Consider the following 144,179-nt stretch of genomic DNA (forward strand, 5'->3'; position numbering starts at 1 on the left):
TCAACAAGACGGCGCTACGTGTCATACAAACAACGTAACCATTGATCTTTTACGGGAAAAGTTTCCGGACCGTGTTATCTCTCGAAGAGGAGATCACAATTGGCCACCGAAACACCTTGTGACTTTTTTCTTTGGGGCCACGGGAAATAGAAGTTCTACGCCAACAGCCCAGGGTCAATTCAAGACCTCAAAGATGGAATTCGGGAGGCTATCGAAGACATAGAGCAGCCACTTTGCAATTCGGTTATGGAAAATTGCATGAAAAGGATTTTTCCTGTAAGCGTGGTGGTGGTGGCCATTTGCCTGATGTTATTTTTCACTATTAATGGCATACCTTCCTCTTTATAATGAAATAAATGTCCGATCATTTATATTAAAAAGTAGCATTTTTCTTTGAATATCAATATAACACCTTTTATTGGAAAACCCTTTATAATTCTTACAAACATTGTTGGTTCTAAGGCGTTTTTCAATAGGTGCGCTTCAACTTATTTCCGATAGGGAGGGCGAACGACGCAATATTTTTTATTTTTCGCTTGTCATTTGTAAACTTCATTAGTATACATTTCATCATGGAGCGCTACACACTTGAGCAACGCGTGAAAATTATTCAGACTTATTGTGAAAACGGGCGTTCAAATCAAAATGCATATCGCGCAATTTTCGAAGAAAATCATCTTCAGTAATGAAGCTCACTTTTGGCTCAATGGCTTTGTCAACAAGCAAAATATGCGTTACTGGGCATTCGTTGGATTTCTGGATTTACTATATAGGCCTTATGGCTTGTTTTGGGTGTGACTATCACTAAAATATTGATGAATACATACATTAATTGCTTGATATTTTCGTGTTTTTAGGTTGAGATGCCCTGAATCTTTTAGATAATTTCTTCGGAATATGAGTATTCGGTTTTGATGCTTTCGAGCTCGCAGGCGGCTGAGTAGCAATATGTAGATGGTCCAGGACAACATCTTCAAGGAATTGTAAATAGTTTTTTTTTCCATTTAGTTTACAAAATTATACAAATGTGTGTCAAATCTCCCTATAAACCATTCTGCATCGAACGACCCGCTCTCGCAGACTGCGGCGAATGGTGTTATAATTGAATTAAGTTCAACCAGCGTCACATACAGGGTGGGCCATATAGCGTTTGATTTTTGAACCACCCATTTTTTTGAGAATGGTAATACAAATGACATGTCAAATGTGTTCATAATTTACTTAAAGGTTTGACATTTACGCTTGAACAAAATTGAGAAATATTGAAAACCTATTTCAAAAGTGGTGAGTCTTCTTCTTCTTCCGCGATTACAGTAAATGGCGAGCGTTACCGTGACATGCTCAATGAGTTTTTGTTTCCAAAAAGTGAAGAGGATGACATGGACGACATTTGGTTTCAACAGGACGGTTACACTGCCAAAGTTACACTCGAACTTTTGGCTACCGTTTTTGAGTTCCGATATCAATTGCCCGCCTCGGAGCTGTGATTTAAGCCCATTGGACTATTTTTTGTGGGGAGCCGTTAAGGACAAATGCTATGCGAACCATCCAGAGACGATTGATGCTTCAAAACAAAAAATCGAAGTTGCCATTCATGAAATTGGAGCCCAAACAATCGAAAATGTGCTTAAAAATTGGGTTGATCGAATGACCTACTGTAAAGCCAGTCGCGCAGTAGTTTGAACGATATTATTTTTCATTCATAAATGACAATGTTCAATCTTCAAAATAAAAAAAAAAAGTTTGAAAAAATATTGATTAGTGTTTTTTTATAGCCGATTCAAAAAGCAAATTTTACATGGCTCACCCCTTAGAAAATACCTAAAATTGCATTTTGTTATTCCTACAGGCATTCTTCATAAGATAACAGTAGAAACATCTAAATTCTGTAACCGTACAAAAAATAAGCAGACAACTTTCCCTGAAACCCTGTATATAATATATGGAGCAAAAAACAGCTGTTTATGTACAAAGTACGTAAGGAGTAAAATTCCGACAAGAAAGATCTTATAAAACATATCTAAAAATATAATTTTAATTTAAAAATTTTGCTGCGCGCTCTTAAATCAGCTAACCGAATGGTTTTAAAAATGTATTGTAAAAAAAAATCATTTAGTAAATTCGTAAAAAACAAATTTAAATCATCATATGCAAAGTAGCACTAAAAAAATTCCCAAAGCCGCATGCTGCAAAAACAAAACGTCAATAATATTTAACAGCGCGAAGTTTACGATTGCCTATAAAATCGCCATAAGTTCACACCGTTATTTTCCGCAAGCCATATAAAATAACTTGACAACAAAATAAATGAATCATAAAAACTTGGGTGCGTGTGCCAATACATATCTACATATGCATGTGAGCACCAACAAAACCACGCTCCATAAACTCTGCATACATATAGGCGCTAGCAAGTGAATTTTTTACATTTCACCCAAATATGCAATCAACCAACTCGCAATTAATTTCATTTTATAGAAACATTTTGTCGTGCTTTTATTTGAGAATTTCGAACATCTACAAAATAAACTGAAGAAACAAAAAAAAACAGACTTAAAGCTAAACGCGTAGCTGCTCGTCCGCCTTACTACTCCTCATCCTCTTCTTCTTGAACGGGCGCCTTGGCAGGCTTTCGGCGCGATGGTCCACGCGTACGTGCAGGTTTCTTAGTTTTCGGCTTAGGATTTTCCAGCTCGTCCAGCTCAGCATCGGTTAAGCGACCCTTGTACCAATCGGCGCTGTGGGAGGGAAATGTTGTAAGTACGCATTTTAATGAAATATAAAATCTCAAAAATGTTTCTTCATTTACTCTATTCACTTCTCAAACTGACTACCTACCATTCGGGTACATTGTGCGACCAATCGCAGAGCTTCTTGTCATCGTCAAACACTTGTCCCAGCTTGCAGCCATGACGACGCGGTATCTCACCATTCACACACACATAGTAATATTGGCAGTCATCGGGATCGGCATAGCGCGGATGTGTAACGGCCACTGTCTCATTCACTTTGGGACATTCGAATTCAAAAATATCCTGCGAGTTGCAACCCTTAACGCCCACCTCATCGGGCCACGTGCAAATGCCGGTCTTAGGATTGAATACTAAGCCCTCTGGGCAAGTAATCATATTGAACTGTCCATCGACGCAATAGTAGAATTTGTCGCAAATACCCTTTGCCTCGTGACCGAAGTAGCCATTCTTGCGCGGGCAATGCTGGGAGGATTGAGGAGGCTCTATGGGAAAGAAAAGAAAAAATATTCAATTGTGATTTTAGCTGTATTAGATGAAGATTAGGAAGGTGTATAATATCAAACATATATTTTTTTAAATAAACACATTTAAGCAAGTCCTAGAATATCCGAGTTGCCTAGTACAATTTTTAAAATTTGACATCCAAAACTTTAATTGCTCCTTCCTGCTAAATGGTATGCCAACAATCAAAGGCTCACCTCATTTACGTCCATTTAAAATTGTTATTTTGAGGGGGTCTGTACTTGGGATCGACCATTCTGTTGTATAGCCCAGAAGTATAAGCCACAACATCGAAGCGACCATTCGAGTGTTCAGAGAAAAATTCTCTGATAAATTTGTGAGCATTTGATCCTTGACGACGCAAATGATGAAGTAAATGATGAAGCGAAGAGCTGCATGCGCTTTAAGACAACATAGACATTTTTTTCTGTCGGAACCACTAGCAAATACAGCACTCATACACAATTAAGTCCATTGAACTTCTCTCGGATTCCCTTTTAATTTTTTTTAAATCAACCCGACCTCCGAAGAAATCTGAGTAGATCTTGTGCGGTCAAGGAGCCAAAGACCTCAAATCTGATTCGAGTGAAGGCTGGGCAAGCGCACGGCAAGTAGTCCGCGGTCTCTTCCTCCTCTCCATATGCTGAGTAGAGTGCACTGCCTGAGATGCCCACCTTTTCCATATGCTTTGCCCATAGAAAGTTTCCCGTCATCAATCCAACCAGCCTCTCTGGTTAGTGACAGGAGGAACTGTGACAGTCGCATTACTCACTTAGTTTGATTAACACTTCAAAGCATCATTCGTTCGTGATTTTACTGCACTGCGGCCTAGTGATCATTTAGGCTTACGAAAGGTCTGTGCACGTTTCATTCTGCACAAGTTAGCTGAGGACCAAAAAATTGCTCAGAATTCAACATTCGAAAGACCTCATTAAAGAGGTGAACCTGAAACTAAGCGTCAAAGTGCCGAATGGAAAGCCCCAGACGACCCACCACCCCAAAAATTCGCGTTTGGAGAAGTCAAAAATCAAGTTGATGCTCATTTGTTTTCACGATTCCAAGAGAATTGTCCGCAAGGAGTTCATGCCAATGGGCCAAACCGAACGAAATTTTCTATTTTGGCGTTTTGATGTGTTTGTTGCATCGCATTCGTCGAATTCGCCTTGAATACCGCGAAGGAGGAAGCTGACGCTTATTGCATGATAATGCACCGTCTCTTCTATCCACTCTTGTGACCGATTTTTTGACTAGAAATCGTATTTTAAACATCAATCACTCACCGTATCGTCTAATATGGCTCCCTGTGACTTTTACTGATTCAAAAAATTGCATTTGGCTATGAAAGGAAACCGTTTTGCGTCCGTAGAGGTCATCCAAAAGGCTTGTACCGACATCCTGAAGGACATTTCGGTCGATGGCCTGAAACACTCTTTTGAAAAGCTTTTAGGTCACGCAAAATAGTGTATCGAGGCCAGAGAGGACTATTTTGAATAAATAAACTCGAAAGTTATCAAAATGAAGTTCCTGTCGTTTCTATTTTAGCTCAGTCTTGTTTATTTTGCACTTCACCTTGTAATTTAAAAAAAAAATAACTGAATACATAGTCGAGTATTTGTAAATGAGGTGGTTCTATAATTTTTCAATGGAATGGTATAATAGACGCATGTATCCGTCATTGGGCTAGGCAAAGCTCCTTCTCCAATTTTTGGTGCTCGTCTTGTTGTTTTGCCGCACTATAGAAAACAGTTTCGAAGGTGTAAAGAGGAAGAAACGATCTTTCATCGCTTCTGTTGTTGCGTCGCAATGTGAAGAATTCAGTTTCGTTACCGATTGAACTCCATTTTCAGCCACTCAAAATAGATGGCGGATATTGGATTAAAGCGACTGGTGAGGCTCACTGGGTACTGGGTGATACAAAGCAGAGAAGTTAGACATACTGTGTCATTACAACATTACAACAGGTCTCAATCTGTGGTCGCGACTATGCCACTGCCACTTCGGACAAATCAAACCTAGTTAATTGTAGTGAAAAATGCAGTGTTTTTTACAATACAGACTTACTTGTGTTTGCAGAAATTTTTGACTTCAAAGGGAGCAACTGTAGAATAATTAATTAGTACTTATTTGAAACCCAACAATAATCTTACTTCTATTTCTTGGCATTTGCAATTCCAGCTAAATTCAATAATTTAACAACAAACATAATGAAGATTACGAAGTACCGTTAAATGCCTTTATACGCTAGTATCCGCACAAATTGTGAAGCCTCTTAAAGAGTAATTGATGTTTAACAAACTTTTCGCTGCTCACGCCTGAGCGCTTGTCCGTGTGTTATAAGCGTAGTAATTTGCCAATTTGTAAAACAAAGTTAATGAAAACTAAAAAAGAAGCACTTGAAATGTGGCAGAACGTCCAACAATTGCTGCGGCAAAAACTGTCAGAAACAATCCTTACGCACAAAACGATTGCTCGTAGAAAAGCAAGCATGACGGCAACAACATCGAAGCAAAGAACCCAGACAGAAAGCCGCAAATGGCTCCTTTGTTGTTGCTGCATTTTTGTTGATTCAATAGAAAATGGTCTAATATCAAATACAATAAAAATAGTCCGTTGAACAATAACAACAGCAAAAAAATTAATATATGTATATATAATGTAACGAAAAAAGGATTGTTTGAAAGTTTTTGAACTTTACGCATCAATGAGGCAACCCAAAAGTTCTAGCAAAAAAGACACAGAGCAACAAAGTGTAGCATGCTTATGGGCGCACAATGCTATGAGCGAACTAAATATTTATACACTGCACAGAATAAACACACTTGCTTACACATATGTTCATATACATTTCCATATTTTACACATACACATGCACGCACTCATACGCGCAGAGTGAACGACCATGCAGCTGCATCAGCACAAAAGAGAGTAGAAGCAGCAACACCCAGTGGCCACACATCAGCAACTCTATGGCCAAAGGGAGAGTAGCAGTTGGCAACTAAATAACAATAACCGCGTGTTGTGATGGCGAAGACAACAAACAAATAACGGAGTATAAAAAGTGTGTAGTTTAATAACACAAAACAAAAACAACTGCAGTTGCTGTTGCAATGGAAAAATTGGTCAGCCATTGTCGCAGCGTCATTGGCGGAGTATGACAATAATGCGCTAATAAAAAAATGTTGCAGTAAAAAATGAAAATAAGCAAATTTAAATGCAATAACCTATTTGTGGCAAGCAGCTGAGTAGAGCAAAATAGAGGAGTTTATGTTGTGGCAATAAAAAATGGTATAATATCTATGTTAATCGGGCAGAATTTGGAAAGAGCTCAACTTATGCTTAGAAAATATTGAAGAGTTTGAGTTTTTGGAAAAATGTGTTAAGCGCATTTTTCGCTCTATAACGGCACACTTATGGCAGTCAACGAGACTGATTTTGATTATTTCCATTCCAGAACTACCAACCGCAGGCATTCAATAAGTCGTAGACCGATTGGTAGATTTCTTATAATGTGATTCTTATTTTATTTCCGAAAATGTGAGATACTGGAAAAATTTAATGTCGAGTGGTACCAGCACATATTTTAGACATTCTCATTTATTTTTAAGGAAATTGTTTTACAGTATTAGCTTGATTATAATAAGAAATAAACTGAAGAAACTTTAAGAAAAATATTATGATTTTGAGTTTTACTCAATGATAACAATTTCAGCACAGTTTTTTAAAGTAAAACTTCTTCCGTATTCTTATTATTTAAACATTTGCTATTAATGTTTTAGATATAATATACTTAAAAAATAATTTTGCAAATAAATTAATTTTTTTGTTGAAATTTTTTGAGAATTTTGTTTTTTGGAATTTTTGTAATTTTTGCATTTTTATTTTTTTTCATTAATAATTCAGAATGTGCCCAGTCACCACTAATAGTTTCGTAGTGGGACTCCCATAATGTTTCGAGTTACTTGCAATTACGTACAGCAAAAAATACAGCGTATTTGAATTTTAATGTGCGCAGCGACGCCGCGATCGATTCGCAAGCGGACTTCATATGACTTATATGACGCGTAGTACGTAGGCTGGCGCTTCACTAGATCAAAATTTTTTCTCTACAATTAATCCACAAACAAATTTTTTTGCTCAACAACATTTTTTTTTTTTCAAAAATATATTTCAGGTATAACTCAGCATACGCTCAGCTATTAATGGAAATATAAAAGAAAAACTAAGGGCAAATATTTAAAAATGAAAAAGAAGAACATTTTTCCCACAAAAATTCTTAACAAAATATTAATTTAAAATTAAGAAAAAATATAAAATATTTTTAACAAGAAAAAAAAATTTCAAATTTCAATTCAATTCAATTTCAAATTTCAAATTTTTTTTTCAAAAACATATTTCAACATAGTTTCAGCTATTAATTGAAATATAAAAATAAAGTGTGAGATAGTGTTTTAAAGAATGACAAGAAGCAAAATTTTTTTCTCCAAAAAGTCTTATCAAATAATTAATTTTCTATTACAAAAATGTTTTTGGTTTTTCAAATATATATTTCAGCTATTTATGCAAGTAAAAAAAGCCTGAAGGGAAGTGTTTTTAAATATGACAAAATTAATTAACAAAAAATTTTTTTTTTTCTAAAACATATTTTTTAAAAAAAATTTTTTTTTAAACATACTTATGTATATATTTTAGGTGTAACTCAGCATAGTTTTAGCTATTAATTGAAATATAAATACAAATTCTGAAGGGAAATATTTTCACAAATTACAAAGAACCAGATCTTTTTTCTCTAAAAATTCTTAACAAAAAATTAATTTTCTCCCAAAAAATATTTTTAAATGTCGTTTTTTTCAAAAACATTTTTCAAAAAACTTTTTTTTTTCAAAATATATTTTTCAAAAACTTTTTTTTTTAAATAAATTTTTCAAAAATAATTACATATTTCAAGTATATAACTGAGCGTAGTCTGAGCTATTAATGGGAATAGAAAAACAAAGTCTGAAGCGAAGTGTTTTCAAAAATGACAAAAAAAATACTTTTTTTCTCCAAAAAATTCTTAACAAAAAAAAATATTTTTTTCTAAAAATGTTTTTAAAAATTTTCTCCAAAAATGCTTAACAAAAAAATTAATTTTTTTTTTCTAAAAAATATTCAAAAATTTTTTTTTTTTTTCAAATACATTTTTCAAATATATTTTTAAAAGACATTTTTTTTTCAATGATATTTTTCAAAAAAAAACTTTTATATGTATATTAGGTATGACTTGGCTTAAGCTATTGATTGAAATATAAAAACAAAGTCTAAAGGGAAAGTCAAAAATGAAAGCGAAATATTTTCAGGAAAAAAAGATTTACCAAAAATTTACCAACTTAAAAATATTTTTCCAAAAACTTCTTTTTTCAAAAATACTTATATATTTCAGGTATAACTGAGCATAGTTTTAACTATTAATGGAAATATACATACATATATACTGTCAAAAATGACAAAAAACTAAATTTATTTCTCCAAAAATTCTTAACAAAAATTTTATTTTTTTCTAAAAATATTTAAAAAAAATTTTTTTTTTTCCAAAATTTTCTCCAAAAATCCTTAACAAAAAATTGTTTTGTTTTCTAAAAATATTTGTCGTTTTTTTTATTTTCAAAAATATATTTCCAGTTTAACTGAGCATAGTTTCAGATATTATTATTATTTTTTTTTTTTTGTTTTTTATTTGAAAATTGGAAAAGTAATGAATTACAATCACAATGAATGAATGAATCTTTAATTCATTGTGATTGTAATTCATTACTTTTCCAATTTTCAAATAAAAAAAAAAAAAAACAAAAAAAAACCAAAATCTAAAGGGAAGTGTTTCCAAAAATTACAAAAAACCAATGTTTTTTCTCCAAAAATTCTTAACAAAAAATTTATCTTTTTCTAAAAAATATTTTTCAAAACTATATCTCAGGTATATATTTCAGGTATAACTGAGCATATCTAATTTCGGCTATTAATGGAAGTATAACAAAAACCTTACGGAAAATATTTTCAAAAATTAAAAAAGTTTTACCAAAAATTCCTAACAAAAAATTTAATTTTTTCTAATAAATTTTTCAACAACATTTTTGCTTTTTTAAATCTAAAAAATATTAGTGAAATATTTTTCAAAACAGCAATATTTTTTTAAGTATATTTCATCTTAAAAAATTATAAATAAAAATATTTCACTTTAAAAAACGTTTACATAATTGTCAACATTGAATAAGTCTAATCTATATACATACATATAAATACGGAGAGCAAAATTTTGTCGTTCCGTTTTTTCGTATTTATAGTCAGAGAAAAAGTTGAAACATATACCAATGGTATGCTATCCATGAGACGTGGAGACGGTTTGCACAATATATTAAAATAGATACATAAGTGAATAGGTACAGGTAAAATTAATCACACTATTTTACCTGTATGATATTTCACGCTATAATATGTATCATGATATAAAAGGTGATGAAACAAATGGGATCTTATATATTGTGAATCAATACTATTATAAATTTGATTCAGAAATTGTGATGGTCCTGGATTAATTAATGATTGTTTTTTATTATGCTTTTTCAAACAAAATCAATTTTTTTTCCAATTAATTCCAAGAAATTAAATGTTTTCAATTCATGAATAAAAAAAATTATGTTATTTGAAATACACAAATATAAGATCACTTAACACAGGTAAAATGGAATATTTTTCACATTTAATTTTACTACATCTATTCACATATATCATGTAAAGAGTTTCAACATAAGCTATCCATTTATAAGAGCAAAACTGTAACAAAATGTAATACTTTCTATTTCAACACATTTTTTTTTAGACATGTTTTAACAAATCAAATATTTTTTTTGCATAACTTTATTGGCATGTATGTACTCTCTCTCTCAAACCGGTTTGGTGTCAATGCAACAACAACAACACTAGTAGCAAGCAATAATGTAAATAAAGACAAATGTTACAGTTTTGCACTCACTCTTAATTTTCAAATTTTCCGTTATTTTTCTCGTAATTATATATTTGGTGGATTTTTAATTATTATAAACGTGACCGTGAATAAGACAAAATGTTAAATCGGGAAGTACAACGCCAAATAATTGATTTGCTGAAGAAGGGCGAGTCTATAAGAAAAATAGCTAAAAAATTCGAAGTGAGCCACATGGCTGTGCAAAGGCTGCGGAAAAATGTACCAGACGCTGTTCCCAGTAACAAAGGAGGCCGGCCAAGGAAGATAAGCGACCGCGATGCCCGCCATCTGGCAAATTTGGTAACAAGCAGCAAGGCGGTCACTCCCAAAGAAGCATTAAAGATGCTGGATATTGATGCCAGTCAGTGGACAGCCAGGCGCAGCCTGTCAAAACTGGGGCTAAAGGCAGCGGAGAAGAAAACCAAGGCAATGCTGACAAAAAGACATGTGCGGTTGAGGCGGGATTTTGTTGCGGCTCACCAAAGCTGGACAGTTGAAGATTGGGATCAGGTACGTCTTTATAAATGGATTATAAAAGACCTTTTTTCATAAAATTTCAAAACGATTGCAGGTTATTTGGTCTGATGAAACCAAAATCAATCGATTTCAGTCAGATGGTCGGGCCTGGTATTGGGTTAAAGACCCAAATGCAGTCCAGCCACATCACATCAAGCAGACAGTAAAACATGGTGGTGGCTCCATTATGGTGTGGGGCTGCATTTCCAAAAATGGTGTGGGTCCTTTAGTACGAATAGACGGTATAATGCGGAAAGAGGAATACCTGGCCATATTGCAACAAAATCTGCCGGGTGTAGTGGAAAGTATGGGTCTTGCTGCTGAAAAAGTAATTTTTCAGCAAGACAATGACCCTAAGCACACCGCACATGTTGTACGAAATTGGATGCAACGCCAAAAATTTCGTAACTTGAAGTGGCCTCCACAATCACCGGACATGAACCCAATCGAAAATTTATGGAGTCATGTAAAATTGAAGCTTGCCGAATTTTCAAGTCCGCCCAGTGGAGTTAATGAGCTGTGGGAGCGAACACGCGATGTATGGGATGCTATTCCGACTGACTTTGTCTTGAGGTATACACGAAGTATGCCCAATCGTATCCACGAGCTGAAAAAATCCAAAGGATATTGGACATCTTATTAATATTTATTTTATTTATTGTAAAAAATAAAAAATGGGTTGAGTGCAAAACTGTAACATTTGTCTTTATTTGCATTATTGCTTGCTACTAGTGTTGTTGTTGTTGCATTGACACCAAACCGGTTTGAGAGAGAGAGTACATACATGCCAATAAAGTTAAAATATTTGATTTGTTAAAACATGTCTAAAAAAAAATGTGTTGAAATAGAAAGTATTACATTTTGTTACAGTTTTGCTCTTCAGTGTATGTATGTTTCAAGTTTTTTCTATGACTATAAATACTAGAAAAAGGTATGACTAAATTTTGCTCTCCGTATTTATATAACGTCGAATAACGACGAAATTTCGACGTATGGGCGATCCTAGTAAAAAATAATTGTTTTCCAAAAATGTTTCAGGTCACAACTTATTATGCTCAAGCCAACAAATAAATCGGTTTTCAGAAAAATTTACAACAGTATCCAAAATATCTTGGTCATTGGAAAAAGAATCAAGAATGTTTTTTTTATTTTTGTTTTGATTTAATATTTATCCGCTTTGAAAATGACCATTGAATCGTTTTGGAAAAAATGCACTTTTCCGTAAGTTTGGTAAAAAATGTTTAAAGATCGTTATTTTTTAATCTCATCATCATCGGTTCCTGTTTCTCCCACTGGAGCATAGGGCCTCAGTAAAACACCTCCATCCGATTATATTTTTTGCAAGAAGCTTGATTTCGTTCCAAGTTTTTCCTGACGTTTCAACTTCCTTCTGGACAGTTCTCCGCCAAGATATTTTTGGACGGCCAACCTTGCGAGCAACCTGTGGATTCCAATCCAGTGCTTGACGACAGATTTCATTTGCATCCTTGCGAAGCATTTTTTAATCTACTCTTTTAATTTGCCTTCACAAATATTTCTTCTTTTTTTATGTTTTTTTTTATTTTATTTTTTATGAAACGTTAAAATAATAACTACATTTCATATTATTACACGTAGTAATTCGTTTTTTAGCGCATTATGAGTTTTTAAACATTGTTTACCACTAAGTCCAGTGGCTTAATGCTCTTCAGCCTTCTTGTAAATATTGCCCCACTGCAAGTAGAGGAGGCTTCAGCATTGATGTATTCATGCCCTGCTTTATATAAAAAAACTACAATCTCCACTATTTTGTGTAGGGACTCATCAAGAAAAAGACTTTATTTTATTAATTTTTTTCCCCCATCCTAATTGTATGTACATATGTATGGCTGCTTGTGTGTGTATGTGTGGCAAACTTTCGCCTGAGAAAGGCGGCATAGTGGTCACTTTTCCACACATCATGGCCGCACAAAGTTTCAAACAAAATTTGTTGCTGTTGTTGCTTAGTTGTTTGCTGCCTGCCTGTTACCGGGCCTGTCAATAAGTATGTGATACCAAACAAACTGCAACTGACCACAATTTTCCATGGAACATAGCCAACTGCATGCAAATTGAAATGAAGTGGCCCAATGCAAACACACACACACACACACAGCTAAGCACATAAACATTAACATACATGGATCTCAGGTCGACAGGTACAAGTGTTTGTGTGTATGTGTGTATGTATGCATGTTAATAAAGTTATGTGCAAACAAAGGCGCACACGTGTCAACCAGTGCAAATGTTGATTTGTGTGTGTACGTGTGTGTTTGTTTGTATTGCATGTGTGTTGTTGCACTCGGCCACTTACAACCTGTCATTGCTCACATTGCTGTTGCATACAATTTTAATTGAGTACTTACGAGTAGGTATCTGTATAGTTAGTAGCAGCAATTTTGTTGTTTCAACTTTCCTTTGCACTTTGCGGTTATTCGCCACTTGGACGTGTTCTTACCATTTTCTTCGGTCTGAATTAAAGCAATTGAATTTCTTAGTCAAATTAAATTTTAGAAATTTATATATTACCAAGTGAATTTGAGTATTTTTACAAATTACTAGGAAACTTTATATTCGCCCCCAAACGACTTGGGGTTGTCATGCGTTTATTTATATAAAAATAAATATGGTACAAAAAACACAATAAAAAAAGTTTGTGTAGGCAACCTCTTGCTTGCGGTTCTTGTTTTCTTTGATGTGGTTTAATTGGAAATACAAAAAGCAGCAAGTTAATTTAATATTTATTAATTTCAATTTGTGAAGAGTAAAAAATGAAGTGAGGTGATCTCTTGTGGGAATAGCCAGAGGTAATTAAATTCATTTTAACTTTCTCTATCCAGCAACCTCAATGGTGATCCAACTTCTAGAGTCAGGGATCGTATCAACGCCTCCAACAAAACATATTATGCCCACCTTAACTTGTTTAACGAAACCAAGCAAGACAAGTCGAGGCCATATGCTGTCGAGGCCATATGCTGTGGTTGGTTTCTCTTATTATTCCACACCCTTCTGACAAACGAATTGTGGAGGAGTGAACAAGGAAAAAAACTTGTTAAAGTCTCGACTCTTGTCTAAAACTACAAAGCTAACTATGTACAATACCCTTTTCCGATCAATTTCAACATATGGATGTGAGGCATTGACTTTAAAAATTGCTAACTGCGCGCTGATTGGAAAGAAGACATGGAAAGAACAATTTTTTTAAGATTTTTGGCTCAATAAGATTTGATGATGGTATCTATAGCATCCGGTACAACTTCGAACTAAACGATATCACTCAGAACGAAACAGCTATGCGTTTTGTTAAGGGGTTACATGGGTTTCGTCGGGAAAAGAAGGCCTATTTTCAATATTTGTTTTCTATGTAAAAAATTATGTAATATATTTAATTCAAACTTTTTTCTGTCTTATAGATACATATTTCAAGAATAATTTCTGAAATTTTCAAAAAAAAAATTAAAACTCCTCCATTGTAACGTCATTTCCGGTGACCCCTCGAAAAAAGGTGCATCCGCATTGCCAGCATGGCTCCTGACAGGATCGTTTAAAATGAAAAAACAAAAATGAGTGTTTTAACTCGTGCTTGAACGAAGGAAAGACAAAAACAGTAAAAATTGGAATTTTGGCAGACATTTTTCCAAAAAAATGAAAATTTCGGTCATATTTGCTTGACATTTTGTTTTTTTTTTTAATAGTTGTAATTAAAAAAAAAAATACAAAATCCTTCGTCCCAGCACGAGTGGCTTGGAGCCCACACCTTCCAAAGGCTGTATCTCCGAAACTATTATTCGGATCGACTTGAAAATTTAGGATATTATTCTTGAGATGTTGTAGAAATTAATGAACCAAACAAAAAAAAATCGAGTTTTTTAACCCACGAAACCCATGTAACCCCTTAAAGCGCAGCTCATTAGACGACGCATGCCAGCTGACTGACCGTGAAGAAGGCCATGACAGGAAAGCTAATGGGCGTAAAGCCCAAAAGCAAAGATCGAGGAACCGATGGATAGACGCAGTGGAAAACGATCTCAAGGAAATACGTAGCTACGAAGCAAAAGCTCACGATCGAGCGCTTTGGGGGAGCATTGTGAGAGAAGCTTTGACACAACCCGCATTGCAATGTTGTGAAAGAAGAAAAGCCTCAACATGTAAAGGGTCTTTCAAAAGCCGTGCCAAGATGTTGCCATAAAATAAAAAATTTAAAAGTTTGGCCTCTTTCAGGTTTCACTACTTTTATTCAAAATATTTTCAATTCATCATCATCACCATCTTTTGGCTCTACAGCTCTTTGTGAGCTTTGGCCTGCTGCACGTGGGACCTCCATACGTCTCGAACGCTTGCGACTTTTTTCCAGTTCGTTATACTAAGTTTCTTAATGACGTCCTCTAATTCGTCGGTCCATCTTGTTCTCGGCCTTCCTCTTGCTCTAGTGTTGAACGCTCTAGCTTCTACTATTTTCTTCTGCGCCCTCGTACCGTCCATTCTTGTAATGTGACCCATCCATCTTAACCGCTGCGCTTTGATGAAACGTATAACATTATCGTCCTTTATCAGCTGATCTAGCTCGTCGTTCCATCTTATTCGCCACTCGCCGTGATCTTTGATTGCTCCGAAAATTCTTCTGAGTACTTTTCGTTCGAAGGCTTGCAGTTGTGTTTTATCTGCTTCAATTAGCGTCCACGATACAGCTGCATAGCATAATACTGGTCTAATGATGGTTTTATACAGAGTCAATTTACATTGTCTGTTTATTAGTTTTGATTTGAAGAGTTTCGTTAACGACGCATACGATCTGTTCGCTGCTAGAACTCTTTCATCGAAGCCTAAATAGGTAAAGGATTCAACGATTTCAAAAGAAAAATCGCCAATTTTTAGTTTGCCTGATGTTGGTTTATTTTGTCTGGACATCATCATATATTTCGTCTTATCTGCGTTGATTTTAAGACCAATTACCAGCAGCAATTTCAATATCAGCGAAGGTTTTGGTTAGGGCGTGGATATTTTTGCTGACAATTGCTATGTCATCTGCGTATGCGAATAAGTGGGTAGTTTAAAATATGTCCAGTCCTTTTTGCGTCACTTACTTCATCGATGGCACAGCATAGCATAAAGTTCAAGATTGTTGATGAAAACATATCCCCTTGTCTTACGTTTTAATTCTGAAGGGGTCGGATTTTTTATCTTGTATCATTACTTTGGATACAGTTTCTTTCAGAATCATCATCACTATTCTGGTTAGTTTGTCTGGGATTTTGCATTTATGAAATATTGTGGGGATCGCCCTCCTGTTGATGCTATCGAAAGCTTGCTTGAAATCAACAAACAGCATGTGCAGCCCAAAGTTATGCTCAAAACATTTCTCCATGGACTGTTTGAGAGAAAAATTTGGTCTATTGTTTACCTTCCAGGTCGAAATCCGCATTGATACTCTGGAAGTACTTTTTCCGAGTGGCCTATAAGTCTTTTGTTAACAATTCTTGTGAAGATTTTATACGTTGTGTTGAGTAGGGAAATCCCGCGATAGTTTTTGCAATTTAATTTATCGCCTTTCTTGTGAATGGGGAGTATTATTGCTGTGTTCCAGTCGCCTGGCAGTATTTCATTGTTCAATTATATGTGAAAAATGGCACCATTTGTCCATCATGAGAAAGTCTACAAGTAAAATCCGTCAAACAGTCCACTTATGAACGTCGGGGTACCGATGTTGAGGGTTGTTCAGAAACACAGCACTAATATTCTCAACAGAACGTCCAGTTTTTGGTCTGCCAGTTCTTTTCCTATCCTTAACAGAGCGCCTTTCTTGAAATTTTTTCAGCAACCCTTGAACTGTGGACTCATTGGGACGATTATTTCCACCAAAGAAATCACAAATTTTGTAATATAATATGTTACTCTTAAAGATCCACCATTTTCATAATGAGTTTTAATAGTTCTGAAACGTCGTTCAATCATGTAAAAATATATATCTGTCCACTTGCCAAATGTCAAAGATGACATAAAAAAAGATACCGTCTAGAAATTATTCACTACTGCCATCTATGCGTCACATTTGAAAGACTCTGAGTGTATTCTTTGATATGCTTGAAGATCATTAAGTATATTTTCCACCTTACAAGGATTGGTACCTCCGCTTTAAGATAGATGTGTAAAAAAAATATTTATAACCGAAAATTACTTTGCTATTACTCAAAATATTGATCATGAAAAATCAAAATCATGAATATCAATATTTACTCTTTTTCATGCATTTGAAACCATTTTCAGATCACTTTTTATCGGCAACTGGAGAACAAGTGATTCAAATCCCTCAACTGCCGCTTCAGGCGTCAAAAAAACGTTGATCTCTCATTTTGTTTTTGAATAAGTTGAATCGGAAATAGAAATTAGTGGGCGATAAATTAGGATTAAATAAACCATTAGTTAAATATTTTGAATGCTCAAAAATCGATTTACTTGAGCGTGCGATATACTTATGAGCGTGCGTTGTCGGTCTTGAGAATGATTATATTTCACAGGTGATTTTAACTACTAACTATAAGGGTTTAATTATCACTAAATTTTCAGTTCTTCAGTGTTTCAACTGTCCACTTATTGCATTAATTATTTAGTGCGCTATGTCCAACCCTGATATTTCATTATATTTCTGTGGCTGGTTTCTCTTATGGTTCCACACACTTTTGGCGAACGAACTGTGGCGGTCAGAATTGACCGCTCTACATTACTCTATGTCCAATTGTTATTTGCCCAAAAATTACTCTAAAAATTCAGGCTCCCATTTGCTTCAAAGTTATTCGCGTGCAAGGCAGTTTTGAAAAACTCAAACATTTGATTATTTTCAGTTTCGGTTCTTATGCTTAGATCTGTGATCGCCTACCATGGCACCTTTTTACCCGCCGATATCCAATTTTTTCTGAATTTTTTTGCTCCAATCGGTATGAGCCTGTTTTTGAGCTATTGCTAAATTATGTGATTTCCAACGGGGCTAAACGTCGAACTAATATCCAAGCACGTCTCAATGTCACATAATTATTCCCATGACGACCTCTCAATATCAGCACACGCACAACAACGATTCTTTCTAGCACAAATGTCAATTTGGATGGTCTTCACCAAATTCGTCCAATAGTATGATTGACGTACGACGCCATTTGCCAAAATTGCAAATCTTTCACCAATACAAAAACAAAAAATAGAATTACGCTTGAAATATATTCACTCCTAAATACTGCATTTGCTTAATAAACTGGTTTTAAAGGAGCCTAGGACTTGCATGTTTGACTGCAGGTTTGTTATAAAATAATCTTCCAAAGCGAAAGGTGTCAAAATGGTACTTGGTGTCTACCTAAGCGTTAAGCTTGAACTAAATTTTTATGCTATCTTCCGATCAGCGACAAATTCATATTTCAACTCCGACATTTAATATATTTAATATAAAATTTAGATTAGGTATTACAAGATGTTTGGTGAGTGCAATGGGAAGCTGATAAGCAACAGTTATTATCTCTATCCGCACACGGGCTGACGTATAAAAACTAAGCAGCCGCTTTTCAAGTGCAGTCAGTCAATTCATCAAGTCACACGATGCTACAAATCAGGAAGCAATTTGCAGCTGTACTGCTGATTAGCGCCTACTGCTTATTAATAAATCTAATTGGCGCTACAAATAGACTCAATACGAATGCAAGCGATGCGGAATTCTTGACAATCATTGTGGATGAGACAATGCGCAATTTGTTGAAGCAGTGCAACGGAAGTGTATCGACAGAGGATTACAGAAGGTGGGGAGGAAAATTTGATATATTTTTTAAATTTGAAACTGAAAGCAAAAAATTAATATCTTATTTAACAAAAAAAAAAAAAATAATAAATTCCCAGCAATGAATTAGCCCCAGATCAGCTCTCGCCAGCAATGATGAAGCAGTTAAGCGATTTAATGGGTAGAACGTGAGTGATAATCCAATAAATATAGTAAAAAACATATCTAAATTAATATAAAAATCTATTGCACCTGATGCACTTCCAGCGTGCGCTCACTAAGCGACTCCTTTACGACACGGCTGCTGCAACGCTTTCCCAAGAACTGCGCCGACATACTGCCGTCAGGTGTACGCGATCGCGATGGCGTCTATAGCTTGCACATCTCGAGTTATATGCCGATCAATGTTTATTGCTTTGCTGATGCGGCAGGTGGTTGTCCTTGGACCATTGTGCATAGGCGTCAGGACAAAGATACTGCTTTCAATCTCAATTGGGCCTACTACAAGGCGGGCTTCGGCGATCCGTACAATAGTTTTTTCGTTGGCATGGAACCGCTTTATTGGCTGACCAGCGATGCACCGCATGAATTGCGCATCGTTATGCGTTTGAATAGCGAAAGTGTGGAGGAGATTGCGCACTACGATCACTTCTCACTGGGCGATGAGAAGGCGCAATACGCACTAAAGGTGGGACAGTTTAGCGGCAATGCAGCAGATGAGCTAACGCCTCTGAATGGCTATAAGTTTAGAACGAAAGATCGCACAGGTTATTGCAAAGGCAAGGAAAAGGATGGTGGCTGGTGGAAAGAGGGTTGCGCTAGAAGGTGAAATCGTTGTGATTGATAATTTTTGTTTTTTTTTACATTTCAAGTGTTTTTTGTTTCGCATCCTTACAGCAAATTAAATGGTATTTATGCGCCTACGCAGTGGGAGATACCACAACACGTGGGCATCACATGGAATAATAGAACCACACACGGCTTCAACTACTCACTGGAGTACGTGCATATGGCCATACGACCGAAGTTTTGTAACAAAATTCATTTATAATTGGATAAATAGGGGGTTTATCCTAGCGAAAAAGGAGTTGAAAATATAAAATCTTGAGAAATTGTAAAACAAAAGGAAGTATTTCATGTGTAACTGAAAAATGAGAAGGGCTTATAAGAGGTGATGTGAGTTGCCCTAAACAGCTCAGAATCATAAGCTAAATATTTTCATGGCACTGCTTTATCATATGGATTTATTTGAGATCAAGTAACCCATCGCTGAAATGAAAAAAATTTAAATTTTTTTATCTTAAAGCCTGTTAATGTAAGAGCCAAAAAAAATTGGGCTTGCTGGACATGCTGCTTTCCCTTTTCGCCGGTAAAAGAAGTGCCGCTAAAGGTCATCGAATGCTATCGGAAGTTACAGGCCGTCGCTGGAACATGCGAATTCAAATTTCGATGCTATAAAAGTGTTAATTTTAGCATCATCGACAAGGGATGGACTAGCCCAGGGAAAAATTTCGCCGACGAAGATTTGGAAGCTTTACTCATTTTCAGCGAAAAGTTTTGCCAAACGCAAGAGGAGCTGTCAAATTCAATAAGAGTGAGCCAATTCCAAACACTCGAAAGAGTGAACCGACCATTTGAAATAATTAGAGCGATTCCATGCCAAATTATCCAAGTGTCGGGTGTTTTTAGCTGCATGAGAATTATCGATATCCGTAACATTCTTTTGACTGTTGACAATGGAAAACTGTGTTTTTCATTTTTGTTCAGTAAAGTTTGGTAAGTCATCATAAATCATTTAAGCGTCCAAGTTGTAAAAATTTACTTAAAAAAAAATATGCTCGTGAAGTTCATTGAGCGCTGGTGGCATCATCGGTCCTTATTTCTTTCGAAACCGTTACGATGACTGGGGAACACTATCGAGCCATGCTATTTGAGTTTTCGTTTCCAAAAATTAATCAGCTAAACATCGACCGCATTTGATGGCCACATTTCGCACTTAAAAATCGATTTATTGCAATATTCAATCCACTATACCAGACGACATATGACCAGATTTATTGGAAAAAGTAGTCATATTAAAAAATAGATGGAATGCAATTATCTACCAGATTATAATAAAAAAAGTTCTTTCCAACAATATTTCTGTTTTGTATTATCATTTTAAGTTCTCAGTATCTTAAAAACACTCGAGGTTTTGTCGCAAACTTTCCGTATTACGTTGAAGAAGTCTTGTCAAATCGGGATCGAGTTTGCATGAGAGAAATGCTTTCTGAGGGTTAGAAAAACGATCCATGTCTTCATCGAGTAATAACTGGAAATGAAAAATGGCCTCAACATGGCAACCCATAATGCTCAAAACCCGGCTAACCCAAAGCTGGCTGGCCAAATATTTATACCAAATATTCATGATTCAAAGTTGACGTTGTATTGTTGGTGGCTCCAGATAAGCGTGTTACTTATATTGTGCGAGCTACTAGGTTTCAGCGAATCTGACTTGAGGCAGTTGTAGAAAAACGATTAATAACAACGACAAGCCTCACGTTGCAACACCAGCGACACCAGCAACACCAGCGAAAAACTATTAACAAAATTGTGAGTGGAAAGCCTTACTACACTCCCCATATCCACCAGACCTGGTCTCTTCCAATTTTCTATTTTTATAGTCAATGCAGAGCGCTCTTGGAGGGATTAGGTTCACGTGAAATTGGAGACCGGATGAAATTGAAGTAGCCGTCACGTTTTGAGAAAATTTAGTAAAAACTCATATAAATGTGTTCTGTTACAGCTCAAGAACTGCTGAATGGATTTCAATCGAATTTGTTAGGCTTCCTACTCAGACACCTGGTCCCAACAGAAGAAGAAGCCAATCCGCTGTGAAAATATTTATTTAAAAACTAGACGAGATGCCACCTAGTGGGTCAGTGAGGAAAAAAGTGAGCGTTGGGCACATACGACGAAGCTATATTTTTGCTACTGGTGTCCGTCCAAAGACTAAAACCGCATTGACATCACTTTGGTTTTCTTTTATAATGCCCGTTGCGGTGGAATATTTTGCTCTTGTTTCTGAAATTTGTGAACGGGAAACCAAATAAGAAAATAAATAATCGTCCCCTGTCGCCTCTTCTCTTCGCCATCGTCCTAGACGACGTTATGAGCCAATTAATTTGCACAAAAGAAGCATCTTATGGAGTTTCACCAGACATCTTGAGAACCTGGACATCGCCGATAACATCTACCTGCTCTCTCACAAACTCACTGACATGCAAGCGAAGGTGGACAAATGAGTCACGCTGGCAAACACTGTCGAACTGGAGGGCAACATCGCCAAGGCCAAGGCTATGAGCGTCAATAAAGCAAGACCTATAATGGTTGACGGGTGTCCTGTGGAATTTGTCGAAAGCTTCTGCTACCTCGCAGATGAAGAGGTCAACTGCGGACTAAACAAAGTAAGGGCGGTGTTCGGGCAAATGCCTATGGTATGGGGAAGTTCGTAAATCTCCAAGAACTATAAACTGCGAATATTCAGCGTGTGAAGTCAGTATTATTGTACGGAAGTGAAACATGACTGGTCTCTAACACCATCACACAAAGGCTACAATCTTTCATCAACAAATGCCTCCGCATAATCTGAAGAATATTCTGGCCGAACACCATCAGCAACGATACGCTGTGGAGATTAACGAATGAGGAGCCCATTCTATGGCAAATCAAACGCGTGATGGATAGGTCGCACGCTTGGAAAACCACCAGATAGCATCAAGAGAATGGCACTGGACTGGAACCCGTAAAGGAGCAGACGTTAACTGAAAATGTTGAAAGCTGGTTAAGTTCAAACTCACAAGATAAGTTTATCTGTTTATCTTAGATGTGACTGATTGACATTGCGGCAGAATAGCTAGCTGTTAAATCTGATTAGATGACTCCGAAATGCAATTGGGTGAGGACGTTCCGAACAATAGAAGAAGAAGAGGGGTGAAAAAGAGGACAGGGATCTAATGCACAGAGCTAGGCGTCAGCTAGCCATTCATTATGTAGAAGTATTTGCTGTAGGATAAACTGAAGAAATAGCACTAGCAAGGACATCGAGCAACTCCAACATAAATATATACGTTGACAGTCAAACAGCAATAAAGGCAATAAACTCGTGAAATTTCATCTAAAAACGTTCTTATTGAGTACCTGGACATAAGGGCATTGTAGAAAACGAAATTGAAGATGAGATTGCCGAGAGGGCAGCTTACATGCAAGTTGAACAGGAAAACGATGTACCAGAACCCTTAAAGACGATCTATAATGTAATCGTTGTGGACAAGAAAGGACGGATAGACAGGAGTTGGAACAATCTAGCCCTCTGCAAACCCGCGAAAATCATATATGCACAGAATGCAGTTAAACACACCAGATTCGAGCTAGCCCTGTCTAAAAAAGAAAGCAGTATTATCGTAGGTATGCTGACAGACCACAATTTACTAGCGGCGCACGCATACAAGATGGGAATTACAAACAATGATAACTACAGGTTTTGTAATGAACTGGAAGAGAGGGAAACATTAGAGCACTTTCTCTGTTCTTGCCCTGCATTTGCTGGAACACGAATGAAATGCTTAGGAGCTTTGCAATATGAGAAGTTGAACTGTGTCTCGGGGTTAGAGCTTCATAGTTTACTTAGATTCGCAAAAGGCACAGGCTTATTACAAGATGTCTATTATAGATAAGCGTAAAGGTCCTAGCTCCATCTGGTACCACTAAGGACCAATAGCTCTACGTGATGGCTTTTAGTCAGCCAGGTTCGCCTCACCTAACCTATGTTCCGATTTGGCGCAATTTCAAGGGAAATAAATTTTTCCAAAAAGGACTCGCTAGATGGCGCTGGGTCCGATATATCTCTAATAGTCATATATGCCGCCCCTTTCTACTCAAATTCGAAAGATATATGATATTACCTACATGAAGAGAAATATTTCATCCAAAATTGATTAAGAGACAGTGTGACCGAACTTACAAATTGTTAATAAAATCTTTGGTAAATGTACAAGGTGGGCCAAATAAGACCTACTAATGTTAAGCACAAATAACTTTTTTATTTTTTGACATATTTATTTTTATCTTTTTGTAGGTTATAATTGAATTGTTGGAAATTTATTATTGTACCCTACAGTACAACACAACGCGTTAAAATTATCGAGTTTTTCTAGTCTTACACAATTAGCCACACAAATAGATTTTTTAAATAATGTTTTGATGTCGGATGAAGCGCATTTCCATTTAAATGGTTATGTCAACAAACAAAACTGTAGATTGTGGGGCTCTGAAAATCCAAGGGCAACACACCAACATCAGTTGCACCCATCTAAATGTACTTTTTGGTGCGATGTTATGGCCACTAGAGTTATCGGTCCATATTTCTTCGAAAATGAGGATAAAACGCCGGAATCGATTTCAGGAGCTTCTTACAGAACATTGATTGAAAACTTTTTGCGACCAATGACGGAGCAGTATCCTAATTTGTGGTTTCAATAAGATGGAGCAACTGCGCATACTGCTAGGCAGTAGTCTTTAGTCATTAGTAGGTCTTATTTGGCCCACCCTGTTTTTATTATGCTTCGAAATATGAATCATATTTTATTTGATATTTTTATTAAAAAATATAATGCAGCAGTTTTACGTTGAGCAGAAATATCCAAGTATTTTCTAGGGGACCATTCACAATTATAGCGTTTTTTTACTTTATAAGGCAATTAATTAAGTTCTGTTCGTATCTCATCGCTCATAGCAACTTGAATAAGGGTGTTTGTTTTCAGATAGACTTGAAAAGAACACAGCTTACATTGAATAATATACGCATTGCTGTGTAATTCGAATAACGCCATATTCCATAGCTAAATGTAGCGCCATTATAATTTTTCACCATAAAATTTACCCAAACAAAGGTGAGTAAATGAAAGCCATTTAACTATGTTAACGGTTCAAGAACATGATACCACTTGAATGAGAAGATTAAAACCATTCAAAGTGAAGCAGACACTTATCTCTGACCACTACCACTACTCCACTTGCGTATATGAGTTTGAACAATACTGCTTACTGTACCTACCTCTACTGTGCGTTTACATGTACGCATTACACAATCTCTTCTACATTATTTTGCTGTAGCATCAGTTAACATAAAGCGCTTTAAAAGATCATCTTCAATAAAGGTTAAGCACAAGAGGTACTACAGATATGGTAAAGCAAATGTGATAAGTGATTTTAAAGCTGTTTGAAATTGGCTAACGCAGAGAACGTTAGTGTTGCAGCGCAACTTTACAGACACACATAAAAGTGTAACCTTTGCACTTTGCTGCACTTTCAATCCACGCACCAACCAACAAACAGCTAACCAAAGCTTGCAAACTTATGCCAATCATAATTTTGGTTAGTTACACTTAAGCACGATTTCATTGCATTATTCTTTCACTATTACTCTGCTGATGCTGCAATTTCAGCACTGCTAAAATGGGCTTGCGAAACTCATACGCACATACAAATCCATATACATATGTACATATACTCTTATATACTTATATTTAAATGTAAGAGAAAACTGCTCGCTCCCTATTTGCCACTAATAGCTGTGTGCACCAAATCCATACTATTGTGGGTTGTAATTGAATATAATTCGATTAAATGGCCGCGAAAATACCCCATAGCGCAACTTGTTATCACGTGTACATGTACATATATGCATGTGTGGGTGTATTTTATACCCAAAACGGCAACATGTGGTCAAATAAAATAGTAAATTAAGTTCAGTAGCGTTGCTGCTTACGACTACGAAAGAGAAATAGACTGGTTGGAATGTTGTAAGAAATAATTGGATGCTGTATGGGAACAGTTGGAGATGATTGAAAGGCGAGTAACCAGCAAAACATGAAAGAGGACACATGAGCTGAAATCCTTTAAATGTGTTTTTGTGTTAGGCATGAGGTAAGCAGAGTTATTGAAATGGCTGAATAAGTGAATAAATATTACATCCATGCGCAACAAATTATGAGTTCGGGCGATGCTTTCGAATGAGCTCGATTTAGTTTGGAAGAGGAGCTGGGCAAAATTAATATCAATGGAAAAGAGGGTGGTTAGCGCTTAGTTTTTTTGTGCTCAATGGATTAGAAACAGAGGAAAAAATGTAGAGAAGGTATTTAATCGAGTTTATAATAAAGTAGAGGATTGGACCAAGACAGGAACGCAGACAGAGATAGAAACCGCGAACCGAGAGGAAGCGCAGTCAGAGTACAATTAAAGTCTGCGAATTCTGAGATCAAAATAAAATATAAACCGAATTGAAATTAGAGAAAGTGGCGAAAACAGAAGCAGTGGCAGAAACAGGAGTGGAAAAAAACGCGACAGGGAAACAGACGCAGAAAAAGTTTCAAGTAGGTCAAAGAGACAGAGACAGAATAGATAACAAAGAATGAAGAACGAAGAAGAAAGACCAAAAGAGCGAAGAACAAAGAACAAAAAACATAGAACGAAGAATAAAGAACGAACATCAAAAAAACGAAGAACAAAGAAGAAAAAACGAAGAACAAAAAACCAAAAAAAAAAGAACGAAAAACAAAAAATAAAGAACGAACATCAGAAAACGAAGAACAAAGAAGGAATATCGACGAACGAAAAATAAAGAACGAAGATCAAAGAACGAAGAACAGAGAATAAAAAACTAACGAAGAAGAAGAAATAACTAAAAAAGAAAAACGAAAAGCGAAGAAAAAAGAACGAAGATCGAAGTACAGAAAACAAAGAACGATGAACGAAGAGCAAATAACAAGGAACGAAGACCAGAGAACAAACAACAAATAACAAAGAAGAAATAACGAAGATCAAAGAACGAAAAACAGAGAACTACGAACTAATAACAAATAACAAGGAAGAAATAACGAAGACCGAAAAACAAAGAAAAAAGGACAAGGAACGTAGAACAAAGATCAAAGAACAGAAAACAAAGAACAACGAACGAATAACAAAGATCGAAGAACAAAGAAAAGAGAACAAAGAAAAGGTAAAAAGGGTCAGAATATATAAACAAAAACAGGATTCGGGAAAAAGACGAATTGTGAGCCTGATATCATTATAGAGTCAGGATCAGAATTGAAAATTCAGCCCGAAGTTTCAAAACTGGAGAAATCCACAGCGTAAATGCATATGAAAAGATGCCCAGGAGTCGGAATATGGAGAGAAAATAGTAAGATATGAGCGATTCCATGCCAAGTGGTGCCAGAATTTTTGACATAGTCGTAAATGTTTCCCAAATTTGGTTTATTATTATTATTTATAATAAGAAGCAACGTTAAAAATTAAAAATAAAAATCATAATTTTGAGATTTATTCCATGTTGAAAAGTTTGGTATAATTTTTAAAGGGAAAACACTTCGGTTGTTTTTAAAATTTTTATAAATTTTTAAATCTCACAATTTTGGGATTTATTCGATGTTAAAAATTTTGGTACAGCGTGTTTTAAAATGAATTTTTAAGACAAAATCTACTTTAAACAACTTCTTTGGAAAAAAGTCTTATTTTTTTTCAGTTTTTTTTTTTTAATTTTTTTCACATTTTTTGTTTTAATTTAAAATTTTTCAAATTTTTTTTTTCAAAATTTTTTTTTTTCGAAACTCAATTTTTTTCAAAACCTAATTTTTTGTGCTCAAAATTTTAGGAAAAAAATTGTCTTTTGTCATTTTTGATTTCTTACTTTTTTTCATTAATAGCTGAGACTATGTGCAGCATGTAGTTCTGTAGTTCGTGAAAGGCGCTCGGCTGGATTCCCATAACCTGTCTGGTTATCTTCAAGTACGAACAGCTAACCAGTGCAAAATCAATGCGAAATACACTCCCAGCGAAGCTTTAGCTTACGTGCTGGTGTATTATGACCGTTTGCATATTGATCGAAGCGCCACTACGTTCATTAATAAGTAAAGTATTAAAAGGAATCAAATAAAAAACATCAATTTAGACAAGGTTAGGTTAGGTTAGATGAAGTTAGATTAGTCACACTGCTCTTAGAAAGCAGCAAGTATTCTTTGGCCACAAGACCTATTGTGGTTCCGAGCACAAAATTTCCCAGTCCTATCCCAACATACCTCTTTAAATCATACCAAGCTTTTGACGAGTCTAATCAACAGCGGCAGGCTAATCATCTACCCTGTCATGAAATCAAATAGATTAACGAAACCAACGCAAGACTGAGTCTTGTCGAGGCCCTATACTCCCGAGTGGAGAGGATAAGAAAAAAAAATTAACACTAGCTAAAGGCTATTTTCTTAAACGATTTAAAGAAGAAAGTATCAGAAATCTCATGCCGCCGTAGCCGAATGGTTTGGTGCTTGATTACCAATCGAAAGGTTCGAGTCTCCGGGCAAGACACATCAAACGATAGAAGATAATTTGTTTTCTAACAGCGGTCGCCGAGGACAGACAATAGCAAACCTCCGAATGTATTTCTGCCATGAAAAAGGTCCTCATAAAAACCCATTTGCTGTTCGGCAGGCGGCGTTAAGGGTTCAGAATATTCACACAAAGTTACAGAGCCTAATTCTCAATATTTCCGTAGATACAAAGCCAAAGGTAGGCGAGCGTTAGGTAGTTACGCTGTGGCCGGACAGCTATACGAGTAGTACAAACTTTATCTTCTTTTCTCGACTTTTCATTTTTATGATTTCTTTGAATTGGCGTACATGAATGAAAAAAAAAAACTAATGAACCTTTTGAAATGAATCATAGCTTGTTCCCTTCAGTATTAAATTCTCTTCTATTTGAACTAACAAAATAGATAAAAAAAAATTTCAAGATTTTTATACCAAGTTGAAGGAATTTTTTTTTTTATAGAAAGGCATTTTTTCCTTTAAAACCTCCAAAAAGTTGAAATTTCTCTCAGTTTTCTTAGTTCATCTACTCGTAGAATAAAAAATCATGATAATTAGAAATCCATTTGAATTTTTTACTTTAGATAATAATTACGAGCTGTATCTTGTACGCCAGTTGGAAACTCCAGCGTTGCAGCGCTCTACTAATTTCTATGTTAAACATTTTTTTCAACTTGTTCTATCCAGTACAAAAATTGTGTATACTTTTTAAATGTTCATTAAAAGATAGAAAAAACTTTGAAGGGCTAAATAAATTTTTTCCTTAAAAAAAAAATCGCAAAGAGATGCAATTTTTAGACCTCATAAACCAGGCTCCTCCCTTCAACTGTAGTTCCCTCCATTTATGAAACAACATCAAGACGCACGCCACTAACACCCAAAAAGGGTGTAACAACAATTACATTGTGAAATATTTATATATTATCCCTTCATCCTTCTTTAAAGCATACTGAAATGTTGAAGAGCGTAATTATCAACACCCTAAGGCTACGCCTAAACAATATAATCAAGAAAATATCAAAAATCTGAAATAAATTCTTCAGAGTGCGAGGCAATCGAACAGAAACTGCGTTTCATTTGTACAGCTCCGAAGGGATTATACGAGGCTACGAACTAAATGCTTTATGGAAATTAGATTAGTGCCTTGCTTTTACTCTCACCAGAATCTGTATACTCGTTTTTGAGAGTCTCACTAAGTTCCACAATTTTCGATCATTGAGTGGTAATCAAAGTAAGCGGGATATCCTGAAGGCGTTCAGAAATGTTTACCTTCGTGTTTTAGGTTTGGTCTTCTCCTCTACTCGTGGTAATATAAAAGTGCTCAGAGCGATTCGCCGAGCGCTGCCCAATTCATTTCCTTGCGCACTCGTCTGCTGCTTCATTTCCCCATGCACTGATTAACAAAATGCCATCTAAGAGATTGTTAGTTTTTTCTTCGAATCCAAGTACTTGTCTATTTAAAAATCTCCAAAACAATTCATTTCATCAATTCCAAATACTCGCAATATTTTCATGTACTGCATAAAAACAAAAAAAATTTCTGAACTTTCATCTGAGTATTGCAGGGCTATATAGATATATTTGCTGTGAAATAAATTTCTCATGATAAGAATTTTAAAAATATTGTAATTTCAAATACAATAACTTCACTTCACTTATCTAATTCACTTACAATTTACATAGCTAATAAATAGCCCGCAACTATGGAAGTTAGAAGAAATTGCTGGCACATTCAAAACCAAATAAAATCAGTTTTCTATTACTAAATTGGGTAGGAAGGCACAAACATCGAAAACAAGCAACAAAAATGCTGCGGGGTTGTGTCAAAACATTCATTTGAGAGTTCCCCATTTTACGCTACAATTTACGCATTTTACGCTCCTTGCATTTTAATGACATCAAGCAAGCAGGAAAGCGGGAAGAAAAGCATGAAAAAATAGTACAAAAAAAAACGAAAAAAAAAAAAAACAAAAAGAACATGAACAGACTACGTAAATGGTTTTCGATTGAAAAGCTATCTGTGCCGTTCTTATCTCTCTGACACATACAAAGCCAGTTTTGGTGTTATCTGGAATCACTGAAATCGCTGTTACTGTCAAGCGGATTTATTTATTCACTAATACTGTTTTTGTGTTATTATTGTTGTAGTTGGTTTGTGCATCGATACACGTAGACATATGCATATTTGACGTGCCCGAATTTGTCAGTTAGATTTTATTGTTTAATGCTATTTTCTAAAGAAGTCCATCCACTGAGTATTTGAAATTCCTTCTAGTATTCATGCTTCGGGAAATTCCTTCTAGTATTCATGCTGCATTTTTAAGACTCTTTTCAGGTTATGTTAAGAAGCAACAAAAAAATCACAATTACGTGTCAAAACCTTTATTGGCTCACAGCTTAATTCGTGTTATATTTTATTCAAAAGAAAATGTGCTATTTTTTATTTTATTTGTAAGCAAAATTTTCAAAGAAACTGAATTGTGGGCACTAAAAAATAAATCCCAAGTAACTTTAATTTAAAAAAATATTTACAACAAAAAATATTTACAGCATAAAATGACCACACCGCTTGTTTTGTGTGACAACCTTTGCCGTTATTGGCGCCAAAATTGCGACTTGCAAACTATTTAAATTTTATTGAATGCTACTCTGAATCATTTCTTAGGGTGATTACGAAAGATCGCACGCGCATACAAGCGGATGGGTCGCCGCACGTTTATGGGAACTTGCGAATGATTGATTCAACTCCTTATATATATATAATTGGCGCGTACACCCTTTTTGGGTATTTGGCCGAGCTCCTCCTCCTATTTGTAGTGTGCGTCTTGATGTTGTTCCACAAAGGAGGGACCTACAGTTTCAAGCTGACTCCGAACGGCAGATATTTTTTATGAGGAGCTTTTTCATGGCAGAAATACAGTCGGAGGCTTAGCATTGCCTGCCCAGGGGCGACCGCTATTAAAAAAACTTTTTCTTAATTTTGATCTTTCACCGAGATTCGAACCGACGTTCTCCCTCTAAATTCCGAATGGTAGTCACGCACCAACTCATTTGGCCACGGTGGCCGCCAGCTCCTTCAACTCACAATGGTAATTCACAGAACAAGTTTGCTGCAATTGTTAGCTCCATAGTTCAGTATAGCATAAAACGCTCTGTCCGTGAAAATAAAGTGGTTGGCAAAGCGGCAGATTGGCAGAGCCGTAAAGTGGCAGAACCCTAAATAAAATGTTTACAGAGGCTAACGAAAGATAGATATGTTATTAAAGAAAATCAAGAAATTCCCAACCATGAGGATATCAGCATTGATAAGAGAAGTTTAGCTGATACTCAGAAGGTCTTGTAATCTAGAATCTAATAGCACAATTCTCTGTAATGCCGATGGAAAACCAGCTGGAAATAAATCATTTGTTAGTGCGCTATTTATAACGTCCAAAAAGTAGTTCGCCAAAAACCTTGTTAATAAGCACGACACCTTTTGGAATGACGTTTTTTTTTTGTTTTTTTTTTTTGTTGACGAACGCAAATTGGATCTCTTTGGTTCTGATAGAAAGACGTTTATCTGGCGCCAACCAGTTCAAAGCTGCAGTCGAAGAACCTGCGACACACTATAAAACACGCTCATTTTATGGTTTGGAGTTGTGATGACATCAGCAGCGATCGAAAAATTTGCTTTAATAGAGGGCACCATGGATAAAATTGCTTCTTTAAATTCATTGAAAACGAATTTATTGCAGTTCTGAAAAATCAGGTATTCGGTATAGACTTTGTTTCTATCAAGACAACGAAAAACGGAAAATCGAATGTTGTTCTATCAAGACTTTTCTGGAACTCTTACCAAGGGGCTGAAACGGCAGCGCAAGCGCCCGAATTCAATGTTATTGAGAATTCATGGAGTATAGCTAGGAAGGTAGAATAAACGGCTTCTTAGCTGAGATAACAGCTGAAATGATTCCACCTAATTCATCAGACAACTTTTCAGAAAGGACTTGAAGCAATCTGAAGGTTCAACGCATGGATACCTAACGGACAATGTTCAGTAAAGAGCTGCGGCTTTCTATTTGACTTAGCGTTAAAAGTTCCCTCGAGCGCCGCCAATCTACCTGTAACCAGAAGGATTTCGCGAAATTGCACGCTTGCGCACTAATCCAGCAGTTCTGAGTTGATGTGAGGCTCATCGCTTCAGGAGTAGACTGCAGGTTCTAAAAGAATCCCAACCCTCTCATTTTGAGGCCCGCTGTCTGGCTAACTTATCAGTACAGCAGTTTTCCGCTATGCCACTATGACCGGGTTCCCAAATGAGTTTAATACCGAAGTATTCGGATGTAAACAACAGAAAAATCAGGCATTATTATGTTCTAATTTCGAACACACCAACAACGAGCCCTGGGCTCTAATTGTCGCTTGGGTGTGGGAGTAAATGTTTGCCTCCCTTACAGTAGTCATAGAAGTAAGCAACTAATCTAATGCTGCTTTGATTGCGCCTACCTTCGCTAGGAAAACACTACAGAGGTCTCCGCTAGCTTAAATTTAAGCTAGATGGGAAGCTCCTCGTCGAATACTCCCCCACTAACCCTTCCGTTCAAGTTCGAGCCATCCGTAAACATGTTTGCCATTCCTTGCTTCCAAATGTTGCACTACATTGATGAAGCACGATGTGGAAGAACTCAATACTTCTAAGAATACTATAGTGTACGCAGCTTAAGTCTAGCGAATACCTCTGAATACTGATTGCTGCACTTGCAGTATTCCCTGCGATATCTAAAGGTACCACATTTACGTGAAGCGCTAGAGTAGGAGTGGTTGAAAGCGCCCCACTGACTCCAATGAAGGCTCATCCTTGGACAGCCTCTTACGCTTTCGCAGAATACTCTTCATTAGACTCGCTTCGCTTTCCTAATTTCGGACTTGTAGATTCCTAATCCTACTTTATATTGTTCCCTTGCCGACGAAGATTTAATCCTTCTAGCTTTATTATTAAGCCGTCTACAAAAAACCTTAGTTTCAGAGAGCTCAGTTATCCATCAAGGCGGCTTTTCCTCTTACGGGGCGGTCTTGGTGAACAAGAGCTCTCCTCTCTCTGGGTCATCACCCAGTTACACACAGCGGTAAATGTCTCCACCAATTCATCTATCCCTATCAATCCCTCCAAAAGATGTAGATTTTCTCGCGGTGCTTCCGGAAGAATATTCTGCAGATTTCTGCAGCATAATCTGTAAGATGAAGTGTAGGTAATTCGCGCTTTTCAAAAATATTTCGCCTTCAATATTCTGCAGACTTCTCTGAAAGGAATTCAAGCAAAAATCCTTTACCAGTTTTTAGTGTGCATCGCAATGTTGTCCCAAAAAATTGCATCTATAACTGCTTACTAATGATCTTTTTTGAGAACTTCCATGTGATCTTTCGGACAGAAATCCAGCTAAAAAGCAACACATCAAATAAGTAAGACCACTAGGCAAGTAACCGGTAGAAAGTTAAATTGCAATGAACACTAGATGAGCCCGGGTGGTAAATTGGCTAATTATATAATATACAAATAAGTAAAATCATATGCACACTTACACACCTTTACGTACTTGTGAGTATACTATATAATCTTAATTTACAAAGGAGAGCAAACTCAACTTATTCTACTCTTCTGTGCTTAAGCTTACGATCATGTTTTGATACGAGTAATATTTTCCAACAACCTGCAATATAGAACTTTCTAAACCACAGCACTTCTATCCTCACCTATCATGCGAGGCGGCATACAGTATATTGGCACTCCTGCATGCACGCACTTTGAATTCATTAACGAATTTGCTCACGTATTTCGCTTGCCTAGTATGATACCGAAATAGAAAGGTAGAGCTACGTATACGTATAGGTATATGTCCGAAAATGAAATACATATCAATGTGCATATGTATGCGTATCTCTTGAATCAGTGTGTACGTATATCTGCTGACAAACAGTTTATTCCTTTCTATTTTACCTGTCGATTGAATGTTTGATCGAAAGAACAGTTTTTAGGCAATTTTTGTGTTTCTTATTCGAAAAGTACTTAAAACACATTATATTAAAAAAATTAATTGTCACACCGGGTCAAATTTAAATCTTAATTCAAATTTGGGGTATGCAGTTTTTCTTTACTTGACTAAGTCTATAACAGGCTAAAAGAAATATATTTTTTATCAGACAGTATTACCATCATCATCTAGTTCCATAGTTTGTTTGAGTCACATTTTATGCTGAGTTCAAAGCATTTCTATATTTTCTTTTATTTTACAATGATTTGTTTGATGTTTGGCAAAGGGTAAGAATTCATTCGATAGAACTCTTTCTGCTCTACAAACTATTAGGTTGGCAACTAAGTAATTGCGGATTTTTTTAGAAGGTCAAAAACAAATTTTTCATGGAACTAAATAACTTTATTATGTAATGTATTGCCATTTTTGATCAATGACCTTTTGCCATCTTTCAGGCAGCATCATAATCCCAGGCTCATAAAACTTCTGGTTTTTGTTAGCAAAAAATTGAATCAGGTACGATTTGACATCATCATCCTTAATAAAATTTTTACCATTCAAGGAGTTTTATAAAGATCGAAACGAAAAGTAATTAGATGGTATAATGTCAGGACTAAATATATGGTGGATGTGGCAAAACATCCCAACCAAGCTCCAATAATTTTTGCCGAGTAGACAAAGATGTGTGTGGCCTTGCATTGTCATTATGGAGTACAATATCTTTTCGATTTGTCAATTCGAGCCGCTTTTCTTCAACTGCTTTGTTTAATTTCATTAGTTGTTTAATGTAGACATCGGAATTGATCGGTGGTAAGAGTTCAAAGTAGACAACTCCTTTGTAATCCCAACAAATTAATAACAAAACCTTCTTTTGATGAATATTACCTTTTGATGTTGTTTGTGTTGGGTCACCTGGCTTGCTCCACGATCTTTTCCACTTGGTTTTGTTGTAAACAACGCATTTTTTATCGCCAGTTATCAGTCGTTTTAAAAATGGATCATTTTCATTACGTTTCTTTAGCAAATCGCAGCTGTTAATGAACATAGCCAAGTTGTTTTAAGTGATTCTCAATGTATGTATGTGATACACAAAGCTTCTCTGCAATCTCACGTGTTGTACTGTGACCATCCGAATCGATTATTGCCTTGATTAGGGTGTCATCAACTTCAACTGGACGATCAGACCGTTTTTCATCTTTGCGTGACCAGAACGAAATTTGGCAAACCACTGCCGTTCTTTTAAGACTTCGTCACCATAAACAGCACGTAACTTTTTATGAGCTTGCGATGAGGTTTTCCCTTTGCGGAAATAAAAAAGCAAAATATGACGAAAATGTTGGTTTTGATTTTCCATTTCTCAACGAACGCCAAACGAAAACTACGCAACCGATCAAAAAATTTTTTTACTGACGACAGCTGAATTGCCAACTATCAAATAACAAAATGTGTTTTACCTTTGTACTACGTCTGCAAACCTAAAAATTCAACTGAAGCCATCTATGAGTGAAATCTGCAATTACTTAGTTGCCAACTCAATATTTTAATTGTATTTTTGAGTTTGCCAAAGGGCAAAAATCAACATTTTCGACACCTGCTTTTCTTTGCTTTTCATCGATTTCAAAAAGCTGCTGAAGCAGCCCGGGGCATTTTCGACATACATGGAGAAGGTGCCATAGACAAATCTACAGCACGGAAATGGTTTGTAAAGTTCAGAAATGATGACTTTGACGACGATGACGACGATGACACGTCCCGCAGCGGAAGACCTTCTGAATTCGATGAAAAACGTCTTAAATCATCTTTGAAGGAGAACGGTCGCCAAACCAGTCGTGAGTTGGCGGAAAAATAAACTGCGATCATAAAACGATTCTCAATCACCTTAATTGAATGGGATTCACCGAAAAATTGGGAGCCTGGATGCCTCACGAGCTTAACGAAAAAAACAGAGAAAGTTGCCTTGAAATTGGTTCTCAGCATCTCGCCCGTCATTGAGCAACACGCCGTGATAAACAGCGCTTTTTGTACCGAATCATCACGGGAGATAAGAGCTGGTGCCTATACATCAATATGAAGCAAAGAAAAGAATGGGTGGCTCCATTTAGGTCGAAACCAAGAGCCAAGCCGAATCTTCACCAGATTATCATATGTGCTTGGTGGGACTGGGAGGGCATGGTGCACTGGGAATTGCTCGAAAAGAGTGCCACGGCCAACAAGAAGCTCTACAGTGCTCAGCTATACCTCGCTTATGAGGCTATTCGACTGAAAAGATCTGAACGATATGGTCATACCATACTCCTTCATGAGAACGTCAGATCCCATGTTGCACAAGTCGTCACAGCCGTACTCCAAGAGCTCAAATGGGAGGTCCTTCAGCATCCGCCGTATTCTCCGAACCTTGCACCGGCCGATTACCATTTTTTCCGCTCCCTGTCAAGCCATATGAAGGGCGTTACCTCCGATAACAAAGAGGTCCTTAAAAACTGGCTTAACAACTTCTTTGACACCAGATCAAACCATGGATTTACAAACATTTGCAGTTTAAACACCATCTCCGCTGATGTTGGCCAGGGTTCGCAACCATACAACAAGACCGATTCGATGTTAGAACTAAAAATACGTATTTGCGTTTTCTACGTAAGCCGCTTGGAGTTCCGCACTTTGTTGATCATCGCAATAGTTGCTTTTGCTTTGCTTAATATTGCTGTTATTTCAGCAAAAGCGCCACCGTTTGCAGTCATTTGGCTACCAGGATACGTGAACTCTTCAACTTCTTCAATCTGTTGGCCAGCAATGGCAATGTTATAAGGCTGTTTAGCATTTATGCTAATTGATTTCGTTTTCATAGTATTTATTTTGAGACCTCACCTTAAAGATTGGTCGCGCAAATCATTCAGTTTGGACTGCAGATGAGACTCTTTACTTGAGAAAATAGCGATTGCGTCAGCATAAACCAAATCGTTTAGATGCTCAACGATTAGGGGATTCCATACAATACCTCTTCGGGGATTTTTGTCAATTGCATTGTGTAAGATGTCGTCAATTAAAATTAGGAACAGTAAATGAAAAAGGATGCATCAGAATACGCAATTGACTACTGAGCGCAACTACTTTGATTGGGTGTGCGAGCTTTGCTTCATGCACTACTTTACATTTGAAGTAGGAATATTGCGCTTTTATCACATTATAGAGTTTCTCGGGTATGCCATTTTGATATATATCGGGAATACCCGTGCAAATGTTACGGTTCGATGTGATCTCAGAATGTTGCAGGAGGCTTTGGAAGGAGCGAATTGACTGTAAGAAATATTTTTCCGGCAACAAATGAAAATTTTATGGGCAAATGAAAATTGTGTGTTTTACTGAATAGAAGAATACATTTTGAACCAAATTCAGCGAACTTAGTTTCAAACGTATTAGTTTCCGTATTCAATATCTGCGAAGGCTAATCAGGAAATTACCAAAAATGCTCGCAGCATAAAAGGAAATGGAAATCCTTTTATTTTATTTGCCTTTTTCAATATTTACAAATTTCAGCTCTCACGTTTTTTCGCTCCTAATGCGACCCCAAATCCCACAGTTATTTGATGCCTACATAAATTGCTTGCTCACATAAATTCTGTCTATACATACCCTTGTATGTATGTATGTATATGTGTATGTATATGTATATGTATTATATGCCTATAAAGGTAATCTACTCACGTAATTTCGAACGCTTGCTGCAATCGATGTTATACGGCAGATCGCATTTTTCCTCCAGAGGGCTGTAGTCGTTAAAGACCATACCATCGGCACAGAGACGCTCAGTCGGTTGGCCCTCACTGCAATTAATTAATACATAAATAAATTTTATAAATATTCTAAAAGTATGTACACGCTTATGTAGGAAGAAAATCAGTGAAAGCAGACGAATTATTGTTGTAAGAAATTCTTTTCTTTTATTGCCGATGATATGCGGCAGTGTAGGTATTTGCTGTCGATTTATTATTATTTCTGGTATGAAATATTGATTAAAAATATTGCTGTCGATGCAAAGGTAAAAGCTCTCAAAAACTGGCGGAAGCTTTTGGTGCGGGTAAGTGTTGCCATTTAACGTGTTTACCTTGGCCGGTGTGGAGGGTTGGGTGATTGCTTTGATATTTATTGTTGTTTATGGTTTCTAGTGACATTAAATGAGCCGTACATAATGCGTCTGGAGATTAAGTTACTTAAAGCAAATTTTATTACTGTGTGGTTTCGTAAAATCTTTTGGGCGGCAGAAAAAAGAGGCAGAAACAAAATTATTTGAGTTGTTAAAAAATGAGGAAGGAAATAATTAATTAGAGTTGTAAAAATAAATTTTCACCGTGGGAACATGTGTGAATATCTAAGCTGGCTGTGAGCTGCTTATTGGGCATACTTGATGGTTTTGGAAGGGTTAACGGAAGGAGTATAGATTTCAGCTCCAGAGGCACACCAAGAAAGTAATATCATTGAAGCTGGGATAGAGTTGATTCTTGGCTGAGTGATTCGAGCACCCTATAAAGGTGGGCGCAGCAGCTGAGAAAGCCGGCCTGAAGGGCAACATCCAGAAAATCAAAGTTATGCGTAAAACACAGGAAATACGCAAAATTTCTCAATTGATGGTATCGATCTCGGAGATGTATATTCTTTCAGCTATTTAGGCAGCTTTATATCGGTCTCTGGAGTTTCGAGTGATGATATCAAAAGCCAAATAAAGAAAGCTGTGGTGACATTTGCACGCATCACACATTTCACGGCGCACAAAACTGCGATTTTTTTTAACTTCAATGTAAAGTCGACTTTACTTTATTGTTGTAATGCGACGTGGAATGCGACGTCAGCTGACACAAGCTCATTACAAGTTTTTGTAAACAACTGCTTTCGAAAAATATTATATCGAATGCTGATTTATCGCCAGCGACCTTTGCCAGAACCCAGCAGAAGCCAATACTTTTAGAGATCCGAAAGAGAAAATCGGGCTCGATTGGTCATATTCTACTCAGAGGAAATGGTGACTTAATAAGGGCCGCCATTGACTGGAACCTCAAAGGAAACCGCACACGCGGAAGACCAGCGAATATCTGGAGAGGACTGCTAGAGTCAGAAACCCGTGCCATGCAGCTTAGTTGGAATGAAGTCAAGAGATTGGCGCAAAACTTACCCGAATGGAAGAAATTCGTTGTGGCCCTACGTCATACAATGGAACTCTAGGAATTTATGAGGATGATAATTGCTTCGCCTTTAATATAAAACTTCCTAAATCGACCAAATAAACTAACTTTCATGCCGAACCCGGAACCTATCTCGTCCATCGTTATTTCCGCTTCTAGGCATTCTCTGTCTGTGATCTGCCCTGAATACTCTAAACTTAGAACAGATATTCATAAAGTGGGAGACAAGTGGTTATGATTGGAAATATACGAAAAATCATTGGGCAAGGCAAGAAAAGTCATACAGGGTAAAGTCTCTACAACGTAATATAGAAAAAGAATACGACATGGAACTAGCTCAAGAACCATGAACGATCGTTCAAACGTTCAAATAATTATAATCTAATTGAAATAAACAAGTAAGGAAGATAATGCCAAACCTCCGAGTGTATTTCTGCCATGAAAAAGCTACTCATAAAAAACCATCTACGGTTCGGAGCTGGCATAAAACTGTAGGTTCCTCCATTTGTGGAACAACATCAAGACGCACGCCACAAATAGGAGGAGGAGCTCAACCAAACACCCAAAAAGGAAGTAAGCGTACACTATACATAAATCTTTCTTCGGCTGACATGGTTTAGACAGGGAACTGCCCAGGAAATATCTTTCAATAATGTTAGAAACAAGGCAATAAAGTGTCACGAAAACTTTCCAGATACCATCTGTAATATATTGCGTACATCTACAATCTACAACTGATCCCAGAGTGTGTCTCACGTAGTATGGGGTTTTAATGTTTTACTTATAATACCGCAAAACTATCTATGCGGCGGTTCAGAACTTCAATACCTGTCTAACCAGAACATAGGATTATTTTGGTCAATTAGAAAACTATAAAGTACCTCAAAGTTACCAGATTCTAATGTATAGCCTCGCTTAGACGCCAATCCAGAACAGGGCATCGTCATCAAATTCTAATGCCGCAGATGGTTTGTAAAATTTTGATCTCCTAAAATCAATTGATTATACTTTACTGTATTACTTTAACCATCGAGACAACACCACAGATAGGAGAAAGAACTCGTCCAACCACCCACAAAGGCTGTAAGCGCCTATTATTATTATTGTTATTATTATTTCTTTGATCATAATCCTAATTCCTACGGGCCTGAGATCATCAAGCTCCTCGGAAAGGTCGACTGCGTGCTTAAAACCTCTGCCTAGTTAATGGGGAATAATGCTAAAGGAGAGTAGGCATTGTATAGCTTCTTTTGCCCAGCTAAGAGAAGATTTATAAGATGCCAGAATTGCAATTTTATTCAATAATGGACCCCATCGAACGGGGTTTTGGGGATATTGATATGATAGGGTAAATTGATGATTTATTAAATAGCTACTGTAAAGCTATTATAACTTAGGAAACACTGAGACCTGTCTCACAAATTGGAAGACAAGCTCACCCTAAACTTGCTCAGAATATTGAATGTGTGAGATTCTAAAACAAAGAGGAGGGCGTTTTTCCATAAAAAGCATTATGTAATATAATTAAAAACCAATTGTTAACTTACAAGCAGGAGTAGTATTTGTCACACTGCTCCACATCGGGGAAGAAGCCATTCGCTTCTGGGCATTCATCTGTAGGCTCGTAGCCCTCGTCGGATGGTGGCGGATCGGTGGGTCGCTTTGGCAAATGTCGCTGTGATGTTGGATGTCCGGCGCCAGTACGGAAATTATTGCGTTGAGCTAAGGCCGTACCTGAAAATAAATGTAAACATTAATTATAAAAATTAAATGAGAAAGATATTTTGGGTTCGATTTTGCGTTCAGTGGAAATTTTGCTAATTTTTTTAAGTTTTTAATTTTCCGTTTTAAGATATATATATGTATATATAATTGGCGCGTACACCCTTTTAGAATGTTTGGCCGAGCTCCTCCTCGTATTTGTGGTGTGCCTCTTTATGTTGTTCCACAAATGGAGGGACCTACAGTTTCAATCCGACTCCGAACGGCAGATATTTTTATGAGGAGCTTTTTCATGACAGAAATACATTCAGAGGTTTGCCATTGTCTGCCGAGGGGCGACCGCTATTAGAAAAATGTTTTCATTTATTTTGGTGTTTTCACCGAGATTCGAACCGACGTTCTCTCTGTGAATTCCGAATGGTAGTCGCACACCAACCCATTCGGCTACGGCGGCCGCCGTAGTTTAATTTTATTTACTATGTTAAATTAGTTAAGATTCTCTTATTTAATTTATTATTATTATTTTATTTAAATATTTCATTTATTTTATTTACTTTTCTTGTATTGGTATTTTTTTAATTTTATTCTGTTTTATTTTGCTTAATTTTGCTCTTTTATTCTCTTGTTTGCTCAATTATGGATAAATACATTTTTTATTTTATCTAATTTTTTTATATTATATTACTTAAATTTAATAATATTTATTATTTATATTTTTATTTTTAATAATTAATATTTTTTAGTTTATTTATATCTTTTATTAATTTTTTTTTTGTTTTATTATATATTATTTTATTCAATCCAATTTTTTTCCTATTGTTTTAGCTTACTTTAATATATTTTATCTGATTCTTTGTTTTATTGATAACTTTTTTGCTTGCTTTATTTCATGTTTCTTAATTTATTTTATTTCTTAACTTAACTTTTTACACAACTTTTGTTTGCTATGAGTTATTTTATTTTACTTTATTTGCATTCATTAACTTTTTTAGTTTAATTATCTTACTTTTTCATATTATTTGACTTCAATATATACATTTATCAAAACTTTTTTAACACTAAACCTACCGGTATTTTATGTATTCCTATTCCTACCAATGCGGGTCAAATGACTTAAAATCTGATCTTAAAATATTATATATATTATTAAGATCACATATATTCTCGGTAAAACAATTAGCAAGAGAAGAGTAAATCTTGAAAAATACATTCGATGTACTTTTTAATAAAAGTCGTGAAGGCAACCGACGATTTAATAATGTTATTTCTAAGAACTTCTAACCTACCGTCCATGGCAGGTTTAGTGTTAAGTTAATTTATATTTTTTAATCCATTTGTGCTTTTTTTATTTTTTTTATTATATCCTATTATATTTTTTCCAGTTTTTTCTATTGTTTTGCTTTAGTTAAATTTTTTTTCAATAACTTTTTTGTTTGATTTATTTTATGTTACTTAATATTTTTTCTTTCATTCTATTTTATTTAACATTTTTTATACAATTTTTTGTTTACTCAAATTTATGTTATTTTACAATACTTGATTTGCTTTAGTTTTTTTTTTTACTTTATCTTATTTTTCATATTATTTCACTTTAGTTTATAATTTTTTTAATTGCTTTTAGTTTATTTATATTTTTATTTATAGTTTTTAATTTATATTTATTTATTTATATTTTTTTAATTGTTTATTAATTTTTTTGTTCTATAACATCCTGTTTTATTTTATTTCATCGACTTTTTTTATTTTGTCCATTATTTTATTTTATTTGATTTTATTTTTGAAAACTGTTTTTTTATGTTTTATTTCATATTACTTTGTTTTTTATTTCATTATATTTTATTTGAACATTTTCTTTTAAATTCTTTTATTGTTATTATTTTATTTTGGTTGGTTTAAGGGTGACCCCGGAGTGACACATAGGCGGCAAGTTGGGTCCGTTGTGTTGCCCTAGAGCTCATTATAATATTATATGATTTCCCTACATAACCAAGATTTCTATTATAGATTTTGGTCAAAGATATTAATTCGTTTCGAGAATTTTATGAGAGATTCGATTTTCAGGTCCGAGAGTACTGAAAGATTGTCATTTGTTGGAGAGCCTAGAAGAGCGAGTCGACTTCTGGTTAGGCCGGGATAACTGCACAGCAAAGGTCTGCTCGATACTTCCTCATCTTCGTCCTCGCAGTATCTGCACAGGTCGTTTTGAGGAACCCCGAGCCGACGTGCGTGAGTGCCCAAAAGGCAGTGGCTGGTGATAAGAGATATTATATGCCTTAGTTTGTGTTTCGATAGACTTATAAGGGTTTTTGCTTGTTTCAGATTGTAGGATGGCCAGATTTTTTTGGTCGTAACGCAAGTAGTTTCCACTCGCCACCTCCGATCAGCAATGCTGTTATTTCACTTTAGTTTAAAATTTTTTTAATTGCTTTTAGTTTATTTATTGTTTTAATTTTATATTTATTTATTTATATTTTTTAATTTATTTATTAATTGTTTTGTTCTATAACATTCTGTTTTATTTTATTTCATCCAATTTTTTTCCGTTTTGTCCTTTATTTTATTTTATTTGATTTTTATTTTTTTTGAAACCTGTTTTTTATGTTATATTTCATATGAATTTCTTTTTTATTTCATTATATTTTATTTCAATTTTTTTTTAATTCTTTTGTTTTTATTATAAATAAACTTTATTTGTTTTTTTTTTATCTTATTTTATTATTTTACCAGCTTCCATTTCATTTTATTTCAGGTTTATATTATTTTATTTTATTTTATTGAAAGCCTTTTTCTTTGTCTTTTTTATTTAGTTTTCTATTTCTTTTTTAATTTTTTTTTTATTTTACTTTATTTTGTGTTATTTCATTTAATTAAATTTTATTAAATGTCACTTTATTGTAGTTCTTTTTTTTCATTTTGTTACATTTTTCTTTATTTTTTTATGTTATTCAATTTTATTTATTTTATCTTACTTTTATCATTAATTTTAATTTTTTATTATTTTAATCTATTTTATTTTATTGTATCTTATTTTATTTAAATTTTTTATTATGTGTTTTTTCATTTTAGTTACAATTTTATGTATTTTATAATTTTTTTTTTTTTTTGTTCTCTTTTATTTATTTATATTTTTTTACTAATTTTTTGTATTTTATTCCATTTGATTTTGTTCTATTTTATTTATTTATTTAAATATTTTTTTATTTTTATATTACCTTATTCCATTTTGTTTAATATTATACAATATTATTATTTTTCTTTTAATTTTTCATTTAATTTCTTTGTATTTGTAATTTAATTTACATTCATTTCATTTTATTTTATTTTATTTCATATTTCCTTCCACTTGTCACAAAGCACCATGCTGTTTCTCAACTACTTGGTTCACTCGATGCCAATGCCATTGTCAATGTTGCATGCAACACTAGTTTTACAAACTCTCTGCCACAACTCAAGCGTACTAGCACAGTGCACCTCTTAGACAGTTTCCATTTTCAAAAATAAAATAAAAATGTCTTTGCATTTCACTATCATAATTTTTTCCAATCCCCAAACACTTGCAACTTGTTGCATGTTGCTAAGTTTTATGTTCACCTCTTTTTTAGTTTTATTTCTATTTTTATACGCATAGATGCCAACCAGCAGTGGCCAATCACTAATACTCTTCTTATCATTTCTATGTATTTATATATACTTATATTTTTATTTACGTGTGTGTGTGTGTGCATCTGTCTGTCAATTCGCATGTCTTAAGTGCATTTACGTGCAGCTGCCATTCTCCACTTTCCAGTTGCCACTTCACGTTTTACTTTTATTTACGCAATTACTTGCAACACTGCATATCTGCTGTTTGCCACAAAGTATTTTTATTGCAAATACTTGAAATAGTTTGCCTTGAAGCGTCTACGTTTAGACGAGTATAGCGTACGTGTATTTATTTTTAGTCTTACGGACATTTCTTTGTTTTCATAAATTGTGGAAAACAGATAAATCACTCAGAGCCGTATGAATAAAAAAATCGGTTATATAAAAAATTGTTGCGTATTGGGAATAGAGAGAGCTCTGTGCTTTTCAGACCTGTTGTTGACCTTTTTTGCCTTACCGAAATAATGGATGAGGGCAGATATATGCAAGCTTCATAAATTTGAAATAAATATTTTCTATCTCCTCCCACTTAAACTTCTTCCTGACTTCTATCAAATGGATAGAGCTGTAAAAATCATCCATACCAAAGCTTCAGAAGTAAATAATACCAGTCTCGTTCTGTAAAGTTGATCGGGGGAGAAAAATTATATACCGTGTTCTGTGGTACTAATGCTCTACTTTCTTTTATCGTGACATTCTCAAGCGTTTTTGTTGGCTTAGACCTTTTCCACTTAGATTTAATACAGAGTCAATTCGATTTCAGAAAGAGTAAATCGGATTTTAGAACAATTAATTGAATTTAAAAAAAAAACATCAATGGGATTTTAGAATAATAAATTGGATTTTAGAAAACGTAAATTGGCACTTGTAGAATCACTGCTTTTTATTAGTCGAACCATCTTGATTTGACAATGAATTTGTATATGTCGTCAATTTTCCTCTCTGCAATTTCTTTTAAGTCAACTATCGAGAATTACCCCAGCATTCTATGCCGTAGAGCACCTAGACTTGGGCACTCACAGAGATAGTGAAATACTGTTTCCTTAGATTCTTCTTGATTGCAGCTTCTACGTCTATTGTCTATGGCCACCCCGTCTTCCTGGCAGTTATAAGTTATTTTGCAGGTATTCATGTTAGTCCATCTGTGAACGGCTGCTTCTGGAATAGCGGGAAGATCTCCCTTTAGCGCTCACGCCTTGGGGACAATATATTTCTACTGATTTCGGATTCATTATAAGTTGCCCCCTGTCTTGCCAGTTCATCAGCTTTCTCATTTCATTCTTTGTTCCTATGGCCAGCTACCCAGATGAGAGTGATGTCTATCGTGCGCACTACAGCATTAAATTCTTTTTGGTTTATCGATTTTTGAATTGGTTATAGGTGGCTTTAGGTCTAAGGCGGCTGGTTGACTATGTGAAATAATTCACAGTTCCGATAGTTGTTGTAGCTGTTGTTGAATTATAATGCATGATTCCCTTATCGCGAGAACTTGTGCTTGAAAAATACTATTCCAATTCCCTAGGCGAAAAGGCTTGCAAGTTTCGAGGTCCTTCGAATATACCGCCGACGCCAAAGTCCATCTTAGATTCTACATTGTAAAGTGCAGTTGTATTCTCTTTGAGTGCTGAATTCAACTGTCATTCCTTTCGCATGGGGAATTTTACCTTAAACTCTAATCTAAAGTATAGGGTAGCGGTAGTAAAATCTGGCCAAAAAAACTTTAGTTGATCCATTCTAAAATCCAATTGACTATTCCAAAAGCCAACTGGAAATGGTGTAGTGTATAGATTCGCTTTGGTTTAAATTAAATTTTTTTTGTCACGAATTTTTCAAGCTGTGTTTGCTTTAATCCTTCAACAAATACTAACACATTTTTTAAAAGAAGTTCTACAAAGTTTGCAGGTCTTATTCAGTTCCGCTGGAGTTCAGATCGGCAGCGCATATTACGCCTTCCAACATCAACTGAAGATTACTGGATATCACACGAATGCATTGAAAATAAGCGGGAATAAGTAAATGCGAGTATTCAAGTCACTTTTACCCGAGTCTTGTTTGCCATGTGCGTACATGTAAATGCATTTGTAGATGTTAAGCCACTCACTTGGCCCAATTTCACCCAAACGAGCAAACATTAATTACAAATTTTCGCGGCCATTATAAGTGACACACGCATACTAACACACACGCATACATACAATACATTCATACACATGCTCTTATGCCTACCCAGGCGTTGTGCGGCGCGACGCAAATGACACAGATTGCACTTAACAGATTACAAAATTAACGATATGGGAATTGTAAGTTATTTGCTAGTGTAATTCCATTACTCTTATATTAGAATCCCCAATGGGGATATCAATGGCATAGTACTTCAAAATGTGCATATGTGTGTGTGAAAGCAAGCATGTGTTTGAGAATGATATGCAACACAAACATACACAACGTTTCATATTGCTCTTGTGACACAATTACACACATACACATGCACAAACACACAGACACACACTCATATTGCCTTTGCCGGCACTATCTGCTGCATCCGGCAGCTGCTTTTGCATTCTCCGTTTACATAACCTCAAACTCAAGTCGAGGGCGACGAATGCAAGCATACGTTGGCGTTTGACATTTTCAAGTGGCACTTAATTAATCCCAAAACGCTAATTTTATCTTTTGCGTCATGTCGCGCCGCATCGCGTCGCGTCGCCCTCCGTTGTACCTTTGTGAGTGTTTAATACTACATTAAGCGCATGTAACTGCCACGCCTCCGCAGTCTACCTTTCTACTCACTTTCTACGGTATTAACTAATTTTCAGCACGCTTACGGTAAAGCGCTAGTTTAGTAATGCAGGGTTGCAATTTATCGCAACTTCACGCGAATGTTAATGATGTTACTAACTTAACGGTTTACTTCATTTCCCACACTTTGTACGTAGAAAATTTGGTCTTTGACAATAACACGCTACTTTAGCACCCAATTTCCAGGATAACATCATCAGCAAGAGTCACCAGCTCATTGCCACACAACTTTTCACACTTACTCGCGAACTTTGGCTGGAATTTTTGGGTTAGTGCTTCGTGCGGTGGTATTTTGGGCTAAATTTTTAGCGGCATTATGCCGTTATTGATAAGAGCATGACGGTTCACCTATTCGTATCAAGAGAAAGTAACGGGTTAGTATGGATAGAAGATGAGCTGGTATAAATATTTAAACGCATCAGGGTGGTTTGCAAAGCGGTTGCAATAGTTAAAAGAATTTCTTGTTTCAATAATAGTTCGCAACACTTTATGAAGCTAGTGAGGTATAAGTATAAGTATAAGTATAAGTATAAGTATAAGTATAAGTATAAGTATAAGTATAAGTATAAGTATAAGTATAAGTATAAGTATAAGTATAAGTATAAGTATAAGTATAAGTATAAGTATAAGTATAAGTATAAGTATAAGTATAAGTATAAGTATAAGTATAAGTATAAGTATAAGTATAAGTATAAGTATAAGTATAAGTATAAGTATAAGTATAAGTATAAGTATAAGTATAAGTATAAGTATAAGTATAAGTATAAGTATAAGTATAAGTATAAGTATAAGTATAAGTATAAGTATAAGTATAAGTATAAGTATAAGTATAAGTATAAGTATAAGTATAAGTATAAGTATAAGTATAAGTATAAGTATAAGTATAAGTATAAGTATAAGTATAAGTATAAGTATAAGTATAAGTATAAGTATAAGTATAAGTATAAGTATAAGTATAAGTATAAGTATAAGTATAAGTATAAGTATAAGTATAAGTATAAGTATAAGTATAAGTATAAGTATTTTGCTAACTATCGTAGGGTTTGGAGGAACGGCAGTGCTCACAACTGTGGTGAAATGGAACATCGATAAGTAGGGTGACCCGACACAGAAAAAAGAAGGGCGATCAGACTACCACAAACTCAATACTTTTGTTCAACAGTGAATCGAGTGGATCGACGGTCATTCGTAGTCATCGTTTTCACCTGATTTCGCTCTGTATGACTACGAGCTATTCAATTATTAAAAAAAAAATGTTTTCCTTGTTTACTCCACTCGGGTGAATAAGGCCTCGACAAGACTCAGTATTGCGTTGGCTTCTTAATCTATTTGCTTTTTGGCAGGGTAAGAGATTAGACTGCCGCTACCACTTAAAAAAATAACTCTAGGAAATCGTTTCGAGTGCCTAGGAAAAATTAAAATTAAATTGTCGCGTTAATTGAAGAATTTAAAAGAAGAATTTAGATGAAAAATTTTCTCTAGAATTACTATATTGAGAAGTACTAAGAGAACCAATAGGAGAATCAGTAAATTTGTAAAATTTATAAATACATTCCTCTTTCCATCTAATCATACTAATATAAAATCAATGATTTATTCTCAAAACAAGACAGACTGCATACTTTTATGAAATTCTTTTAAATTTGGATTAATGACACCTGTTCAACTCAGAAAATCTGTCTCACATTTCTTAAGTACATATACCAGAAAGAAAGAAAAAAGCAAGATGTTCACATTTATTTATTTAACAAAGCCTATATAACAAAAATCATCACATAAATTTAAGAGGAACGCAGCCCGAGCTATCGACAGGCGACCTGGACGCAGGGTGAGTAAGTGAATGTCTCCTTTTTAGGACGCCGTCTGGCACCTCTTCCTCGAAGCAATACGGAGCAGTCCCGGGGGTGAGGCAAAAATCGAGGATAAGAAGTGGTAAGCATTTTTAACCTAACCTCAAAAAAAATTGCTGTTATTAATTCTATATTTGTCCTACGCAATATTATTTGTTGTTTAAGTAAATATTCCTGAGATTTCCACTTGTCTCATGTCTTTATTTATTTTCTTTTTAATTTATTTGAATTCCACAATAAAAATTCGCTCCTCCAAAAACCATAATTATCCTCCAACCATTGCGGTGCTATTCAATTTAGTGCGAGTATTAGCACAAATGCATGCGCATGGCAGCCCACCCATCCATACATTGGGTTGGTAATTTAGTTTGGTAGTGATTAAAATTGCCGGCGATATAATTGTAATTAAAACGCAGAGCTATTGAAAATTGTTACCAGTAACTAAGTGAAACCGGTTGAAATTCACATTTGGATTGTGGTGAGAAAGAGTGCAGCTCAGCATCCGGTAAAAGCCATGCATACTCGTCTATGCAGATGTACTAACGTTGGCTAAGCGTTAACGCAAACTTGCAACACAAATAAATATATATTAACTACGAATATGAACATGCGCGTGCATATGAATGCAAATATCAGATTTTATTTAAACCTAAATTCTATGGATGTTAGCATCCTTCAGCGCAACAAGTAAGCCGACTATTAAATGGAATTACATTTCGATAGCTCGTTGAGGTGATGATTGCTTTTCGGGGTATTCAAATAATACCAAACTATTAATATGTAGTATGTAGATATGCGTTAACCCAATTGTGAGTTTTTATTGGCATCAAAAGCCCCATCGAGAATTTAAATACATTTTCATGCGAATAAATTCGTCACCGTTGGCATTTGGAAATAGCTTTTCTATACGGAGAATATTATATTACGTAGTTGACCTTTGTCTTCACTTAAATTTCAAGTATCCTTGACAAAGTGGTCCAATGGTAAATCGTGGCATACGAGTGAGGTAGTGTAAAGCACTTTTCCTAAATAAAAATGTCGAATTACAACTAGTCACACGTAGTGTGAGGCATATAGAAGGCGCAAATAACAGCGCACTATTCGATTGGGGGACTCTTAAAGCATGCTTTGTTTTTTAAAAGGAGTTAACCAACTGCTAAGGCGTCACCAGATTGGACGTTCTTTTCCCATAAGGGTTTTTTTGGAAAGATTTACGCCTCAACTACGTTTATATGCCGTGCAATTGTATCACGAAAATCGACGCTCTATGAAAAGTGTTCATCGCGCTTTCAAGCCATCTTATGGTGTTAAGCGTTGAGGCCCATTTTTGGCTTAATGCCTACGTCAATGAGCAAAATTGCGGTATTTAGGCTGAAGAGCGATCCGAAGCCATTAAAGAACAGCCATTATATCCATTACAGCCATTGAAAATGACCGTTTGGTGCGGCCTAAGGGCTGGAGGAATCAACGGCCTATATTTCTTCAAAGATGAGGATGGCGCCAATGTAACAGTGAATGGCGAACGTTATTGCGCCATGATAAACTACTTTTTGATAAAGTAAATTGAAGCCAGAGATCTCCACAATAAATGGTTTCAATAATCCAAAAGACGGTGCTACTTGCCATACAACTCATGAAGCAATAGATTTAGTGCGTCGTCGTTTCGGTGAGCAACTTATCTCTCGTCTCGGACCAGTGGATTGGCCACCAAGATCGTGTGATATCACATCTTTGGATTATTATTTGGGGTTGTATGTAAAGTCTAAATGCTTTGTAGATAAACCAGCTTCGACGGAGTTATTGGAAACAAACATTGCTAAAGTTATTCACGAGCTACCGACTGAAGTCCTCCAGCGAGTCAGTCAAAATTGGTGTTTATGGATGGCCGAATGAATTATCTTTAAAAAATAAAGGTCATGAATGGTTCTAAACAGTCTAGAATCAGATACCTCTAAATAGCTCACTCTTTAGTAGGCGCAAATAAAACCATACTATTGGATTGGGAGTCTCAAAAAATGCTTTGCTTTTCAAAACAGAGTTAGCGTATGTAACTATTATAACCTTACTCTCTTTCTAACCTGAACTAACCTTAGTTTCTCAATTCATCTTTTATTTCGTACAAGTATAAGCAGCAAAGTTTTCTGTTCTAATAGCAAACTAGTCAAAATTGTAAATTTTCCAGCTATATCTGGGCAAGTATTTTCTCACAATGTCACCGAATAGAATAAAAAGTCTTTCAAAAGTGATCCATAGAAGCATGTGAGTAGGAATAATTAGTAGATGATCCCTTATTTTATGTCATCTTTCAGATTTGCCAAATAGAGAGATGTACAATTTTATGTAATAGGACAAGGCGTTGAAACTATTGAAACTAATTATGGAAATGGTTGATTTTTAAGAACAACATATCGCGAAATTCGAGATGTTTTTGGTGGAAATAATCATCCGAATGAGACAATAATTTAAAGTTTGGTGAAAAAGTTTCAAGAAACTGGTTCTATTGGGGTTAGAGAAATGACTGGCAGTACAAAATATGTAAGTTCTGTTGAGAGTATTGCTGCCAAGTTTTGCTGAACCACCTTCAACATCGATATCGAGACATTCTCTTATTCAACTATTAGGCATTTATGAATCAACCGTTTGGCGGAGTGGACGTGGTCGTGGTGGGCATTTAAGGGATGTAAATTTTCACATACAACTACTAAGGGCTGCATTTTGAATAAAAAAAGGGAAACCTGAAAGAATCTAAACTTTTATGTGTCTTATTTCAATGCAACTTCTAGACGCGTTGAAAAATCCTTTATTTTCTATGAAAGTCACCTAAATATAGCAAGTACTAGCAAGCACTATAAAATGTAGAAGATGGTTGTTTTAAAATACAAAAAAAAATAAATAAATAAATAAATACATAAGCAAGCAAGCAAGCAATCGAATCGAATTCAGTCCGATAGCAGGCCAACGTTTCTCGTGCACTGTCTGTAGGGGAAATTTTCCAGCAGGGCTCATGTACAAATATTTTAGTGTACAAATACATATATATATATATTTTATAATATCCAGGTATTAATCTATGGTATAGTAAAAGTATCTATATACGTAAATATGTACATAAATATAGTGCCGCATTTTCAATTTTTGCTCTAAATGAGACCACGAATTAGTTTGTATTTATGTGATGGGAAATGTGCTCTTAAATTATGTGTTTGTAAATTCATTTAATTAAATGTTGAATAAACTGTGTTGTGATTATGTATTCCTGCAATATATAACACTTTTTCTGAATTTAAAGTATTAAGGCAATTACTGGAGGTCTACTAAGCAGGCAATAATTGACGAATTAAAAAAAAATAAATAAACACAAAAATTTAATAAACATTGCCGTAACAACGAGGCTAGCAACTGCTGAGCACAAAAGTGGGGCACATTATTCCGAGGACAGATTGAATATTTTATTTGTGCCGTAATACCAGAAAGTGTACAAAATTCATAGTGAAAGAAAGTTCACAACCATGAATGCCGAAATTTTTTCCGAACTGAGAAATGAGTAACAGCAGCTGTTAATTTGTTTCACACATCGGATATGTCTATAAACTAGCATCATTTTCCATTAAAACCTAGAAAGAAACATTTTCATTCATAAACATCGGATCAGCACCACTGCACGTCGAATCAGTTCAGTGAGTGATCGGCGTGAACATTGATTTGCAGAGTTATAGAGTCGGTCTGACTCTTGATGGATCGTGTATAGGTCTGTTGTAACAGCGCAAATATTTCCCATAAATATTTTGGGAATGTAAACTGTATGCGCGGCCGACATAGCCGAATGGGTTAGTGCGTGACTATGATTCGGAAGTGCGCTTTTGAAGCCTCGAGCATGAAACACCAATTTGATAAGGAAATTTTTTTTCTAATGCGCTCTATCCTTGGCAGTCATTGTCTAACCTCCAAGCGTATTTTTGCCATGAAAAAGCTCCTCATAAGAAACAATCTTCCATTCGGAGGCGGAGTAAAACTGTAAGTTCCTTCATTTAGTGGAAAATACCTAGACACACCACAAGTTGTAGGAAGATGTCGGCCAAACACCCACAAAGTGTATAAGCACCAACTGAATGTTTGGAGTGGTAGCCCTTGGCAGGATATGTAGTAAATCCGAGTCGTTCCGGCAAAGTAGAACCGACTTTCGTGGGAACGGTCGTGGATCGCGGTGGTCGAGGACGCTTCTGGTATTAATAAAGCTGCTATACTAGTGAATGCAAAGCAAGTTGAATGATCTCGTTAAACATTCTAGTGCCGCTGGACTTAAAATCAATGCAAGGAAAACAAAAAATTTGGCAGTACACACGAACGATGGATTTTACAATACCGGAGAGGAAAATTTTGAAAATGTAAATGTTTTTGGAAGCCAATTCACTGCGGAAAGCGGATGCAAAAAAGATGTATCCACAAGATTGCAAAAAGCAATAGGTGCATTTGCAAATCTTCGTCAGGTGTGGCAATCCAATCAAACGGAAATTACAACAAAAATACGGATTTTCAACTCCAATGTTAAATCACTTCTGCTGTACGCCTGTGAAACATGGTGTCTATCTGCGGAAGCTTCAAGAGTTCATGAACCGCTGCTTGAGACGCATTCCCCTTATCTGGTGGCCCGACAACTGGATAGCTAACGAGGATTTGCATTGACGATACCATCAAAAACCAATCGCAACTGAAATAAGATAACATAAGTGGAGATGGCTTGGCCATACCCTACAGAAAGGTGGCACTGAAATCAGCAGACAAGCGCTGGACTGGAACCCTCAAGGACAGCGCAGAAGAGGCAGACCTAGGGATTCTTGGTGGCGCTGCAACGAAGAGGAATACAAAGCCGTGGACAAAACAATGACCTGACAGCAAGTGAAAAATATATCCGGGAATTGCACAAAAAGGAAAATTTGTACTTTGGCCCTATGCACCCTAACGGAAACGAAGGAATAATGATGACATGCTGGTGAAGAAAATGGGGAAAGAGTCTTTTGCATCAGTTTTATGAAGGATAATTGACGAAGCTAACTGAAAGCAAAGCCACTGTAGGCGTCTTGCTGCAATCTGCGAAAGTGAGTGATGCTTAAGAGGGACAAACCCCTGGGTAAACAAATTTTACCAGAGAAGGAAATAAAACTCGATAAATTAGTACAAATATTGTACTCAAATAGTGGACTCAAAGAAATACTCGGAATCCATAAAGGGGGCACAATAGATCTTTCAGTTTGTAAAGCTAGATGAAAATTACCCTGCTTTTTTTGAAAATTACCCTTTTATGGGAAGGTTATTGGCCGATTTCGGCACTTTTCACTACCGACCTACATTGGACAAAGAGTATTATGGTATATCTACGTTTTATTGAAATTTACCAATTTTTGTTCGAGTTATAGTGGGCAAGACATGGCTAAATCGACTTCTCTCTCATTCTTCGCATTCTGAACCCTGTGCACAGTAGGTATGGGTATCAAAATAGTTCAATCCAAGGAATATCATTCATCCTTATGGAAAAAAATATTGCTACAAGTCATCCGCTAAAACCTAATTTGACTCAAGATCTGAACTACAGTCTGTGTCAGAAGAAAAAAAAGTTTTTTTTTTACTTCATGATATATTTCGTTCTGCCTTTTACTATATAATAATCCCACTCAAGGTCTACAACGTCAGTGCTTACTCAAGTTAGTGTCGTTCGAAACTTTCCCGTAAACGCAACCAAATAAAAATGAGTGAGAAATACGCGAAGCGTTTCGAGACGGTATTTTTATGCACGCATTCGACAAATTATCTTACGCCGCAAAAGTAATTAAAAATGCAAAAAAATTTTTTGTGAAATGAAATTAGCGGTATAAGATGTACAAAAATGTTTATGACTTTTCTGAGCGCGGCTTGAAGCGAGTGATGATAAAAAAGTAGAATGAAGTGATCGTCCAACTCTTTAAGCGGGATCCTTCTTTGTGACTATGCCAAGCACGATCAGTTCTTGCTAAAAAGCGAATAGATGTGAGATCAACACCATCGAACGTCCACTGAAGGGGGTGAACATATCCTAACGTCCCACATCATCAAAACCAAGAAATTGGCGTCACAGTAATGGACTGACCCGGCCTCCAGACACCAGCCCCATTGAAAGTGGGTGGCGAACTATGAAAACGCATCTTGCCCGAAGGCCAGTCCACGATTTAAAGCAACTCGTTCGTCAAGTTCGCAAAATTTAGTCCTGTTTGTCGACGAGCTACGCAGAAAAGCTGGTGCAAAGCATGAAGAAGATGCCAGGCTATACTCGACAACGATGGAGACTACACGGCTTATTGAGTAACTGCGACTCGTAGTTTTGTACATACTTTTATGTAAGAAAAATTTTAAATGTATATCTTTTATACTTCTTGAATAATCGCGGTTCCTTTTTTCTAGCACAGGCTGTAAGTCCCTCATCAATCTAGACCAGCCATCCAGTATCAACGGGCACTGCCTAATCTGAGCACAAGTGAAGCGTGCAGGGTATCCCTCTAATGACTCTTGTCACAGCTCCATGAACGAGGAGGATGTTGAGAGTGTTGAACACTTTCTCTGCCACAGTGCTGCTTTTGCCCGAGCCCGATATTGCTGTCTAAAAACGTACTTCTTTGCATGTTTAGTAGACTTCAAGTCTAAAACCATATTTTATCCACTATATTTTATCGTTTATTCGAGTGATTTATTCGAATTGATTTCACCGTATTGGAAATTTGAGAGGGAATAAGAGCCCAAATCAATAGTATCACAGACCTAGGTGAACCCCCTCTACACCCATATGGAGAGTGGCAACCACAATACAATTCAATACCAACAACTTGCGCTATCTGGGTGCACTAGTCTTTCGACTAAATACAAAACATTAACACAATTCACTTCCAAGAAAGGTATGAAATAAACACCAGCCAGCTTCCGCGAAATCGCGCATAACTGAAGGTCAAAGGCTGTCATACATAACAACGCCAAGCACAAAACTCCAAGCAACGTATGGTGGTACTCAAGGTGAACGGGCGTCAGACAGAGCTTGTCGTCGCTCACGACAGCAATGCACTAAAGAGATGTGTACGCATTTAGCTGGCTATTGAATCAACTACTTATGGATAAGGGTATTGGTGTCAATATCGTGTGCGAAATCATGAATGCGCCTTAAACAGTTTGTTGGCAATTGAAGTAATCAAGCGCTAACTTGTTGTTGCTGTTATTGTTCTTGCTATAAAAAGCTTTTGCCAGGAGGTGCCCTTGCACTCTTGCCGCTTTTAAAGTTTACATTTTCATTGAACTATTTCAATGACGTGCCAAGTAGTGCCAATAATTAGCGCGCCATGACTCAAGTGCACATACACACGCACATGTATGCTCTCATATAATACAAACAACAAATGCTGTCTATCACAATATTAGAAAATACTCGTTGCTATAATTAATAACAAGCAATGTCAGCAGCGTTTGATATGAACGAACCGGCTGAGGTAACTCGAGCCAAGCCTTTTTCCAATGCGTCAAGTACAAAAAGCTGCAAATCCGGCAATATTGCAGTGGCAAGCACAATTAGAAATACATTAAAAACAACAACAACAAACAAAGGTAAGAGGGGAGCAAGTGTAAAAATATGAAATATCGAGTAACTCGAGCAAAAGAAAGACTGAAAGACAAGCTGTCATTGGCACAAAGTCTGCGATAGCAACTACTACAGACGTAAGTAGACGTAAGCTGCACAGTGGCGCAAGTTCATATAAGTATCGGCCAAAAATGGAAGGAGTTAACGTAGAGCTCACCACTCTCATATTTTCTCATATTGCATTTTTATAATCCATAGTATACTTTTCACTCAATTTTATGAAAACTAGAGTAGAAAAACGCCTACATCGTATTGAAAAAAATCACAATAAATGGCATAATTTTTGCCGCAGAAATGCAAAAACCTTTAAAAGTCATAAAACTGTGAAAAGTTCATTACAACTCTTCGTTTCCTTAGCTTAAAAATCACACTCACAAATTCAGCAGAAATAAATGCCGGAATTCCTTTATATAGAACAGTTCGCTGATTCCGAAAATCAAATTAAATTTTTTTATGGACTCCTTTTTGAGATATTTCCAGGAACCAAATTAAGAAGCAGGAACCAAAAGCAAAGCGAATGGGTCTGGCGGTGAACGAGGACAAAACAAAGTACCACCTGTCATCAAACAAACAGTCGGCGCACTCGCGTATCGGCACCTACGTCACTGTTGACAGTTATGATTTCGAGGTTGTAGCAGACTTCGTATATTTAGGAACCAGCATTAACGCCGATAAAACCTGGAAATCCAATGTAGAATTTGTCTTGCCAACAAGTGCCGCTTTGGACTAAGTAGGCAATTGAGTAATAAAGTCCTCTCGCGACGAACTAAACTCACCCTTTATAAGGCTCTTATCATTCCCGTCCTATTGTGTAACGCAGATGCTTGGAGGATGACAACATCCGATTAGGCATGCTTGGAGTGCTTGAGAGAAAGATTCTGCGGAAGTTTTTTGAATCATTGCACATTAGCGACGACGAGTATCGCAGGCGATGAAATGATGAGCTGTATGACCTTTACGACGACATAGACATAGCGCAGCAAATAAAGATCCAGCGGCTTAATTGGTTGGGTCATGACGTCTAAATGGATACAAACGTTCCGGCTCTGAAAGTGTTCGATGCGTTTCCAGCTGGTGGTAGCAAAGTAAGAGGAAGACTTTCTCTGCGTTGGAAAGAATAGGTAGAGAAAGACTTGGTTTCACTTGCTGTGTTCAACTGCCGCTGATTACCACGAGAAAGAAACGACTTTCGCGCTTTGTTAAACTCGGCCACAATCGATCAAGTGGTTATTGCGCCAATCAAAAGAAGAAATTAGGTGTTCTTATATTTCGAGACTCACACTCTGTGAGAGCTCTTTCTGCTTTTGAGTAGTACTAGGCTATTCGAAAGGCGTCATCCCAGTCGGGAGGTTATTGAAGTTGATTTGAGGTGCTCTCAAAGCTTAGGTGAAGTCTAGAAGCTTAGAGAAAGTCTGCGTACTTCACTTTTCTTATTTCTTTCTTGTCTCGATGGAATTTTCTGTGAATTTTTGCGCTCTTAAAAATATTTTCACCTACTAAATAAACTAAATAGCTTTAGCCTTTTGCGATATTTGGGAACACTACTTTCGGTGTAAGTGGGTAAGTAAGCACCCTTAAGAGCTATGCTAACGACTACTACAATTAGATAAGATTAAGTCAGGTTAAGTCAGGTCAAGTTAAGTTTAGCTGATAGTTTCAAAAGACCACATTGGCCTTCGATGTAATCCTAAATATCTTTCATCAAGAAAAAGTCTCAGGGAGCCAGATCGGCTGTATACGGATTTGTGAAAGTGGTCCAATAACCCACTGTAGTATTGTCCAGTGATCGTTCTTCCTTTTTCTAAAAAATCAATGAGGATGACGCCGTTCCCATTCCAAAAAATCGTCGCACTCACCTTTCCGACCGATGAAACTGTCTGCACCTTCTTTGGAGTAGATTCACCGGGAGAAATCCATTGTTTTGATTGTTTCTTAGTTTCTTGTCTGTAATGATGAATCCAGGTTTCATCAATGGTGACAACTCGATACAAAATTTCCTTCGGATCTCGCTTAAATTGCTCCAAACACTGCTTCGCAGTTAACAGCCGCACCCGCTTGTTGTTGCTTGTGAGCAATCACGGCACCCATTGGGCCGACAATTTTTTTATCGCCAACTTAACTTGTAAAATATTAATTGCCGTTCCGGCCGACACATCTATGGCCTCTGTTACTTCGCGCATTTTCTTTCGTCGATCGAATCATGTTGTGGACTTTTTGAATGATTTCCGCAGTAAGCAAGTCTTCCGCTCCTCCTGGTCGCTCCTCATTAAAAACGCATGTTCGCCCTCGTTTAAGTTCCTTGAACCTATATCTAACAGTGATCATGGATGGCAAAGCGTCCCGATAGATAGCATCCAACTTGGATTTTATCTCCTCACAGCTGCCAAATCCAAACTAACCTATCAATCAGTCTGAAATTTGTTTTGCAGCCCACGATGCTAATACCAACTTCCCTCAAGAACGCCCTCTGTCATCAAACAGGGGTACTTATTTAACCGCCCTCGTATACTACACAAATAGTACCAGCAGCCGGTGTTCATAAAACTGCTGAAATCTAATTTAATCAGCAGACTGGTAAATTCCTGCTTACTCTCACATTCAATTTTCTTGTTTTAGTAGTTTACTCTTTCCCAGCTCTTGCCATGTGGCAACCTGCTCAAAATTTCAATTTACCTATCGAATAATAACTGTAACTATATTAGTTCCAAAAATCAATAAAAAAAAATCATAAGCAATTAACTTTCCGTCGCTGTCTGCGTCGAAATGCAAGAAACGGTAACTACTGGTCAATTAAATTAGACAGCCGGTTATTTACTATATACGTATGTATGTATGTATGAAAGTAAGTAAGTCCATTGAAATTCTGTAGTTGTACAAACATTCATAAAACCACACAAAATACTGTTTTGGAGCACGCAAATGTCTGCCCTGCTTTCACATTCAAAATTCCATACACGCATCGGCAGGTTGTGGCCAATCTACAGACTAATGAATATGTACGTGTCTAGCACTACATGCATATATGTATGTGTGTCCATGCGTCCACATGTTGTGTCTTATTCGTATTATGAGTTTTTTCCTCAGTTAGTCTGCTGGTGCATTCAAAAATACATTTGCAAGTAGCTGCCGAAAAAGTGAAAAATATTGATTCAACTCGACTTGGCATTCGAGGTCGTTTGCCTTGATTTTACTAGCTGCGTAATTTGCAAAATAGGTCAATGGAAAATCGTAATTGACGGAGATATGAAAAGAAGGAATTTCTTAAGTGTATCATTATTTGTATGTAATATTCATCGCATCTTCGTCTGCGTAAGTCAAGTATATACAGACTGCGGTGTGAGAAACTTTATCAAATGCCTTCGAGAAGTCAGTGTAATCACAATCGACTTGAAAACCTTTAGCAAAAGTTGAAAAAGAATATTCATAAAAGGCAGCTAGGATGGAAATTGTAGACCTACCTGTGACAAATCCATGCAGTTTATATACCGCATGGGCAAGGTGAGCGATTCCAAGTGCATATATTCCGAATCGCCGAGCGATGACGCTGAACACATGTTTTTTAGCTGTGACAGATGGCTTGCGGAAAAAGATGCTCTGAAGAAGCAGATTGGCGACATCGCATCGAGCAACATAATCAGCAAAATGCTCGATCTAGAGGACAGCTGGAACGCGGTAAAGATATACATCGAGAAAAAAAGATAGACCTCGACACAGTGGAACAAAGCGAAGCCGCATAGATAGAAACACAAGAAGACAAGCTGACTACAAATACGGTGGGCCCAGAAGGTGTATGAATAGAATTGGTCCTGTATGGATGACATTCTGAGCCTTCCCAAAGTAATGAAGAAAGTAGTCCCGGGAAGTGTGTCTCCCCAGAAGGAGAGGAGGGATTGTTTTATGCGCCAGACCACTCGACGCAGTAGATGACGGTCGCTGTAAGTGCGAAGGCATTTTTAACCCTACCACACCCACCAACAAAACAAAAAACAAATCCATACTGATTTGGCCAAATTATACTTTTAGTCATAAAGTACAGGTTTTTTTTATAATTCCTTCGCAAAGCTTGGATATAGTAGAAAACTACGAGATCGACCCATAATTATGTTAGATAGCTCTTAGCTAAGTTTGAACTGTGTTTTCCGTTTCAACCTTCAAAAGACACACAGTGGTAACATGAGAGTAAAAACCAGTTAATTTGAGTGTGATTGAATGTTGAATTTTGCTGCTTTATTTTTTTATTTGCTCTTTTATTAAAGAAATTTTTAAGTTCCGATGAATTTGGGTATTCGTCAAGTACCACGGAGCGTTTAGCAGGTTGCGTAGAGTCATGAACAGAAAACGTTGCAGAATTTCAAAGTTTGAATTTGATAATATGCCCCACAGTTTAATTCCAAAAGGCCAGATTGGTTTCAGCGCAGTTTTGTAAAGGATACGCTTGTTGACCTTTAAGCGGGAGAGATTTACGATTAAGAGCCAATACATGTTTCGAAATTTTAATGTTGGGGCTTTCCTATTCGCAAATTTATGCGTTTTGCATTACAAATTAAAAAAAATTATTTATTCATTTACTTTTATTTCTTGATAAATTATATTGTATGTGTAGATCATATTCCCAAATGAAAATAAAAAACAATTTATGAAAAACATCATAATGCATATTATATCGCTCCTACTTGGAGCATAGGGCAGAAACAAATGTTCTCCAATGATTTCTGACAGCCGCTATGTATCTGAGTTGGTTCCAGGTGGCGGTAGAAGGACTCTCGTGGGAGATTGTGTTCATTTGCTACTAAATTTCGTTTTTGAATATCTTTTTTATTGAATAAAAAAACTTATTTTGGGATTTCCGTTCATTTGGATCTTTACCTCCATTGCTTGGCTACAGCTGTCTAGTTCACAAGTGACTTACAACGCCCAATTATAAACCTTCCGATAGGGCGATTAATTTTGCGCCATCTAGTATATGTAGAGATTTAAAGATATACACCTACATTTTGATTCTGTTGAGTTGTTACAAATAATCGTTGCGAGAACACAGTTCAAAAGTTTCAAATTTGATTGATAGAAAGAAGTGATAATCTTGATTTTGCGGTACCAAGACCTTCGTTTAAGTCACAAATTGAGTCTTATTTTTTATCAATTTAACCGTCTATTTAATTTAGTTTTTGGGTTATTGTTAAGTAATCTTGTAGATCAAGTCAGTAATATTTGTTACCATTGACTTAAATAAAGAGATAAAGAAATATGGGAACAAGTTTCCGTCCTCGTAAAAGAGGTGTCGCTGCTGATACTATTTTAGGGTCGCTCTACTATAATACTGGTGATTTGAAGGAGTATATGCGAGGTCTCGATTGCAGTAGTTCACATTCGTTTGAAACGTGTCGTAAATTGATCTATATTTACGGTAATCACGCTACATCACATACAACTTGGTTCCAACCTTTCCAAAGTGGCACCGCAGGGATACCCAACTACAACAATTATTGGATGAAGACGCATGTCGAACCCTTAATAAATGTCTAAAGAGTTGAATATTGACAGATCAATATGATAACGAAATAACGAAAAAGTTGGAGCCCGCCAGGTGAACCAGGTCCATCGACAGTGAAAAAAAATTCATGCTTCACAGTTTATGTTGTACATTTGGTGGGATCGGAGTTCTGACACCATCCCTGGCGATCGTTACCAACGCAGCCAATGCGTTTGAATCGAGCTATCCAAGAAAAGCGGCCGGAATTGGACGGTAAATATGGCAAACTAATTTTGAAGCATGACAACGCCAGGCCGTACGTTGCTACATCGGTCCATAAATATTTGGAGGGGCTAAAGTGGTAAATCAGCCCTTATTGGAGAGCGGTTCACTTCTTACGAGAGCATCGCAAACTGGCTCAATGGATCAAGTCAAAATAACTCGAATTTTTCGTCAGAGGAATCCATATGCTGCCTGAAAGATGGAGTGGAGTTGTTGTTGATGTTTTATTCAATTGTTTAAATAATTCGTAACTTAGGCTAAGAAAGGACGGAAACTTATTCCCATACTCAATATTATATTGGTTATTTTGCAGAATAAACTTTATTTGTAGAATAGATTATTGAAATAAAAAAACATAGAAGAAGGGGAAACTGTACAAAATATGGAGGTACTATAGTTTTTTCGTGGCTGATAAATTATTTCCCAACGAAATATCGAAGATTTATTTGCTTAGGAGTTCTATGATTCCATGAAAAAAAATAGTAATAATTTTCTTAATTTTTTTTACAGATAAATTGATCTGACCCTATCAATTTTGGATGTCTTTGCCTCAGAGTATAACAAAATTTCAATTAGCACCTTCAACATTACACACTTGGTGAATTTCATCAGCTGCTTGAAGCGGTTAACACAATGTAATTAGCCACCATTTGGTCATCATCTTCCAATCCAAAGCCTCTTCTTCCTTTTCTTCCTTTTCCTTGTTCGATTTTCCCTACCTCTGCTTTTCCTCTGTCTAGCAACGCAATAGACGAATTTGATTCTTTTTACAAGTAGGCGCTAGCTTTGGCAGTCACTTACCCTAATCTACCTTTCTATATCAAATTATATAACACATTTATGCAAATTTGACTAATTATCTCTTTAGTTAGTTGCATAATTAAGCAAACAAATAAATGCGGCAATAGATCAAATATGTACGAATGAATTTCTCATTATTTACGCGCAGTCACCAATGGACATAAAATAATATTGATAATGTGTGGATATATAGCGAGCTAACGAATGAACTCCGAAGAAATACAAACCGCAATAACCACAAACAAAATAAAGCAAACTTGAAATAAATAGCAACCAACAACATTTTGCTTTGACAACCGCTAAGGCAATGCGAGCTTACAACAAAACAAAAATCACTTTCACTTTTAAGGTCATTCCTTGCTCAACGACACCCAAGACGCGATGTATGTTTCCCCTTGGTGACGATAGCCGACAGCATCAGGTTTCATAACAAACCAAACGATGCCATAAATACTGGTTTCAGCTACTCATACGTTGGAGCAGAGCAACCGACGGCACATAGCGCGTTGACAGTCAGTTGAGGATAAATGAAGATATCAATACGCGTTCGCACAAGCACATACAGGTACGAGTACAATAGAGCAGCGAAGGAGCGCAAAAGTGGTAAGACTGGATATGAATGAGAGACATGATTTATATGAGACTTTGATGGCTTAAGTATTGAAGCTTGCGCTGTTGCGAGGAGAATGACTGAATCTGTCTTTTCAGACAGCTGCCCTCACTACTTACTGACTCGTACATATGTACAATGGCAGTTAAGTTGACAATGTGGCGAGATAAGTAAAAATGAATGGCCAACCACCGCTGAAGTGTTTTCGTCACCACTAAAGCCACGGCCTACTTTAGAAAAGAAAATGTCATAACAATAACAAATGATGAGCTTAATAATAGTCATATACAGCAAATATGTGTATGTATGTAAGTATGTATGTATGTATTTATATGATCACTACTTTAGCAACACTTTTGAAGAGACAAGCAGCCTATGACTATTTGTCAACTCAGGTTGTTTATTTTGTGGTTTTCACGAACTGTGTTGTGGTGGTAACCAAGTGTCGGCACATCATCACTCAGCAGCTTACATATTTTTTTATGTATTACATACTTACATACATCCAATTAATTATGAAGACGTTATTGGGTATTAATTTGTTGCTTTTTATTTGCTTATGTGCCTAATTTGATACCAAATTAATGTGTAGATATTGACGTCGATCATCACTAATGTATGAAAATTTATGGACAGATTGATTGACAAACTTTACGGCCGCGGCCTTTTATGCAACAGACAGAACTGGAAATGTGTAAGCGGCTATATTACAAAAAATATGTAAAGATTGGCAGGTAGAGTGGTTGCGCAAAAGATATTGCTAGACCGCGAGACAGTAGATTAGGTTAGGTTAAATGGTGGGCATTTCTTGAAAAACAATTTCGAACTGGTATTCTTAGAAGCTTGTCTAGGCTAGCAATTGTGAAAAGAATTTAAAATAAGAGGAGGAATTCTAGAGCAAACCTTGGAATCACGAGTCAAAAGCTTGAATTTGCTATTCTGATAAGCATTTCTGGTTGGAAGTGAGGCCGCCTTCCTATTAAATAATAACGAATTTATAATTTGACAACTTTATACTGTTTCTCCATATCAAAAAATGTGTTTTATGTAAAAGAAAATGCACAATACCACCAATACGAAAAAATTGTTAAGCATCAATGCATTTCCTGGGGCATTTCAAATCTTAATTTTTTATTTTACTGAAATTAAATGGGTTATAAAATTACGTACTGAAAAGTTTTCTATAATAAAAATTCTGCTTAAAAAGTAGGAAATTGTGATGGGATTTCTCTGAATTTCGTTCAAAGTTTCGAACTTTTGCCAAGGCACATTTATTAAAGGTGGTGGCACTAGACCAACAAAAATGTTCTGTACGTTTGATTGTCACGGCAAAGTATTGGAAAAGTAGAAAACAAACAATTAATTCGCCTTGTTTTATTCTGTGCTGACAGCCACATGAACACAGCGAGAGAAAACAAACAAATCTGCTGATTTACCAACATCAACTTGAGAGTTCATTAAAACCTAGAAGCTCCCATGCCATTGATGCTTGAAAAAGCGGATGATCGCTGCAACAAAAACCTTGTGCTGTATATCAAAAGGAGTAGGCAAAATCCTCTCTCAAACAACAAATTTACAAAAATACACAAAAATTTACAAAATTACACTTTTAAGCCTTTATCCATAGCCATTGCTAATCTGGTGCTCAGAACCATCGACAATGAGGACGTCCGACAAGGCGACTCATAAAGTGGTGGACAGAAAGGTTGGTTAGGCCAATGGGTTGCAATGAGAAAATTCATTCCTGTATGGGCGATCATTGTTATGTCTAAGAAATTTATCCTTGCCCTATTGCAACATACGAGGTGTGTTCAAAAAGTATCGCGAATTTTGAATTTTCGCAGGTTACGTATATTCGAATTTCGATTTTTTTTGTGGCGATATGTTGGTACTTATGTCTCTCACTCATGCCGATGAGTTCGATCATTTTGAATGTTCAGTTAATCGTTGACAGCTGCTTTGCTTGCACGTGTTTCGGCTCATCTTCGATTTTTACGTATTCAAAAATATGCATTAAAGAACCTGTATCAAATTTTGTGTGGAAAACGAAATTAAGTGCGCGGATGCACTCCGAATGTTGACTCAGTGCGGTGCCATAAGGAGGAGCTACTTTGGACCAAAGCAGCGGGGGTGCAAAATGTTCTCAGAAGGCCGAGAAGATGTGAACGACGAAAAGCGCGCCGGACGCCCGAGCATTTCAACAACAGACGAAAAAATTGATGAAGTGAAGAAAATGGTATTGGCTAATTGTCGAATCGCCGTTAGAGAAGTTGTTGAGGACCTAGACATATCGATAGGCTATTACCATTCGATTTTTTCAATGATTTGGGCATGAGATGGGTCGCCACAAAATTCGTACCAAAACTGCTCAATTTCGACTAAAAGCAGCATCGCATGAACATCGCTAATGAGATGTTGAACTCTGTTCGCGACGACTCAAATTTGCTCCAGAGGGTCATAATTGGTGACAAATCGTGGGTTTATGGTTTGGCGTGGAAACCAAAGCTCAATCATCTCAATGGAAGCTGCCGCACGAACCAAGACCGAAAAAAGCGTGCCAAGTTCGGTCGAATGTAAAAGTTTTGCTTACCATTTTCTTCAATTGCAGGGGCGTTGTGCACCATGAGTTCTTGCCACAGGATAAAATATAATATTACCTGCGGGTTATGCGCAATTTGAGGGCACTAATGAGGGAACAGCCAGCGTATTCCCCATATCTGGCCCTCTGTGCCTTTTCTTGTTCCCGAAACTGAAAAGGCTCATGAAAGGATGACGCTATGCTACGATTGACGAGATAAAGGCATCGAAGGAGGAGCTGAATAAGATAAAAAAATGATTTTTTGAAGTGCTTCGAAGATTGGAAAAAACGTTGGCACAAGTGCATAATATCTCTTTGAAGGGGACAAAATAGATATTAATGAATAAATAAATAATTTTTTAAAAAACACAAAATTCGCTATACTTTTTGAACACATCTCGTATCTTTAAACCGCACTGAACTTTCGAGCGAATTTTGTCAGTCCATTTCGACAAAACTGGGCTTAGACTTTCCAGACTAGCAACTGGATGGATACTTCTTTTCTTTCTAATGATCTTGTGCCCCGTCAGGAGCGTTAAAGCACATAAGCTTCCCATATGGGCATATGAGAACACAAAAATTGTTTTCGCTCGCGAACTCAAAGTCTGGGCAAATGTGGTCCGGTGCCCTGTAGAGAGAAAGCTGAAGCCTCAAAAATTAAGATGAATCGTCAAGTAGTGAAAGAGAGTTGTTGGAAAAAATGGCAGAGTCGGTGGAGCGATTCGCCGAACGGACGTTGGACCTATCACTTGATTCCTTCTGTACGAAGTTGGTTAGTCAGATGGCGTGGGGATGTGGATTTTGACCTTACCCAAATATTGACTAGGCGCGGTTGCTTCAAATTGTATTTACATAAATTCGGACTGAAGACGACCCATATTGCACCTTCTGTGCAAATGACGTTATTCTAGACGCAGAGCATTATTTGCTTGTCTGTTTGTAGTTTGAAACTAAAAGAGTTGACTTAATAAATAAGGTGGGGAAACCCATTAAGGTTAAGAACCTGGTTGATATTATGCTTGCGTTTAAAGAAAACTGGTCCACTGTTGGCAATTTATCAAATAAAATCATCACAAAGCTACGTTGTGCGGAACATCTTCGCAAATTTTTATAGAAAGGCTCCACTTCCACGAAGCAATACCTAACGGTAGTTTCACGGTCAAAAAGACACGGAGCTAGGGTGGGTTTTTAGTGCACTGAGCCAAAAAACAAGTCCCACAATGGGCGACTCAATGCTTTGAGATCCTCCGCAAGCTCCTTTTGTTCATTGGGTATTGGTCTGCAGATGTGCAAATTAATTTACCTGCTATTAACAGCTGTCAAAGCCTTTTGCTAGAAAAAACGAAACCCTACTCAAGTATCTGAATGTTTAGAGTCGATTATTCACATGGTATCTCAGATGCCTTCCTCACACGATTGTTTGCTCCCTCATCTCCTGTAACAACGTTATCGCGGAACCCAGTACGGATTGGTATTCTGAGGTCAAAGACATTGTAAGGGTATTCGATATTTTTGAACTTATTTCGAATGAGAGTCTTTATTGCAGTCTTCTTTTCTTCTTATTGATTGGTGCGATAACGGCTTACGCGATCTTGGCCGAGTTTAACAAAGCGCGAAAGACGTTTCTTTCTCATGTTTATCGGTGGCAATTGGACACACCAAGTAAAGCCGAGTCCTTTTCCACTTCATCTTTTCTACGCAGAGGAGGCTTTCCTCTTCCTCTACTACCACCAGCTGGTACCGCATCGAATACTTTCAAAACCGAAGCGTCTATATCCATTCGAACGACATGACCAAGCCAACGAAGTCGCTGAATCTCTATTCGCTGCGCTATGTCTATGGCGCCGTAAAGTTCATACTGCTCATTATTGAAGCCTTTCTATGCTGAGTTTAAGCTAGTAATTTTGGGCATTTAGACTTAATTTAACTGGAGAGTATAGCTGAACGAGCACTTTTAGTGACCCATAGTAACGAAAGAAATCTTCGACAGGAAATATATAGTATGCACTTCTCAGCGTCAGTGGTTCTAAAACTCAAAAGTCAGAGAGTTCATAACCTGTGAGGGAATACAAATGCCCAAATTCGAAATGTGCGCATGAGAATTCTTCCTTAATTTAAAGAAGAGAGCACCAATAATAGAGCAATTAAATATTATTACTATAAACAAAAATTAATAGAATGAAAAGACTAAATTGTTATGCATTTAATTCACTTTTCACTAACATTTTTTTAGAATTTTTAAATATCTTCTTCAATCGCTCTCAAACCGCTTATCCTGCATTTTGACCGACTAACACGCATGCAACAGGCTCATTAGCATAAAATTCCTCATTACTCATTTAAACAGCCACTCACTCCCTCACTCACCCACTCATTAACTCCACTATTTCATATGCTTGCTTACACACACACACATTTCACATACATACACACTGGCTAAATTTAGTTAATTGTCAATGTTAAATAATTCAAATTGCAATTAAAAACTTTTCATAGAGTGGGAGTGTACGTATATGTGTGGGTGTATGTGTGAAATAAAGTATTGAGTTGAGTATGTGTGTACAAAACAAGTACTTACCAACAACAATGGCGAATATGCAAATTTTCAAAAACGCCATTTTAAAATCTACTGCAACACTGGAACTGTAGAAACAATAGAATTTTCATTAAACATTAAAATAAAAAAAAAAATAGAATATGAACCAGTTTTAAGTTTGCTTGAATTTGTAGTTAAATATTATTGTTTTTAGTTTCACTTGAACAAAAAAATAGTTAATTAAAAAAACTGCACAAATTAAATTTAAAATTTTTTTAAAAGTTCATATTTTGTTTTTAATCGAAACGCGATAAACGGCAATTTATTAGTTTAAAAGCAATAAATTTTAGATTTGAACACATTTCTGTTTTAATTGGCACTCAGTTTTTCACATAAATTTACAAGACTTATGTAGCTGCGGCAAATATGTATATGAAGTTGCAAGTTTTAATTAATCATTTTTTTTTTTTTTTTTTTTTTGAATTGTCATTTTGCATGCGTGGCATATTTTTTGCACGTTTTCATTAACACAAAACAAATTTTTTTTGTAAATGTTAATTTTCCACTGCCTTTTTTTCTCAAATTCTATTTTTGTTATTTATTTAATTCTTTGACTTTTTTTCTGCAATTAAACAAAACTTTCTGTTTCTGTTAACATTTCAACGTGGCTTTTTTGCCATACCTGTTACTCGCTTTTTTATATGAATATCTTTTACAACTTATTCACTTTTTTAAAGCCCTAATCCACACTCAGCGATCGCAGACCAGCCACGACTAGGAGCCGTCACCAACTTCTCACCACATTAAATACATGTTTTCAGTGTTGGCCTCACAGTTGTTTGGAAGCGGTTACGAATGTATGTATGCACGAATACACTCACACTTGCACACTTATGGGGTATATTTACAGATATTTGCATTCATACACAAACACAGGCATATACATATTAAAGTACATAGTAACACTAACACTGGGGGGCAAGAGTAAGTACGAATTCTCATGCGGAGGAACTATTGAATGCTTCAAGAAAACCAAGTTGAGGCTTTACATTCAATCTGTTGTGGCGAATTGTTTTCTAATTTCTTTGTAATTACCTCCTCTTACATTTGTTGGTGCCCTACTACCTGAGGAATCCAATTACTTTGCAAACGTTTACATTTTCAGCAAAGGTGAATAGCGGAATATAAATGGCAATTTATTCTAATTTTTATACCCAGCGTAGTACTGCTGTGCTAAGTACTCTAGTATAAGTTCTTAGTTCGCTTATTATTTCTTTGTATGTATGTCTTTAGCGGCTACCGTAGCCGAATAAATTGATGCGCGACTACTATTCGGTAACGCCCGAGCTCTAAACTCCGGTCATGAAACACCAATGATAGAAAAAGTTTTTCTAATAGCAGTTGCTCCTTGGCAGGCAATGGTAAACTCAGAACCATGAAAAAACTTCTCATAAAATAAAATCCATCTGCCTTATGGAGGCGGCATAAAGCTGTAGGCCCTCGCTTTATCGAAAAACAGAAGACGCAAATCGCAAATAGAACGAGTAGCTCGGATGTGTATTATGGTATAAGTTGCTGTATTGTTGCTGTATAACCGGTAGTTTCAAAAATTATCTTAAGATCACTATTTTCTTTTAAAAAATTATACAATATTAAAAAAAGAAATACGATAATTTGAAAATTGATATATTAGTATTATAAGAGAGGCTACTTTTGAGAGGCAACTTCACTTCTTATTTTGGGGGAATGGAACAAAAACGAGGGTGTTTTATTTAATGAATATTTAAGTGAAGACGCGCTAGAGAGTAATAAAGTCTGCTCAGCAATATTCCTTGACGTTGCCCAGGCATTTGATAAAGTATGGCTCGAAGGACTACTTTGTAAATTAAAAGCCCTTCTTCCGTTGCAGTTCACTGACATTTTGGAATCGTATATAACAATTAGGTACTTTAGAGTAAAGCAAAATCAGGCGTATTCGGAAATAAAACAAATATTGGCCGGAGTACCACAAGGCAGCATACTCGGCCCAGTACGTACCTACTCTATACCGCAGACCTGCCAGTACCGAAAATGTGCAAAGTAGCTACATTCGCTGACGATACATGCATTTAGCTGTTGGATCAACTGAAAACGAATCCATCCAGAAACTGCAGAAGTCCACTGACGAAGTAGTCACATGGACTGAAAATTGGAACATAAAGCTAAATGAAACCAAATCAGTTGACGTGAATTTTACTAATAAAAAAATTATCTACAAACCAGTTCATATTTTGTCAGCAATAGTGCCAAATGCTAATAGTGCAAAGTATCTAGGCTCAAGTGGAAGGAGCACGTGCAAATCAAAGCTGCTGAGCTGAATCTAAAGACGCAAAAACTCCAATGGCTAATTGGCAGAAACTCTGAGCTATCAACTCAAAATGAACTCCTCATTTACAACCAAGTGCTAAAGCCGGTGTGGACCTATGGTCTCCATTATGGGGATGTACTGCAAAGACCAACATCGACATTATACAGCGCCTCCAAAATAGAGTAATCAGGGGAATCGTTAAAGCTCCCTGGTAAGTGCGTAATGAAGATCTGCACAAGGATTTAAATTTAAAAACCGTCTCAGACACAGCCAATCTCTGTGCTGTTAAGCATGCTGAAAAGTTAAAAAAAACACATTAACGCAGAAGCTTCCGTACTAAGCGATGAAGCAACTGTAAAAAGGAGATTAAAAATTAAAGAAACCTCAAGACTTAGTTGTCAATATTGCTTAAGCTACACTTCAAATTGTGAAATGAAAATTACTTATTAGTTTTATATTAGGTGTAATCTTTATGGAATGTAAATAAAAATGTTTAACATTTCAATAAAAAAAAAAAATAAAAAAAAATTTAAGTGAAAGATCTGAAACTCGAAATGATATATTTTTAGACGAGAAGACCTTATACAGAAAAATAAAAAACGGCCGTAAGTATTTGTATGTGACATATCAGCGATAGTCTCTGGAATTAGTTTTCAAACTTGTAACATTAAATATTTAAATTGTTAAAGTGAAAGGTAGATAAAGGGATTGCTAACACGGACAAATGCAGGAAATGTAGAGAGGATGTTGAGGAAACTTTATAACACCTTTTGTGCGTCTGTCCGTCATTATTAAAAACGCGTTTAAAATGCCTGGGAGCCCATTGTCTGAGGGTCTGGAGGACGTCTCAAAAGCGGTTCTCCCTGCGCTGCTTTGATTCGCCAAAAGCACTGACATCCCACATGATGTCTACTTTAGGTATTCATTCATCACATTGTAGCCGAAAGTGTTCAAGAAAACCCAGGTTTGTCCATTCCTCGTCGTTCTTCTGAATTAGGCACTCCACAAACGTCATTACACCGTATTTTGCACAAAGATTTGGGTCTTAACGCTTATAAAGTCCCGTTAACACAAGAACTCAAGCCGGCCGATCATCAACAACGTCGTGTCTTTGCTGATTGGGCCGTATAAATGCATGAAAATGATCCGGAATTCCATCGAAAAATCATCTTGAGTGATGAGGCCCATTTCCACCTTGGTGGCTTCGTCAACAAGCAAAATTGTCGGATCTGGGGCTTAGAAAATCCAAGATATCTGACGTTTTAGCCGATTTGTAGCGGTAAGTATTCTTTGATCAATTTCAACCCCTATATTGTTTTTATTATATGTAGATTTTGACACGCATTTGAATTCCTGAAAAATTTCGAAAATGTAAGGACCAATTCCAAGACGTTTGTTCTGCACCCATTGTACTTGTGGTGACGACTCCATTGCCTTCGTCTTGTCTGCATTAAGTGATAATCGCATTATTCTTGCCGCTTTATGAATATTTATGAAAGCTTCTTTAAGGTCATCAAGGAATGTCGCTATAATGTCCAAATTATCAAATAGTTCCGTCTGTGGTTACGCTAGCGTCCCTTATTACTTTTTTTAAGGGCGAGATTAAGCAGCAGGCAAAGGTCATCGCCTTGTCTGAGTCTATTTCTTGATATGAATTCCTATGACAGCGTATTTCCAATTTTGACGATTGGTCTAAAACTTTCCAGTGTTAGTGTTAATTTTGTTAGTCGAATACGATTGTGTGGGATTCGAAATTCGTCCATAGCAGCGACGGAGTGGGTTCGTATAATACAAATAAAATTAATGCTAATAATAAAAATGAAATCAAGGTTAAAGTTACTATACTAGTTTTACTATAACGGTTATCTTTCGCTAATCAATGGCAAAGTTTTGAAAGTATTTTTGCTAGGAATAAACTGGCCATAAAAACACAACTGGGTTACGCTAACGGAATAATACTGTAGATCCCCTCTTTTTAGTACCATGAACGAAGAAAGAAAAGAAGCCTGGTCTAAATAGCTTGTAAAGACAGAACGATTGCATGTCAAATGACATGTCGAAATTTTTTCTGAAAATTGGTTTATATGTAGGCAGTGTTAATTGAAATGCCTAGGTAGCTAAAAAAATTTAATTCTTTTGAGATTAATTCAACGTCGAGAATTCTGGTATAGATTTCTTTAACCTCTTCAGGGACAAATTTTTTAAAGTGAAAAAACGTTAATTTTATTTTTCATTTTATTATGAGTTATTCAGCTTACATTTATAACAATTCAGTAAGATAAGAAAAAAATAGAAAGTAGTAGTTTTTACAAAAAAAAATAATATCCACATATGTATGTTGCCATTTAGCGTAGAGTTCACCTATGAATGGAACGATTTCTAAAAACCTAAACGTAAACATACGTGCCGATGTCCCTGAAGACGTTAAAGTGAAATAAATTTGGTTCCTTTTATCTCTTTTATAATTTTTTGTTTCGTTTTTTGGATAAAATCCAATTAAAAAAATTGTTTGTGAAAAAAAAATGTATAGCTAAAATGGAAAGAATGAAACACATTTTTTTTGAAAGAAGTGAAAAAAACAATATTTCTTTTAACACTTTTTTCCCCATGAATTTTTAAAAACAAAATTGCAAAAACATTTATTTTAAAAGTGCTACAAAGGGGAAAATAGAAAAAAAAATTAGGAAAGGAATAATTTTTTTGTTAAAAATGCTTGGGAAAAAAATTTTATTTTGTCATTTTTGGAACATTTCAGATATTTTTCTAAGCTTTTTTCATTTACAATTAAAAGGAAAAATTTCATGTTCTATCAAAAATAATTATTTAAAATTGCTTAAATAGGAAAATAGAAAAAGAATCTATTAAAAAAATGTGTTTTTTGTTAAAAATGCCAAAAAACCATTCTTTCCCCAAAAATTTGTAACAAAAACATTTCATGTTCTTTCAAAACAAATGTATTTTAAAAGTACTATTTTGAAAAAACATTTATTTTGGAAAACATATTTTGTTTTTGGTAAATATTTTTGAGAAAACCATTTTGTTAGTTTTGGAAAAAAATAATTTTTTTGCCAGCCGAAAGCCTCCGATGCTAGCGCTGCACTACTTTTAGTTTGTATAATAATTTTATTATTATGTAAACCTTTATAAAATAAAATAAATAATTTTTTTGTTGAAAATTTTTGAAAAAAAAAAATTTGAGACATTTTCCTAAACTTTTTTTTTCATTTATAATAAAAAAAACTTTCATGTTCTATCAAAAATAATTATTGCTAAAATAGAGAAAATAGAAAAAGAATTTATTGAAAAAACAGTTGTTTAAAACAAAATTAGTTTTTTCTTAAACATTTTTGAGAAAATAATTTTTTATTTTGTCAATTTTGAAAAATTGCAGATATTTTCCTGATTTGAAACTGACCAAAAAATGTGTTTCCCCAAAAATTTTTACGAAAAAATTTCATGTTCTTTGAAAAAAATCTGTTTTAAATGTGCTAAAAAAAAATGTTTGTAAAATGCTGTAAAAGAAAAAAAAATGTTTTCAAAAATTGCACTTAGTAGTTTTTGTTTTTTTAACAAATTTATAGCTCAAATGGAAAGAATGAAACAGATTTTTTTTTTTTTTGAAAAAAATGGAAAAAACAATATTTTTTTTTACAAAACAAAATTGTATTTTTAAAATTTTTTTCCTACGAATTTTTAACAAAAAAATTTCGTGTTTTTCAAAAACATTTATTTTAAAAGTGCTAAAATGGGAAAAGGAAAAAATTTTTCCAAACATTTTTTTTGTTAAGCATTTTTCAGAAAAAAATGTATTTCTTGTCCTTTCAAAAAAATTTATTTTAAATTTGGCCACTTTTAAATAGAAGTATATCAAAATGTAAGGAGCCTTTCTGAGATCCGACTCGTATATAATACAAAATGTAAAGAACATCGAAGTAAATATCTTTCAAAAAGTGTATTCCGGTTCTTGGCTCTGAAGGGCAACAAAACTTTGTCACCAAATATTAACTGAGAAAAGTTAATATACCGATTTGCACAACTGTAGCGCGTTATTTTATTCAACTTTTTGTTTTCTTTTATTTTTAATACAAGCTGATAGTTCGTGTAGTGCAATAATTGCCACTGCGCATGCGCATGCGCAAAGGTGAGTCAATTTGCCACCAGCGCAACTGACTTGTAAAACCTGTAATGCATACAATGGATTTTCAATTTTTTTGAGCAAATACATTTGAGGAAAAAGAGAAATATAAAATCAAAGTTTGTAAATTAAAGAGCGACTAAAGAGCGCAAATATGGTACAGATAGATGTTTGTAAATATTTACGAGACGAATTTTAAAGAGAAATTTTAAAAAGAAAATTATACATCAAAGAACAGCAATGATGAAAACAAAATAAAAGCAGCTATTATAAAAACGTAATAATATTTGAACATTTAATGGAGCTAGAAAGCACATAGAAAGTACAAGAATTTAGAGAAAGGAAAAAAAATGAAATTTCATAACACTTATCCGCCAACAAAGGTATATTTTAATGCACGCCCCTGGCTCTCTAGGAGTGGTACAGGTGATGTGAGGTAAGTCTGTGAGAAATCAGTTAGCGTGTTGTCATTTTGTTGTACAGAAAAAAAGCTTCTACACCTTTAGCCACATTACAAATCTAGATGAAATATGGTAATGGTAATGGTTGTACGGGTAAAGCCTTCATGCACTGCGACCAGATTGATCTATTGTGCGCCCTTAATTACTTAATTATAATTATTTAGTATACCGAGAAATCGAATCGGCTCCTTAGGAGGAAACAATTGTAGGTCTTCCTCCTCTAGTAGGTACGAGCCCAGAGTTCCGTGTCTCTTGTGGCCTAATGCCACACAATTGGTGATTAAGTGTTCCATAGACTCCTCTTCGTCACAGCAGAACCTGCATGATCTTCTACTAGATAATCCTATTATGTTCAAGTGTGTATTACAGGCCACTTTGCCTTACCTGTAAGTGCTCCACAGTGTAATCTGAGGCCCTTTTCATCTAGGGTTAGAGCAGATTTTGCTCTGTTGGCATTGAAGTTCAAAAACTTTATGTAGTGATTAAGACCGCTTGTGCCGTTCCAGTGTTCCCTGATTTTAGTGTGGATTCATTTTTTGATTTCCTGTTGTATATTAGGTATTTTTGTTAAAGCCGAAAAATGGAGTTGGTTCAATAAATAGCCCTTCTTCCTCTTTTTTAGCATACAAGTCTGAAATATAGGTAGTTATTACTTCGGCTGGTTGGTCAAAGTGGTGATTCATCCATAATGCAACTAGCGCTTTCGCACTATTTTGTTGCCACATCGTCGCTATCAACTTATTTAATGGTATTTGTAGGCTGGCTTTATCCAGTTTGTGCGGTTTAAGAATCTTATTAGGTTGTTGAAGTTGACAGACAGTTGTCCGAAACTCTCGAACTGTGATTTGCCAAGGGTTGACATTCTCTCCTTCCAGAGCATAGGGAATTCACAGAGGACGTTCTATTGTGTCGTTGTTTACAACTGGGACAGTGTGTGTTGTGAGGGATGCAAATTTTGGCTGCTTGTTCCACGATCGACCAGAAGCCATTTATCATTTGTCAGTATTGGCGTTTGTTTGTGTTGGTCTCTCCATCTGCATTACGCAATTTGTAGATATTTTAAGGAAATTGCATTCTTTATTGCACCCAGGGGCATGAATACCGATTTTGCAAGAATATTATTCATAGCAGGTCCCTATTTCCCAAGAAGAAGGTAACTTTATGGCTTATAATTAAAGTGATAAGGTTATTTCTGTTTTCTTCCACCAGGTTAGAAATTGTTGGAACTGAGTTCGCAAGCATAGCGCTATTTCCCTTAAAAGAGAAGTCTGCGATTAGTAGCCTACAAGCTTTCCCTTTTGCCAGTATTTCCACCTGGCAAGTATTGCAAAAACCCACAGATTTTTCAATTCTAAGCCTATGAGAAGCCCAGTTCCAATTCAACAATCTATTTTTGAACCATTTGCTTAGACTGTAGTGTCGAAGTTGTTTAGTAGAAGTCCCTTACTCCATTCCTCTCGAGCTGGAAAGAGAGTGACAAAATTCCTATTGAATGTCTCCGTTGAGATGATGTAATTACACCTACCCGAGGTGAACCGAGTTTGTCGCAATAATAGGCTGGCATGACCGTAAGTCTTTTCCCCCCAGCAACCCGCTTCGTTTAACCTAAATGCATTTATCGTAGCCATCTTCTTGATATGGAGATCTATCGGAATAACGTGTGTCAGTGCATTAAGAGCCTCCCTAGGACATGATCTAAATGCACCAACCCTTATTGCAGAGGCTGATCTTTGTATTCTGCTAAGTAGTTTGATATTCTAATCTCTTCCAAATGATTTCCACCAAGCTGAAGATCTGTATGCTAAAATTGGTCGTACAACAGCTTTTTTTTTTCTTGTTCACTCCTCTCGGGAGCATAGGACCTGGACAAGACTCTTGTCTTGCCTTGGTTTCGTTAATCTGTTTTGATTTTTGACAGATAGGTGATTAGCTTGCCGCTACCAGTTCTAAGTTGTGGGAATGCCCACACCTGTCTTTGCTTAGGAACAACGCCTTCTAACAGTCTAGAGCGCCATCTGTGTCTCACATTTTTCTGGCAGAAGGATCGTACAGATGGTTGAGAGCTTCGCTAAATTTGGTGTGTTTGCGCTATTACCGCGGCCGCCGACTTCCTGTTGCTGGCGCCACTGATGTGATTATGTGCAACTGTGTGATTATTCTCTATTTTTGCCTGCTTTAGCAACCACAATGCAAATAATACGCAGACTGTTGTGCGGGAGCAAGGATGCAAAAGAACTAGTTTCTTTTTTGGGGTTAAGGAATGGAATTGAAGGAATTTTTTGTTTCTTTTTTTCAGAAACATGGAAAATTGGTAAATTTGGAAAATTGTGACGGCCGTGTCTTACCTGGCATTCGAACCCATAACCTCTGGGAAGGCAGGCTAGTGCACTTGCGCTACATTACCGAGGCCGCTTACGCTACAACCGGCTTATATAGCCATAAAGTAGAGAAGGTTGAAAGCCCCATCTTCTTCCAGGCATACGTTTGCAGGCATGTAAAGCAATTTCTGCTTTCTTTACCCGTTCTTCAGTGTTCAGTTTCGAGCTAAGTTTGGAGTCATTATTACTTCTCTGTTAAATAAAATTAATAAAATACTCGCAATCATATAAACAATCCTATATAGGAATATGACTGTCCTTGTTGCGCGACTTTCCCTGTAGGCAAATGAGAACTGCCCAACTTCAGCATTTGCCAAGTTTTTTAAAGATATTTAACTCCTTGAAACCTGTCGGCGTTTCAGTTCAGCTTACCATACACATTCTTCTTATTGTAAAACAATTTTCTCCCCCTTAAGTTATGTAGAAATTATTAAATGTACGATTTTCTTTAAATTCTTTCGCCTTCTTCTCTCTTTTAACCTCACACCCTCTCAAGCATTAAACATCAGCTAGTAATCACCTACACTTTAACTCTGCTAACTCGCCCAATTGAACGAGCACAAGTCATACACTTACATATAAGCAAAAATTAGTTGCTGCAAAGCCTCTTTGGGTCATACTCTTTTAAGCTGCTTATGCGTACTCGCACTAAATACTCGCAAATGCCGAACAAGAGGCGCCCACAACTTATAATCGCCGCTATCAAAACAAGCAAACTCGTGTAAGTGCAGGTATAATATACACACCCATACTTTGATACATTCGTGTAGATATGTATGTGAAAACTTGGACTGCTTCGCCTTCAACGGCAGTCAGCAACTTGTCTGAACGGGTTTTGTTTCTTCTCATTACGGTCGATGTATGATTTTTTACCATCTTTTCTACTTCTTCTTCGGCTTTGTCTGTAAAACTGTTGCTTGTGCGCAGATAAACCGGCTTTAAGCATTTATAAATAAACCAAGAAACCTGAATTACAATCCATGCCAAAGAGTAATGAAAAAAGTAAAAACAATAACAATAACAAAATAAATAGAAACAAGAAGTATAAATATGCAATAAAAAAGATCTACGAAACAGCTGGTTTTATGGCTGCTGATAGCGAATGACTGGTATAAAGAGGGAAATAATTGAAAATGCATGTGTATGGTAAAACTTGAACAATGCAACCAAAAATATGGTCAATTCGGAAGCAGCCAGCTACTGGCATGCAGCTGCTGGTTGGTATTAATTAAGACGTTTAAATGAATTCGTAGCTAAGAGAAGAGGTGGTGCAATTAGCGCTATTCGGTTCAAATGGAAGTTGAAAAATTTTTATAATTTTTTTTTAATACAATTTTTTGTTTTATGTGTAAAGGGAGGAGTTCGTGGGCTCGAATCTCCGTGCATGAACATCAAATAATAGAAAAAATTTCCTTTATAGTGGTCCCCCTCGGGAAGCAATGGCAAACCTCCGAGTGTATTTCAGCGATGAAAAAGCTCCTCAAAGAAGCCATTTGCCGTACGGAGTGGCCTTAAAACTGTAGGTCCCTGCATTCGTGGAACAAAATCAAAACATAAATCACAAATAGTTTTGTGTTATTTTGCCAGAGGTGGCAAAAAGTCAATAAAATAGGACAAATACTAAAAATTATTGTGGATGTTGAGTAGGAGAAATGATACCCTGAATCTATTTATGGGGCACACTAGACCTTTTGGCTAATGGTGCTAAATACCTTCATAATAATAATATTAAAGAATATTCTCAAAATTGTATACCATAAATTATCGCAGTACTCGAGAAATCGGTGCGTTGCTTACAAATTTAGTTTTGAAGGTTTTGAAGACTCCTTTGTGCATCCTTAAAGTTCATCCTCTTAAATAAAATTATCAAAAACGCCGATAATTATATTTTAAGCAATTGATAATATAATGACTGTTCTTAATTTTTCTAAGGCACTTAAGTTGATCGGCATTAGCCTCGAGCCATAAGACGGAATAGAAACTTCAGACCGTAGTGAGCGGGTTGGGCTCTTCTTATAGTTTTAAAAATTAAAAACAAATTATATAATAAAGAGTTTTCCAATAAGAGGTGTAATTTTGATATTCAAAGAAAATGCTATTTTATAAATGATCGGAGGTTTACTTCATTATAAAGAGGACGGTATACCCTATACCACGACCACGCTTACAGGACAATATCCTTTTCATGAAATTTTCCATAATCGAATTGCAAAGTGGCTGTATTATGTCTTGGTATGTGTTATGTATTATATATTATAAACGCACCACTATTTTTTTTTTATAAAACAAAGTCTCAAAATTGGTACAAAAATTTTAATATTTTTCAAAATTTCATTACACCTCCAACTTTTTGACCAGAATTTTTAAAATTTTTCTGGGTACGCAGTTTTATAGCACATTTAATTTTAGTATAACAAAGTGCAAGTTTAAAGCGACTACAAAATTTCGTTGATTTTTGACGATTTTTTCGCTGAGGTGTCACGCCTTTTCGCCATACAAAGTGCACGCTAGAATTTTTTATATGAAAGAAAAGTCCTAGTACTGTGTTTTAAAAAAAATTTAATATAAATAAATAAAATATAATCAACAAGAACAAAATCAATTTTTTAAGCAAAATCAATTTAATTTTTTTGTTTCGAAATAAATTTATTTGCGTAATTTCAAGGCATGCAAGATGAGCGTAGATTTCATCCGAAATATCTTTAAATTGCAGCTAAAAACCATTTGCTTGTCTTTTATTCCACAAAATGCTTTTCTCTCATGAGTAAATGTATTTTTCTGGAAAAAAGAAACAAAATTCATGATGGAAATTAGTTGAATACGGTGTTTGTGTTTGACAAGGATGATAGCTTACAGGGTTTAGCCATCCAAAGCAAACTTGTGAGAGCAACTTTCGTTACTTTCACAATTAGTTTATTTATCGTTAACATTATAGCGGATTTGAAAGAGAGAGAGGTAAATGAAATGAAATAAAAAATGTTTAAAGTGAGGTTAGTTAAATACAATCAGTCTTCCAAACAGCCATTTTGTTTTTTAAGTGCTGGGAGCCTATATTTTGACCTTTGTGATCTCCATTGTTTGTCTCCTTGTATACAGTAGCTGTTCAGTTCACAAACATGAAATATGATTGGTGGACGACGCCATTTGCAAAAATTATAAATCTTCTGATAGGGTAATTAATTTTGTGCCACCTTGTACGAGTATTTTTCACTGGTTCACTGTATTTAAATAGGTAGATAGGTTGATCTGGTTGCTGCCAATAGGACACACTTAGACCTGTCGTAGGTCCGTTCATAATTAAGTGGGTGCAACGATATACCGAAGTTAAAAACGCTGATGCCTCCACGGACGAGACCCATAAGCACGTCTCAGGATGTTTACATGCAGAAGACCACAAATTCCGGGACACATTGAAAAACACCTCTGAGCTCATTACCACACCTTGAAAAAAGACTTGCATGGGCTCAGGCAAATTCAAAATGGATAATTGCGAATGAATCTTCATTTTGGGCGAATAGTTGCATACGTCAGTCCTGGTGTAATGCTGATAATCGACAATTTCAACGCACTGTCAAGCATCCAGTTAAGGTTCATGATTGGGGCTGTTTCTCCGAAACAAAGATTTGGCCGTGCATTTGTGCCTACCGTCAATTTGAATGTCAAAATTCATTCTACCAGTTTTTCTGTGGTGCTACGGGATGGAGAGAGCTTGCCGTATTTTTACGACTTTAGTTCTTCGATGCATTTTTTTCTTGTTAATCTACGTCGAAAATTATGAAGAATAAACGGTGGTGGATGGATTTTTAAAGCGAACATAAACGGCTCACACATCAAAAAGTTTATGGTAAAATTTGTCAAAATTTTCCATTGAAGCGTTAGGAGACATCACTAAAAGTGCGCAAGGCCGGAAGTATAAATGGCAGCTCTCGCAACAAGATCCGAATTTTATCCAAAAAATCACCTCCTTGGACGAGCACCAATTTTCGCCCTACGACCATGTCCACAAAACAAAAAGGCTATTATTAAAGCGCACACAATGCACAAGTCTTTGCCAAGCATCAAAGCGCCCACAAAAGTGGTTGTTTAATGCGGTGCATGGTGACATCATCGAACGTTATTTCTTTCGATACAAAAACCAGACTCTGATACCTCCAAAGATGAATATCAAGCAACTTTCTGTAGCATGAGTTCGACAACATCGGTATTTGGGAGCTGAAGTTCCAACAGGACGACGCTGCATTACATACAAGTGGCGCAACGCTCAAAAGAAAACTTGAACGAATCGATCATACCGCTTAATCCCTCTCGATTATTTTTGCTGGAACTCCGTCAAGTTTTTATTTTTGACTAAAAAGCCAATAACTTTAGACAAGCTCGACGCCAACATTCCTGAAGATATTGCCAAAATAACATTTCACATATTGGACCACGTCATCAAAAATTGAACTGGCAAATTGAAACACTTTCAGCACAGGTGAAGATTAAAGCCAAGCGAAATTGATTACCCTGTTCTTAACTGATCGCCCTTTATACGAGGTGTGTTCAAAAAGTATCGCGAATTTTCACTTTCGGGAGCAAGAAAAAATCATAGGGGGCCAGATCTGGTGAATACGCTGGCTGTGGCATCATTAGTGTGTTGTTTTTGGCCAAAAAGTCGCGCACAAGCAAAGGGCGTTTGTTGATGCAAGAGCCAATATTTGTTTTTCCACAAATCCGGGCGTTTCTGGCGGATTGCTTCGCGCAAATTGCGCATAACTTGCAGGTAATATTCGTTATTGACCGTTTTACCCTGTGGCAAGAACTCATGATGCACAACGCCACTGCGATTCAAGAAAACGGTAAGCAAAATTTTTACACTCGACCGAACTTGGCGCGCTTTTTTCGGTCTGGTTCGTGCGGCAGCTTCCATTGAGATGATCAAAATTGAGCAGTTTTGGTAAGAATTTTGCTGCGACCCGTCTCATGCCCGAATCATTGAAAAAAATCGAATGGCACGAGCCAATCGATATGTCTAGGTCCTCAGCAACTTCTCTAACGGTGATTCGACGACTGGCCAATACCATTTTCTTCACTTCATCAATTTTTTCGTCCGTTGTACCACCGATAAACGTTGCTTTGGTCCAAAGTAGCTTCTCCGTATGACACAGTCAACATTCGGAATGCAATAAAAATCGAAAACGAGCCGAAACACTTGCAAGCAAAGCAGCTGTCAACAATTAAGTGATTAATGAATACCAACTCATCGCCACAAACAAATCGAAATTCGAATATACGTAACCCGCGACAATTCAAAATTCGCGATACTTTTTGAACACACCAGGTGTACAGATATAAAGAATTTTCACGAAAGTTGAATAAGAGCGGCCGCCATAGCCGGATGCGATGGTGCGTGACTACCATTCGGAAATGCGTAGGTTCGAATCTCCGTGTACGAAACACCAAAATGAAGAAAACGTTTTTTCTAATAGCGATCGCCTCACGGCAGTCAATTGCAAACCTCCGACTGTATGAAGAGCCATGAAAAAGCTCCTCATAAAAAACCATTAGCCATTTGGAGTCGGCTTAAAACTGAAGGTCCTTCCATTTGTGAAATAATAACAAAACGCACGCCCCAAATTGGAGGAGAAGCACGGCCGAATACCTAACAAACTGTGCTCGGCAATTATTCATTTATTTTTTAAATGACTTGCAACGTAGGCAGCTATTTTTTGTGATCTGAGATATATTCTTAGATTTATTTTCTGACTAATTTTTAGATTTATTTGATATTAGATTTATTTTCATAACAAAATCTCATTTGGTATCACCTCCTATTTGCACCAAAAATTTTACTTAAAATTGAATATTAAATCGAAAATCAAAAACACTTCTATTTTATTTGCATATGTACATACATACTCATGGAGGTACGAGTATAAGTGAACACATCAAATAGCCGATTGCAAGATGTCTAAGCAAATATTTTATTGCCAACCGGCATCACCGGGTAAATTACCGCAGCAGTCGACCTGTCCGTATACACCCTTTTAATAGCATATTTGTCACTACTACAAACAATCGCATTTCACTTTCCTCCGCTGTCAAGGTCTGCAAATCCATAAAGCAAAGTAATTTACATTTTACGCCCTGCTACACAAAAACTCAACTCCTTTAGCCTTTACACTTTTCATACTTTTCTTGCTCATAATTGCCAGCAAATTCACCTTTGCAATTATTAACCCATGTACAACAATAGTATGCTAGTATATGTATGTGTCTGCATGCCTTTGAGCATGACAAATGATAAGCAAGACACTGCCTGTGGCGTACAATGTTTTACGACCACAATGGCACAACACAAATGTCACGCATACGCCCCGTCAAGCGAAGGAGTGAACAAAACATCAACGTGACAAGTAATTTTCCTATTCACGCGCCATATTTTTGGTGACTTTTGGTTTTTACGAAAATCACCCGAAGCAGCTAATTTGAATATTCTGGTTGAAATGCAAGCGGAACAAGTGCGCAAGTGAACGAAGCCACGCAGCAAGGGGAATAGATGGACCAGCAGCAAGTGTAACTATAAGGTGGCATATGTCTCTCGATGGTCTGCTCAGCGTTGCTCAACTCGGAAAGGATGCACTGCGTTTGACTTTGCTGCTTGGAAGTGGCGATGGTAATGCTGCTGGCGCTTTCATTGCTGTTGGCCAAAGTATTGGAAACGTGCATAAATTTGCATTTGATTGCGCTAAAATGAGCGTGAAACAAATTCATTTTGAATAAATTAGAAAGGGTTTTTGGCTGTGCGAGAACTTTGGGGTAGAGAAGTAAAATTGAACTAAAAATGGACAGAAGAGGTTATTTTCTGGCTTGTAGCCATCAGAGCTTGTGAGAATGTGTTGAAGAAATGGCAGAAGCGAATGTCAGAAATGATGGCAACAACAAAAATCACAACGATAATAACCAGATATGACAGCAGGAACTTACGAAAGCAGTGGTTCATTTATCATGGAAGACATTGGGAAGGGAAATAAGACACAAAACAACAAAAGCAGCAAACGGGGCGAGTCGAACAGACGGAAACAATTTGAATGGCATTTCTGCAGAGTGTTTGGAAATATGCAATGCTTTCTCAGCTCGGCTCACTTGCACTTTTAGTTACTCCCTAAAGCACAGCACGCATTTTAGTCACTTTAATGGTGCAGAAATTTTCAGTATTCTAGCAACATACTTTTGCACAAACTGTAAGGCTTCTGGAATTTCGTTCTGATTTGGCTTGCTTAGCCAGTGATTCGAATTGTCGGTCACAAAATGACTTCCTGGAATTATGACAAAATGTTCCCGGTGACAAGTATATTTAAATTAGGAATATCAATCCCGCAACGTCGGGATCCCGAAAGCTCGGTATTAGTTGATATAGACACCTGGATAATTTATTACTTTTTTGCTAGTTAAAGTGTGGGAAAAATTGCAAATAAAATTACATTGCAAAAAAAATAATATTACAATTAATCTATACTAATATTATAAAGAGGAAAACTTTGTTTGTTTGTTTGTTTGGTTGTAATGAATAGGCTCAAAAACTACTGGACCGATTTTAAAAATTCTTTCACCATTCGAAAGCTACATCAACCACGAGTAACATGGATTATATTGTATTTTGGAAATAGGGCTCGAGATATAGGTCAAAACGTGGACCCGGGTAACCTTCGGTTGTGTATGTACAATATGGGTATCAAATGGAAGCTGTTGGTGAATGCTTTAGTTCAGAGTATTTCCATCCGCTCCGTGACTAGGGTCTCGAGATAGAGACCAAAACGTGGACCCTAGAATGTGTTTGTACAATATGGATATCAAATGAAAGCTGTTGATAAGTGCTTTAATACGGGGTAATTTTCATACCTTTTGATGACTAGGGTCTCGAAATATATGCCAAAACGTGGACCCGCCGTGTCTTTGAACCGAATTAAACCAAACTTACACACATTGTTAAGTAGGTATTGAAGATGATTTCCGTATAGTTTGAATACCTATTGGTAGATAGGGTCTCGAGATATAGGTCAAAACGTGCACCCGGGTAACCTTCGGACGGGTATGTACAATATGGGTATCAAATGAAAGCTGTTGGTGAATGCTTTAGTGCAGAGTATTTTTCATGCCGCTCCGTGACTGGGGTCTCGAGATATAGGTCAAAACGTGGACCCGGGTAACCTTTGGTTGTGTATGTACAATATGGGTATCAAATGAAAGCTGTTGATAAGTGCTTTAATACGGGGTAATTTTCATACCTATTGATGACTAGGGTCTGGAAATATATGCCAAAACGTGGACCCGCCGTGTCTTTGCACCGAATTAAACCAAACTTACGCACATTGTTAAGTAAGTATTGAAAATGGGTTTCGTAAAGTTTGGTTGAAATTCGGAGCACTGGCAACGGGTACAGCGTTCTTTTGAACCAGCCATAATGTCGCTTACTTTTTTAACGCTTGGGGCGGAACTGAACTGTCAAATTGACAGTGTGAGTTACAAGGTGTCAATATTTCTTTCTGATTTGGATGCCATAAGGAAAACACGTAAGTGCAACATGTAAAAATTGTTTGTGAATTTTTTTGGAGTGGATTTTGGAACAGTGAATAATTTCTTACGAAATTTGAGAATTTAATGTGAAATCCGAATGAAATTATGTGTTCGTGGAAAAAACATTTTTTTTCGTTTTTTTTTTTTTGAATATTATAAATGGATAATGGTTAAAAAAGCTCCAATGCTTAATAAAACATATAAATTGAAACGAAAAATTCATGGATGATCAGGAAAAAAGAGGATTGTTTCTTAGTTATTCATATGCGTTGATTTGAAATTTAAAAACAATCTTCTTTTTTCCTGATTTTCAATTTATATTTTATATTTACTCAAAAACAAATAGAAAAACAAAAAATATTGTTTATGCCAAAGCGCTTGAATAAAGAATAAAGAAATAAATAATATGAAAATCATATATTTTCTGTTCTAAACCATATCTATTCTATTTTAGTGTCCCCTTCGCTGGGCACACTAGTAATTGCTAGTAATTAATAAAATTAATAAAACATAATTAAGGAACCAGCATTAATACCGATAACAATGTCAGCCTTGAAATCCAACGTAGAAGCTCTCTTGCTAACAAGTGTTCCTTTGGACTAAGTGGGCAATTGAGCATTAAAGTCCTCTCTCGACGAACAAAACTAACACTAACACTTGGACGATAACAACATCCGATGAAGCGACACTTGGAGTTTTCGAGAGAAAGATTCTGCATAAGATTTTTGGAGCTTTGCATGTTGGCAACGACGAATATCGCAGACGATGGAACGATGAGCTGTACGAGCTTTACGACGACATAGACATAGCGCAGCAAATAAAGATCCAGCGGCTATGTTGGCTGGGTCATGTCGTCCGAATGGATACAAACGCTCGGGCTTTGAAAGTATTCGATGCGGTACCAGCTGGTGGAAGCAGAGGAAGAGGAAGGCCTCCTCTGCGTTGGAAAGATCAGGTGGAGAAGGACTTGACTTCACTTGGTGTGTCCAATTGGCGCCGGTTAGCACGAGAAAGAAACGACTGACGCGCTTTGACAAACTCGGCCAAAATCGCGTAAGCGGTTATCGCGCCAATTAAGAAGAAGGAGAATTAATAATTAAAATTTATAAACTTTTTATTTCCAAATCAAATTTAAATTTAAAGTTTTCAGCAAAGTACATTTATTATCATAATGTTGCATCTTAAATTAATTCTAATTTTTGAAAGTTTCAAAAAAAAAACAGCAGGTTTTTGGAAATTTTACTGTATTTAAAGGGTTAGGGGTAGTCAGGTTTTTCAAAAATTTACATTTTCCTAAAGTATAATATTTTAGAAATTTTGTGTAAAAATTTGAAGTGAATCCGACAAATACCTTTCGAGTTATTTAACAATTAACAAAGGGCCTTCGGAATCGAAACTTAAAATGCGTTTTACTAAAAACTATGTTTTTTGAACACTGGTGATCGGTAAAATGTATACTGCTTTGGAACAGTACTCATGGAACAGTACACGCCACGCGAGCGCTCCCGAATTGTTGAAATTTACATTCAACAAAAAAGTCAAAAGAAGAAGACCAAAATCATCGTGTACGATGAGGCTCATTTCTTATTGAATGGGACGGTAAACAAGCAAAATTGCCGTATTTACGCCACTAAAAATCCTCACGAAATTCAAGAGGTACCTCTTTACGACGAAAAAGTCACTGTTTGGAGCGGCGTTAGTGCGAAAACGATTATTGGGCCGTTTTTCTTCGAAAATGAAGATGGTCAAGCTGTTACCGTCAATCAGGAGCGTTATCGCGACACGATAAAGTCATAGGTCTTACCTATATGTAATAGTGTTGTGCTGGACTTAACAGATTTAACTTCATGGCACAAGTCTATAATTACTTTAAAAGTGTTTGATTGCATTAAATTAGGGCATTAAATTTCTCTCTACATTCTTTTATTACTACTTTTGTTCTTTCTTTTCTAAATCCTTCTTTTCTTTTTCTATTGCTTCTTTTCTTCTTATTATTATAGTTAAGTTAAATATATTGGATTGATTCGTAAATGAACTGGTGTAAAATTTAGATTAAGAAACTTGTATGTTAAAAATATCCCAGTTGTTTATAATATTGTTGAAGTACTATTAAAAGACCTTATGTATTATTTATATAAACAAATAAACTGAAATATAACCACTTTTGTGATGCCAATTATTCCTCGAAAGCGTATGAGGCAGTTCTGGTGTCAACAAGACGGCGCTCCACCACACACAGCTCGCACCACAATCGATTTTTTGAAGAAATTGTTTCTTCGTCGTTTGATGTCGAAAAATGGCGACTTTGACTGGCCACCGCATTCGCCCGATTTAACGCCACCTGACTTCTTCTTGTGAGGATATTTAAAATCACAGGTTTATATTAATAATCCAAAGACCATTGAAGAGCTCAAGAACAACATCCGTGAGGAAATAGCCGCTATTCCAGCCGAAATGCTAGCTAAAACTATGGAAAATGCTGCAAAACGGGCACAATACGCCGTACAGGCTCAAGGCGGCCATTTGAGAGATATTATATTCAAAAAGTGATGTCAACAAATCTACTTGAACCAAATAAAATGATTATCATCGTCAACATCAAAAAAATTGCGTTTTTCTTTGATTTAGAAAAAAAACACATGGGTCCGTCGAATATGGGCAACCCAGTATTAATAGAACTAATTTCTCCTGTCCGATTGGATTGAGATGAATCTCCAAGGACTTGTAATGATCACCGCAAGAGGCTTCTGGAGAAACGGACTCCGCACAAACAGCGATAACTTTTACAATTATTAATTTTTTTTGTTGAAATTTTGTCAAAGTCAAGTAGAAACACGATGAATTAATGCTATATTTTTAGTTTTGTAAAATAAAGTAACTGACTAGCAAAAAATAATTATTTTAATTTAGAAATTTAGAAATTTATGTTTCAGAATAATGAAGTTCCGAAATTTTGAACGAAAAAAACATAAGACTTATGGAATATTTAACTTTAATATGTGCTAAAACCTCATGAAAATTTCTGCATCAAAGATCTCCTGGCTTTATGAGCCAATCCTTTGCTGCGGGGAAGTATCCACTAAATTTCAGGCTTGGTTTGGTTCAGTTACATGCAGAAGTACAAAGCGATTCTATCTCACAGCAGTAGCCGTACTCATGACTTGCTTCTAAAATATGAAATAACTCGTCAGCTCACACACCTCAACACTTGATAGCTGCATCTAGACAAGTATTTGTGTCTCTCGTTACTGCCTTACCCGATTACTGCGAGTATCAACTCGACAGTGAATGTGCTTTTAAGCTGACATTTGAGAGTTGAGAGGATTTGAGAAGTCGAAAACTTCAGAAAAGCTGAATAAATGTTTAACCGAAATAGCGCATAAACTGCAGGTAAATTTTATATGACTAGACTAAGAGGAAAAACGAGAAAAGCTGCAATGCTAAGAAAGTATAGAATCAAGTGCTGAAAAATGTTACCCTAAATTTTGGAAGCATATTTTTTTAGTATAAATTGCTAATGGGATTCCACCTCCTTTCGTTTTATTAGTTGAACAAATGCAAGTACATGCACGCGGTGCGTTAGTGCCAACATAAGTACAGCTAATAACGTAAAGGTGTTAAGCTCTTTTTTTAATAAACTCGGCGAGGAGTTGGGGCATTGTAAAGCTTGCAAAATTATATAATTATGAATTAGGTGGCGCTCATACACTTTATTGGGTATTTGGCTGAACTCTTCCTACTATTTGTGGTGCGTGAATCCGAACGGCAGATGGTGTTTTTTGAAGAACTTTTTCATGACAGAAGTATTCGAGGAGGTTTGCCATTGTGAGTAGAGGAGCGACCTCTAACAGATACAAAAATGTCTATCATTTCGCGTATTGTGCCCGATGTTTCGAACTTTTCCTTATCTCTCCTAAAGTTAATGTGAAGCGCTCAGAAATTTCAGAAGATTCCTGATTTCTACCGTGATAAGATCTTCAAACTCTCTCTCGAATCTACGCCTGGATAGAGTAAGACAGTGGAACAGATTGTGAAAAATCATCTCTCTTTCTTCCCCATTTATTCAGCTTCTGCAGCAGTTATATGTCTGCAAGCCTATCCTCTGGGGATTTTTGCGTATTAGTCAGTGCCCTGTTATAACGGAAATCAGTGTGTTAGCACTACGCTTACGTAGGCTCAGCATAGATTTTGTACATTTAACATCGAGAGAGTCAGTCAGAATTGTCAGGTTACCAATGAAAGAAGAACAAGAAAAAACATGAAATTCTGGAAAAAAAATATCAAGAAAAAATATGAAATTTTGGAATAAAAAAAAATTAAATTCTACAACGCGGAACACAAGGCGTGTAGGAACGCACGTCATTGCGGACAACTATACCTTCGAAGTTGTGCAAGAATTTATTTATCTTGGCACCGCCGTTAACAGCAACAACGATATCAGCTTGGAGAATAAACGGATAACACTGATCAACAAAAAAAAACTTTCGGAAAATATCTTGGAAACCAACACTTGTTTTAAGACAAGTAAGACATGCTGATTACAAATATAGAAACCGTTTGTCTCTATCACCCACCGTTGTTGAGATATTTGGCATTGACCATTTATATATGTTTAATATTGTATCAAAGCAAACAACTCGCAGGCAAGTCACAGTTGAGCATATATCGCTGAATAGAGTACTACTTAACATAAATACACATAGTTTAAGATATAATACACTTGTAAAATACATAGGTATAACGTAAAGTTCCTTAAATTAAAAGTTAGTTTGGTTTGAATTTCTTGGCTGTAGACTTGCGTTTGTGCTGACAATTTGGCATGTTGCGCTGAAGCATCCAGCAATAGTCGGCTAACATTGCTGCACTCCATCGACTTTGATAGCGTGACTCCATCACCGAGATGTCCTGATGGAAACGTTCACCATGTTCATCACTAACAGAACCTAGATTTTCTGGAAAGAAGTCGAGAGGTGAGTCGAGGAGATGAATCTTGAGGGGCATGTTACAACCCATTAACTTGTACGTACTAATGCACTTCTGCACAATATTTACATAGTCAGGAGATTTATTATTTCCAAGGAAATTGGCTACAACAGACTTAAATGCCAACCATGCTTTTTTTCAGTTCTACTGAGTAAATCTTCGAAGTGACTGTCTGCTATGATCTTCCTTATTTGTGGACCTATGAATACACCTTCCTTCACTTTCGCATAACTCAACTCTGGAAACTTGTTGCATAGGTACCGAAAAGCATCTGAGTTTTTGTTTAGTGCCTTCACGAAGTTTTTCATGAGCCCCAGCTTTATGTGAAGTGGAGGCATAATAACTTTTTCACGCTCAACCAATGGCACACGCAGGACGTTTTTACTACCTGGCTCCATTTTATCTCTAATGGGCCAATTCTTATTTATATAGTGGTGCTTCCTATCTCTGCTGTCCCACTCGCAGATAAAGCAGCAGTACTTGGTGTACCCTGTCTGCATTCCCATGAGAATAGTGATCACTTTTAAATCACCACACATATTCCAATTGTAATCGCGATAGCAAATTTTTTCAAGAAGTAGCGACATGGTTTCGTACGTCTCTTTTAGATGAGTAGAATAACCAACCGGTACTGATGCATACATGTTTCCATTGTGTAATAATACAGCCTTCAAACTTGCCTTGGAGGAATCAATAAATAGACGCCATGCTTCAGTCTTATGTTCTACACCGAGGCTTGACCTTGGATGTCAGTGCAGTAGCACATATTGTCACTCATTGCAAAGAACTGCACGAGTTCTTTGTGTCTATGTCGAAATTGTGAAGTTCTTGTACCTGGTGATAGCAAATTAAACTCTTCCAGACGTGAACCTAGCAGTTCAGCTTGACCTTTTGTTAGTGCCAGGTCTCGTACAAGGTCGCAAAGATCATCATTATTAATCAAATGAATTTCATCATCATCAGGATTGTAGTCAGAGTCTGCCATGTTGTTAGAAGACGAACGTTATTTTTAGCCTTCCTTATCCAACCCCGTAAGTTGCATGCACATGTCAAACAAATGAACTGTGGTGCCCATAACTTGCCGCTGTCAACCTTTGAATCAAAGTATAGTTCATAAGCTTTTCTCAGAAATGGTGTAAATGTCTTTCGGTGTCTTTTGTCTGTGAGATAGCCGCACACATAACAAAACAAGTCTGGTGAATTGATGCAGCCTCTAGACGCCATTGTTTTCACTGAAATAAAATAGCAAATATGTTATTAACTTAGTAAACTAAACTCTATTTTCTTATTCATTCGTAACAATAAGGTATTAAAAAATGTATGTTTATGTTAATATCTTAAAAACCTGACATGATAGAGAAAAACGGTTTTCAGATTTGTAATCAGCATGAAAAACTGCTTTAGAAAATGTAATCATCAAACAAGATATTTTGGGTTGTTATTCAGTGTAATCAGAATAGGTGTTACTATGGGCTAAGTAAGCAATTGAGTAGTCGAGCCCTCTCTCGCATGACCAAACTGGCACTTTACAAGACGCTCATCATACCCGTGTTGCTTTATGGTGCAGAGGTATGGGTAGTGTCACAAAGCGATGCAGCCGCTCTTGGGGTTTTCGAGAGAAAAGTTCTTCGTAAGATCTTCGGTCCTGTGCGCGTTGGCGAAGACTATCATTGAAGAATGAACCACGAGCTGTATGAGCTCTACGCCGACATTGACGTAGTTTAACGCATCGCCGTCCAACGCCTGCGTTGGCTAGGGCATGTCGTGCGTATGAATGAAGAACGTCCAGCAAAGAAGGTATTCGAGGGCGAAGTCCAAGGGAGCCGACGCAAAGGAAGACCATGGCTCCGGTGGAAAGGCCAGGTGGAGGAAACCCTATGCTCGCTTGGTGTACAGAATTGGAGAAGGCGCGCGCGGAGCAGAGGCGCCTGGAGAGAGCTAGTGAGGTCGGCCGTAACTCGGTAACGGGTTCTTATGGCCACCTATGTAAGTAAGTAAGTCCCACGAGAAATTTCTTCATGTTAGGGAACAAGAAAAAGTCGCAGGGAGCCAGATTGGTGAGGTGCGACAGATATTCATAATGCAATTCATGCAGTTTGGCGGCGATAACTCCGGGTTAAAGAGCTGTTGCGTTATCGTGGTGAAACATCACTTTCTTTCGCGCCGAATACGGCCGAGTATTCTTAAATTTTTTGTGAAAATTGACTCACTATAGTATTGTCCAGTGATCGTTCGTTCTTTTTCTAAAAAATCTATGAGGATGACGCCATTCGCATCCAAAAAAATTGCCCCCATGACCTTTCCGGCCGATAGGAGTGTTTTTGTCTTTTTTTAAGTAGACTCTCCAGGGAAATCCATTGTTTTAATTGTTGCTTGGCTTCTGGTGTAATGATGTGTGTTGAACCAATATCTAAGTGTGGTCATAGATGGCGAAGCGTCCCCATAGACAGTATTCTACTTTGCTTTTATTTCCTCGCATTTTTCCGCATCCAAAAACAGAAAGCGAATTACCGATCGATATAGCTTTTTTCCATCTGAGCGAAAATCTCGAAACACGTCTTACTCGAAAAGCTGCCAAATCGAAACTAACCTATCAATCAGCCTGAAATTTGTTTTTCCGTCGTTTCATAGATGGCAGCACACCATGCTAATACCAACTTACCTCAGGAACGCCCACTGTCATTAAACGCGGGAACTTATTGAACCACCCTCGTAAACCAATTTTCAGAAAAATTCACGGCGATGTCCAACATATTTGGATCACTTGACACGGGAATTGCTCACAAGCATTCAGACCTTAAAAAGAAATCAAATATAGCAGAAAAAAGTAGCCAAGAATACCTATTGCAATACCCCTTGTGTATACAAGTAGACTAACATGTCTCCAAGGAAGAGCTCATAGGTCTGTTTTTTAACGAAAAATTGTATGTGGCTGCAAAAAACATCATTTTAAGGACTAACAATCAGTTAAATTCGATTAAGATTTGAAAAATCCGAGTTATAATTTAGTGACTTAGTTTTTAAATTTACGCTGTGTAATATCAAATAGAAGTGTAACATCATCAGACGCGAAAGCATGATTATCTCTACAGAGCAAATTCAATAGTAAGTAAATAAACCTTCAGTTCCCAGTATGGCGCGCAAGTGACGAGAGTTTAAACAAAAATATTTTATAGTCCAAAGTGATTCTGGGGTAGCAAAGATGTAGCCTGTACATTCAATTTGCATGGTTATTTCCTTAACACCTATTTGATTAAAGGAAAAATATCCATTAATCTTACCTGTTAAATTTCGAACCAAAAAATTGTTGATTTAGTTCATTTAAAAGAATAATTCCGGTGTAATTATGGTGATTATAATATCTGATGGTGATTGCGTAGTAAATTCAAAAAACTTGCCTCTGTACGTGAGTAAAACTTTTACGCAATGAAAGCTTTTTTGTAACCAATATTTGTTAAAAAATTATGTTTAAACATTTTTTCGATGCCTCCATTATTTACTTTTTGTCACCAAATGCAAATCAACAAGAAATTAATCTAAAAACGGAGACTTTTTTCACTCAGTTTGACTCGGCAATTGAAGAGATACACGCAAAAGTGCATTACTTTCTCATTTATTTTCGTTTGCAATAACTTCATCATTTGCCTTGCCAATCAACTTTATGCGTAAAATCATTTTAATTGGCAAAAGCAGACCGCTGCTTAAAAAAAAATAATAATAACATTAAACGCTCTTTTACGCTTATGTTATGAATATGGAATTACGTATGCAGGGTCTTTCAAGGCCGAATTTCTGTTCTTATATTCAAACTAAGCGCGAACTTTGAGGAGGAAATTATTACCTCTTAACACACTTGCATATGTGGGGCAGCTAAGGGCATACACTTTAATTTTAACAAAAAACACATCTGTATGTACTAGTAAGTGGAAGAGGATGGGGAATTTGTGAATGATAGATGATATTTCCGGCCGCCGTAACCGGCAAGTTTATGCGAGACTATTATGGGTTGCGACGGAGCTCGAAACCCACTGTTGCTATGGCTGATTAAAATATGAAAAAAGTTGGTGGATCTCTGGGTTTATTTCTGCCATGGAAGAACTTCTCATAGAAACCATCTACCATTCGGAGGTGGCATGAAACGGTAGATCCCTCCATTTGTATATTAGAATTTACATCACGATGTGCACCTGAAATCTAAGTAGGATTAGCATGATTTGAGAGGCAGTGAAGCTCACTCTTCTCTTTAAAAGCATGAACCGTTTGTCCTATTTTCACAACTTTTCGAGTATAGAGCGAGCTAATAGTTACAACAGAAGAAATTGCCAAAAGCAACACGATTAAGTCGATCGAAGCGTTGCTTGTGTTTTCTTGTTTTTTTTTTTTTTTGCTTTGCTAATCTATCTATACGAGAGGTGCCTTTTGTATTTCGGAATTAGAGAACAAAAACAAGTTTTAATCATCGAAAATCACTTTATTGTTTTTCAAAATATTCTCCATGAAGATCTATACACTTTAGCATGCGTTTGAACTAATTGTCGATGCACTTTTGCCACTCTGAATGAGGTACCTCCAAAACATGCATTCTGAATGCCGCAACCGCTTCTTCAGGTGTCGAAAAACGTTGACCTATCAGTTTGTTTTTTACGTATGGGAATAAAAAGAAGTCATTCGGTGCCAAGTCAGGACTATACGGCGGATGACCCATTAATTCGATGTTTTGGGTGCTCAAAAATGCAGTTGTTTGAGCCGATGTGTGAGAGCTCGCATTGTCCTGGTGAAGACTGATCCGTCTTTGGCGATTGGTTTTCCTAATTTCTTGGAAGACATCTCGCAAACAAATGGTTGTGTACCACTCAGAATTTACTGTTCTGCGTTGTTCTAGTGATACGGTTGCGACATGTCCAGTTTTTCCGAAAAAACAGGCGACCAGTTGCTTGGAAGTGCTTCGTGCGCGAACAATTTTTGTTGGATTTGGCTCATCTTGAAACCTCCATACAGTCGACTGCTGTTTACTTTCAGGGTCATACGCGTAAATCCATGATTTATCACCTGTCATGATGTCATAGACGTGTTTCGAAGCCCCGCGATCGTATTTTTTGAGCATTTCCTGCGACCAATCGACACGAGCCTTTTTTTGAGCGGTTGACAAATTGTGTGGGATCCAACGCGAACAAATTTTTTTGACAGTCAAATGTTTATGCAATATTGAATGTATGATGGTCCCACTAATGCCTAAGATTGTCTCAATCTCACGATAGGTCACATGACGATCTTGCAATATCAGTTCGCGCACAGCATCAATGGTTTTCGGAACAACAACTGATTTTGGACGACCTTCACGAAATTCGTCTTGGAGTGAACTACGACCACGATTGAATTCACCATACCATCGATAAACACTGGTCCTTGATGGAGCTTCATCGCCAAACAATGAATTAAGTTCATCCATGCAATGTTGCTGAGTTAATCCACGTCGAAAGTTGTAAAAAATAATCGCACGAGAATGTTCACGATTTAATTCCATTTTTGGACCGAGATGAATCTTTTAAGTTACTGTAAGCAACCCAATAGCGCTGGTAACGTTCAAAACGTTCTGAGTACGTAAAAGCCAAAAAATGTCAAACTTTGCGATACAGCTGTCAGTTGCCAGATTGCAACACCAGGGCTGCCAAATCCCGAAATATAAAAGCACCCCTCGTATACATCACAATCTTAGAAATACCACGTAGCTGTTAAAAGAAATTAGATACTGGATCATATATATCTATTGTATATTGTGTTTTTAAAACGAATTTTATTGATAGTTGTATAAATATCATTAACTAACCCATAAATGCTCTTATAAAAAGTATAATTGTTAATTAAATGGCAAATACGTTACTTTGGAAAAAAAATTCTGTTAATACCTTTTCTTTATGTATTTCTTTTGAGCGCTTTCTCTGTTTGTGTGCAGCGCGAAACTCTCCTTCGGAAATATTGTATCACATTAAGGGGTTACACACGTCCAGAATTTTGAAAAAATAATTTTTTTTACAAATTATTATTCTTCATAGTTTTGAGCGTATTTCTGTGCAAGTCGATTGTAAAAATTCCCCATACATACAAAGTTATGGTGGCAAATGTAACTGTCCGACGAGAGTTTGATGCGCACAGGTAGCTGTCCTTCGTTTGCGGCTGGCCGTTACAAAATGCACTTGCTTGAAAGATTAAACTAATTTTTCTCGAACCTATTTTTTCACCTGAGAGATGGGGAGAATGTGTCGCTAGCGATGGCTATTACTTTGAAGATTAAATTTGTAACCATTTTTTGTTAATAAACGTTTGAAATTTAAAAAAAGTCTCATAGGTATATACTTTTAAATATAAATGTATTTATAAGTAATTGCGAGGAAATAGTCCAAAGCTGATAAATCAGGCTTCTTAGTGGCTGAATTGCCGCAGAATATCTACAAATTATTCTTGCTGGGAATTTTGTTTGCAATAATTACGTTTTCCATTGGCTGTGTGTCATGGCGTACCTTCTTTTTGAAACGAAAAATCTTACTAACGTAACTCGGTATCGCAATCTATTGACAGAAAGAGCATTTCCATCTTAACCTCCGAAAGAAAATAGCAAAATTGTACAATCAAACCTATTTTGAATTAAGGGGACAGATACCTGTAACATTTCGAAAAAAAAAAGAATATGTCAAAAAACTTTTAGAACTTAAATTTAAGTATTTCTTATATTATAGATCGTCAACCGTGACGACTCTATTCTTTGCGATCGAACGCTGGGAGAGGTACGAGTATAGTTACGTTGTATTCAAACTTTAGACGCGTTTTTCTCAAAACTATTGGAGGTTGAATTAGTTTTAAAGGTGACACACAGATGGCGCTATTTATCACTTTATCGCGTTGGCAATACTGAATATATATTCATGACAAAGCCTCATCCCTAGGCTTTGTTTATCAGTATCTGTCATATCGCTGAAGTATAAACAACGCAGTGTTTTCGTGCTCCGAGTATGTCAACTTTCGTGCCGTCGAAACGCAATTTGCGGGAAGCTTTGCTTTTCTGCTTCAATTTGAAAAAAAATACAGCCCAAGCCCGTGAATTGCTGCAGGAAGCCTACCCAGACCATACTCCGTCGATTTCAACATGTGAGTACTGGTTTCGACGATTCAAAAGTGGTGATTTTCACACCGAAGACAAGGAGCGTCTTGGCCAGCCCAAAAAGTTCGAGGACGCGGAATTGGGGGAATTGGTAAACGAGGACTCGTGCCAAACCCAAGAAGAGCTTGCTGAATCATTGGGCGTTGATAAATCAACCGTTTGCAAGCGTCTAAAAGCGATGGGAATGATCCAAAAGCAAGGGCATTGGGTCCCGTACGAATTGAAGCTGCGCGACGTCGAACGGCGACTTTTTACGTACGAATTGCTGATCGAGCGACAAAATCGGAAGGGTTTTTTTGCATCGGGTGGTGACTGGCGTCGAAAAATGGATCCACTACGATAACCCAAAACGCAAAAAATCTTGGGGTTTGCCCGGCCACGCATCAACGTCGACGGCCAAGCAGAATATTCACGGCAAGAAAATCATGCTCTGCATTTGGTGGGATCAGGTCGGCGTCGTATATTTTGAGCTGCTCCAACCGGGCGAAACAATCACGGGGGATCGTTACCGATTGCAATTGATGCGTTTAAGCCGGGCATTGGATAGCCAAGCAGCGGCCAGAATTTTGGAGAAACGGCATCCGGAAATTGCCCGAAAGATGGGCGACAGTTGTAGCTAGCGATGGCCAATACTTCGAATAAAATATTTTGTACCGTTTTTTCACAATAAAGCCCCAAATCTTCGAAAAAACCCTTTAAAACTAATTCAACCTCCCGAATTGGTGCACACGATAACTCAAAAAGTTATTGACCGATCTCCCTGAAATTTTGCACACATCTTTTCTATGACATTACTTTCTATGTGAATACAAGGTTTTGAAAAAATAATTTTTTCGAAGCAAAAATAGTAGGAAAATTCGCCCCAAAATTAATTTTTTTTTTTTTTGAAGCGTTTTATTCCGCGATTTTTTTTTCATTTTGTTTAATTTATATAGAAATTATGACATTAATAAACAAAAAAAGTTTTGGTTTTTTGAATTCAGGTCACTGTCACCGATGCTACAATGCCCGCCGATTGAGAAGCCCCGCTGCGACCTTCCTGGAAGAATTGAGTGTACATCCGCCATTTTAAATGTTTAAAATGAAAAGATAAATTTATATTATATTAATGATAAATAAACTGTATGCCAATTTAAAAAAAATATATTGACTTCTTCATTTTAAATAATTTTAATGAAAATCAGGGAAAATATGGCCGGTTACAGGCATCTGTCCCCTTAAAGGGACGGCACGAGCCGACACTCTCAGCTTTGTATGTATCTTATGAAAAAGCTCAAATTTTTCCTTTGACTGACCGAAAATATCCAAAATTTGACGAAATTAATAAATTTCCTTTAATAAATTGTAAATTTTCTACTAAACATACCTCAATAAATAAAAAAAACTAAATAAATAATTGGCCCGTATAAATCTGTTAGGTATTTGGCCGAGCTACTTCTCCAATTTGTGGCGTGCGTATTGATGCTAATACACAAGCAGAGGGACCTACAGTTTTGAGCCAACTCTTAACGCAAATTGTTTTCTATGCGGAGCTTTTTCATGGCATAAATACACTCGGAGGTTTGCCATTGCCTGCCGAGGGGCGACCGCTATTAGAAAAACCATTTTCTATCATTTTGCTGTTTCAATCAACTTCAAAAGGAACACCACCGAAATGTAGCTGCTGTTAAAGGGTTATATACGTCCAGCAGCGCAAAAAATGCGCTATAAGAAAAACTATTTTTAGAGCGGATAATAATAGAAATAACTATAAAAAAAAGTGTATACTTTATTTGTTAGTACTTAAACTTTATAAAAAAATGTATTTTAGTATTTCTTTACAAAAATTAGTACATGTGACCTGGTCTATGAAAAGGTACCTTACGTGTCAAAAAATCATTTTTCACTTTTTTGTTGATTCGAATAGTGTGTGAAAGGCTCTTTAAAATGGTGAAAACCAGAAAGTCATAATTTGTTTAAAAGTTTGTTAAAAGTAAAAAAAAGAAAAGTACAAATACGAAAAAGACTGAAAAGTTTAAACTTTAACTTCTGTTTTCTCGAAAACTTGTAAGGTACCTTTTCGTAGACCAGGTCACATATAAAAATTCACGTGGCCCAAAGTACAATGAAAAAAAAGTTGCTCAACGGTCTGCATCATTTCTCCTTGAAATGTTGATGGATTTGTAAAAAGTATAAAAATTCTTGTAAAATAAAGTTATAGTTATAGTCTGCGAGCCCGATTTTTGAATTTCGAAAAATTTTTCAATTTACGGCATTTTAAAAAAAGTATGCGTTTTACGTCATAAATGTCACACTTTAATTATGCTTATAAAATTTAAAAAAATATTAAATATCCGGCTCGACATACTATAGAGAAAACACTTTCACGAATATTTGAAAAAAAAACGCACCAAAAATTCTAAAAATTGTAGTTTCGTGAAAAACGAGTTTACACTTTCAAGTGCATCAAACGAAGAACAGCTACCTGTGCGCATCAAACTCTCATCGGACATTTACATTTTCTACCATAACTTTGTATCTTGGGGAATTTTTACAATCGACTTCCACAGAAATATGCCTAAAACTATAAAGATTAATAATTTGTACAAAAAAATCGAGTTTTTGAAAACTTGGACGTATGTAACCCCTTACAATAAAGCATTGCTAAAAACGAAACTCAAACTTTAAAGACCCTTTGCTTACATTTATCCAGCAAATATGCCAAAATTTTTCTATGAGCTCCTGCAAGTGCAGCTACACCACATTCCTTATTAACTCTTGAGCTCATCTCATAACGCTTAAAGAGTGGCCCAATAACCACGTCAAATGGCTTAAAATACAAATGCAAATATGATATGTGAGCATATATTAAAAAAAAAAAAAATCACACATTTTATGCATCTCCATCGTTCGATGGGGCTTATACAAGTTCACTTAACCCGCTTAAAATATGGCGCAAAAAGTACACACTTTAATTTGTAGTACTGCTGCTGCTACTTTTTCCACACTTTGGTGCTGAGCGCAGCTTTTTCCCCCGTTTTTTGGTGAAATCATTTTTTCACCCGCCACAACTGAGTAACCAATTTTCCAGCAGTAATGAAATCGTAGTAGTGATGAATGCAATCCACTTTTTAGTAGCGGCATGAATACTGATATGTGTGCGAGTATGTGTAAATGCATGCCAGCGTGTGAGTGCTTGTTGGTATATTGAAATTTTCTCACCCATAAAATTGATTACCATAAAATATGCAACGATTTATGTCATAATCCCGTCACAAGCGTCTCTGTATTGAAACATGGGTATAAGCCTAAAAGCATGCAATGCCCACAATGCACACCACACTGTCGAAATACTTACAGCACTTTACAAGTACTATAAGGTGGAGTATATGCGTCGATAAGTAGTGACAATGGAGTGCTGCGTGTGTTGCTGTATTGATTTCTACGCGCTTTTATATGCACACACGCACACACGCACACATATGCACTTTGTTTGTTTATGTGCACATTTATTACAAGTAGGCAGGCGACGAGTGACTTATTTGTTCGTCTATATATGTACTATATGTGTGCGCGTATGTGTGTAGGGCGCGATGCGGTTGCTTGTTGCGCGAAAATCTCCTGTAAATTGGGTTGTCATCACGTGTGAGCGCCCAGATTGCGGCAATGCAGTTGCACTGCTTATTTTACATAATTTTTGCTATCGCTACGCTCATAACCAATAAAAAACAAAAACTTATATGTATGTATGTGTAAGCATACTTTTCGTGGACAAATTGTGCGATGGTAATGCATCAGGGACTCACAATGGCCCTAACACATACACGTGAATTATGCTAACTGTGTATGCGCGTGGTGACTAACATATGTACATTCACATGTATATGCGCTGGTGTGTGTGTATGTGTGCTTATGTATGCATTTATACTCTGCTCTATAATCAACGAATGGACGCATCGAAAAATGCGCAATGCATGCAATCTATGGTGTGGTATCGCTGGTAAACAACACACAAAAAGGGTCAAACCGCGATACGAATCACTTGGGTCATACAACAACATTTTGTGTTAACGGATTTGTAGTAGTAACCGCTATCGCTGTGTTGGAAATCTATGTTTTGTATGAAATGCAGTGATAAATAATTTTCTAGCATACTTGTAGGAGCTGGTGCTGATTTAAAATAACGGGTTTAAGTTAAGTTATATTAAAGGGGCTTTTATTAATACATGGGCTGCAAAGTCCCGGGCCTAGCACATATAGGTATGAGACTAATTTTATTGCATTAATCTCTTTCTCAGTTAGTTCTAACCTAAAAAAGGCAGTTGTTATAATTTCATGATGTTCTGGTCACGAACTAATGAGTTATTGTGATAAGAGTCACACCAATCTGTTATTTTCAAAACAATGAATCAAGAATTTTGTGTTTTAATTTTACACTCCTTCTAGATGGGAAAAATACCGTTCAAGCGAAGCAATGGCGTTAAAAGTGTTACGGGGACTCCGCTTAATCAGAAACAACGATAAATGGCGGCGTAGAGACACCGATGATGCACTACGCAGTGGACGTCCAAATGAGGCGGTGACACACAAAACCATCAAAAAATCGTTTTGAATGATCGAAAAGTGAAGCTGCGTGAGTTAGCTAACATCGTAAATAATCAAACGAAAATGTTGGCGTTATATTGCAGTGCATTTGACTATGAGGAAGCTCTATTCAAAAAGGGTGCCGCGTTTGCTCACTTTCAAGACAACGCACCATTTCACAAGAATTGAACTTCGAATTGCTCTCACATCCACGTTACGTTGATGAATAAATCTAATTTTGAACCGAAACAAAAAAATGTTCTCTTTGCTAGGCCTGGGACTTTTTAGCCCATTTGTCATTCCCACAACCATAGGCTATCAAGTTTTTTCACCGCTTTTAAAACATGTCATTAAGCTAAAAACTCGTTAGTTGCCTTATCACCTTACCCTATTTGAATTTTCGCCCTAACGAGCGGTATTGAGTCTTTAAATTGCTGACCCCTTCTCGTTGCTGCAGAGAACTTAGAGTCAATCCACAAGGCAGTCTCGCTGTACTACTATGACGACACCATGGCTATGCTTAATGCTCGATTTGCGGGTAAAAAACGAACTGCTGTAGTTAAAGAACTTCAGCACAATATTTTTATGCTGGATTCCTGGACATGAAGGAAATGTAGTGGCTCATCATCTAACTAAAAAGGGAGCAAATACATTATGTAAAAAAATATCGAGAATTGTTCATTTAAAAAGCGCTCGTTACACATACCCTATGATCAAAAAGTACCGGGTTGACTGTTTTCTTCGATTACCATCAGATGGTGCACCATGAGTACCTTCCATCGGGCCAGACATTCAATAAAGAATATCATTTATTCGTTTTGAAGCGTCTGAGAGATGCTGTACATAGAAAACGGCCGGGAATGTGGGCAAACAATTCTTGGATTTTGCATGATGACAACGCGCCATCGCACCGAGCCCAAATTGTGCTCGATTATTTGACCAAACACCAAGTAAATATCATTGCGGAAGCACCGTATTCACCTAATATGACCCCATGCGCCTTATTTTTGTTTCCCAAGTTGAAGTTACCCCTTCATTGAAGGAGATTACAGTCGATAGTGGAGATCAAAGGGAATGCGACGAAGCAGCTGAAGGCCATCCCTTCGTCAGCCTACCAGGGGTGCATGGAGGACTGGGTAAAACGTTCAGACGGGTCATATTTTGAAGGATATAAAATAAGTTTGCCCGAAATTTAACTCTATCTTGTTTTATTTAAACATTTTCGGTACTTTCTGATCATAAGGTATGTCTAATGTTTTATTTTTTATTTTTGCTAGAATGTTGGTACAATTGTCCTCTATAGTGTCGCAGAGTTTGAGCGTGGTCTGTCAATTAGCTTATTTTTGGCATTTACCGCAGGTGTGCTCTGTATTTTCACTATGGATAAAAATATCGAACAAAGAAGTGTATTAAATTTTGAATTTTAAAAAGGATTTCGTGTGCCGAATGGTTGCAAATGTTGCAGAAAGCCCATGGCGAGTGTGATTTATCAACGAGTGGTATAAGGCTTTTGCAGAGGGCTGAGAAGTCGTGAAAGATTTCCCCCGATCTGGTCGCGCATCAACAGATGAAAACGTCGTCAAAGTCAAGGAAATGGTATTGGATAACCATCACTTAAGTTTAAGAGAGGTAGCTCTTGACCTTAGCGTGTTCCACGAATCAATTCGCTAAATTTCACACCATCAATTGGGCATGAGACGCGTGGCTGCTCGCCTCGTTCCAAGAGAGTTGAATTTCTTTAAAAAAAATCGTGTGAAGAAGCTAGCTGAAGGCATGCTTGAGCAAATGAATTCGGGCCTAACGTTTATCCAACGCATCACAACAGGTAATGAGACGTGGGTATATAAGTTTGACATGCAAACCAGTCAACAACGGCTAAAAGGCTATCCACATCAGCCGAAACCCAAAAATCCACTTCAAAGTCGGTCAAAATTGAAAGTCATTCTAGCCTTCTTCTTTGATTATCGTGGTGTTGTGAACTCGGAATTCATTCCAAATGGTTCTACGGTAAATAAAGAATATTATTTGGAAGTTTTGCGACGTTTGAGAAAGAATGTACCTAGGAAACGACCCAATTTGTGGAAAGAAAACTCATAGATCTTGCACCTTGATAACGCACCGTCTCCCAAAGCTCATATTGTGAACACTTTTTTGGCCAAAAACTCGATAAATATCATCGAAGAATCACCGTATTCACCGGTTGTAGCCCCCAGTCAAGGTGGACATGTGAAATGTTTGAGCAAGAGCATCCTAGCAGGTAATTCAGCAGCTGCCACCGCCTCTGCCATGCCTAGTTCCCAACCTTTTCTTGCTCGCTCATCTGCTATCTCATTACCCTCTATGTAGATCTGTATATTCATGGTTCGCGGCGAGGCTGTGCATTTGATATGGTCAGCAGGGTTTGATCTATTATGAGCTGACAAAGCTGGGCAAAGCCATTAATGAGGAATGGCACCGGCAAAAGCTCTTCAAACAATCTCAGCGAGCATTGAATGCAACATGGACGACTAGAAAAGAAGCATCAACTTTCCATCAAGTAAATGTTCGGCCACATTTTAGGTGACCCGTTGTTATATACATATATATATAATTGGTGCGTCCACCCTTTTCGGGTATTTGGCCGAACCCCTCCTCCTATTTGTGGTGTGCGTCTTGATGTTAATACAAAAATGGACTGAACTACGGTTTCAAGCCGACTCCGAATGGCAAATATTTTTTTATGAGGAGCTTTTTCATGGCAGTAATACACTCGGAGGTTTGCCACTGCCTGCCGATGGGCGGCCGCTATTAGAGAAAACTTTGTCTTCATTTTGGGGTTTCACCGAGATTCGAACGTATGTTCTCTCTTGATTCCGAATGATAGTCATACACCAACCTATTCGGCTAGGACGGCCGCCCGTTTTTACCTATTTGAAAAAATTATGAATAGAAGTCTTACCACTCCTGTCGTATAACCCAGATATTACTCTTTCTGCCTACCAGTAGTTTCGATCACTGCAGAATGCCTTACCTGGAATACGTTTCACGTCAGCTGAAGTCATTGAAAATTGCATCAAAAGATTCTTGGCCTCAAAAGTTGAATGTCCTATTGGGGTGGAATTCATGCGCATCCTCCTAGATGGAAAATAGTTGTATTTTTCTATTAAAAATGTTTTGGATGAATGAAATTCCACTATGCTTTTTTTTAATAAATCCTCAAAGTCAAGAAAACATCCTTTAAAATATACCAGCACTGCAAATTATTTCATTTATTATTACCTAATACAAATGGCTATCATTCAGCCAAAACTTTCAATATCGCTAACGCAAGTTCCAGCACTTTTTCGTACAACATAAGCAGCGACCTTTTCAATCTTAAGCTTAAAGTTGGCATAATCTCTTGCGCTTTAGTTCGATAAACAGCTGTCACTAATAACCACTTGCCACTTACCATTTGCCACTTGCCACTTACCACTTCCAGCTTGCCTTGCTACTTAGCTGTTTGACGTTTGCAAATAACGCTGCACCCACAAACGACTTCGCCCTTTCCTATATGCACGACGCGCAATGTCGAGCGGCTGAAGCTATCTTCTGGCAGCGCATTTCTATAACAGGCCACCAAACATCCATCTGTCTAACTTTTAGCCAACTGTACGCGCTGATAATTCAGCTCAAATTCGAGAATTTTTAAGTAATTTCCACTGTGATTCGTGCCTGCGCTGTGGTGGTGCGTCTAAAAGCGAGCTGCATTATGCAACGACTAACTGCAAATGGTGAATGGGTAAAAGGCAATCGCCGGCAAGTTGCGGCGCATTTTACACTTAAATGCACAAAATAATGCGCGCCGACCAACTCCAACACAGCCGGCACCGCAATTTTAACTTTAAATGAAAAGCGCGGTCGAGTGAATGTTTTAGAAAGTGGATTCATCAGCGCCACTGCAACTGAAGGATGTAAAATGGAGTGACTAACTGGGCATGCAAGCGAGTAGAAGCATTGACTTATCGTTTAGAAGTGAAGCGCTTGTAATACTCTACACACACACACAAACTCACACACATTCAAATCGAGATTTAAATGCTGAAACAACGAGCTGACGATTTGCATATTGGTTCACTGGTAGGCAAACAAAGCCAGCAACGTAGTCATCAACCCCCTCTCGTGCAACACTCGCTCAGCAACTAACTTTGCCATTAAACATTTATTCCCCAGTTGCGCCACAACATTTCACATTTAAACTGAAATCAAAGTCAATGCAATGCTACACTGAACTACGCTGGGATCTACACACTAAGCCTGAAAGTTGCGGAGTGAGCGGAGTGGCTTAGTGACGAATGTCACTGTGCGTGGGTGATTCTAAGAGTATTCATTTATGTGTATGTGTGTGTGCATGTGCGGGGTCAGTCAACGTAAATATTTGCCATTATCTAGAAAATAACTTTTTTCTCTTTTGTATTTGGTCCTTCTGTGCGTTTAGATGCGCAGGGTGTACATTAGTTAGGCAAATATTTTCCGGAATACCCCAAGCGGTGCATTTTCATAAAACAGCTTTCCATTGTGTAAGCTGGAATTTATTTACGCAACAGTGCGCTCTACACGCAGCACTCAACACATGCGCACTATTTTATGGTCACTGACTGCGCGCGTGTTACTCATACGACCTGTTGGTTAGTGGCCCTGGGGATCACTTTAGAAAACTAAATAAATATGCACACGTGCGAGCACGCTTAGGAGTTTAATTTATTAGCAGTTCCCTTGCACGCAGTTTGTTAACTTTATGCCGCCATTTTTGCAGTTTTTTTCTTCTTCTTTTTGATACAATTTTCACTTAATATTTTTTGCTTTTGTTCTTTTTTAAATTATGATGAATATTTTCAGGATTTGAAAGCGTGTGAGGCTCCTGAAAACAGCGTGAGGCTCCGTGCACAAAAACTATGGCGGCAAAAATGAATCGAAATCAAAGCATTACTTCCTCATACCTACGTTCACAACGATTTCTATCCAACAATTCCGTCCTACAATGCCTAACTATCAGGGTTAAGCAAATTTTTTCTAAGGCCAATTAAAAATTAACACTTAAATAATTCTAAATGCTATAGTACCGTTAACAATTCATCAGATAACAATTCATTGACTTACTGCAATTAACAATCACAGAATTTTTAATTGTCTCATGAATTCGATTAAAAACCAAAAGTGTTTCTAACTTTTATACTACAAAAAAAAATCTGAAAAATTTCTTAATAAAAGTGTTTTAGAGCCATGTTGAAAATTCTTTCTACATCTACATCCTTTTTTATTTTTCTGCCTCTAAAATAGATGGTTACCTTTCAAGTAATTTCACTGATAAAACTCGCCCAACTACTTTGCTTGGTACTGGGGATGTCAAGACTAATGGAACATTTTTATTCCGGGATATTCTTAAAGTAAATCCCGGATCCAGGGATTATTACAAGCTAGTCCCACGATTTCTGAGACCTCGAAAAAACCGAGACCCCTGCCTTTTGGGATATTCTTAAAGTACTCTCGGGATCCCGATACTAACAACTTCCCTGTGCACATACAATGCATTTAGCGAATGCTCCACGCCCACTGATTTGTTTCTTCTCATGCGCTAAATAAGATCCATTTATGTCATAATATTTAATTTTCATAAATTATTTTATATATGTAGATTTATATTATTTTGGTTAATGTATGGAGGAATTAGTCACATATGACTCATGAACTTACCTATTTTAAAACGCTCTCGTGAGTCAACTATGACAGGGAAGTTGTGAATAAAAAATATACCTAAGATTTTCGAGACATGAAAAGTCACAAGATCCCGACACATCGGAATTTCGGGATTCACGAATTTCGAGATACCAGATTGGAGTCTTGTTTTGTGACCATATTGTAATATTTAAATTGATTTAAATTTTTTTGGATCTTAAATTTTTCAATGGATGGCAATCCTATCCAAAATATTACTAAATCAAAATTCCGGGCTCTTGGACGAATTTTTTTTCGCGCCCATGTTGGAATATTTCATTTCATTTAAATTTCTGGCAATCTTAACTTATTCAATGGGTGGCAACCCTATCCAAAAAAAATTCTAAATCAAAATTCCGCCATCCTGGACAGGAATCTTTATTTTTAACCCTTATTGTAATAGTTCAATTGATTACATTTTTTTAATCTTAACTTTTTAAATGGTTGGCAACCCTACGCAAAAATATATCTAAGTCTAAATTCCGCCATCCAGGACTGGAATCTTTATTTTTTACCAATGTTGTAATATCTCATTGGGTTAAAGTATTTTTTAAATTTTAACTTTTTAAATGGGTGGCAACCCTATCCAAAAATAATTCTATATCAAAATTCCGAGATCTGAGATCGGACTCTTTATTTGTAACCCTTATTGTAAAAGTTCAATTGATTCATTTTTTTAATCTTAACTTTTTAAGTGGTTGGCAATCCTTTCCAAAAATATTTCTAAACCGAAATTCCGCCATCCAGGACTGGAATCTTTATTTTTTATCCATATTGTAATACTTCATTGGATTGAAGTATTTTTAAATTTTAACTTTTTAAATGGGTGGGAACCCTATCCAAAAATAATTCTATATCAAAATTCCGGAATCTGAGATCGGAATCTTTATTTTTAACCCTTACTGTAAGAGTTCAATTGATAACATTTTTTTAATCTTAACTTTTTAAATGGTTGGCAACCCTACGCAAAAATATATCTAAATAAAAATTCCGGCATTCCAGACTGGAATATTTATTTTTCCCCCACATTGCAATATTTCACTGCATTCAATTTTAACTCTTTAAATGGGTGGCAACCCTACCCAAAAATATTTCTCAATCAAAGATTTCTCAAACTCGATGCCTTACTGCAAATAAAAACTTCGACTGTCGAAGCTTTCCCCATGGCCGAAATTATGTGAGAAGCGATTTCGACACTTCCGTCTTGACAGAAGTGGTATTGGTGTTCGATTCCGAATCGCCGCTTTCATCTGAAAATTTTAGGTATTTCTGGTTGGTTGTATTTATTGACGTTTGGGTCACCACTCGAAGACAGTATCCAATTCCCATGGAGTATAATCGTCCCTTAACAGTTGCATGATGATATGTGCCAGAGCAGAGAACGCAAGAGACAAGGTTGACGTATATCCTCATAAGGCATGCCTTCAGAGCCTGACCGAACCCAAAGACAAGAGTCATCACAATCACCCAAACAGCGACAAACCAAAAACGACGGGTAATGAAACTTAATACGATTCCTACCAGAGTTTTAACTGGACGTGAGCAATCACATCGTTGGCTCACCACTACCGAGAACCAGCACCAAAGTTCTTAATGATACATAAACAATGCCGTGGGTGTAAACTTAATAACATGCAAGCTAATTATTTTTTTGAAATTTGAGATTTGTAATTTTAAAGAATAGCGAACGAAAGCTGGTGTAGCGAGCCCATCTGCGGCTTCACTCGGCAATTGTGACCAACTGTGAAAGCAACGGATCTTCTAAAATTTTTGAAAAGTTCGTAGCATCTTTTAGAAGAGTTCGGGGCAAGTACCCCCTGCGATATTGCAATCAGCTGAGTGTGTCCCGTAGTGGTCAACCGCCGCGATCTAATCTAACCTAACCTAACCCAGTATATCAATAAAGCCTCAGCTCACTAAAGCTTGCATCCATACAACATAATTTTCATGAAACAATTTGAGAAATTAATTGAAAGCAATTTAGGCCGATTAAACTTCCTTTACTTACATATACATGTGCATAAATATTTTTGTGTGTGCATACGTATATATATAAATTTTTTAGTAGTTTTTTGAATAGCTGTCAGTTTATCTTTTATCCAGCGAACTCATTCTTTCTAAATCACTGATCTCCATTATTTTTTCATGCTCAGCACATGCGGCTTTGGTAAACTACCTCATGCAACTATTCACAACTATATTCACTTCAGTCCGCCATTAAGAGCGACTGGAGGTAATCCTTTTCCAAAAATCAACTAACCGCACATCCCTATTACCTTTTCAACTTCCTGTTAGGTTTTCATACTACTTCGCATGCATAATTCCCGCTGCCTAAGCTTATATGTACTACTACAACAATAGCAAAGCGATAGTAACTCCTTTTCCGAAACTACTTTCTACAACAATTTCAACTTCATTGTTTAACGTTTTTTTTTTTTTTTTTTTTTTTTTTTTGGTTTGCAATTTCATTGTTTTGCAGGCGTTTTATTTATCTCTGCCCTGCGGCTGGCAATTTGTGTCCTTTTCTCCTGCTGCTGCTCAATGCGGCATATTTAATGCCTCGCGCCGGTTCGTTCTAAGCCATTGCGCCTGCGGGTATGCTAAATCCTAGAAGTGAACGCACACACACATGGCTGCTGGACCTATTACAGCGCCTCATATTCTATTTTTATTGTTATTATTGCTGTTTTTGTTGTATTTGTGGTGCTACCAGCAACGCGGTTGTACACTTTGCCACTTTGCTGTTAACATTTATTTTTGCACTTGAAATGAATGTTTTTATTGCTCTTCCCGCTAACATTTTTTGTCTTTTTTTATTCATTTTATTTTTGTTTAATGTCCTTTTTTTGCTCTTTTGCTTAGTTGTTGGCTTTTACTGATGAGATTTTAAGTAACCACTTCAACTGTGAAAACAACAAATAACAACAATGCCAACTTAGGCATAAAAACAACAAAATTAAATGAAAATTTCGAAAAACAAAGCAAAAGCGCGAAAAACACAGACAACAATGCCGCGCTGGCATTTGCCGCAAAGGGATAATGGCGCTACTAACAGTCACAACAATAGCAACAATAACAACAATAGCAATAGCGCCAGCGTGAACAAACGAACATGCGGCCAACTCCACTTTGAGCGCTTCTTTCACTAAGCGCTTCTTGTCCATTTGCTCATGCAATTGAATGCAATTTCCATGCCATTCCACTCTCATACTCGCACAACAATTCCATTTTCATGTCATTCGCTGTAATTGTAAATTTTTCGTTGTAGCGTCGCAGGCAAATAAAATGGTTGGCGTATTTTGTAATGTTTGTTGTTTTTTTTTACTTTGCCTCTCAGTTTATTTTCATTTGAAACTTGTAATAGGCGTTGTTTGCTGTTAACGTGTGTGTATGTGTGTGTGTGCCATTGTACACTAGAGCACACAATATCCTGTCTGCAAGGATTTAAATTTAACAACGACAAGCACAGGCACACTCATACACACACAACCACAATTAATATTCAGTTTTGAAAGGAAGGCGTTAAGTTTTTGGGAAGCTGGTGTTTGTGGGTGTGTGATATTAAAGCAAAATTTGTGTGTAACGAAGTTTGAACAAACGCCCGTTCCTGCGCCACGGATGTTGCGTTGACTATTAAGGTGCGCTACAGGGGAGTAACCGAAATCAAAAACATTAAATGCAGTTCTAGAAATCCTATCAGTGTCAGGGGGTCAGGTGGCAGCATAAAGAATTGAGGGTCTCAGCTCATTTGAAATGGTGTTTTTTGGGTGTTAGTTTTAAAAGCGTGTTAAGGGGACAGATACCTGTAAACGGCCATATTTCCCTGATTTGCATTAAAATTGGTTAAAATGAAGGAGTCAATATTTTTTTTTTCAAAATTGGCATACATTTTATTTATACATTAATATAATATAAATTTTTTTTTTAGGAAGATCGGTCATTAACTTTTCGAGTTATCCTGTACGCCAATTCGAAAAATATAGTTTTGAGAAAAACGCGTCTCAAGTTTGAATGCAACGTAACTACAGGGTTTGATTGAAAAGTAATGAGCCTTCCCGCGCTGAGCGTCTGCCAAGCAATCAACCCAATCGGCTAGTGGGGGAAATGATCGTTGGACCTTCCCCTTCCACTAATAACCGGTCCCAGTTCGCTGACAACAGCGGTGCAGTCAACATCGCTCCGCACGTGAAAGCTGTTCTAAAAGTGTGTTAGGATTTTGCAGTGGCGAAAATGCAGCGATCTTTGGAGCAACGTTACTCGATCAAATTTTGCGTAAAGCTAAACAAAACGAGTACCGAAACCCATTGGGCTACTCAAGGAGGCTTACGGGGACCAATCTTTGTTCAGTGCCCCGGTAAAACGGTGGCACAAGTCGTTCAAGGAAGAAGGCCGGGAGGACGTCGAGGACGAACAGCGACTCTCTTTTTCGACTCTCGAGGCATCATCCACAAGGATTTTGTACCTCCAGGAAGCACTGTAAATGCGACATTTTACAAAGAAGTGCTCCTTCAGCTGAAAAACCGCGTCGCCCGGGTTCGGCCCGACCGCGTCAACAATTGGACCCTTCATCACGACAATGCGACGACGCACACCGCCTTCCTCTGCACCTCTGCATTCGCCAAGATGGGGGTTCCGGTGCTTCCCCACCCTCCCTACAGCTCAGACCTGTCCCCTCCGGACTTCTTCTTGCTCCCGCGCCTGAAAAGAAAGCTAAAGGGCAGACGTTTCGACTCCATTGAGGCGATCCAAAAAACTGTGACAGCCGAATTGAACGCGATTCCGGCAGATGAGTTTAAAAAATGTTTCCTGCAGTGGAAGGACCGTTACCAGTGGTGTATTGACGCTCAAGGGCCCTATTTTGAAGAATATTAGTTGTATAAGCCAAAAGGTTTAATAAAACTGCTTAAACAATATAAGGCTCATTACTTTTCAATCAAATCCTGTATACCTCTCCCAGCGCTCGAACGCAAAGAATAGAGTCGTCACGGTTGACAATCTATAATATAAGAAATACTTGAATTTACGTTCTAAAAAATGTTCGACATATTCTTGAAGGATTATATTAACATTGCAAGAAATTTTTTTTTTCGAAATTTTACAGGTATCTGTCCCCTTAAACAGAAACAAAAAAGATTTTTTATTTTTGTTTTCAGTATTTTATTTTTTGATCCATTGTTAAAAAATAAAACTTTTTTTTTTGCCATACGAGGTTTTTACCCTTTTTTTGACTTTAAAGATTCGAGAAAAATAGTAAATGACGAACTTTTGCATTGAATCAAGAACACGACTAGGAAACTCAAACGATTCCAAAGACAAGTTATAGAATTTTTAGAAGGATGTTTTGTACGAAAACTAATTTAAAGACTTGTTGTATTATAATTAAAAACATTTCATTAGTGCTACATTGAGCCTTTCGCACAGCAGCGCAACCACTGAACGCATTTTTTGATCAAGGAAACCGGTAAGCCCCTGTCAAGGAATTTTGTGAATGGAAAGACGGTGAATTTCACACTTCAAATCAAATAAATGTGGCCTTCAGTCAAATAAATGATTCCTAAGAATTGAGAGTGGGGACTTTAAGGGGGGAAGTCCATGTAGAAGCCTCATAATCGGTAATTTTTAAACATATTTTTAAAGGTGATAAAATAATTATATTATTTAGAAGCTTTAAAACAACTTTATTCAACTTTTCGAGAGTGCAAAAAGAACTTAAATTTTTTTTCCGCAAAATGGCGGCTCAGGATCATTTCTTGTCGGCTGCCTGCGGCGCGAGGTCCCAAACTGCTCAATTTATTACTCTTAATCAATCGATCTGAAACAAAAAAATGAAATTGGTTTTATTTATAACATATTAACGGAAAGGATGAACCTGTAAAATACAATAAAAGGTATAAAATTGTCAACCGTGACGACTCTTTTCTTTGCGTTCGAGCGCTGGGAGAGGTATAGTTACGTTGTATTCAAACTTTAGACGCGTTTTTCTCAAAACTATATTTTTTCGAATTGGCGTACACGATAACTCGAAAAGTTATTGACCGATCTCCCTGAAACTTTGCACACATCTTTTTTATGATATTACTTTCTATGTGAATGTACATGTTTTCGAAAATTTTTCGAAAAAATAATTTTTTCGAAGCAAAAATAGTAGGTAAATTCGCACCAAAATTCATTTTTTTTTTTTTGAAGCGTTTTATTCCGCGAATTTTTTTTCATTGGCTTTTACGAGATTACGTCTTATAATTCGATTTCGCCGGCTGCACGCACGAAAAAAATATGTCGTTATCTTGCTCAATCGTCGTTAGTAGGTAAATTCGCACCAAAATTAATATTTTTTTTTTGAAGCATTTTATTCCGCGATTTTTTTTTTCATTGGTTTTGACGTGATAACGTCTTATAACTCGATTTAGCCGGCTGCACGCTCGAAAAAATGTATCGTTATCTTGCTCAATCGTCGTTACCTTGCTTGAACTGTAAGCGAGAGCGCGGAACGAACGACAAAGAGCAAAATCGGCCCACGCGTTCGGCAACGTTCGACATCTGGCTCTGTCCTACTTGAGTGAGCATATATATGTATGTATATGCGCATATGTAGGTATATAAATTCATATACTTGTATTTGCATATGCCTTCTTCCTGTGTCCATGGTAATGAACCATTTCTCTGTTGAGAATAGGAGATGATAGGAAAAGTAGGAAATGAAAGGGGTATTTCGAGTGTAATGTGTCTTAAAAAAGTCAAATCGATGATGTTGCCTCTTAGTGTTGTTGACTTATTAACGTCTGATGCACAATCGAAATTGAAGATATCTTTCATGAATTTGATAAATGTTTCGTAATTTTTCACGTTTGTGTTTATGTGTTGACCTATTCCATTGCGATTCCATTTACCTCCTTCTCTATATCCATACAAAATATCTATCAAACAAATAAAATTTAAATTTTGTTTTGAAAATTGCAACCATTCCATCAATATTTTCTTATGACGTTGTCACGTTAAACTATCGTCAGTAAACCGACTTTACAGACAACCTCTTTTTAATTATATAGAAATTATGACATTAATTAACAAAAAAATTTTGGTTTTTTGAATTCAGGTCACTGACGCCGATGCTACAATGCCCGGCGATTGAGAAGCCCGCTGCGACACTCCTGGAAGAATTGAATGTACATCCGTCATTTTAAATGATTAAAATAAAACAAAATTATAATATTTTAATGTATACATAAACTGTATGCCAATTTTGAAAAAAATATATTGACTTCTTCATTTTAAATAATTTTAATGAAATTCAGGGAAAATATGGCCGTTTACAGGCATCTGTTCCCTTAAATTTGTCGTTCGAATGAAAACAAATAAAAACAACTCAAATAATTTTATAGAAACACGGTGTCTCTTCTTCTCTGCTTCTGATCCACCGTCCTTCGTGTGACATAGGATGTGATCATCAAAAACGTTTGGAAAAATTTAAAAACATTTCACTTTAATTTTATATTTGACTTCTCTTAATTTTCCGTTGGCGGCGGCCTTTCTAAAAATTGCCATCGGGCGTTAGCACAGAGGGAGGATTGCCGAAACTATGCAGGCAGAGAGTATTGATGCTTCACAAACCAGGGATGAAGCCGATGCTTGGCAATCTCATTGAGAAGAATCAGTTTATAATCCATAGGCGCTTATATGACTTAGCGGTTAGCGGAAAATACACCTACAAGCCCCGATTCTGAGAACCCAATAAAAACTTGAAGCCATAGACGTGGTAAGAATTAAGGCACCAAAGAGCGAGAGCTACTCAAATTAAAAAGACATCTCCGTTATTTGATCTAAATAGCCACTCACAATAGGCAAAACTAGAAGTCACCAAGTACTTTAATCTAATAATCATAGTAATTATGTAATTATTACTAAGTATTATGCTCTATAATCCATCTGACATCGGAAGCGCTATCGATCTTCACTTTGCTACGCCCAGATTAGTGATAAAAGTTCAATTGGAATCCAGACTCGTTGCGCGCTCGTGGTCGAAGCAGTCGTTTGGATGAAGTTGTTCGTCTTATATCTTTTCGTTCTATACTACCGCATTCCGTGTTATATATCTACTTGGCGCTTGCTCCGTTTTGGATATGTGACCGAGCTCCTCCTTCTATTTGTGGTGTATATCTTGATGTTGTTCCACAAATGGTGGAACCTACAATTATTTGTCATCCCCGAATGACAGATAGTTTTTAATGGGGATCTTTTCCATGGCAGAGAAACACTCGGAAGTCTAAGATTCTCTGCACAGAGGTGACCACTATTAGAAAAAACTTGTTCTTTAATTTGATCTTTCGTGCCCGTCACATCAATCCTGTGCACGTCCGAATGGTACTCGATAGTTTTAAGTAGCTGTGCAAAAACGCCATTAATAATATTTCAAATGCACCCTCACCTCAGTCCTATACTGTCCAACATGACCCATACCATACCATTTTCTATGGCATGGATTTAAACGATTATTTCCTCTTTAGCAACTACAAAACAAAGTCCTACAATTTTTTTTTATCACACATCCCTCAGCCTCGCACAATTTAGCAAATTACCAGATTAAAGACTTAAATACCATGACAGCAGCACACTTCAGTCCAATAAAAACTAAAAGTTTTGCAAAAAGAAGTATTATTTTTTTTTTTTGTTTTTCAAACACATTAGCCTACAATCAGGCGCCAAACGTAGCATTGGCTACTTTAAAGCTGAAACACAACTTATTAAGCTCTGAATGCTAAGGCAACTAAGTGAGCGTGCGTCAACACGATGACACAAATAACCCGACCGACAAAGGGACAGCACGAAAATAAAGAAAAAGAAGCGTACACAACAAAAGCAGTGATAAATAAAAAGTCAACATAGATGCTCCGAAAAAGGAAGATGAAATCAAAAAAAAGGAAAGCACAACGAAATGAAAGAAAACAGCAAAATATACAACTGTTTAGTTCACTACACAACAAAAACCAAAAAAAAACAAAACAAAAATAAAAAACAAACAAGCAAAAAACACGCAACATCGCTAAACAATAAAATCCGCACGCGGCCGCGTGTCCAGCAAAAAATACTCGCGGTCGAGCTAGCGGACAAAGTGAGTACAAAACTTTTGCCGGCCAAATGAAAATGGAGAGGGAGAGAAATAAACAGAAGGGCGCCAAAAAAAATTAACAGTAAGTTGGTTTATTGTATTAGTGTTTTGTTTTTTTTGTCTTTGTTTTTTTTCACAAATTAGAGCGCTAGCTGCTGTAATCCCCGCCAGAGTAGATCGGAAGGCGAATGAAAATGAAAGGGCGGATAGCATTAGGGGCTCACCGGAGCGCGCGAACAAATAAGCAAGTGGAAAAAACTACATGTCGAACTCACCTTGAGCATCAGCAGTGCTAGTTAGAGGGCCTAGAATTAGTCAAGCTCCCACCACAAATCGGAGTAAGTCAAGCAGGTCAACGCGTTAGCTCGTTATTGACCAGCGTGAACAGCGTGGAAAAACATTCACACATACTTAGATGCCTACAGCAAGCAGTAGTATACAGAGTACCTGTCCACCGGATGCAAATATACAGGGTGGTACAGGTGCGGGTAGGTTAGTTGAGGCTATTTTTGAGAGATGTCGTTAGAGATGGCATTGTGCAGAAATTTGCCATAGCAATACGCGATATCTTTGTCAGTATTTCTTTTTTTTGGTTTTTTATGAGATCCCAAAGCTTTCCCTACTAATTTTATATTGTGGCAAAAACCACATCTAAAATTATTCAAAATTATTTAAAATATACTATTTAAAAATCTTAAAAATGTTGCTTATATCTTTACTTTTAATTCGAGCTATAGAACATAAAAAATCCGATTTATACAGTTTTATAGTTTTTTTTTTGTTTTTAAAGTTTTGTGAATTTATTGCACTGAGTAGTCGAGAAACGATGCAGGTCGGGGAATTCTTGAGATAGAGCCGAAAGTCTTCAACAAAATCTTAAAAAACTGAGTTGCCAAGATGCGCTACTGTGAAGCCAACCGAGACTAGCTACAATGCATGATCAGATTTTGCTAAATACATAAATAACATAAACTCTATTTCTTTCTAGTAAATCCATAATCTAAAAAAATAAGTTAGAGTGACGCTCAAGGGCGCAGTAAGAACGACGGTGCATCCCCTTCTATTGATATTTATGTAATGCGAACACAGTATACTCTGTGAGACTCCGAACACTGAGCTTTTGGAAGGAGCGAATGCTACTGCTTGGTAAGATGCACTCTTTTTTATTAGAGATTATATTAGATTTGTGGGGGATTAGACAGGTTCAAACACTCAGTCAGGAAAACTATTGTCTGATACTACACCAGGATAGACTACAGTGGAATATATTAAATGGATGGAAAGACTGAAAAATTGGTTTGAGTTCACAGTTCCGCGAACCCTTCGAATTCATTAATGACTCTTAAGAGGTCCGAAAGAGGAAGAGTATAAACTTTATCTATACTCAGAACATCGCACCTACAGCTACAGAGAAAATGCTCTGCAGTGTCCTCTCAGGGGCACATTGAGTTGTCAATGATTCCAATGGTATCTATATACTGCAACCGCATTGGGCTCTGTGATTACAAACGCCAGTACTCTTAGGCCCTTCTTAGTAAGTTTAAGAGAAAGGTCGCTTCTCACAAAGCACTTGGCTACTCTGCAGAAGTCCAACTCTGACCAATGTCTTCTACGGGTTGACCTCATAAAGTTGTCAATCCGTAGTTAAGTTCATGCAGAATTGACACCTGGGAAGGGTTCAGGATTTAGTTCCAGTTTATCAGCAAATTCATTCCCTATAAAGCAGAGATTACATTCGACCTAATACCAAGTTCCACAACCCGTCGCGGTTCTTCTTCCTTCGAGTTCTAACTTACGCCGAGCATTTGATATGTGTGCCTAGAGCAATCACCTTTATAGCACATTTTTCCTGCGGTTAAAAAGGTTTGTGATTTCGTGAGCTTTACTGGCAGAAGTTTTTACTATTAACGCATGTAGCGTTGCCATTTCTGCATACAAACGGGATGGACTACCAGTAGTTAGGTTAAGTTAGGTTGGAAAGGTTGACCAAGGAATGAGCACACTTGGGCGAAGATGAATGGGTTCGTCCTCTGGGATACCATTGTGAAGGAGGTGTGGTAAAAGAGAAAACCGATGGAATGACAGGAGAGGGCGGGGAGAGGTGGTGGTGGGATGGTTAGGAGGATGGGTTTAGAGTGTGTGGATTATGAACGATGACTGTGATGCGTTTGCGTCAACCAACTATATCAGTAGGCGTAGCAAAGAAGTAAGAGCCAATAAAATAAAATAAATAAATAATGGGAAATCCGATAACAAACTAGAAAGAATCAACTGATAATCTCAAACGAGGATTGGGTTTCGTACTCTACAGAATTTGCATAAAAACGCATCTACTTCCGCCGTTTCCGATCGGTGTCTCGTTCATTTGGGCTGAAAATAATCTTAAGAGACCATCTGAACTATCACTGATGTCCTGACGTTGCGAGACTTGGTGAATTGTCTTGGTAATTGTATTAATGAAAATTGGTCTCCAATGCGTACTGCGAATTTTGGAAGACTGAAAACGAATTGGAAAAAGGTAAGCAACTTCCATCTACAGACAACTGAGGGCGATTCTAATAGCACTTTAGTACAATTTCACTCTTTATTGGTCTAACCACAGCCTCTCTAACAATAAAGACCTTCACTCAGTGTCAGTGTTTACTTTCTTGAGAAGTGCTACAACTGAAACTTAGCCTGCATACTGCGAGGTCTTTCGAATGGAGTGAATAGGTTTAAAACAGACTGAGCTGTGGGTTAGGGACTCGCCCGTTGCAACACTCAAGTTGCATAATGTCTCGGCGGTGCAATGATCCTTCCACCAAAGTAGCAATTAAATGTAAAGCTATTCTAAAAAAGCTGGCTAAACGGTGTACCACGAAGGTTGTTTGGGTCCCTAGACACAGAGACATTCCTGGAAATTGCATCGCGGATGAGCTGACAAAGGAGAAAAACTAATCGTATATCAGTCACCTCTGTCCAGTGTGTGAACATTCTCTGGTTCAGGTCGGCCTGCATAGTGCCGCTCAATAATAGATGGATCACGAAGCCCACTTGTGAATTACTTAGATAGATCTAGCTTAAAAGGAATTAATGCAGAACTGTGTCCTCATAACTTTAGACCGACCGGAGTATCGATCTTCTCTTAGTATAGTAGTTGAATATCATCACCAGACTTTTACAAAATAGGAATACACAGGAAGCATATGGGGCTTCCCTCGCAGCTGTAGAAACGGAAGAAGTGAAAAGCGCTGAACATTTTCTCTGCAAACATTTCAGTTTCGTCAGAATGTGGCGACGCTCTCTAAACTTTCATTTCCTTAGGAGTCTGGCAGACTTGGAATCTAAAACCATTCACAATATTTCATCCATTGTCCGAGAGTCGAAGTGGTTTCGCCACTTCGGGAATTTTTCGGTTGCGGAATAAGTTCATGGCGTTTTTATATTTTCTTTTATTTTACAACGACTTGTTTGCTTTTCAGCAAAAAGTATGTATTCATTCAATGGAACTACGCGTACATATTTCTGCTCTACAAAACTACGTTAATTGTATTTTCGAGGTATTTAATTTTGTACTAGTTTTGAGGCTTAGAAGTGGAATACCCAGGAGGCAGAAATCAACATTTTCGACACCTGCTCTTCTATGCTTTTCATCGAGGTCAAAAAGCTGCCGAAGCAGCCTGGGACATTTGCAACGTGTTTGGAGAAGGTGTCATAGGCGAGTCTACAGCAGGGAAATAGTTTGCAAAATTCATAAAAAAAATGATATCGATGACACGTCCCGCTGCGGAAGGCCTTCTGAATTCGATGATGTACATCTCAAATCGCTTTTGAAGGAGACCGGTTGCCAAGGCCGTCGTGAATTGGCAGAAAAATGAACTACGATCATAAAACGAGTCTGAATTATCTTCAATTCAATGCTATTTACAGAAAATTTGGGAGCCTGGTTGCCTCACGAACTCAACGAAAAAAACAATGTAAGCCGCCTCCAAATTGCTTGTCAGCATCTCGCCCACCATCAAGCAACACGCAGTCATAAACAGCGCTTTTTGTACCGAATCGTCACGGGAGATAAGAACTGGCGCCTATACATCAATATGAATCAAATAAAGGAGGGGGTGAATCCAGGAGATACGCCAAAGCAGATCTTCACCAAAAGAAGATAATGAAATGTGTTTGGTGGGACTGGGAGCGCATGTGCACTGGAAAATGCTAAAAAAGAATGCCACGGTCAACAAGAAGCTCTACAGTGCCCAGCTACACCGCGTGAATGAGGCTATACTCCTTCTTGACAACGCCAGACGCCATGCTGCACAGATCGTCAAAGCCGCAATTTAAGACCTCGAATTGGAGGCCCTTCAGCATCCGCCGTATTATCCGAATCTTTTACCGACCGATTACCATCTTTTCAGCTGCCTGCCAAACCATAAGAAGGGTGTTATCTTCGATAACAAAGATGTTCTTAAAACTTGGCCCAACAACTTCTTGAATACCCGACTAGGCGATTTTTAGTGAAACGGCATCAGCAAATTGGTCGAGAGGTGCGAAGAGATTGTAAATAGCAATGGCGTATTATAATTCATTAACAAAAACTCGATGTTCTGAAAATAAAATCATAAAATTTAATCTACATCCTCATGGAGAGTGAAAATGAATAGAATCTTATCTAACCTATAGTCTTTACAGTCCTTCATCACTTTGCCACTTAGGCTCGCTACCATCTTAGCCTTACCTAACCTTTAACACTTTATTCCATTTCTATAAAAATAAACATGTATTTGAATCACCCTGTAAACTTTAAACTCAATTAGCAGATAATCAACAAATTTCGTTAAACTAGCGCAACAATAAAAAGAAAATGTAATGAAATAGCGCGAGGAAAAAAATACAACGCAGCAGATCATCTAATCTCACCTTTTCCTCCCCCTTTTCCTTTGCACATATTTCCAGTTGTCGAACAGCAAAAAAAATACAGAGGAAGCCAACGAGGAAGTTGAGCGCTAACCCTCGCTGCGTGGTAAAGGAAATGTCACGCTGGCAGCGCGGACAGCCGCTGACACAGGCCCCGGAAATGTTGAGAGCGTGTCGTAAGGTGGCGGTGGAAAGTAAGTAAGATAGCACTATGACTGCAACGCGGCTTGATGAGTTCCCTCGTAGTGTCGCCTATGAGTAGAGAGATATGTAGCTGGCAAAAGCGTGAAGCAGGGAAATTCTTTGGCCAACGGCAATTATATTCCACACCTCAGCCTAGCGATCTGCTGCAAAGTAAATTTGGGCATCTACATTTAGCGGTGCCATGGCTACCTATTCGTAAGCGGTTTTAATTAAGTACATATAAGCGCATTCTGCAAATTAGCACAGCCGTTCTACTTTTAGACTTCAGTTTGTTTTTATTATTTCGTAGCTCTTCACTTTACCTACACCTGTACCTGTTATGCTTTATTTGGGGATTTTTTTTTTTAACTTTTTACTGTGACGTTTGGCTATGTATGTTGAAAGGGCGAAGCTATACACAAGCGACACATTTTCTTTAAGAAAAGTAGTTTCACATAGAAGTTTGCTATAATATCATTTCTCTCCGTTTTAGGGTATATTCAGGAATATTTTATAATTTGTGAACTAAAACATTTTTGACTACATTTCCGGACCGCAAAAAATCTCAGCAGCTAACGAATTCAGAAAGTTAAAGCATTTGGCGATGGAGTACAGTGCGCGAAAATTAAAAACTTTGGTGTTCTAGAACTTGGTATTTTTGGTATAATTTGAAAGCTAAAACTCAAACTAAAGGAAATTTGTAACATAGCCCGTAATGAAATAAGACTTAATTCTTATATAGCGGCACAAATCAAACAAAACAAAATTAATAAAAAAGATGTTTAAAGTATTTATTAATCAATAATATATTTTTCTTCATTATTTACAGTGTCGCCCCAACGTTTAGGCAAATTGTTAATTCCCTGCTCAAAAAATTGTTTGTCCTTGGAGCCAAAATACGCTTCGATATCCCTTTTTACAGCTTCTTTTAAGGAGCAGTTCTTGTAACTCATATGGGATTGAAGTCCACGGAAAAGGTGATAATCACAAGGTGCAATATCCGGAGAGTATGGTGGAAGTGGCATCCGAGCTCGTTCAGCTTGCCTAATGTTTGCCTTGCGGTATGAGGTCTTACGATGTCGTGGTGAAACAAAACTTTGCGCCTATTCACTAAAAACGGTCGATTTGTTTAAGTGCCTCATTCAGGTTTGATAGCTGATGGGAATAATAATCGGGGATTATCGTCAGATTTGGTTCCAGAAGTTCATAATAAACAATACCGGTCATATCCCACCAAATATACAGGAGAATCTTCTTGGGGTGAAGGGCAAAAGTGAAATTATGGGTAAAATACGCACGAACTTATGGACTGACCTTATAGTTGCCATTCCCCCCAGAGCATAATGATACTTACTTAGGGGTGCCTTTTATATGTCTGGATTTGGCAACCCTGGGGTTGCAATCTGGCAACTGACAGCTGTATCGCAAAGTTTGGCATTTTTTGGCTTTTACGTACTCAGAACGTTTTGAAATACCAGCGCTATTTGTGTTGTTTACAGTAACTTAAAAGATTCATCTGGGTCCAAAAATGGAATTAAATCGTAAACATTTTCGTACGATTATTTTTTACAACTTTCGACGTGGATTAACTCAGCAACATTGCATGGATGAACTTAATTCATTTTTTGGCGATGAAGCTCCATCAAGGACCAGTGTTTATCGATGATATGGTGAATTCAATCGTGGTCGTAGTTCACTCCAAGACGAATTTCGTGAAGGTCGTCCAAAATCAGTTGTTGTTCCGAAAATCATTGATGCTGTGTGCGAACTGATATTGCAAGATCGTCATGTGACCTATCGTGAAACTGAGACAATCTTAGGCATTAGTGGGACCAGCATACATTCAATATTGCATAAACATTTGACTGTCAAAAAAATTTGTTCGCGTTGGATCCCACACAATTTGTCAATCGCTCAAAAAAAGGCTCGTGTCGATTGGTCGAAGGAAATGCTGAAAAAATACGATCGCGGGGCTTCGAAACACGTCTATGACATCGTGACAGGTGATAAATCATGGATTTACGCGTATGAGCCCGAAAGTAAACAGCAGTTGACTGTATGGGTGTTTCAAGATGAGCCAAATCCAACAAAAGTTGTTCGCGCACGAAGTACTTCCAAGCAAATGGTCGCCTGTTTTTTCGGAAAAACTGGACATGTCGCAACCGTACCACTAGAACAACGCAGAACAGTAAATTCTGAGTGGTACACAACCATTTGTTTGCCAGTTGTCTTCCAAGAAATTAGGAAAACCAATCGCCAAAGACGGATCACTCTTCACCAGGACAATGCGAGCTCTCACACATCGGCTCAAACAACTGCATTTTTGAGCACCCAAAACATCGAATTAATGGGTCATCCGCCGTATAGTCCTGACTTGGCACCGAATGACTTCTTTTTATTCCCGTACGTAAAAAACAAACTGAGAGGTCAACGTTTTTCGACACCTGAAGAAGCGGTTGCGGCATTCAGAATGCATGTTTTGGAGGTACCTCATTCAGAGTGGCAAAAGTGCTTCGACAATTGGTTCAAACGCATGCTAAAGTGTATAGATCTTCATGGAGAATATTTTGAAAAAAAATAAAGTGATTTTCGATGATTAAAATTTGTTTTTGTTCTCTAATCCCGACATATAAAAGGCACCCCTCGTATTACTATCGTTTAAGCACAATCCGGCTTCAGAACTATTCAATCAATCTCGGTAAAGAAAATATCCATCAAACTTCTTTGAGTGCGCTCTGGTTTACTCCATTGCTAACGCAATCGAAATTTGACATCAAATTTCCTTCCAAATGAAACCATGGGTATCAGGTCGTCTTTAGACGCCAAAAACAGTGGATACTGCTCAGATAGCAACTTTAAGATTTCTCTGTGTCCCGAAGTTCCGTCTTCGTGCCAAAAACCATATTTATGGAGCCTACACTTAGCTTTTATTGCTTCCTGTTGTATGTTAAGCGTGCAAATCAAGCATAGCATTTAAGGCGTCGCCGAAGGTTGAACTCATGGCACCCGTAATGCACAATCATACACTTCTGCAGACTGTAAGCATAGTGCCCAAAGTGTGGACTTACCCATAGTCCGTCGCCACCAAACCACAGAGGCGTAAGTGTATCCATAGGACCACAACAGGTTTCAAACCCAAAAGAGAATTGAGGATTGAGTTTTGATGAAAATGTATATAACACAATGCAGCACTTGAAGAAGTGAAGTGTAGCAAAAAACCACTTTTTCAATACTCCCTTATGCTTTGGAATTATGAACTTACAAAAGTTTCAATGATTAAACGTATTATGCTAAAAAGTTGCTCATACGCCCCGTGCTCCTATGGATAATATATAGAATTTTTGCAAGAGACGTGCAAAATGGTGTGCAAAATTAAAACATTTTGCCAAGAAATCATAACAAGAAAAGGAATTTCTCCAAGACAAAATATTTAAAGCTAAAATTGTTTTGCTTGGGGTCTGCGTAGGTACTTGTTTTTTTTTGTTGTTGCTTTTTTATTAATACTGGCACTAAAATGCAGCAACTTTAACTTTAAAAGCGGATAACTTTACAGCAGGTTGTATGAAGTTTTTGCAACTCAACGTTGTAGCAAAACTTTTGGGCTCAAAAGAATTCGAAAACTTGGAATTTTCATTCATTCTTTTCCTCCTCTTTTTTATATTTTTTTTTACTATTATTTTTCTTTGATGTTTGAGCACAAAATATGGAATGGGGTGGTACGTGAAATGGAGTTTATAGTAACTACGCGCAGCGAAAGAGATAGAAAAAGGAATGTCGTTTACCGCCGTGTAACTACCGTTGTGGCACGTTGTTGCTTATAACAACTTATTTGCACCAAAGTTTGAGTGGCTCTAACGGTGTGGGAGCAACGAATGAAGTAGGCAAAAAAACAAACTAAGTATTTAAGTTGCCAAGCAGCAACAGCAGCAAGCAGCAAACAAAAAATACCCTCAACACCTAGGTGAACAATACAGGCGCGATCTACTTCTGTAATATTTTATATAAATACACCCATGTATATGTGGATGTCCCCGCCAAACTTTCATTGTCAAACGTCTGCCGCCCTCTACGTGTGCAGTGCCTGGAAATGCACTTGAACTCCAAGAAGTTTAACGCCAACTGCCAAAAACCTCTACACATTTTTATCATCGTATTGACTGAAACTGGCCTAAGCGCAGTGAGCTGTGTACGAGCGTTTTCCGTAATATATTAAATGCATTACTTGCTACATACAAATACTCAAAGTTTACATATTCTTTCACTCGTTTTCTTTATCTCTTTCGTGCATTAGTTGAGGTTTGCGCACTGCGGCTGAAATTGCACGCTGTTCATAGAGATCCGCAAAAGTTTTTCAATGTCAGGTCTGGGCTTACATTTTTTCACCTACATAGAATATTTGCTCTTGGGTTTTTCACAACGAAAAGGAAGCATTGAGCTCTTCCTTAAGCAGTTCGCTATGTGTGTGTATGTGTACGTGATTCAAAGTGGAAAGTATTGACGTGAAGTTTTCAATATGCATAATATTAATTTCGACAGAGTTTTTGAAGTTTTTGCAAGGTTTAATCCATGAAGTAAAATGTTTTTATAAAAGGATTTATGCGAATACGTTCGAAGTGCAGGAAAGTGGTTTGTGTAGTGTCTGTGAAAAAATATTGTGTTGTTGTAATAAAATTCATAAATTAGCTGCACTGATCGCACGCTGTAGCTGAGTTCGTTAGTGTGGGTGCGCCATTTACTTCGTCCGGAACTCTATGTGCGCAAGGGAGGTACAAAATTCTTCTTCTTCTTGATTGGCTCGATAACCGTTTAAGTGATTTTGGCAATATTAAGGAATGGAAAAAGAATTTTTTGCAAAATTAGTCGCTCCTAGTAGGCAATTGTAAACTTCGGAAAGTATTTCTTCCAAATAAAAGTTTTTTATTACACCCAAATGCCATTCTGAAGCAGCACAAAATGTTATTTGTCGGACTATTTTAAAACGCTCACCACAATTTGGGGGAGGAATCGGGACGAACACCTGACGAAGGGTTTAAGAACCCATTATAAACTTATTTGTTTACTAATAATTTTATTTATTTATAATATATATTTATTTATAGATTTATAAAAAATGTTATTTATTTTTTTTTAGTTATTTATTTATTTAAAAATTTATTTATTTTTTTATATATATTTTTTTAAATTTGTAAGGCAATATTGAGATTCATTATTCAGAAGTAATAATCACACTTAAGGTAGTAGTCTGGTAACTTATTTTGAAAATTTCGAATTTCGGTTTTTTACATATTTTGAAAGTGCGATGAATTGGTAATATACTGTACAAATTTTAGACCGAAATTCGAAATGTTGACGAAATTATAGCACATACATGAGAGCGGCTCGTACTTGCGCGCGCTAAGCCGCTAAAACTTTAAACGCGTTTTTCTCAAAACAACGTTTTTCCGGATGGCCGTCGTGAAAAAAAATTTTCTATCCAACGGATTGAGCTGAAATTTAGATATGTTTTTCTACACATCAATAGCTCTGGCGGGTAGTAGATTTAATTTATTTCGTCCCTAACTTTCCATTTTTTAGTCCGATTTCCACTTTAAAAAATGCAATTTTCTTACGAAGTCCGCCATTTTGTTACTTTTTGTCAAAATCATTTGATCTTACTACCCGCCAGAACGACAAGCACACTGATTAATAAGCAATTTGTTTTTTCTGTTTCAGATGATCACAAGTGTCGAAATCACGCCGGCCAGCCACTGTACCTCTTTTTTTTGCCGCTTGCTGCAGTGTACCAAAATAGTATCAAAACATTAAAAAAAAAAAAATTTTTTTTTGTACACCTTCTGATACCTTTAATAACATATCAGAAAATCAAACCGATTGAAATTTATTTTCCCTTCCAAAAAATATCCCAAACATGGCCTCAAAAAACATGTAAGTTACCAGACTACTACCTTAATCCCGACTTGGTATTTCAGTTCTACAGCATGAGATCATTCAGAAGACATCACTCATCCATATAAGTATCATCATCATTGTTTCCTTGAATCCCTAGTGTGACATGGGGCACCAACAACACCTACGCGCTATCACGTCCGATTACTAGATAACGCGTTCTCCTGCTTCCTGCTTAACCCGAGGTGATAAACCGACTAGCTATCCACAGTTCTTTTCCAAGTTTCCCTCATCCTGCCAGGCGTTCTTCTTCTCGCTGTGAGTGGGTCCCCTTCCATTGCCTTCTTCGCTATGTTACCGTCTTTCTTGTGACATAAAGAGGGGCCAATCCACTTCTATTTTTATCTTCTAACCTAAATTTCTAGCGGCTCCATGTTTGCTTTTTAGAGAAATTCATTGCTTGCATTCTTTTTGGTCAGAAAAATCGGAATATAATCCTTACACAGCGGTTATCAAAAACTTTAAAGCGACTGGTTCTAGCGGTGGTGACTTTCATTCGAGTTGCATAGCCTAACCTTTGGATTCGGGAGAGTTTATCTACATCCGCGGCAGCTTTGCCGTCAAGTAAATTTCTCCACTGTAGTAGAATTATAAAACTAATATACAGTGCAGGTCAAAATAATAGCAACGCGACATCCAGTTATTATCCAGTTTTAACAATTTTTCTAATTTTAATTTAATACTTTTCACAGTACAAAAGTATACAAAAATCGTATTACTGAAAGTCTCAAGCTGTGTACAAAATTAAAAATATTAAAAATATTCATAATTATGTGTACAGTTGTCAGCTTTGATGTCTGCTTGTCACCACTGTTGTGAAGCCCAAGGAAGCCCAGGCCATAGCAGCTGATTATTTATATTTATTCATTTTTTTATTTCAAGGGTCTTAGCAGCCAGTTTCCTCAATAAAAAATTATTTTTAAAGGATTTGCTATTTATTTATTTTTTATTTAATATTTTTCACTGAGAATTTTACTCAGAATTTAAATAAAATTCAATAATAAATTCAAGAATTTTAGAAAAATTGTGGTTATGCAATTTTGGAGCCCAAAAGGTTTAGCAGCCAGTTTCCTCAATGTAAAATAAATGAAATGAAAACTTTTCTAAAATTCTGACTAAAAAACTTTCATGAACATTTTTTAAATATTTTTGTTTTTAATTATATACAAAACTTGAAACTTTCAGTTATATGGTTTTTGTATGAAGTATGTCTACATCCGCGCACCGCCTTTGCCACCGACTTTGCTGTCGAGATAAGTAAATTCCTCCACTGTTTCAATAGGATTACCTACGATCTCCACACACTCTCACACATCTTATTTGCCAGACTCATCACCTGCGTCTTGTCAAAATTGATTTTATGGTCGCCATTTTTGGGTATTTGGTCGAGCTCCTCCTCCAGTTTATGATGTGTGTCTTGATATTTTTCAATAAATGGAGGGACCTACAATTTCAAGCCGACTCCGAATTGCAGATATTTTTCATGAGGAGCTTTTTCGTGGCAGAAATACACTCAGAGGTTTAGCATTGCGGGCCGAGGGCCACCGCTATAAGAAAAAAATGTTTCTTCAATTCGTTGTTTCCCGGAGACTCGAACCTACATACGAACTCCGAGTGATAGTCACGCGCCAACCCATTCGGCTGCGTTGGCCGCCGTCTCCAATCATTAAGAGGAATAACACGGGCGATAGAGAACATCCCTGGCGAACTCCGCTTTAAGCTTCGAATGGCTCCGATAGCTTACCCTTGTGCAAGACGCGGCATCTAGCGCCATCATAAGTTGTTTTAATTACTGAAATGATTTTTTCCGGAATAGTACAACGGCGCAGGGCAACCCCCAGGCAGTCTCTGTACACGCTGTCCAAAGCTTTTTTCAAAATCCATGCACAAGAAATTAAGGTCCGCTCTGAACTCTTCGCTTTGTTCGATGAAAGTCCAACAGCGTTTATTTGGTCAGTACAAGGGAAGGCTGCTCGAAAAGTAGCTTGGGCGTGGTCGTTTGTGGAATAGAGGTGCTCCCTTGCCCGAACCAAGGTAACCATTGCCACAATCTTAGATACTGCGGCCAGCACACAAATACCTCGCCAATTAGCACAAACTCTCAGGTCACCTTTTGTTTGGAACTTTGATAATAATATCATCATTGCAATCAGCCAGAAATCTTTCATTATCTCAGGTTTTGCTGATGAGAGGGTGAAGCAATTCTGCAGCAAAATCGTGGTGCACCGTGACGAAATCAGTATAACTATAATCTATCCCTGCTGCTTTGTTCTATAGCAGTTTACTCCAATACAAATACGCTCTCAAGGTGGAGAGGAATCGAACATTTGGGGTCTTAAATACTTCTCTACTAGCAAGGGAGCGTTAGTGGAGGTAAGTGAGTATCGAACCTCTTCAATTGGACCTTTCGCTTAACAACGGCAATTCCTCTTTTAGTCAAGGTTATCAACTCTGCTGGTACTTACCCAAGATATTTCCAATGTGCAATTACACGTCTAAGTGAGATAATTCGTTTACACATCCAGTGAGCATCGCAGAGTGACCCTTACATTTTTTAGAGCTCAAAAAATAAAAATTTTAAAATATTCACAAAAGCCACCTTAGATTTATTATATGCGACTATCATCTTTGGCGGCCGCCGTACCCTAATGGATTGATGAGTGACTATAATTTGAAAGTGCACAGGTTTAAAACCCTGGGCACCAAACGGCATGTGATAGATCAACTTTTTTTTTAATGGCGGTCGCCCCTCGGCAGGCAATGCAAACCTCTGAATGTATTTCTGCCATGGAAACAGCTAATCGGAAAAAACATTCTGCAGTTCGGAGTCGGCTTAAAATTGTTGGTCTGTCCATTTGTGGAACAACAAACAGACGCACGCCACAAATAGGAAGAGGAGCTTGGTCAAACACCTAGTAGAAGTGTACGCGCCAATAATTTATTTTTATTTTAGTGGATAATTTTAATTTTATGTAAGATGTTCGATTTGCCGTTGTTTTTTGTTCTTTTTCGTTGTGTTCGAGTAGAATTACCGGCGTTATCTTGAATATGATGCGCGCCAAGCTTCTACTCATCTACCAACGCTCCTTAGCAATAGAATCTAACAGATATCTTGGGCAATTAAGATTAGTAACGTGCAAAGGGAATACAAAACATCTTCAACTTCCCAATCTTTCTTCATTCTTCTACCCGGACTTTCGATATTTCTGTGTATCTATACATCCACCTGCTCCTAATTATTCAAATCTGATTATTAGTCACCAATGTAGCGAGAAAACATTTATAGTCAATGGAGTTTCGCTTTAAATTATGCTGACACACTTTCAACTTTTCACCCTTAGTGTTTACAATGCGTACTAAACCAACCGCAATACAAAAGCAAACTGTTTGCACAAAAGTTTATTCACCATGCAATTTGCAAATTCTCCATTCGCCTTAAAAGCCATAAAACTCCACTTTACGCTACCCACTTCTATTTACCATTTTAACTCAGGTCATTAGCAAAATTTTGGTCACGCAACACGTACGCGTCGCCACATAATGTTTGCATAAACAAAAGCAAAAAACAAAAACAAAAGAGAAGTCAGAAAACAAAAAAATTGTATCGAAACTAAGCAAACAAAAGTTGACGATTTGCCGCAATTGTCTATGTGATTCTCTGCTGTTACGGGTGGGTAAATAAAGTTTGTCACAAAACTGACGACGGCAATTTTATAATTTGCCCAACAAATGCAACAACATGGGGTGGAGAGCCCGCGGTAACCATTTGAAAGTGGCCATAATAAATCAAACTAATACCTTTCGGGTGTTGACAAGGGTTGTGTGTACGTGAACCAGCACAACGGCACGATAGGCAGCCACAAATGGCCGCCCAAAGCTGTTAAAATCCACCACATAAGCTCGGCTGTATGCAAAAAAACAAAAAGATTTAAAAACCCGTTAAAGAGAAATGCTGAAGTGCGCCAGAAATGGGAGAGTGTTGGCGTGCAAATGGCACTTTAAAAGGCCTATCGGAAAGGTGCGAATCATTGATACTTATGCCTGTACAAGTGTGTGTAAGTAGGGGTACGAAATAGGTCCCAGTGGGAAAATTCGGAATGTTATTTCAGTTTTTTTTTTTTTTAAATCAAAAAAGATTAATGGAAAATGTTTGAGCCAAAACGGCCATTCAATAAACGGAAGTGGAGTAGAAATTTGAAGAAAGTATTCAAAATATTAACAAAACTTTTCGAACAAGTACGCGTAAAGTGTTGAGAAGTTAAAATTTTCTTTGTGAGCAAATGTGCATATTCTGAAGTATGCAAATAAAATGTGTTATAATTATAAGGTCAGCACATATCTTAAATTGTTGACTGTATTTTGATGATTTTTTTCAAATTAGTTTTAGTTATTTTTTCTATTTTTTAAGTTTTTCTTCTATTGCAAAGACTACTCCAAACCTTGTACACCTTGTACGAGATATCTTCAAAAACTATCGCGAATTTTGTGTTTTTTTTTTTATTATTTATTTATTCATTAATGTCTATTTTGTCCCCTTCAAAGGAATCCTCACGAGATATTATGCACTTGTGCCAACGTTTTTTCGAATTTTCGAAGCACTTCAAAAAATCATTTTTTTTATCTTGTTCAGCTCCTCCTTCGATGCCGTCTTTATCTCGTCCTTTCATGGGCCCCTTCAGATTCAGGAACAAGAAAAAGTCACAGGGGGGCAGATCTGGGGAATACGGTGGCATCATTAATGTGTTGTTTTTGGCCAAAAAGTCGCGCACAAGCAACGATGTGTGCGCAGGGGCGTTATCGTGATGCAAGAGCCAATTTTAGTTCTTCCACAAATCTGCGCGTTGCGGACGCATTGCTTAGCGCAAATTGCGCATAACTTGCAGGTAATATTTCTTATTGGCCGTTTTACCCTATGGCAAGAACGCATGATGCACAACGCCACTGCGATTGAAGAAAACGGTAAGCTAAACTTTTAAATTCGACCGAACTTGGCGTGCTTTTTTCGGTTTTGGTTTGTGTGGCAGCTTCCATTGAGGTGGTTGAGCTTTGGTTTCCACATCATAACCATAAACCCACGTTTCGTCACCAGTCACCAGTTATGACCTTCTGGAGCAAATTTGGGTCATCGCGGAAAAAGTCCAACATCTCATTAGCAATGTTCATACGCTGCTGTTTTTGGTCGAAATTGAGCAGTTTTGGTACGAATTTTGAGGCGACCCGTCTCATGCCCAAATCATTAAAAAAAATCGAATGGCACGAGGCAACTTCGCAACTTCTCTAACGGTGATTCGACGATTGGCCAATACCATTTTCTTCACTTCATCAATTTTTTCGTCTGTTGTTGAAGTGGTCGGGCGTCCGGCACTTTATTCGTCGTTCACATCTTCTCGGTCTTCAGAGAACATTTTGTACCACCGATAAACATTGCATTGGTCCAATGTACATAGCTTCTTCGTATGACACAGTCAAGATTCGGAGTGCATCCGCGCACTTAATTTCGTTTTTCACACAAAATTTGATTCTTTGGTTCCTTGATCCATCTTTTTGAATAGGTAAAAATCGAAGGCGTGCCGAAAGCTGTCAACAATTAACTGAATATTCCAAATGGCCGAACTTGTCGGCAAGAGTGAGAGACATGAGTACTAACATATCGCCACAAAAAAATCGAAATTCGAATATACGTTACCTGCGAAAATTCAAAATTTGCGATACTTTTTGAACATACCTCGTATAGGATTTATAAAATAAGTCAATTTCAAACTTTGTATACCTAAGTATAGAATAGATTTTTTTTCCAAATTACTTTTAGTTAATTTGTTAAGGGCCTCGCTTTATTTAAGATCGTATTTTTTTGGGTGTTTGTTTAACAGCTTATAAAACGGAAATGAAAAAAGTTTTTTTATTTCTGTTTTGAGTATATTTTTATTTGTTCAGTTATTAAAAAATATAATTTTTCTTTTGGCCCTAAAAAGTACGTTGAAAAAGTGGTTAGCCTTCACAAAATGGTCTTCCAAACAAATTTATGCCGCTGGCGACACGGATTCAGGTACTCACAGGTGTCTGAAATCAAAAACACAAAAGGGTTCTTGTTCAGTATGAATGTCGTTAATGTGTGAACTACGAAAACAAATTTTTCAAAATGGCAGACGTCCAAGGATGAAAAACTGTTTATTTACCCTTTTTTTACTTTAAAGGTCCGAAAAAAATACTAAAATTTTTTTTCCGAACGTTCGTAGTTCGCACGTTAACGACATGAATTCTACGTCATCTAAATTTTATTTCATCAAAATCGGTTCAGCAGAACCGGCAATATCTAGGTCGCCAGCTCGAAAAACGTGGTTTCGGGAAAAATGAGTTGAAAGTTTTTGGTTCATATTGGGTTGTTCGGAAAGTCATTTCGTTTTTTAGTGGATCTATCGAGTTTCGAGGTTAAGCCTAGGCCTTTCAAGTGGTCATAAACAGTTGAATTCGATAAATTTAACCTCTCACCGATCTTACGTGTTTTTATTCACCGGTTTGCATCAACTAATGCCTTTATCGCGCCTTTATCAGCCTCAACTGGCCCTCCAGAACGTGGTGCATCTTCGACATCAAAATTGCCGGATCGAAATTTTGCAAGCCAGTTCTGGCACTGGCGTATTGTCAACACATCTTCTCCATACACATCGATTAATTTCTTTCTGGCTTGAACAGCATTTTTACATTTTCGATAGTAAAAAATTAAATAGGACGAAAATGCTGCTTATTGCTCTCCATATTTAAAAGGGCACCGACCAAAAACTTCTGCGTAAAATCAATTGAACTTATTCACACGCAAGCCTTGCTATAACAGCTGTCAAAACATATAATGGCAATGCAACTTAAGTGGGAAGTTAGCTGTAAAAAAAATACAATTAAATCCTCTGCCGGGAAAAAGCGAAAATACTTTTCGAACAACCCAGTATTTTGCATAAGTGCATAAAAGCGAATGAAAAAACGGCCACAAAATACTTACATACCGCTAGGCGAGTAGCGAATATTTGGAATTTCGAAAAATCGTTCGGGGATAATAGTTTTGAATATCAATCTACATAAATATGCAAAAAAATAAATCGAAATTTTCTTTTGTCAAATAAGGACCTAATTTTTTTTTGTTTTTTCTTTTAAATATTTTTTTTTTTATCTATTACAAAGTCCACATTAATCCAATTTCAAACTTTGTATAAGACTTACGAAATAAAAATTCGAAAAATATTGACAAATTTCAATCAGAATTTGAAAAAACAATTGCGTAATTTTAGTAAAAAAAATGGACAACACCGTCGAGGAAAAGAAATTTTGAAAAAGCAGCAAGAATTTACATGGGCCATAAAATTGCATACCCAAAAATGTTCTAAAAATTCTGAATAAAAGTGTGAAATTTTTCAAAAAATTAGATAAATATTTAAAAATGTTGCATAACGTTTAATATTTTCATTTTTGCGGTTTTTTATAGAATGAAATATGTTTCTCGGTATTTAAATTGAAATAACACAACGAAAATTCAATTTGATTGGACAATGTTTATTATTTTTTTGTCAAGCCTTTCATGATATTTACTTTTACTTTTTAAAAATAATCACTTTCAAATATTTACCGCAACTGTGCTGTATGTCAGCCATACGTAAACACCAATTTTGAATGACTCGATGGAGGAGTTTTGTCGGTATCTCGTGAAGAACTTTAGTCATGTTGGCTTCCAATGCCTCAATCGAAGCTGGTTTATACACAAATCGTTAAGACATTACAAACCAACACAAATAAAAATCCAAAGATGTGATATCACACGATCTTGGAGGCCAACCCACTGGCCCAAGACGAGAGATAAGTTGCTCACCAAAACAACGACGCAGTAAATCCATTGTTTCACGGGCTGTGTGGTAAGTAGCGGTCCGCCGTCTTGTTGGAACCAAATATTGTTGAGGTCACGGACTTCAATTTCCGACTTCCGGCATCAAAAAGTCGTTTATTATGGCGCGATGGCCATTAAGGGGGGGGTAACGTTAATTCATGGAAAAAAAGGCACATTTTTATGATTTTTTTTTTGATGACACAGTTAAAATTTATTCGTCAAATCTTTTACTACATAAAACTATAGCATTTGAAGTATATTTTGGGAAATTTTCATCCAAAAATATTTAAAAATACGGCAATGGCAGAAATTATTCGGACGCATCTCAAAAAAAAGTAGTTTTGCGGTGCCCCTCATAACTCGGTGTTAAATCATCTGAAATCAAAAAACCAAAGTTATTTCGTTAGATAATCGTTTTCTCCGGGTAACGCCGAGGGCTTTTTGAAATTAAAAATTTTTCGATTTTTGGGAACACGTTAAAGTCAAAAACACGATTTTCGCGTAAAAAATCGGTGAATTAGTTACCGTAAAAACAAAAGTATCAACAAATTCGAAAAAAAAACTCTTCGGCGTTACCTTTTAAAACATCTACAGAAAAAGTGTTCAAAATTTCAAAAGGATCGGTGCAGTAGTTTCAAAGTTATGAGGGGCACCGACTTTGAAAACATAAGTTGTGGGAAAAACGCTTTAAAGTTTTAAATACAAAAAAAATCAGAGTAGGTAGCAACACTTACATGGCTGTATCTTTGTAAGTTTTGCTTCGATTCATCTAAAATTTTCACAGAATATTCTTGAAAGGTTCTTCATTTAAAAAATTAAATAAAAAAAAAATGCAAAAAAAAAAAATTTAAAAGCGTTACCCCCCCCCCCCCCCCCCCCCTTAACTGTTACATTGGCGCTAGTCCCGTCTTTGAAGAAATACGATGATTTCTCGCATATTCCAGTCCATAAGCCGTACCAAACGGTTGTTTTGAATAGATGTCATGGCTGTTCTTGAATGACTTTGGGTTGCTCTTCAACTAAAATACGGCAATTTTGTTTATTTAGGCATTAAGCCAAAAATTGGCCTCATCGCTCAGCACCAAAAGAGGGCCTGAGTGCGCAATGTACACTGTTCACAGAGCGTCGATTTTCGTATGAGAATTCTACGATTTGTAAACGTTGTTGCGGCGTAAGTCTTTACATGATGAGATGTCAATGAATACTGAAAAAAGTATGTGTTTAGTTTGACAGTAGTAATGCGGGATCTATCGAAAAAACCTATCGGAAAAAGTACCTTAAATCTGATCACCCTTTCTTACATGGGAAACCCGATCAAAAGCCTTAGAGAAGTCGGTATAAATGGTACCTCGATTGGAAGTTATTGATACAATCATACGAAAAGGCAACCAAATCAGACACTATAGAGCGGCCGACAAAGAAGCTATGCTGTTCCGGACACACCATATCCTTGACAGCAAAAAGTAATTTGTCATGAATGACATATTCATCTGTCGTGGCAGAAAGCTTTGAAATAATTCTATAGTTGAGTGGATTTTTCCAGGGTTCGTTGTACGGCACAAGTATTTATTAAAAAACAAAACGAGTGGATCATGTGATGTGTTAAAATTCACGCATAGTTGTTAATATTAGTTTACTATTTTACTTCATAGATCGCCAGGAATTGCAATTTCCCACAGGGGTAGCACAAAAAGGCAATGTATGTATTCGCATGACCGCTTATGTGCATGTGCATGTATGAGTGTAGTAGCTGTATTATTTTGGAATACTACTTTTTGACTTCCTTCTGGCATTATTTGGCTGTTTTGAAATCCTTAGTTACTTTATATTCCTGCTGTATTGCCATTTTTGTGCAATTTTCTTCCTATCTTTGTTTTTTTTTTTTTTTGGTGATTTTTTGTTTTCTTGTGGTATGCAATGTTACGCTGTTTGTGTCATTTGTTTTTGTTTTGTATAGTTTTGAGTGTAAATTGCTCACACTTCGTTTGCCTTTTGACAACTTTGTCGTGCCTCCTTCATATATTTTTGTTTTTTTTCTGTTTTTATTTCGCCTAAAGATTTGAGTGCCGCACACGTGACTTGACTTGCCAATTAAGTTAGTCAATGGTTAGTTAAGTGCCTACAAGTAGATTTTGAGAATGACCGTTATTATCGTAGGCTAAAGGCATTTTTGTGGTATTTGTGCTCGATGTGGCGTTTTTAAAGAAGGCTGGGGAAATGTGACGCATATTTAGAGATAATACACCTTTGTAGTCCCATTAAGTGAGGGGCTCTGCTGGTGACGGTTGAGAAACCTTGAAAGGTTATATTTTAACATTTTTAAGCATCACACCAAACTAGGGTTAATCGCTTTTAAATTGACAGCACTAAGAGGGCAACCAAATACAAAGTAGTGCAAAAGAAATTAAATTTTATTTTTTGAATTTTTTTTTCACTAAACAAAAAATATTATTTTGAGTGATGGAAATCTTCGTTTTGACTTACGCGCTCTATTTGTTGTTTGTTTGTAAAATATGTTTGACGTACGACACCATTCGCAAAAATTATAAATCTTCCGATAGGCTGATTAATTTTGCGCCACTTCGATAGTAAATATCGCAAATTTATCATCTTTTTATATTTAAATCTGAAAGTTTGTTTCTTTGTTTCTATTTCAATTCTTATATAATATCAATGCCGAGTTTACAGCCTTTGTGGAGTCCCGAAAATCCCGAAACTAATCGATTCCATCGACTTGGATCATTACCTTCTTGCTACCAAACTGCGCACACGTCTCTGTGCAACAAAAAACGTGCATCTAACCACGCAAAGAATGTTCGACATTGGACAGCTGCAATCGCAAAAGACAGCCAGAAGATTCGCTACGCGAATATCACTCCTGAGAGCCTGCCCAACAAGTCGGCGTCCACGGCAATGAAGCAACATTTCTTACGTACCGCCGCAGAAGAAGTAATCGGATTGCGGCGGGCCCGAAAAAATAATTGGTACAACGAGGAATGTAATGCTGCTGCGGGAAGAAAGGGCGCTGCCTATAGGGCCACGCTGCGGTCGAGCGCAACGCGAGCAATCTGGGATTTCTACCGGGAGCTGAAAAAAGGAGGTAGACGTATTATAAAAAAACAGAGAATCAGAGGCCGAAATACGTGAGTGCAAGGAGCTTAAGGTGCTGGACAATAGGAAATTCTACCAAAAAGTTCGGCGGCTTAGAGAAGGTTTCAAGATCGGGGCGTTTTCCTGTAAGAACAAAGACGGCGATCTGGTGAGTGGCATCCAGAGCGTACTTAAGTACATTATTTTCGCATTTTCATGGATGGCTTCAGCACTGACCGCGGTTCCGGCTCTGGCGTCTACGTGGAATCCAGCGGGACATAAATACACTTTGATATTGGAACGCACGCATTTGTGTTCCAAGCGGAGGTGTATGCTGTTCAAGAAGCGATGAACTTTGTTGTGTAAAGCATATGGAGAGGCAGATCTGTATGTGTCTGCAGCGACAGCAAAGCTATGCTCATGGCCTTTGACAGGCCTCCAACCACTTGAAGTGTAGTTGAGTCCGAGTAACTTTAACCCACAAGCGAGCTTAGCAAGCAGACAAAATTGATGTTACCTGTCATGTCCGACCGACAGTTGCATATCCTCCTATCATTAAGCAGAAGAGACGGTAGGTAGCTGGTTGGACTGATGACGGGCCACTTTCATGGAAAAGTGGGCATCTCAGACAGTGTACTCTGCCCAGCAATGGAGAGGACGATGAGAACTCGGACCACTTTCGGTGTATCTGCTTAACCTTCACTCCAATTACCGTACATAGTCTTCTAAATATCGCTTGTAAGGTTCTAGCGAGCGTATTGTGTGAGAGGCTGAAGTCAATCATCAACCAACTGATTGCACCTTATGCGTGTGGCTGACGTTTTAGATCTGGCAAATCTACAATCGATCAGATATTCACAATACGCCAAATCATGGAAGAGATCCATGACAGAGAATCGACACCATCTTTTTGTTTGACAAGTTGGGCCGTCAGGATTGAGAAGGACCTCTCCAAGCCGTTTGATACCAAACGAGGTTTCAGATAGGATGACTCTCCGTCGTATGTCTTCTTTAACCTGATGCTGGAAAGAATCGTGAGAGCCGCAGAACTCAATCGCTCAGGCACAATTTTCTATAAAAGCGTACAATTGTTGGCGTATGCTGATGGTATTGACATCATCGGCCTTAACAACCGTTCGTTCTGCCTTTTCCTGTATAAGGAAGCAAAATGGATGGTTCTGACAGTGAACGAGGACAAAGCGGTGTACCTCCTGTCATGAAACAAACAGTCGACGCACTCGCGTATCGGCACCCACGTCACTGTTGACAGTTATGATTTCGAGGTTGTAAAAGACTTCGTTTATTTAGGAACCAGCATTAACGCCGATAAAGCCTGGAAATCCAATGTAGAATTCGTCTTGCCAACAAGTGCTACTTTGGACTAAGTAGGTAATTGAGTAGTAAAGTGCTTTCTCGACGAACTAAACTAACACTCTATAAGACTCTCATCATGCCCGTCCTAACGTATCGCGCAGAAGCTCGGACGATGACAACGTCCGATGAAGCGGCGCTTGAAGTGTTTGAGAGAAAGATTCTGCGTAAGATTTTTGGACCTTTGCACGTTGGCAACGGCAAATATCGCTGACGATGGAACGATGAGCTGTATGAGCTTTACGACGACATAGACATAGCGCAGCGAATAAAGATCCAGCGGCTACGTTGGCTGGGTCATGTCATCCGAATGAATATAAACGCTCCGGCTCTGAAAGTATTCGATGCGGTACTAGCTGGTGGTAGCAGAGAAAGAGGAAGGCCTCCTCTGCGTTGGAAAGATCAGGTGGAGAAGGACTTGGCTTCGCTTGGTGTGTCCAACTGGCGCCGGTTAGCAGGAGAAAGAAACGACTGGCGCGCTTTGTTAGACTCGGCCAAAATCGCGGTTATCGCGCCAATTAAGAAGAAGAAACAAAATTATTATTTTTTAACCAGTAAAAAAAAAGGTTTGGTTAGCTGTAAAATGTAGTTATCGCTTTGGAAGGAGCACATACATACATTTATTCAAACTTATAAATATATATATACAATTGATGGGTACACTCTTTCTAAGTGTTTGGCTGAGCTCCTGTCCTATTTGTGGTGCGCGTCTTGATGTTGTTTCAGAAATTGATGGACCTACAGTTTTAAGCCGACTTCGAATGGCAGATATTTTTCATGAGGAGCTTTTTCATGGCAGAAATAGGCGACCGCTATTAGAAAACACTTTTTCTTCATTTTGATGTTTCACGATGATTTGAACCTACGTACTCCGAATGGTAGGCACGCACCAGTCCATTCGGCTACAGCAGCCGCTTTAATCTTACAATAAAAGTGTTTACTTAATAAGGCATTCGTTTAGGAATTGTGTTTAATTTAGAAAAACATTTCGTGTAAGAACGAAAATTTTGGGTAAAGGAATTTGTTAATGAACGCTGTTATTTCAAAGTCATGGTACAGTATCTAGTGTAATATCTATGGAACGCCTCGGCATACTACAGCCTACGGCTTGTGCTCAGATTTTTCGTTCTCGAAATTGATTATGAACATTTCAACTCTTCAAAAATGCATCTACAACTTTCATTCAGCCAGTCAGCGTGTTAGTCATTGCTTTCCTCAACTCCTTCTTACGTTAATTACTGCACTACAACTGTAAAAAATATTTTCACATACCCAATCAACATTAAAAACGTTGAGAGAAGCAGCAGAAAGCAAGAGAAATGCAGAAATTGCCGCTCCTGAAAACCTACCAAATTTAACTACTTACAGAAGGCACACAAAAGCAAAAGCAAATGCACACATGAATATGAATAAGGCATACGCACACATCGACGCATAAATGTACGGAGATTGTACTTTATATGCACCGCTATATGCCTCTACTGTAAGTCGCATGTGGTGTGTTGACTTTTAAAATTTCTTGCAACTTGTGGCTGCCACGATTGGTTGAGTCTTGCATTGCCTGTTGCAAGCTGCCTGGATGTCTAGCTGACAACTGCCACTTGCGTATTTATGTGTGTCAGCAAAACCAACCAACAACTTTTCCTTAAATTTCCAAGCACTTTCTCAGCTACTTTTGTTGTTACTCGTGCTGCTGCTGCTGCTGCTACTACACTTATTGTTGCCTTCCACTTTGCTCTTCGGCAACTTCACTTTGCCGCTTTGTAGCCTTTTGCGTCAAGCCACAACTTACATACCTCAATACACACGCGCAAAAGAGTGACTAAGTGCAGTGAGTTGGTGATAAATGAATGCATGAATGTATCTGCTGGTACAAACCTACATGGGCGCTTATGTGTGAATTAAGTGCCATTTTTCTGTATGGCAGTTTATCTGTGTGTCTGTTTGTCTACTCGTTTGTTTGTTGGTGGGTAAGTGCATGTGTGAAAATTTCATTTCCGTTTCCGTTTACAAAACCAACTACGGCCACACAAAAACAGCAAACGGAGGAGCAGCATGCGAAAGGTAGTGGCAATGCTGGCAACGGCGTGTGACGCCATTTTAATACGCTTGCACACACACATACACAAACATACATATACGCATATACAATTGGCAAACATGGCACTTAATTTCATTTAACGCCGAGATTGCACGCAATTTTTACACAGTCATTGCCTATGCGCTCACTTAAACCGAAAAACATGTGCAGATGTGTATGTATATGTACATGTATGCAAGTAAGTGTGTTTGTATGGTATATATTCGCGCAAAACTAGCAAAAAACTTAAAGTAGTATAAAAAATGTGTGCG

The 144,179-nt window shown here is 37.0% G+C and overlaps 2 protein-coding genes across 2 annotated transcripts; one reads left to right on the forward strand and one right to left on the reverse strand.

Moving 5' to 3' along the window:
* Positions 1 to 2,465: 2,465 nt before the first annotated feature.
* Positions 2,466 to 69,853, reverse strand: LOC128862936 (protein obstructor-E). Its single transcript, XM_054101776.1, has 6 exons — positions 69,745 to 69,853; positions 69,105 to 69,169; positions 40,669 to 40,855; positions 37,650 to 37,768; positions 2,839 to 3,235; positions 2,466 to 2,738 (listed from the first exon to the last, which is right to left on the reverse strand). Exons 2-6 carry the CDS (start codon positions 69,142 to 69,144, stop codon positions 2,588 to 2,590), a joined length of 894 nt encoding a protein of 297 aa, XP_053957751.1. The 5' UTR covers positions 69,145 to 69,169; positions 69,745 to 69,853; the 3' UTR covers positions 2,466 to 2,587.
* Positions 18,313 to 19,683, forward strand: LOC128862934 (angiopoietin-4-like). Its single transcript, XM_054101775.1, has 4 exons — positions 18,313 to 18,563; positions 18,661 to 18,729; positions 18,809 to 19,366; positions 19,439 to 19,683. The coding sequence occupies exons 1-4, from the start codon at positions 18,367 to 18,369 to the stop codon at positions 19,590 to 19,592; spliced, it is 978 nt and encodes a 325-aa protein (XP_053957750.1). The 5' UTR covers positions 18,313 to 18,366; the 3' UTR covers positions 19,593 to 19,683.
* Positions 69,854 to 144,179: the final 74,326 nt, after the last annotated feature.

This window comes from Anastrepha ludens, chromosome 5, assembly GCF_028408465.1.
Source record: "Anastrepha ludens isolate Willacy chromosome 5, idAnaLude1.1, whole genome shotgun sequence".
NCBI classification, from domain to species: domain Eukaryota; kingdom Metazoa; phylum Arthropoda; class Insecta; order Diptera; family Tephritidae; genus Anastrepha; species Anastrepha ludens.

Bases quoted from the DNA above. Each gene is read 5' to 3' on its own strand.
- LOC128862934 (XM_054101775.1), top strand. From the start codon at position 18,367: ATGCTACAAATCAGGAAGCAATTTGCAGCTGTACTGCTGATTAGCGCC. The intron at 18,564-18,660 runs GTGGGGAGGAAA...ATAAATTCCCAG, and splicing joins TCGACAGAGGATTACAGAAG to CAATGAATTAGCCCCAGATC. The intron at 19,367-19,438 runs GTGAAATCGTTG...GCATCCTTACAG, and splicing joins AAAGAGGGTTGCGCTAGAAG to CAAATTAAATGGTATTTATG.
- LOC128862936 (XM_054101776.1), bottom strand. From the start codon at position 69,144: ATGGCGTTTTTGAAAATTTGCATATTCGCCATTGTTGTTG. The intron at 37,769-40,668 runs GTAAGTTAACAA...AATTAATTGCAG, and splicing joins GACAAATACTACTCCTGCTT to TGAGGGCCAACCGACTGAGC. The intron at 2,739-2,838 runs GTAGGTAGTCAG...TCCCTCCCACAG, and splicing joins TCGCACAATGTACCCGAATG to CGCCGATTGGTACAAGGGTC.